Genomic DNA, 144,179 nt, shown 5'->3' on the forward strand with positions numbered 1-144,179 from the left:
TGATATTTCATGCAAGAATCTGACAGTGCCTTCCATTAAAAAATAGAAATAAAAGCATTTTGTTAAAAACAAAAGTCTCAAGATTTCATTTGGATGGAAAGTAAGCTGGCCACGGTTTTCATTCCCTGGGTTTTCTCAAAGTCGAAGCCTCCTCCGAGAGGCGGCTCTCTGTCACTGGGAGCCTGCCGGGAATCCTAGCCGCCTCCCGGGGCAGACCATGGGACTGAGCAGGGGTCTGCGCTTTGTTAAAATAATGCCCACTCGAAATGCACGAGAGGAAACCAGCAAGAGAATCTGGTCAAAAATTATTTAAGGTTACAGACACGGTTTGGAGTATTCTAATCACTGCACAGGTGTTTGAGACCTTCTGGGCCCCAGGCCCTGAGCGAGAACTGGGCCAGTTTAATATGATCATGCAGGGAATGAAGGGTAATAGGAAAAGAGCTAATGTTTGTGTGAATTCAAGGCCTCACTTCTCTTAAAAAAAGTAAATCTTCGCCAATGAATTCAAGAAATATTTAAGAATATACTTACGGGGGCGCCTGGGTGGCTCAGTTGTTAAGTGTCTGCCTTTGGCTCAGGTCATGATCCCAGGGTCCAGGGATCGAGCCCCGCATGGGGCTCCCTGCTCTGCGGGAAGCCTGCTTCTCCCTCTCCCACTGCCCCTGCTTGTGTTCCCTCTCTCGCTGTCTCTCTGTCAAATAAATAAAATATTAAAAAAAATATATATATATATACTTCACATAGTATTTAAACAACCTGAGGGGATGAAAGAGAAAAGTGGTGTGGGGGTGGGGAGAGGGAGGGAGCGAAGGGTGGAGGGGAGGGGAGGGGAGGTGGGCTCCTGAGGCATGACTGCTGGAGGGAGTCTGGTCACAGCCTGTGTGATGCCCACAGAGCTGAGAGGGTGGGCGGGGAGCACTCAAAATGGCTCTTACACTTTTGTGGATCACAGACCCCGGTGACAGTCTAATGGAAGCTTTTTGTTCTTTCTCCAAAAAAATGATAATTTTGTATATAGTCCCTGAAACACATCTCCATTCACAAATCATGAGTAATTAAAAAAAAAAAAGAAAGCCGGCTTAGTTGCAAGTACTGACTCTGGGAGACTGGGGTTTATGGACACTCATCACATCTGCATAGGAAGGTAATTTTGTTTCTTCCTTTGACATCCTTACGATTTTTAAAATTTTTCGTAAAATAGTCATAGCACAAAATTTACCGTTTTTAGGTGTATATTTCAGTGGCATTGAATACTTTCACATTATTGTGCAACCATCACCACCACCCATCTCCAGAACTTTGTCATCTTCCCTAACTGAAACTCTGTCCCCATGAAACATGACCCCCCTCCCCCAGCTCCTGGTAGCCCCCCTTCTCCTTTCAGTCTCTATGAATAGGACTATTCCCCAGTACCTCATTTAAGTGAAATAATACAGTGTTTTTCTATGTCTGGCTTGTTCCACTTAGCATAACGTCCTCAAGATTCATCCATGTTGTAGCCTGTGTCGGAATCTCTCTCCTGTTTAAGGATGAATAATATTCCAGTGTACGTTTATACCCCATTTTATTTATCCATTCATCTGTCAATGGACACTTGGGTCGCTCCCCGCTTTGGTCTGTTGTGCATAATGCTATGGACATGGCTGTGCACATAGCTCTTCATGCCCCGGCTTCCAATTCTTTTGGGTATATGCCCAGAAGTGGAATTATTGGATCATATGGTAATTGTTTAATTTTTTGATGAACTGCCATACATGTTTTTCACAGTGGCTGTCCAATTTTACATTCTCACCCTTTAAATGTGTTTCTTTTTCTTGTCTACTATGAGGCTGGCTCAAACCCCAACACAATTAAAAAGGAGGGAGGGAGGGGTGACAGAGAGGACATCATAGCTTCATTCCCAATCTTGCCATGTTTCTCCATATAGTACGTTTGCTGGATGATTTTTGTAGATGTCTTTTATCAAATTGAGGAAATTTATCAAATTAAGGAAATGGATTTTTCTATTCATCGTGCTGGCTTAAGAAATATGCTAAGATAATTTTTAAATGTCATGTCTGGATGTCAAATTCTATTTTCCTAATCTGTTGAGATGATACAATTTTTCCTTGTTAATCTGTTAATTAATGTGAGTTCTATTAATAAAATTCTAATATTAATGAATTGAATCCCTGGAGTGAAACCTATCTTGATCGTGATTTCTTTTTATTTATTGTTGGATCTGGTTGGATGTGTGTTCTCAATTCTCATATACATGTTCATGAGAAGGTTGGCTTTAGTGTTTTTTCTGATTGTTTTTGTCGGTTTAGATATCAAAGTTATTCTGGCCTCTTAAAATGAGCTGTTTTCTTTTCTATTCTGTGTAGGAATGGAAGGATCTGTTTCCTGAATGTTTGGTAGCAGTCAGATAATGCCATCTGAATGCGGTGTTTTCTTTGTGGTAAAATTGTTTCCTATTGATTGCATTTCTTTTACGGGTACAGGATTATTTTGACTTTGTGTTTCTCCTTGGATCTTTCTAGGTAGTCATCCATTATATCAAAGTTTTAAAGTATTGAGAATTGTTCTTAATATCCTCTTACTGCTTTTCTCTGTAACATCTGTGGTTTTATTTATTTTCTCATTCCATTCCACTTGTGCCTTTTTTAAAGAAAAATGAATCATCTTTTCAAACATGAAAATTTTGCTTTGTTGATCTGTTCTTTTGTATGTTTTTCTATTTCATGAATTTCTTTTCTCTTAATTTCCTTCCTTCTACATCTGTGGATCTTTGATGTATATTAGATCTTAGCTCTATTTTGAGACTTAATTTTTTTTGAAGGCATTTAATATTGTTTCCTTCCAAGAACTGTATCCCATGAGTTTGATGTGAAAAGTTAAGATGATGAAATCATCTAATTTCAATTATATTTTCTCCTCTGACCCTTAAGTTGATTACAAGTGTTATTAAGTTTCCAAGTGAATGGATTTTTCTAATTATTGCACTGGCTTTGTTTTATTACACTGTGGTAAAAAAAACATTCTTTTAAATAAATAATTTTAAAAAAACAACTATAGTCAGACCCTGGTCCTCTGAACTATACTGAGGTCAGTTCTGTGTGCCAGTGTGTCAGGCCCAGCAAATGTTCCATGTGTGCTTGAAAGGACTGTGTCTTTTCCAGACATCGGATGCAGTCAAGTCCATTAGTTAGTTTAATCTTGATTTTTCTATTTTCTTACTGGGTTTTTTTTTTTGTCTGTTTGATTTACTAATTTACTAATTACTGCCAAATGTATTAAAATCTATGATGATGATGGATTTGACAAGCTTTTCCTTTAATTCTGTCAGTCTGGCTTCATATGAGGCTATACACAAATTTACAAGGTATACACAAATTTAGAATCAATGCATCTTCCTGGTGAAGGGAATCATTGATCATTGTGCAGCAAATTTCTTATTTCTAATAATGTGTTTTGCCTGAATTCTCCTTTGATATTAATAGAACTATATTTGCCCCCCTTTGGTTACTAACTGCCTGGTATATATTTTCCATAGTTTGGCCTTTGTTCTGTGTGCTTTATATGTGTCTTTTGTAAAGAGGACACAGCTGAAATTTGTTTTTAAAACATGGTGTAACTACTAAGGACTTTATGGGAGAATTTCGTCCACTTACACTTATTGTGATTAGCCATTTCATTTTATTTCTAACATCACATTTGGAACGTTTTAAAAAAGATTTTATTTATTTATTTATTTATTTATTTATTTATTTATTTATTTACACAAGTGGGGGGAGAGGCAGAGAGAGAAGGAGAGAGAGAATCTCAAGCAGACTCCATGCTGAGGTCAGAGCCTGACTCAGGGCTCCATCTCATGACCCTGAGATCCTGACCCAAGCCAAAATCAAGAGACAAAGGTTTAACTGACTGAGCCACCCAGGTGTCCCGATTTTGAACTTTTGACTCATTCCATTTCACCTGTTCCTGTCCTCCTCTTTTCTTGCCTTACTTTGGACTGCTTTGTTTTCCTTGGTTTATTCTTTTCCCTTTACTTCTTTTGAAGGTATACATTGGGTCTATTCTATTAGTGTTTGCTCTTTTGAATGCCTATTTGACGACATGACAGGCGCTCAATAGCCATGGTCTTCTGGACAATACAAGGACCTTGCAAAACTTATTCTCTAGTCTCCTCTCCCAACTTCTAAGCAGTTGTAACTTGGCATTTTAAATCTAGCCTGCTTTATTTTCCCCACAGATTATCTTTCATATATAGTCATTAGATTGTTTAGATTGTCACATAGTTATCTTGGTTCACTATTTCTCTTTGCAGCTCAGACCACACACCTGCAGTCATTTTCCTTCAATTGGAATTACATCCTTCAGAATCCATTTATTTTTTTTAAGATTTTATTTATTTATTTGACAGAGAGTGAGAGAGCACAAGCAGGGGGAACAGTAGAGGGAGAGGGAGAAGCAGGCTCCCCACCAAGCAGGGAGCCCCAGGCGGGGGGTCGATCCCAGGGCCCTGGGATCATGACCTGAGCCGAAGGCAGATGCTTAACCATCTGAGCCACCCAGGTGCCCCCAGAATCCATTTAGTGAGGGTCATTTGGTGGTAAATTCTCAAGTTTGACACTTTGCATTGTTTCACTTGGTACAGAATTTTTGGTTATTTATTCAGCACTTTGAGGATATGATTCTGTCTTACGGTTTTCACTGTTGATGTTAAGAGTTTTGCTATTCATTTATCACTTCTCTGTGTATGACACTGTCCCTCCAACTGTCTTTTATAACCTACATATCTGCTATCTCCTACAGCTAGGTCTGTATGTATTTATATTGCTTGGGGTTTGTTGGGCTTCTTAATCTGAGGGTCAGTGTCTTTCAACAAATTTGGAAAATTTTCCCCATTACTTCTTTGAATGTTGCTTCCTCCTCATTCTATTAGCTCTTCCCAAAATGTTATTCAAGTATATAAACTTCAATTATATTTTCCCTTTTTCAAATATATGTTATGTCTCCTGTTATCTGCTCAGATTTTTAATTTTCTCTTTTATTTCTTTAAATGTATTAAACTTTTTTTATTGTTTTTTTTCCTCCTGTATCTGAAGAAGTCTTTGTGGATCTGTTACCACCTGCCTTCCATTCATTGTATTTCACTCATAACATCGTCTCCTTGATTCCATGTAATGTCTAATTCCTGTTCATTTTCTTTAGAGCTTTATTTGGTTGAGAAATATTTGATGCCTGACTTAAGCTGAATTCTTCCAGATGTCACTTGAATTTCCCTTTATCAGTGCCCTTGGGTGCAGGGGCAGGAGGAGGAGGAGTCTTACCAAACCGGGACCACCATAGATTAAATTCTCCACTTGTGGATTTATAGACCACGTAGGGACACCTTGCAGTTAAGATTCTCATGGGTCCTCTCTCCACACCCACCCAAAACCCCTACTCAGCTGTTTGAAAGAAAGCATCCTCACCACTCTCTTCAGTGTGATGGGTTTATTTATTTATCCATCTAGGTGGATTCCTTACTTTTGTATCATTTAAGAGATCATCTAGAGGATTTTTTTTAAATTATATTCAGGGGCGCCTGGGTGACTCAGTCATTAAGCGTCTGCCTTCGGCTCAGGTCATGATTCCTGGGATCGAGCCCCGCATCGGGCTCCCTGCTCGGTGGGAAGCCTGCTTCTCCCTCTCCCTGCTCATGTTCCCTCTCTTGCTATTCTCTTTCAAATCAATCAATCAATCAATCAAATCTTTAAAAAAATTATATTCAGCATTTTATTTGCCCTCATTGGAGATTTACTCAGGTTATCTATCCTGACATACTACTAGAAACAGAATTCCTATTTGGTCATTTACTTCAAATCAGACATTCTTCACTTTTTTTGTGTGTCTAGGAATCTCTCTGAAGCATAATGCTTTTTAATACATAAAATATATAGGATTACAAATGAAACCAATTATACTGAAAAAATTACCAACATTTCAAAAGACACATTTGTGATATAGTGATAAATGTGCTTCCTCATGCTATAAGTAGCAAGATCTGGTGACAGACAAGCATGGTAATTTCCAAGTAGTGAAAGTATTTTGAGATATTCATAACAAGTATAATGTGATGGCATATCTGATTTGTAGGCATGACAAAACACCAGGTAAGAGCTAAGACTATTGCAGTTTGTTGCCTATATTTATAATTAAATACAGGCTAAATTTGAGTTAGGGGATAGTAAAAACAAATAGCATAAGATTTTTCCCCATTCAAGTTCATGAAAATCTTTATTAAAAGGGATTTCCAGTCCAATTCCTGTAGTATATCCAGAGTGAAAGTTCCCAATTGTGTTTAGGTTAAAGGTGAAAATATCTGACGAGTCCTAGGAGGTGTGGCCCTGCCTCCTCCTTTGTTGTCCTCCTGTCCTCACTCCCTCTTGCTCTGTGATTCAGTCCCTCCAGCCATTCAATCCCTTTAGCGTGTCATCTACTCTTCCTGGAAGGTTCTCTCTCCCTCTTTTGCCTGGTTAACTCCCAGACTTCCTTCAGCATTCAGTGTTGTCATTCCCCCTCCCCAGTTCTTTCAGGCCAGCTTCCTCACACAGGCTCTGCTATAGTGCTGTGATGCAGCACTTCCCTCGAGAAAATTATCACCTGGACCGTTATCTGACAAACCTCTTTTTCTCTCCTCGACTGTAAACTCCAGGACAGAGAGCATGACTATCTCTTGTTCACCACTGAATCCCTGGAACCTCGCACAGAGCCCATCAGAATAAGTGCTCTTCAGTACGGGTTGGATGGAACCTGACTGCATCTGGGAAGGGAAAAGTTGATCCAATCTCATTTCTGAGGAAAATGGCCAGAAGGATTGCATGACAGACACCTCCTAAGTTACAAAGTGAGTTAGGAACAGAACAGAAACTATAACCCAGAATGGGTGGTCCTTCCCATACCAGATGATCTCTCTCCTTCCTCCCCAGGACAAGTACCACCTACCTTAGCTTATTCATGTCCCCACCCTTATTTCCCCCCATGGCAGTGTCCACCTCCTCTCTCCAAAGTGTGCCTCATGGGCCTATAGTTTCCTGAACCTGTACTCAGACTGGAAATAGTGACCTTTTTCCTCACCTAACCACTGCACTGACAGCCTCCAAGCAGAAGCTCGCGTGACCAAGGGTGAGAACTTAAAGCCGGGCTGGGTGGAAAGTTTGCCCAAGCTCTGCCCCAAGGGTCAGAGGCTCTTGGCCAAGTGCTTTCCACATTATCCCACCTAATTTTCCAAGTGTTCCTTTTTAAATCAAGAAATACTGTCATTTTTCTGGATCAGAATTATGCTCCAGGACTTTATAAACCAAAAAGCTTCAACAAAGGGCAAAAAAATGCCACTGTAAAGATGAAAAGAATGGAAATGGAAGGATGGCACGTGCCTAGACATTGTTCTCCCCCGCTTCCTCTGCCCATCTTTTTCAAGACTCAATAGACAGCATCTGGGGGCGGGGGGTGACTAGGAATCTATGCTGGGGATGGGAGGCCTGGAGTGACCAGACTGCTCATTTTCAAACATCTGAAGTGCTGTCAAGAGAAAAAAGTCTTTGTCTTGTTCTTGGAGGGCCCCAAGGGCACAACCAGAACCCAATTTTAGCTCAAACATCCAAACATAAAATGGGTTGCTTCACAAAGTTAAGTGTTTCCAGCAGGGTGCGTGGACATTTTGTGAAGGCTGTTTATTGAAAATTCTGCTTTTGAAGATTAAAGTTTCTTAAAGCTTGAGATCATGGGATACCTGGTGGTGATTCTGGTACAACAGCGACTCACTTCTCCATCCCTGCTGAGCCCTTGTGAAGAGATCTAGTATCTGATTCTTCTGAAATGGACTAAACTTATTTCTCTCATAAAACTAATAATGTATATACATAAGGAGCATAGGCAAGACTAGATAATGGTAGAAATTATTAGAGCCCAAAGAGATACACGCCATTCAGGCTACAGACCACTAAATAAATGTTCAAGGAGTCTTGTTACTAATTTTCTAGTAGTTTGTGATCTACCCTGCTTCTACATCATATTGTAGCAATTGGGAAAAAAGGTAAACATATCCAGGAAATCTGGATTTATAAGAGCTGTGTCTTTTCCCTGAAAGTTCATTTCTTTTCTTGTAAGTAAATACGTGGTCTACCTAACATAAAACAACCTGGGGAGAGGGCAGAGAAAAACACCAAGAGGTGCCACTGCTGTGACCATTAGCATTAAACAGAGGCTGAGAAGCAATGAAAAAGGTAGATGTCCCAGTTCTGAACAAAATGTGTGGAGTAGAGTCTGTTACAAAGGATGTGTGTGTGTATTGGATGTAATTCATGGCTAGATTTTTGTTGTTTTTAATTGAGCTCTGTCATCCTATTCTTTTCGGATTTCCACTTCCTTTTCCCTTTTTGCTGAGAAACATTTTGTGAAAACAAACCAGGAAATGTGAAATAGAACATGGTAAATAAGCATCCAGTATCAAAGAAGCCCAAATGCTGATAGGAACGCTGACGGAGGGTCCTTAGTGCGCTGACAACAGATGAATTTCACCTCGGGCCACTTGATCTGTGAAAGTAGGAATGATGATTTTGATTAATGGTCCATCCACCTTTCCAGCTGGCCAGCTGACTCAGACACGTTCTGTTGTGGGAAGTATAAACACAATTATCATTTCCTCCTCACATACGTATATTATATCACTGCAACCTCACTATCACCTTTAAAGTAGGAAAATCAGGTGTTATCACCTTCACCTATACTTTTTTTGTGTATCTTCAACAAGTTTTATTTCATTAATACTTGATTAATGAAATTCCATTTTCAGCTCATTTTATTTAATCCTTTTCAATGCCTACTAAATATTCCTTGATTTAAAAGTGATCTTTCAAATTCAAGTTTTGTCAGAAAGACAGCACACGGCATCAAGCATAGACCATGATATAGCTGGAACACTTAACATGATTGGATTTTTGGCATCATGCGATCATGGCTTTTTGTTTTGGTTTGGGTTTTTGCCCTTTATGGTGGAATATATTGATCAGGGTTTTCAAATACTGTACCAGCCTTGTAACCCTGAGTAAGTTCCACTTGGTCATGATGCATATATTTTTTTTAAGATTTTATTTATTTATTTGACAGAGAGAGACACAGCGTGAGAGGGAACACAAGAAGGTGGAGTGGGAGAGGGAGAAGCAGGCTTCCCGCAGAGCAGGGAGCCAATGCAGGGGCTCAATCCCAGGACCCTGAGATCTTGACCTGAGTCGAAGGCAGACGCTTAACGACTGAGCCACCCAGGTGCCCTGATGCATAGGTATTTTTATATGTTGTTGTTGAATTCAATTTGCTAACATTTTATTTAAAGTTTCTGCACCTAAAAATATAAAAAATTTGCACCCATATTCATGAGGGATCTCGGTCTGTGGTTCTTTTTTTGTACTGTCTTTGCCTGGTTCTGATGTCAGAGTAATACTGCTTCATACAATAAATTGGGAAGTGTTCCTTTCCTCTTCTAGTTTTTGGAAGAGATTGTGTAGAATTGATGGGAATTCTTCTTTAAATATTTGGTAGAATTCTCCAGTGAATCCTTCTGGGCCTGGAGGTTTTTCAGGAGGCCATTACGGATTCTATCTTATATGACCATTCAAACTATGCATTTCATATTGGGTAAGTTGTGTTAGTTTGTGTTTTTCCAGGATTGGTCTATTTCATCTAAGTTGTCAAATTTATATACAAAGTTGTACCCACTATTCCCTTATATTCCCTTGATGTCTCCAAATTGGTGTCATTGGCCACTTACATTTAATGTAATTATCATGTTAAGGCTTGAATCTGCCTTTTTACTCTTTGTTTTCTGGCTTGTGTTTTTGATTCCTTTCCCCACCTTCCTATGGGTCACACTGTTTTTTTTTTTACAATTCTATTGGCTCACTGGGGTATGTCTCTCTGTATAGGTCTTTCCGTGGTCGCTCTACATATCACATTATATATACATGTGATTTCTCAAAATCTACTGATGTCAACTTTTATCAGTTTGAGTGTAATATGGAAACTTTTTACCCTCCAGCATTTATATACAGTTGCCTTATTTCCTTTAAATTAATTGAAAACCACAAGAGTGTTACAGTTTCTGTTTCAACCATCAAACATTTTAGAAAACTTAAGAGAAAGAAAACCTATTACATTTACCCATATTTTTGCTCTTTCCATATTCTTTCTTCCTGATATCCCAAGGTTCCATCTTTTATCGTTTCCTTTTTGTTTAAATAATTTTAGTCATGCTTTTAGGATGGGTCTGCTGTGAAAACTTCTCAGAGTTTTCCTTCATGGGAGGAAGGCTTTCCCCTCCATTTCTGAAGGATATTCTCACTGGATATAGAATTCTGGATTGACAGTTCTTTTCTTCCAGCACTTGGAAAATGTGCCACTTATTCATGGACTCTGTGGTTTCTGATGAGAAATTCATGGCCATTCTAATTGTTTTGCCCCTAGAAGCAATGCGTCATTTCCTTTGCCTTGGAGACGGCTTTCCTTTGGCTTTAGTTTTCAATTTTACCATTATGGATCTTGGCATGGATTTCTTTGGCTTTATCTTATTTGGGGTTCACTTTGCATTTTGAATCTGTTGGTTTATGTTGCTTTGGCAACTTTAGGAAATTGTCCATTCTTTTTCTTGGAATATTTTTTTTCAGTTCCACCTCCCTCTCCTCTCCTGGGACTCTAATGACATGAACGATTTTTTCATTATAGTTCCACACATCTTTTTTTCAGTCTACTTGTTCAGACCAGGTAATTTCTATTGTTCCTTCTTCAAGTTCATGGAGTCTTCCCTTTGTCCTCTCCATTCTGCTGTTGAATTCACCCACAGAGCTTTTTATTTTGGTTATTTTTTTTCACTTCTAAAACTTCCACTGAATTCTTTATAACTCCTCTTTGCTGAGATCTTCTTTCATGTTTCAAGCACAATTGCCCACTTAAGTATTTTTTTATGATACCTGCTTTAAAATATTTGTCAGGTGGGGATGAGAAAGATACAGCATCAATAATATAGTCAATGGTATTGAAGTAGCTTCTATTGAATGGTGACCGACGGTAGCTACACTTGTGAGCATAGTGTATAGAATGGCCAAATCACTATGTTATACACCTCAAAATATGGAACACTGTGTTTCAGCTACAATCCAATACAAAAAATTGAAAATAAAGTAGTTGTCAGATAATCCTAACATGTGTTGTCATCTCTTAATTCGAGATCTTCCTAGTTCTTGGTGTGAGGTGATTTTCATCTTGGTGTGACATGAAGCCTGGTTGAACATTCTAAGATAAAACTCTGGGCCTTGGCAGGCCTTCTCTGACATCACTCCTGTGAGTGAGAGGGAGCACTGCTCTTGATTGCCTGGTGGGGGTAGAAGTCCAAGCTCCTCACTGATGACAATCAGGCTGGAAGGAGAAGGGGCATCCCATTACTGCTGCACAAGCGGTCCCCACTGGGGTTGCTTTGTAACTACTGATCAAAGTGCTGAAAGTCCTGACTCTCCACTAGGGCTCCTCGGACACCACCCCAGGGGGAAGTGAAAGGGGCGTGTCAATACTGTTAGTAGGGGGTGGAAGTCCAGGACCCCCACATGGTCTGACATCATGGAGACGGGGTCATTGCCACCCGCTGGAGATGCAGGTCCCAGATCTGGCTGTCTAGTTCCTAGCTCCTGCTAGGCCTTCCCTGATACTACCAGAGACAGGGGTGGGGCGGAGGTTGAGGCATCTTGTTACAGCCAGGCAAGGGGAACGCTTCTGGTCCCACTTGGCCTTCGCTGGCAGGAATGGGGGATGGGCTGTGATTTTCTCACATGGTATTTGACTGGAGTAGACCCATCATTGTTTAAAAGTTAGTTCTGCCTTACTAGGCTGCCCCTTTCCTGGTACATTTGCTACAGTGAACAGGTTTCAGGTGCTTTGACTGTGCCCATCGGCATCTCTACGTCGCTGGCTTCTCAAATCTGGGATATATGAGGCAAAAAGAAAATCCAGGAAAATCACCACTTGTATTAGTTTCCTTGGGCTGCCATAACAAAGTACTGGAGACTGGGGGGCTTACACAACAGAAACTTATTTTTTCACAGTCCCAGAAGCTGAAAGTCCAAGATCAAGGTGTCAGCAGATTTGGTTTCTCATGAGGTCTCTCTCCTCGGCTTTCAGATGGCCACCTGCTTGCTGTGTCCTCAGACAGTCATTCCTGTGCGCATGCACACATACGTTGTCTAGATTTCCTCCTTATAAGGACACCAGTCAGACTAGATTGGGGTCCACCCTAAAGACCTTATCTCCAAATATACCGTACATTTTGAGGTCCAGGGGATTAGGAATTCAACATGTGAATTTTAGGTGGGACACAAGTCCACCCATTCTGACACTACTGTATCCCTCCTCAGGTCCTGAGATACCTAGTTGTCCACTTTTTTCTATCCACTTCCAAAGTCCTCCTACGTGTGTTTTACATATCATGTCCAGAATTTTAAACTGTACTTAGTGGGAAGAAAAGGCAAAGTCGGCCTACTCCATCTTCTTGGAAACAGAGGTCTCCTCCTTGCATTTTTCTTCATTTTTGTTTCTTTAAGAACTGGCCTACCACTGTTGGTAAGTGGCAGAGCCAGCTATTCTGACTCCTGCATCCTGGGTCTTTATAGCATGTCACGTTAGTTTCACTTCAAATAAAATGTATAAAAAATACAGACACACAAAATTTCAAAATATACACAAATAGCAAGACTTTTAACATGCATTAAAGTTCTCGAACAAACACTTTCGCCAACATGGATGGGGCTTGCAAGTCATCCCTCTGTCTTGCTAAAAAGCAGAACTGAAAAAAACCAACATCTCTTCTTAGAGGCAACAGAGTAGTGAGGTCGCAGGGCAAACTGCTGTCCCCCAAATTGAAAACTGACAGGCGAATACATAGGACAACAACTTACTGCAAGAGCAGGGCCAAAGGAGGAACATCTGAATTGTAACTGACAAACTGCTGGCGGCCCGTGTGGACAAGTCTTAGTTAAAAAAATCCAGGGGGACCCCAAAATTTTGTGAGTTTTATCTCTAGGAACTCAACCTGGTGTTCATAGGTAAAGAGCAGAGAAAAATTCCGTGCTCAGCAGAGAAAAATGAACTGTTTTGAATTAGAGCAGAGGACTCTGTTCTCCCTAACAAGCCCTGCCCTCTCGGGAGGCACTAGTTAACCGGTCTAACCTGCTGGGGTTATATCAGAGCCCAACTGACCTGGGGAAAGGGAAATCATGCCAGCCCTGCTAGATGTTGTCCCACCTAAAAGGAGAAAAAAAAAATTAAGATTTTTGATAATCAAAGCCCTACTTTTCCTTCCCACAGCACAGCTGTAGATAAAAATGACCCGTTCCCCAATGTGCCTAGGGTACAAACAGGACACAGTCAAGAATTTTTAATACAGAGAAAACAGGTGGGTTAATCTTGGTAATGAGAACAAAGCCCTACTGCAGTCTTTGAAGCAGTGTGCATCCCCACCTCTGGATACTGTAGTAAGTGGTTCTCAGGGCAATTCAATTTTTTCAATTTCCTAGCAAATGTAACAACTACAGAGAAAGTCTAGGTAATACACACAAATCACCTTCATATGCAAACTGAAACATTAAAACTCACAGCTCCTCTGCCCCAGGAAATCACTGAGGACTTCCTAGATTTCCCATAGTCTCTCATGAGGCCAAATTGTAACTCACTGTCATGGCCAGACCAGCATTTCACTCAATACAACTTCGAAATTGAGAACTGAAAACAAAGTCAAGCTCCCAGTCCAACTCAGAACTATTAGAAGGGCAGCCCATCCACGGCCAGTGCCATGAGCGAAAACTCCACCAGGGCTCATGGAGTAACCAGGCTGCTGCAAGAGTCTACTTGGGGCCAGTGGGCCAGGCTCAGTACTAGAGAGCACATAAGAGAAATCCAGCAAGTTCTGATTCTGCAATGTGCACCTTGCTTGAGCTCATTCACGGTCATTGAAGGAAGAGGAGTTGTATCCCAGCAGTGAATCCCAGATCAGGAGGCAATCCTGAAATGCAGGGGCACTGTCATCTAACCATCCACCTGCCCCTGCCCAGGCTCCCTCAATACGACTTTCCTCTCTCCCTGGGACAGTCACATGCTCAATCCAAAGCTTACATTTTTTTCCCTGGATGCATTACCCTTTTCCTTAGGGGGAATTAGACATGATCCCTCTTCCCCTTCTTCCTTGTTCCCTGAAAACTTTTATGAAAATTATAGGGACAAAAGTAAAAAAAAATTCCAGAATTCTAGACACGAGCAAATAATAAGGTAAGAGAATCCTGAACCCCAGGGCTTTTGGGTACCCCCAAACTGCTCTGTCCAACTTAGCTCTACAAAAGTTGCCTCCAGGTCTCTACTCGTTCTGCAATGTCTGGGGTCCAAACTTCTCAGCTCTGTTCACCTTTGCCCAGTAAATGGTGTATCGCACAGTTCAGGCCAAAATAATGACAATTAAAATAAGAACCTTCCGTGAATACTCTCTTTCTCTTTCACACAATGTCTGATCTAGCAACAATCCCGAGCTCCAGAATCTTCTGGGGAATTTAGCATGACAAATAAAACAAAACCACAGCTTCCTTGGCCTGGCCTCAGTGATTCTGATAGGAAAAACAGGTCCAATTAAAAAAAAAAAAATCCCCAAGTGATTGTGAAGGGCAGGCGAGTCTGGCTTACCCTGGTTAGTTATGGAAACAGGCATTCTGCTCCACTGCTCGAGCTCTCCTGGTACCAGGTCAGCCTCTGTTGCTATCATGCAGAACCAGCTGGCTTGGAAAATGTAGTTGCTTTAACTCCCTGTATTGTTCTCCCATTTATTACAAAAGGAATACAAAAATCCTAACACCAGAGCTTGAAAGAATTCTTAATGAAAGCAAAAGCTCTCAAAGTTTTCACTCAACCCACCTAGTTTACAGATTTTACAACAAATGGCACTTCTTTTTCTCCATCTGGTCATTGCTGCCAGAGAAGGACACACAGTGATTCAAACCCTGGGTGAGATTGGAAAAGTCTCTCCATACAGCAGTTAATATTATATGCAGATTCAGCCCCAGGAGCAGAGCAATGTTTTTAATACCCACTCATCAGGTTACATACACCAACCTGGATGTTTTCGGGTTTTTCCTTTAAATTCTACAGCATTTTTCTTAGCAATCCAACAACGCACCAAGCAAAGCAGAGAGCCAACCTTTAAAACTGCAAGTGTGTTTCAATATTTTATTAAAATAGCATATTTAACCACTGTTAACCAAGAATACGTTAACTTTGTCCCCTCCCACCCCCACCCCAAATACACAGCACAACACAGTAGTGATTTCAAATATCCTTGATCGTGATAACCAACAGAAGTATTTCAAAGTCAAGTTTGCAACTAAAAACTAGACCTTGGAAAAATTCTGAATTAAAAGAAACATAAAGCTCTCCAACAGAATTCTTTTATCTGCCTGAAGAATAAAAGCCGGTGCGTCACCCACCTGACAATACTGCTAAATTTGCTTTCTTTTTTTTTGTCCTTTATGCATAGTATAATGTCTCATTTGTAAGTACCCACTTTTATAAATAAAATTGGCATTTTTCACCCCATTTAATGTTCCTTTTCAGCTTCACAAAGAAACCAGTAAATAAAACTGTCAATGACAGTCATGACATATGTTCTCATAGCAAGATAAAAAACGTGAAAATACGCAAAGATGCATCTACGCTATTTTACATAAAAAGACAGATTTTAAAAAGTGCAAGGCAAAATTTGCAGTTTTCTGAGGGGAGTTTTTAGGCACATCCATTTCTTTAAAGCAAGCTTCAGAATGAAATTCCAGTTTGTTCTTCATGACACCTGTTTTAAGTCTTTCTTAAAAAAAAAAAAAGAAAGAAAGGAAAAAAAAATACATCCCATCAAGTGTGAAACAGGGAATCTCCCATCCCAAAAAGTGAGGTTTTCAGTTATGGCGTGTCCGTCCTTTTTTTATTCTTGCGGGCTTTGGTTTGGGGATGTATTGATTATTTGCCTGGTACTCGAGTTCTTTACGGAAATAGTGGATGGCTTTGTTCAAACCTTCTTCCAGAGGGACCTGTTTAAAGAGAAGGTGAGAAGGGGAGACAAGGTCACTGTCGAAAGAAACTACAGACCTCCCCGGGGTTTCACGGGCAGGAAGTGCTGATGAGCGGTCTGCCCTCCGCAGGGGCACTCACAGCACTGCGGGTGGGTCACACAGCATGACGGGACTCGCCAGGACAAGGTCCTTCCAAAGCTGCTTTCAGAACACACTGGGCAATTTAACAAATTACACCCCGGATGGACATAAGATGAGCTCTAATCTCCAAAGACCTGAACCACCTCTTGCTGGTTTGGAGTCTATCTCAGTTTGAATCAACCACAAAGAGCGCCTGAAAATAATGCCCGTGTGCATGTGCCTTTCTTTCGGAAGTGTATGATGGAGGGAGGGTGCCCTGGGAAGCACCTGTGCGTGACTCACCCACCTCACTCTCCCATGGGACATTCACTCCCAGTGACCTAAGAGGCTGAGTCTGAGAAGAACCCATGATGACACTGCCGAAGCAATCTTAATTTAGAGCCCCCCCCCCCCCCGCCCCTGCAGCCAACAGGAAATCCAACCAGCTGCCCATGAGAACAAGGGGAGAAGTTGGGAGGGGAGTGCTGCCAAGGGGCACCTGGAAACTGTTGGGGGAGAAGGGTATGCCTGTTACCTTGACTGTGGTGATGGTTTCACGGGTATAGAAATACATCAAAACTTATCAAGTTGGACATTTTAAATATAGGCAGTCTGCTATATGCGAATTGTACCTCAACAGCACTGTCAACAAGACACATATGGAAAAATCAAGATGGGTATATGACTAAACGCTTCTTTGGACAAGATCCCTCAGAAATTACTAATGAGCTGAAACTAGTAGAAGAGAAACCAGTGGTAGATGCCTCATCTTCCACTGTGCTAGAATGTTATACACCTGAACTCCAGAAAAATAAAAATACCTACATATCTCCCATAATATAAAAGCAATAGTTAACTTCACAGCGAGTGTACATTTAGCTTTTTAAAAAATATTTTGTTTAAAATCAAGGGGCTCTACTTACAAAAGGACCGATGGCAAATGCTTTCTAAAAACAAAGATCTGCACTTGCGGCTTTGTGCAGTGGGAATTCTTATGTATTAAATTTTGTCTGGGCAGGAGCATATTTTTAGTGCACTCAAAAAATCCCTGTGGCCTTCAGATCACTCAGACCTGTAGATCCCAAGATAAAATAAGATCGGACTGGAACTCTCAAGTCCCTTTAAAATCCAACACTATAGGATTCTACTCAGCTCTCTGGAGGGCAACAGAAGAGACTGCCCCAAAACATGACTGTGGGAGCTCAGGACCACATCACCCCCAAATCTGCCGCTTTGATATGTATATGGACCGTGTTGGGCTGCAGGCTCTTGAACAAGTGCAGGACGAGGCTCTCTCTGAACCCCTCCGACCAGACAGGACTTCCAGCAGAAATTCGGCCGTCCTGAGTCCCCTCCCGGAGGTATCATCAAACAGGGAACACTGACTCTCACCACAGGAGAGGGCACTAGACCTGGACCCAGGTAAACTGTCACCGGCTCTCTTATCTCCCATCTGTTCTTCTAAGGGCCCATTCACAGTTCTTTTCTTTTAAGATTTTATTTATTTGAGAGAGAGAGAATGAGAGAGAGAGAGCACGAGAGGAGGGAGGGTCAGAGGGAGAAGCAGACTCCCCACTGAGCAGGGAGCCCGATGCAGGACTCGATCCTGGGACTCCAGGATCACGACCTGAGCTGAAGGCAGTCGCTTAACCCACTGAGCCACCCAGGCGCCCCCATTCACCGTTCTTAAAAATCATTTACTGTCCTCTAAGAGGCCTACGTGCCCCTCTTCTTTCCCTATTAAGATGGTATTTAAACTTAAATTCTAAAGCTGCCTCGAGTTACTTATTCTTCCCTGGGTATCTCCCACATCTACCTGCAGAACAGACGCTAATCTACCTGCAGTTTCCCACAGGCCACTTGGAGTCTAACTTAGTCTAGGAGCAACAGAAAGGCATGGAGGGTCACCGCTCCCTGGCCTTTGGTCTCTCATAACTCCCAACCTGGTGTTCCACCTTCGGGAACTGGTGACCTGCTTGCCCCAGTTCAGGCAGCAACCTCGCCCAACCCCGCATGTCCAAGGACATCCTGGGCTGAGTGGAGACAGGCAGGTCAGCCCGGGCGACCCAGGCCCAGAGCGCATGCGGCCATTGCCCTGGATCCTTCTTTCATAGAGTAAGCCATGGGCGTGTGCAAGTTTACAAAAGCAGACTCCACAGTGGGTTCCCATTTCCCCTGTCACTGAGTGAGACACAGGAAAGGAGAGGCCATATACCAGCCTGGAGAAAACCCTACATCCTGTCCGCCCAAGCACACCAGCGCCCACAAGGACCTGCCGGGGCAGTGTAGGGCACGCACTTACCACAGGCTCCCACGCCAGCATCATCTTCGCTTTTCTGATGTCTGGTTTTCTTTTCTGTGGGTCATCCTGGGCTTCAGAGAGGAACTGAATCTCACTTCCACTACCTGAATTAAGAAAAAAAGTAAAAGAATCACAAACCACTTTAGGTGGGACTTTTACTGTATGCCTCAAAGTGAAATCCCCTCCATGCAGTGAATAAGGGTGCAGATGACGGAATGCATTTCCCACGGAGTCACTGAGTCACACAGGGGACTATACCTCTGGCCCCATGAGAACTGGGTGAGAGGCAGTCACTCCCGAGAAAAAGGGCAGGGCTCCCTAGCTGCCTGCTCCCAGGCAGACCACCCACCATCAGCTAACCCAGCAGGCATGCCCACAGAGCCAGACTCCAAAGTAAGTAAAAGTGGCAAACGTGGTGTGCGGTCATCTGTGATCCGATGGCCCCACTGAGCCACATCTGAGGCATTCACGCACTGCAGGAGCCCCTGGCCTGGAAGTGGGCTGGCTTTCAACTTGTTTAACCAAGTAGAGTGCAGAAGGAATGACCGTGGGCCAGTCCCCGGCTGACGCCTTACGGAAGACCTATTTATGCACCTGCAGGTGTGAGCCCTGAGCCAACATATAAGATGTCCAGCTACCCTGCTGGCCAGCAGAATGAAGCCACGCGAGGGACCATCGGCAAAGACCTGCAGAAGAAACGCCCAGCAGAGGCCAGCCCCGATCACAGAATCACAAACGAATACAACAGTTGCTGTTGTAAGCCTCTGCAGTTTGGGGTGGTGTGCTACTCAGCCTTTCACAGAACCATAGTGATTATACTGGCCAAGGATCTTGTCAAAATGTAGATTCTGATCCAGAAGACATGGCTGGGGTGTGTTATTCTGCATTTCTAACAAGCGTCTGGGTGACGCTGAAGATGCTGGCCCCTGGGCCCCTCTCGAGGTAGAGGTTTGGGATGGCCTAGATCCTGGACAAACTGCTATCTGAGCACATCCCTTCCTTACCTGGAAGGCAGACCCAGAGTGGGAAAGCTGGGGAAGCACATCTCGGGGAGGCTGCTGGGGCCGTGAGATCCTGCAATTTATGACCGAGGACGGCCAGCCCCGCTCCTGTCCAAGTGTCCAAAGCTGATAAGAACATGCTGGTAGAGGACAGCTCCAACTCAGGAAGGAGCAGCCCCCCAAAATCAACCCAGCTAAGTATGGGGTCTGGACAAACACTTCAGCACGTCCTACATCAGGCTTACCCCAGTCTAGCCAGCCACACTCCAATCTTGTTGTGTCCTGACTCAAATTTCTTGACCAACCATGGAAAACATACCACCCTACACCCCCAAAAATCAGACTTCCCAGAGCTCTAGTAAGCCTGATGATGTGACAAAGGGCTCACCCACTGTGCATCTGCAACACAAGTGCTGTCTGAAAACACACAAGCTTCTTACAACTTCCAGAGCACGCCCGATGGGGGTTACTCCCAGTGTCTACACTGCCGCCAACATGTCATGGCTAGGTTGGCCGGAACTGCCAAGAACTTGAAAGAAACTCGCCAGCAGATTCCATCAGAAACACACAAGCTGGAACTGCTCCCTCTTGGCTCTTCGAAATCCCATTCTCAGCACTGTCCGTGTTTGGAAATCCAACACTTACTACTTGTGCAGAGTGATCTACCACTGTCCCATCTCAAGCACTGGGAACAAACCTATTCCTCCCACTCCACCCCGACCTGTTGATACAATTGTGAACACAACCAACCTCCCTTCCCATGCCCCTTCATCTTTATCTTTCCATTACTTAAGTAAAGACTCAGAAGACAATTAAGTGTTCCTGAAAAGTCCTGCTTTTTATCTAATTCAATTAGCTTGTATTAATTACACATTTTCTAATCAGGGTGTTATTAACTGATAGGATGAGTGCAGCCAATTTCACTCAGCGACGTCTTTATCTTACTTACCAACAAGGTTTTTAATTAACTGAGCAAATTCTAGGATTGTGTGTTCTTCCGGGTTCCCCTAAGGAAGAAATGGTTGCTGGTTATAAGCATAATCACAATAGCAAGAGACCACCACCCAAACCACATGCATATATTCCAAGTATCCACGGGCTGACTCTGGCATCTTGGAAAGTCATGAGGCTCCTGGCTCTTCATGTTTCCTCGGGTGCTTCCCTGATCGGGATGATGACTGATCCGCCTAGTGAAGTGCTAAACTGTGTCTGGTCCTCCTTTTGTCCTCTAGACTGTCTGTTGACAAGAATGCCCCTTGGCTAGGTCAAGAGCATCTGATATGGACACATGGTACCTGGCCAAGGGACAGGACGATTTCTGTATCTAACGTCACCGTAACTGCATTGTCACTTTGCATAAAAGTTTGGGTCTGCAAAACGAGTTCTCCTAAGACAATATTATTTCCCTTGGGGGGCACTGTGTCAACAACTTAAGCAATAACAGACTTGCCTACTTGCACATGGGAGCTGTAAAGGAACCAAAATGCACTCACAGATGAGGGCTCTGGGTAGCCAGAGTGAAAGCCTCGATGTGGTTTATAGAGTGAGCTTGCCCTTAGGGGGCATCAAAGAAAACCATTTTCTCCTTTTCTTCCTTCCATCACACAGGATGGTGGCCACTGCCCCTCTTTCCTTCCCAAGCCTGCTACTCTTATTTGCCACCCCTCCCCGTCGTAAGAGACCACCATCAAGTGTGACAATTAGGTGTCCTATATACGCTGTACCCCAACTTCCTGGTCTGTCCTGAAGCTGGAAGGGACCAAGTCCTACATATGAGGACCAAGTCCTACATATGAGCACCAAGAAAGGACTGACTAGCAAAGTGGAGTGATAGGAACTCGGGAGGGAAGGGCCCCGTCTTTGTCAGAGCTACTTGCCCACACTCTTCAGACTTTGGGGAAGACGGGTTTCTCCCAGGGATGGGAGTTCCCAAAGGGCCCCGCGTCAAGGCCCCCCTCAGAAAGAAAGAAGGTACCTAGTATCTAAAGAAAAGACTGTGGTTACTTGGGGAGTGGGGGACATCACTGACAACATGAACATTTTAAAGGGCCTGGAGCAACACCCAGGATAAAGGTGGCATGGCCTTGACAGTATCTGGTAGGTAAATGCTCGAAAGAAACAGGCTCACAAGACACGTCTCACTCTGTTTTTAATTTCATGTTCTTTGAAAAGTGCATGAAGGCAGCCCTGGCTGGTGCATGCTGACCCATGAATCGGTCAACAGTCTGACAAAGGAATGATGCCTCCACCTTTCCTATTTGGTAAGAACTCCCTCCCAACTCAGTGAAAAATGAATGCGACAGAACATGCTTCAGATTGCTGATTACAAAGAAAAGTACAAAGAAAGGTTTTTGAGTGAAGTGGTTTTGAAGAATCAGCAGGCATGGCCACACCTATGAACCTTAAAACCTTGTAGGAAGCAGGAGAGATGGTTTGGGAGAAGCACCTGAAGCCGATCCAAGGCTTGTCAAGGTGAGGCCATGGCTCCCGATAAGCTAATGTCAGGGGCTGTCGGAAGAAGCAGAGCATTTGAATGATGGGCAGTCTGCACTGGACACTTCACATTTTAAACAAGATGGAATGAAGCTCTTCAGAGGACAGTGAGTGAGAGGGTCAGAAGACTCCAGACATGAACATGAACTCTGGCTGAGAGCTGGGGAGGAGGAGACTCAGAGGGTATGACCCTGCCCTCCAAATCCTTGGAAAGTTACCCCCACTGCGGGAGGCATTGGACTAGCTTGAATGGCCCCCACGCTGAGAAGTAAGGCCAGTGGGTAGCTCACAGAGAACGTGATTTTAATTCTAAATCAGGAAATGCTTCCTGCCGGTGAGAACTGGACAGAGACAGAATGAGAGACGCATGTTCACCAAGCAGTAAAACTGCTTAAAAACACAGAGCGCAAGAACCTTACAATCCCTCCAAGAGGGAGACTCTGGGACCACAGGAAGCAATGAAGGAAGAAGCAACAAAGATGCCCCCAGAGCAGCCAGCTGAACCAGACGTGATCAGAACCTGGGACACATTCTTAACCTCCGTGAGCTAAAGCTCACTTAATCAAGTCTTCCAGAGATTAGATTATGCCAAACAATGGAGAAAGGAATGTCCATCTACTGTCACCAAAGGCTTTCACAAATTTCTAGACCCAGGTCCTTCAGGATGATAGAGGTGGGTGAGTGTTTGTCACACCACCCACCCATGCCTTGCAGACGTTTTACTCCTTTGCACACTCTTATTTTGTCTTTTTCCCCTCTACTATTCAGCAAGCGAACACACGCATGCCCTACGTGTGCTGCCAGCAAATAAAGCGAAGGTTGTTGGGCTCTTTATGGTCTCACAAAAGCACGCAACTCTGACCCATTCCAGGGGGCGTGGAAGGAGCGGACGCACTCACCAGGTTGACCGGGCTGCTGACGTTGCTGTTCATGAGAGCCACGAGGCCGTTCACCAGATCGCTGGAAAAGAACGGAAGGCCAGGTCAGGTGCCGCAGCACGCAGGTGCCGGGCAGACCCACGCCACCTCCCGGAAGAAAACCAAACCCCAAATGGAAAGCCGATGTCAAAACAAAATCCTGCAAATAAGCGGCGTTGAGACAGCTAAAAGTATTCATGGATGATGGTATGACATCTGGAATTCGCTCTCAGCGCGTGGGGTAGAGATGGCTAAACAGGAATGGAAGCAACGGATGGGCTTAAGTTCTCTACTTTCGTCTATTTCTGAAACCCTTTAACGACTGGAAAATAAAAATAAAACAGACATACGCCCCCAAAAGATGGTGTTAATACAGTTTCTGATGAAAAGTCCATGTTTAAATGTGAGCCCACGTAGCTGGTCCATATGAAAAAGCAATGATTTGAAAAAAAAAAAAAAAAAAAACAAACAAAAACAGTAAGACCCACTGAAATGAATGCACTCCAGTATGTAATTCTCATACTGGCAAATCACAGATAAAGCCAAACAACACAGTGTTGAAATAAACCAGACCAGTGCTCCCTACCCCCTCACCTTCAATTCCCCCCCAACCCCTCGCCACCCCCCGAGACTCCTCGCATGGAACGGTCGGGGACCTGGATGTTTCAGATGGATCGTGACCAACTGGGCCATGAAGGTGAAGAGAAGTAAGCAAACTTTCGCTTACCAAGGTTTGGTTCTTATTTTCAGAGGCTTTAAAGTGTGGCTCTGTTAAAAAAAAGTTACTTCGTAAAAATGACACCTCACTGCTACACACGAGCACGTTCTCTACGTCTACTTTCATCAGCTGTACTTCTCAGAAGACTTTTAAAGTTCTGTTCTGGTGATCCAAATGCAGTCTGCGTTGAAGCCTTCCCTTCCTCCTCCTCCATCATTACCAGCAAGGAGCAGGTTACTATGGTCAACTTCAAAACAAAACCTGTTTTTGCTTTCCTTTTTGTCCAAAAAAAAAAAAAAAAAGAGGGGGGGCGGGGTATTTGGCAAACAGTTAAACTATTTTCTGAATTTTTGTTTCTGATGATTGGGTATTTTAAGTGAACATGCCTAAATAGTCCGTTCCATTCTCATAGATCAAGCACAAATGCAAGTAACTGCTGACTTTGGATGACTTTTCTAGAAACTGGCAAAAAGTCACTTCATCATGATGGCAGTAATTATTATTATATTACATCACAACACATCTCTCATGGCATCGGTCTCTGTATATTCATCAGAAGACGTTAAAAGCTGCCATTCACCAGCATCCACAATCCATTTTAATACCGAAATGGGGGGGTGGTCCACGTGAAGCTGGAAGACAACGGACTCATGCAATCATCCTCATGGTGGGGGCACGCATCTTTTATGTAATCAACTGGCAACTTTTAAGGTCAAAATTGCATAGATCACACCCATTTAACCTGAAGCTCTTTAAAAGTGTCATTTTGACAAAGTGACTTTTTTAAAAAAAAGATAACATGCCTTTGTTATGGGGATGAGGCCATAACCTGACCGGGAAAACATCACACACAGTCATGCCAAGATGTGAATGTGTATGGTATGATCGCCCGGACCTCAGGAACCGGGAAATGCCACTTCAAGGCAATCGTGGATTCTGGAAACAGTTAACTTAGTAAGGTAACTATAGATTCAGACATTGTACATTCTTAACTACAAAATTAATTGTTTCTTAAAAAAAAAAGAAAAAAACCTAGCTTATTAAAACTAGCAAAACTGCAACTTATCTATCTCAGTTGAGTCGTGAATAACAAAACTGGGAAGTCAGGAAAGCTGTCTGAGTTTGGTACATCATGGAAATATATCAGGGCAGGCCACGCACTGCAGGCACTTTTCCTGAGCTGGGATGGTGTGCGGCATGTGCACTGCTGAATTCTTAACATCTTTTAATTACTGGCAGAAAAAGTCTGAGGCCCTTTTAAATGAATTTTGTATGTGCTGCCTTTGAAGTAAATGAGCACAGTTAAGAAGAGTGAGTTCTAACTGCTTTGCCTTTTACTGCAGTCTCCCTAACACTTTGCAAGCTGTCATAGCTGGAGAAGTTTGGAGGCCACCGGTGAGGTGGTTCCAGGTAATGCCACATCACGGATGACCGCATGACTCCCTCACGATGTGCACAGCCTGGGGAGGGGCGTGAGGTGGGCGAAGGTGGGTGGGATGGAAGGTGTGTTATTATGAAAAGATAGTACTCAATACACAAAGTCCAATTAAGATGGCCCGGATACAGAATCTGGCTTGATGCATTTTCTCTGAGCACAAGGTTCCTGGGGTTAAGTGCTTTGAAATGAAAACAGTCCTAGAGGGATCCTGCTATTTCCTGGTTAAATCTCTTCTTAGGATATTCGGGCACCAAAGTGTGCCAGCTATATTTTACTCCCAGGCTTTGTGTCCTGCTTGGCAAGACACTCATGGCTGGGGAGGAAAAAAACCACAGACTGTGATGTATGTTTATTCATAGCTTTCTTTTAGACTAAATGTGAAAACTGACAGATATGTTTGAGAAAAAAATCTACAGTGGCTGTTTTTATTTTTATTAATTTTTTTCCCTACCAGCTCTTTTTCCCAAAGAGGCTTCTCCCTAGGATTCTCACATAATCAGACAAAAGTCTGCGTGGTTGCTCTGGCCGGGGTGGCCCAGACCTGCACCCTCACTGCCACCACTTCACGGTTACAGCGCCCCGGGATGTTCTCAGGACGCTCCAGGAGCAGCATTTTCCTGCTGTGTGTGCAGCCGTCACCCTGCCTGACAGGCATTCCCGGGTATTTACACTGCACAGTAAAAATATATGGTACCGAAATATAGAACTGGATTTTACAATGATTCGGGATATCAGAAACTTCTACAGAATTCACAGTAACCGTGTCATGTGGGGAAATACTTTGTTCTATGCAACTGATTATAGAGTAAACTCTTCTCCCAGAACCCAAACTGCATTTTAAAATGTCACCAACTGAACTGACCAACAAGAATACGAGACTTAGGAGGATTAACAAGAAAACGGTATTACCACTGTGACTATTCGACAACGTTCTCAGATGTATTTTTATTCGCATTTAGGTTCCACATAAAATCTGACAGGAGGATGGTCTACCTTATCTTTCCCTTAATGAGGACAATCTCACCCGCCCCAGAAACCCACGTTTAAAATGGGTGTGTTTCAGCTCCTGCAGGTTTGCTGGATGATTAAGGCCAGCTCTCCAGCTGGTGTGATCTGATATCAAGTCGCCCTCAGGAACTGGGCAAGTTTCCCTATGAAAACACTAGGTGGCAGTAAAAGATTAGCACATGAGTCATAAATGCCGCAGACTTATGTGTAAAATTTTAACTTTTTTTTTTAAGATTTTAAGTAATCTCTATACCCAACAAGGGCCTCAAACTTACAACCCTGAGATTAAGAGTCGCATGCTCCACCAACTGAGCCAACCAGGCGCCCCGAAAATTTTACCTTTTAAACAGAGAACCCCAAGGGCTTTCCCATCTGAAAATTAAAATGGACTTTTACCCGAGCCATGTTAGAGATGTGAAAATAACGAACATATCGAACAGACGCGGGCTGTTTGGTCTACCACCTCTGCTGGAAGCAGTGCTAAGGCGGACTTGTGCGCAGCGGGCCCAGCTGCCTTACCTGACGTACTGGAACGCCCTCGTCTGCGACCCGGACCCATACACCTAGGAGGAAAGTGACAGTTAGGCCTCCCGAGAAAACCACACTGTAACAGGAAAACGGGTTTCCTTAAAACTCCAGGGGCACAGACTGACCTCCGAACTGACGCCGAAGGGGCAGTGATGCTGCAACCCACTCAGTACCTCCAAGTTAGGCCCCGACAGTGGGAAAGTGCATGTGTCCATGTATCAAGTCTGTCCTTCCAAGTCAGTAGTGGAAGGACTCGGCTTCTGTTACGGTCCTGTGACACGTCGGGGATTACGTTAGGTTCTGGGGTCTCCAAGCCCAGCAGGGTGGCGGCCGCACACACAACAGGAAGCAGTACCTAGAACCCGGGTCCTGCTCCCTGACAGCTAGGCGCCCAGTCAGACCAGCCCAGAATCTCTGGGGAGGAAGCGGCAGGCAGCTTGGTACTTTTACAGCCCTGGGTGAGTCCAACATGCAGCCACGTTTGAGAACGACCCAGGAAACCATGGTTAGGAGACGGAGGTGGCAGAAGGAAGGAAGGGAGGGAGGGAGAGAGGGAGGAAGGGGAGGAAGGGGAGGGAGAGAGGGAGGAAGGGGAGGGAGGGGAGGGAGGGAGGAAAGAAGGGGCCCTCACGCTCCATTCGTGTCTGTTGCCACATGTCCAGGCCTGTACTCGGTTCCTTTTCTCCACAGACCCTCTTGTCTGAATGTTCCCTCCTTGTGACACTTCTCTGGCTCGTTCCGCCAGCCAGAATGAACAGTTCTGCCCTTCAAGTTCAGCCATTCTCCCTTATTCCCCTAGACTCTGCCACTCATAGCAGCTTCCCAGGGTGAGCTCCCGGGGACAGGTACAGTGTCTGACTCACCTGCGCCCCACTGCACCCCGCATACCACCAGTGCTCCATGAATACGTACTGAACAATAACCTTGTGGGGTCTGTAGGGTCTACCACGTGGTTAGAACAAAGAAACGGAGGCAGAGCCTCTCTGAGGCACTCCCTCACCCTACAGTCACAGAGAAGGAGCCAGGGGGTTTTTGCTTGCTTTCTTGCTTGCAGTGGTGGAAAGGCGGCAGCTGGGAGGAGGGACTGCCTTCTAGAACAGCCTGACTTCCCAACCCGGAAGAGAACAACACTCGTGCCTCTGTCACTGGCCACCTGATGCCAAAGAGGAGCCAGAGGCCAACAGCTCCACAGCCCAGAACAGCCCCACAGACCTTGCTTTCCAACAGGGCTCCCCAGGGCACAGGCCACCAGGTTTGAGAAGCAAATGGGAAGGAACAGGAAAGGTTAGAAAAGCATGCTTCACAGGCACCCGCTGCCTTTTTCGTTTTTTAAAAGCAGGGTTAGAAGCCTGCTTTTGTTATCTTAATAAGCATTCGGATATACCAACGTCAAAGGGGCATCGGATTTACCTACTTAGGCAGAGGCCCTCCCAGTGAGAAGAGGCTGGGGAAGTGATTTACAGAGCTTTCTGTCTACAAGACCCAAGTGCAACCACCAAACTCAGTAAAGGAACGTTGGAAGAAAGATGAATGGGCCTCTGAGAAGCAGACTCACCCTTCCTTGGCAATTCTGCCTGAGTCCAATTCCCTGGTCTTGCTGACCCTTCTGATACATCTGGGCAAGTCAGGAAGGAAGCCATGGGCCCAATAACTAGGACGTAGGATGGGGGGGTGTCCATCCACTACGCATGGCTGGCCTGTCATCCTGGACATCCACCTGCACCTGAGGAGCCCTGCAGGTGGGAGGGACACCGGTCTTATTTCTGTGCCACCGCATCACAGAGGAGGTCATGAGAGCCCCAAGCACTGCAGTGACTGGCATCCAGGAGGGTACGATCTACCCTGACTCCCAGTTCAGGAATCTTTTTCTTACCCCACCGCATCAGTAATTTCAGCACCTCCCGTGGCTCCAGCTGTCAACTGTGGCCCACGGCAAGCTGGCAGCGAGCCACCCTCCCATCTCTTTAGAAAGTATCCGATTTGGGCAACACCCATCAGTCTGAGCTGCAGCATCCTTGACGCACAGGGCCGTGGGCAGAGAGCTAGTTCCTGGTTCCTGGGTGTGCTTAGTCAAAGTCCAGACCCTTCTCTGTCTCCTTTCTTTGCCCTTTCCCACCGTCCCTGGTCAGGGGATTTGCTGCCACATGCCAGCAACATCCACGGAGAGCCCACCGTGCGTGCAGAACAGCGACGGCCTTCAACACGCCCGTGAAGGCTTCGTCTTCACTCCCATCAGCCCTCCGAGCTGTGAGGTACCAGAGCTGACCCACAGAAAAACACACAGGGGCAGTTTTCCATCCCACTGGATGTGACAGAAGGAACGTGACTCGGGGCTGTGTGCTGGCTGAGCCCACAGCCAGGAGGAAGTGAATGGGCCGCCAGGGTTAGGATTCTGAAGAACCACCCCAAACGCCTTCCTCAGCAAAAGGAACAAGGGAATCATGATGGTGACACTCAATGGCTTGAATGTCACAAAATGGCATAAACCCAAAGGTTTAGAGTCTCGTACTGGGAAGGCCCAATAAGCTGAAGATTGAAATAAGCTGCATCTACAGAGAGTTTCACACCACTGCCTTGTTCATAGTGCCCTCCTAGAGGGGGCAGTGATGCCCAGAAGGCCAGGGTGTCTTCAGGCACCCCTCCCTAACCTGACTCCATCACCATAAGGCTCTAGGAGCCTGGAGCTGAGCTGCAGAGGGGAGCTCAGCCTGATCCCTTCAGGTCCAGTGACGAAAGCCCCTCAGCAGATACCCTGCCACTGAGGTCCCACCTGATGTCCACATGGGTGGCAAATGGGCCTCTGGGAAAAAGTCCACGTTACAGAAGGAGCCAATGGAAGGGCCCCTCTCCCCGGGCTGTGGCAGGAATGTGTGGATCTTGGGGATCCCCATGCACAACTCTCCTGGGTCCTGTCGATAATTGACCTTGAAGACATGCCCCAGCGTGTGCAGGCAGTTAAAATGCAATGTCAGCAGTGCCCCTGGACCCTTCCTCCCTGGCATCCTCATAAAGTCCTGTTGGATTTAAGTTTCCGTAGTGTGTGCTACTGTTCATCTCTATTTTGGTTTAAATCAGCCTCCCTGCATACTTCTGCAGTATTTACAATACAATAATTTTTAATTCCTGTGTGTACTATTTTCACTATGCAAGCATGCTACGTGAATAAGTTAAGTAAAAAAGAGTGTGCGTGTGAGAGAGAAGATGCGATCCCACCTCCCTCAGCAAATATGCCCATCCTGACTTCAGGAACAGCTGGAAGCCCTGCACAGCCCCCTGCCTGACGATAAGACACACCAGGGCACAGACCTGATCTCACTCACAGACCTGCCCAAACGTAGATAAGCAACAGATGCTACAACATGAGTAACAAAGGGCCTGGTGCTGACAGTGAACACCCAGCCCGGCTCCCATGGCCGCCTTGTTTTCCTCCATGAGAAGATAAGCCAGGCTTTTAGCAGCTCTGTCTTCACTTCTAGAACGACAGAAGTGCAAGGAGATTCAGGTCCCTGTTCAGTCTGGATAACCAGGGCTGTGTGCAGGTCAAAGCAGCACGGTGATTCAGGAACCACCAAAAGGGAGAGGTAAACTGGTGGGCAGGCAGGCAGCCAAGAGCACAAGAAGTACTACCAGGGAGCACTGCAGCGTGGGGAGGGGGGAGACAGAACACCACAGGGGAGCACTGCAGGGGAGCACTGCAGGGGAGCACTGCAGAGGAGCACCTTTGGAGAGAACAAACATGGAGGGCACGAGGAGCACTTTGGGAGGCATGGGGAGCCCTATAGGGGAGCATACGAAGCAGCACAAAGAGCACTAGATGGGGGGCACAAAGAACATGGGGGGCATGGGGAGCACTATGGGGGAGTATGGAGAACACTGCAGGGGAGCACTAGAGGGGAGCACAAAGAGCACCACGGGGAGCTCGCCCGGGAGCATAAGGAACGTGGCGGGGGGGGAGGTGAGGCATGAGGAGCACTATGCCAACCCCAACCCCAACCCCACTGCTGTGTCCCATGTGCCTCCATGAATGAAGGCCCAAAGTTAGGGATCACTTCTGATATCACACTACAGATACAAAGGGTAAATAAAACATAGATTCTGGTCTAAGAAGTATGGTTTCTCCAAAATTTCCCTCTAGAAAAAAACAGCAAGGCTTTTTTAAAAGATGCAGACCGTGACTCAAACCCCAAATCTGCCACATCTGGAAAAATTCACCTCAACTTGTTCTCTCACCTGCAAATTGGAATGAATCACAGTGAGGTGAGAAAACAGAATTAAACCCTAACGTGAATGTGCGCACGCTCACACATGTGAGCACGTGCGCAAGCTTTGCCTGAAATGTGAACTCAAGTCTCTTCAAAATAGACTTAATGAGCTAGCTCTACCTGAACTGTGCCATCTACTTTCTAAACTTTCCAAACTGGAACACAGTATTTTCTGAGCTTTGTGAGCTCAAGCTAGAATACAGCTTCTGTGCGTGACTCGCAGAACTCAGCACAATCCTCCCCGAGTTACCCTGACAGACCTCTGTGACTCAGTATGTGGCAACAGGCCCAAAGGATGAAATCTGTCCCGAGGTAAGATGACAAAGGGCTTCAGGAAAGGCGAGTGAGAACAGTAACCCAGCTTGGAAATGTGAAGGCAAGATACTGAGGGGCCACGAAAGAGGTCTTTAGTCTTGGAAAAAACATGTTGGAAACAGAGCGGGAAAGGATGGATGGGCCTCCTTACTCTCCTTCCCTGATAAACCAAGTGCTCCCGAAGTTGGGCTGGACTGAGAGTCATGACGCAGGACCCCCTCGTCCAGAACTTCTCCACAGAGCCGTCTGACGAAAGCAACGCCATCTCAAAGAGACAGCAAAGGATGAAGAGCGGCTTCATCAAAACACTGAGGGGACAGAATTCTGTGTGACAAGAGGGACCACACACTTCTGAAAGGCCTCCCTGAGGACCCCTGCCGCCAGGGGCATCTAGAAAAGACAGAACGTGGCATGTCTGGGACTAGTTGCTGCCCTGCTCCTCGGTCCCTGGCACCGAGGCGACAACACATGTGTTATCTCTGGCTGCCCACAGTGCATGCTTTCTTGGGCGGGCCCACCTGACGCTGGGGCCCTGTTGCCCAGGAGGCAATCGGTCAAGAAGCCATTTCTCAGAAGGCTTTTAACAGTTCGCTCCACAAACAAAGCAGCTCTGATCGGGGGCGTGAGGAGACTTCGTGAGGGCAGTGGCTAAAACAGCTCCAGGAGTGTCCCTGAGGGTGAGGAGTTCCCCACCAAGCAGCTGGGTGCCCATGCAGGAACCCTTGGGACCCAAAGAGCAGGCAGCGGGGAGCACGGGTGAGAGGCAGCTTCGCCTTGCAGGAACGCTACGATCGCGACTTCCAGAACAAGCCACAGAGCACTTGTGCTCATCACAAATGCAAGCGGCCACTATAAACCCAGTCCTTAGCTTGACCAGCCTTTATCCCATGCCGCCTTGTCGCCAGGCACCCTTCTGGCAGCTGGGGACACAGCCATGAATGAAACCAGGTCCTGATTTCAAAGCGCTTACACTCGAGAGGGGGCTGGGGGCTGAAGAATACTTCAGTCGCTGAGAAGTGCAATGAACACCACAGGGAGCATGGTTAGGAGGGGCGGAGTGGAGGCTGGGTGTCATTACATGTAGAATGGTCCAGCGCTCCCCTGCTGAGAGGATGACTGAACAGGGAGAGGCCTGGAAGCTTTATTGCTCCTGGGACAGGTGGGAGCAAGGGGCTAAGCTTGCAGAGCAGCGGGGCCGAACCTCAGGTGCACAGGGGGGCCCGTGAATCATGCTCTCAGCAGATGAAAGCCCCCCGGAGCTGCTACTTTTCTTCAGAGGCTCCCCTGGCTGCTGGGTGGAGAGCCCCCAACAGGGAGAATGAGTGGCTAGGAGGCCGGGGCAATAAATTGGGGGCGCACGGCAGTGAGGCTGGGGGAAGCGGGAGAAGAGGTGGACGGGGCCGGACTCTGGATCTTAGGGCAAGCCCACCAGGCCGTGTCACTGTAGCAGTACATAGTGTGAGAAGGAGAGCACCCAAGGTGACCACGGCGTGGCCGTCTGCAGGCCCTGGGGCACAGAGTTAGCAGCTGGTAGGGGGAGGGAAGAGCAGGGGCAGGGCACTGGCACCCTGAGATGGGGTTCGGATTCACCTCTCGCCCGCAAGGTGTTCAGCAAAAGTCACCTGTAAACGTGTCTTGCCCCGGGCTGGGGGCGGGGCTAAGCTTTTTGTTCTGAATTGGCAGCTGTGTAGCTAACCCATCCAAGAAGAAACGAGCACCATGGAGAACAGTGATCAAGAGCAGAGGCTCCGGCTCAGACACCGGTGGCCACTGTCCGGTCATGTAAGCTTGGGCGATGCCTCTAACCTCCGCGCTTCGGTCTCGCCATCTGGACAATGGGCTCATAACAGAACCTGGGCCCCACACATCTGTTGTGAGCACTGAGTGAAGTGAATTAATGGGTGTGAACATCACTGAACAGAAAACAGTAAACTTACACTACCGACAGACAGACGGATGGATATGTACGGACACAGAGCTGTAACTTTCCCTTTGGAATGCACTCAGCTGATAAGCAAACGCTCCTGCAGTTTTCAGAGTAACAAGACGCAGGCAAGTGTTTGGATGCCCCCCAAACACCAAGCCTGAGCGGACGCACAGGCCACGGGGCTGGAAGAGGATGCTGAGGCAGGCAGGAGGACGAGGAATGAGGAAAGCAAGCGGAACAGAGGAGCAGAACACCAAGAATTCAGCTAAACCAGAGAAACCAACCGAACTGAATCAGCAAACCCTTTGTAGAGCAGGAGAGGGCCACTCCTCGCCGAGGATGGGACGGGGGCGGCGCGGACGTGTGTGGAACGCGCCGCCCACCCTAATGCTGGGTGCGTATCTGAGGGTGCTCACCCACACCATACACTCAAACCACTGAGGTCCAGAAGGTGGGCTCCAGAAGGCTCCCAGGTTGAGCCTGACAAGCAGAGGGCATGCTTCTGGGCATCACCAAGAAAACTGCCGAGACCTGCCCCAGACACCTCACTTCTCAGCAACCTGAGGGGCACCGAGGATACACATGGCCCTGGTTGCAGCCTGTGGGCCAGGAGAACATCCAGAAAGGTCTCTGCCGGCAGGGTGGTGTGGGCAGACGCACCCCGAGGCCCAGGCCGCGTGGACCAGGCTGCAGCCCACGCACTAGGCAAGGCCACCAGGGCTCCGTCACTCTTCGAGATTCCAGCCCTGCGCCTTCCCTCCTTGTCACTAAGGGCAACGGGATGTACCCAAGGCAAAGGGGCAACCTCAGGAAAGTAACTGCCCGAACCAAGAGGCACTGCTCCTTTGTCGCTTGCTGGCAGACAGCTAACTCTTTCTGCCCCCCTGCCCCCTCCCCCCAAGGCCGGCACATACCGTAAGCGGCTCGCCCTGCAGCGCCTGCAGGATGAAGTTGCTGACAACCCGGCCATCGTTCATGTGCATGCGTGGCCCAAAGGTGTTGAAGATCCTGGCCACTCGCACTTCAACACCTTCCTGGAACAGGAGAAGAGGATGTGAGATGCATTTCATTTCACCTCACGTTTCCGGTGCCTGGCCCATAAAGCAAGTCTGAAAATGCCCTGCTTTTTGCTCCGAGATTAAAGTGGCTTTCTGGTAGTGTCTATATAATGCATTCACTAACAAATGTGAACACTGCACAGAGTTATACCAAACTTGAATGCGTCCCCGATTCCACCCCCATCAGGCCATCAACCTCCCGGCAGAGAACCTGCAAGGCAGCAAACAGTACAAGGGGAAAAAGGTTTGTAGAACATTTTTTTCCCTAGTAAATAAGTATCTATTTCCCAAATAGGGCCATGCCATGCATACTCTTTTATAATCATCTTCACATGGTATTTCGTGCAAGTTTACCAGTCAATAGTGATTTTAAAGGTCAATGAATGTTTGGTAGCTGATGCAAAGAAAAACAAGTGCTTTATCCTGGAAAAGGGGGGACATACACGCATTCTTAAAGCGGCACACTGCCCTATAACCCCCAATCTGTTCCAATAGAAAATGGACTTGTTGGGGCGCCTGGGTGGCTCAGTTGGTTAAGCAACCGCCTTCGGCTCAGGTCATGATCCTGGAGTCCCAAGATCGAGTCCCGCATCGGGCTCCCTGCTCAGCAGGGAGTCTGCTTCTCCCTCTGACCCTCTTCCCTCCCGTGCTCTCTCTCTCTCTCTCATTCTCTCTCTCAAATGAATAAAATCCTTAAGGAAAAAAAAAAGAAAATGGACTTGTTTTAGTGAAAAACTAAAGACAATGCAGCACCCCCTACAGGCTACTAGCTACAAAGCCCAGGAAGATCGGTGCCAACATCATTGAGAACAGCTATCTCTACGTGGTCAGATTATAGGTGTTCATTTTCTTCTACGTGTTTATTTTTTTTTTTTTTAATTTTTGTTTAAAGATTTTATTTATTTATTTGAGAGAGAGAATGAGAGAGAGAAAGCATGAGAGGGGGGAGGGTTAGAGAGAGAAGCAGACTCCCCGCTGAGCAGGGAGCTGGACGTGGGACTCAATCTCTTGGGACTCCAGGATCATGACCTGAGCCGAAGGCAGTCGCTTAACCAGATGAGCCACCCAGGCGCCCCTACGTGTTTTTTTAAATATTTCTATTTTTGTTACAATAAATATGCATTACTTTCATATCAGGAAAAGTATATTTCAAATATGTAATCAGGAAAGTATGTTTTTTAAACCCCCAAAGCCTTCTTGAAACTATCTCATGCAATTATTAATTTCACAGGCTGCTTCTTCATGAATCAAAAATTAAATACATGTTTTTATCACACCCTGAATTAGTGGACTTCCACAGCGTCTGTGTGTCTAATCTGTTTCATCCATTAGACTACAGACGTGCATTTTCCAGGAGTCTAAGGGCAGGCAGGATGGCAGGGTGAGGCCCAGGGCCTCACGTGCCCTCCAGTTCCACTTACCCTTGCTCAGCCCTACTGTACTTGGGAGAGGAGTATACTCACCTCACACAGGACTCACAAAAAGGAAGCCAATCCCTGCATAACCCTTGGCATGGGCCTGGTAGCGAAAAGCAGTAGTTGCTACTGTTGTCTCTACGCGTCCAGAACGTTTTCTATTCTAATTCTACCACTTCAGGTCTGGTACAGGCTGGGATCCAAAAAACCCTCAACGAACAGGGCTGATTTAGGACAGATTTTTCCACCAGTGTAATGAGTGAGAGGTGATGAGCTACAGTGTCTCAAGGACCCACGCTGCCTCCCTGTGGTTGGAGCCACCTGGCTGGCCACCTCTGCCCACAGCAGCCTCAGCTCTGTCCCAGTTACTAGACAAACACGAGCAGTTTTTATGTGCACCGAGATCTGAAACGGTTGGGAAGCATGGATCCAGCACACAGCTCACTTCTAGAAACCAGACGGCCATATTTTTGCTAATTCCTCCCAGCAATGCATTATAATGCTCACATGAGCTACTCAGAGTCTTAGGATTAAGGTATGAACTATAATCCTAGATCCAGGAATAAATCAACTCCTTTCTCTGCTGAACTAACCAGAGAATATTTCCAAAATGGGGGGAGGAGGAGAAAGAAGCAGAGATGTTGATCTCAACAGAAAAGAACTCAAAGTATCCACTTGCATTTAATTGTGAAGATGAAGAAAGAATCAGTAGATGAATATGGTGTTATTCTAGAAATAGACTGGAAAAACCTCAACAAATTTATGAGTCAAACCAACAGGCCCAGCAGGACAGAGAAGTCGGGAGGATGAAAGCATTTGATTTGTTGCAAACCTTGATGGGCTATGCAAGGTTTGCAACAAATCAAATGCTTTCATCCTCCCGACTTCTCTTTCCTCGGGGACAACACTCCAGAACATGGCCTTACAGAAGCTGTGTTTTGCGGACATGAACTGGCCAGCATGTACACGGGTTTGTTTCTTTTTGTTTTCTCATTTGAATTGTGAACTTAGGTGCTACAGGACGACACTTCTGGACTGGTACAGTTGCTGGGATAGCCACCATGCTTTTCGGAAAACTCCAGCTCTCAAACTCAAATGAAATAAACATAAACCCAAGGCTCAATCAATTTAAGACCTGCTCTCCTCTCACGCACTGGCATCTCCTAGAGTTTGTGTCCTGCTTCATCAGGCTACAAAGGCTACCCCCGTTCGGCATGCACAGTCCATCAGCCCTCATCCCCTGGGATCCTGCAGGGGCTCCAGGTGGGAAGGCGGACCTGTCAGCAGGTAATGACATGGATGCTTATGGTGGCAGCCCAGTGGGTGTTCACATCCACACTTTGGAGGCAAGTATAATGACTCCCTATCTCAGGCCTGAACAAAGGGTCCGTGTCTGACCCAAAGCCTGCTTCCCTTAATGAAAACCCAGAAGGTGCCCAATAGGCCGTGATGCCTCTTCAGGGAGACCCTCCTCTGCAGGACCAATGAGCAAACACATGCACAATCTCTTAACTCATATTCAACATTCCATCTGCCGGGGGCAGTGTCCTGCTGACTACCAGGCTGGTGCCTCTGAATTTCCACCATGGCACAATGCAGGGTCTCTGCACACTCACACATGTACGCAAACAGTGATTCAGAAAAGGAACTGCCGGGTCATTAAGAAGGGTTGGGTTTCACTGTGTCCATGGTTTTGTCCCGGGTGGGGATCAGGAGTCATTCACTCATGATTCCAAGCATCAAGCATCTGGACGACTCTAAGTCTGAGTCACAGCAACATAAAACCAGTAGCAACTTGAGAGAAGACAACGCTCGGGGCGCCCCTTGAGTGAGTGTATGTAAGCACACACAGGTAAAGAGCACGTGGCTTGCTCTGATAACTGGGCTTCAGAAACAGTGGCCAGGCTACAATATACAACCCCAGAAGGGTGAGCTGCCATCAGAATGTCTCCTTGCCTATTTCTAGTGCCCAGGAGGGGTGAGCAGTTGGTAGGCAGGCCTGACTGATCAACCAGCAGTAACCCAAGAGATACAGTGAAGTTTGGAACAAAGACTCTTCCCTCCCCAAACCTCTCCAGAAGAGAGAAATGTTGCCAGCAGGGATTAAATAGGCTCTCCCTCAAAAGCTCTTTCCAATGCAGTCATTCCCTGGTGAGTACTGTCTCAAGCCACTGAACCACACAGTATGATCACAGTCCCTGTCTTCACTATAGCAGGTGCCAGAAGATGGAACACAGAAGCCCTGCATAGGGAGGGAGCAGGTGCTGACCAAGAGCTGGCCGTCTGCCGCCCACTCCGTGGTGCAGGCAGCCTGCCCTGAAGGGGGTACCTAAGGCAGGGATGGGGTCAGAGAAATAACAAAAAGTGCTCCCAGGTACAATGGGCCTGACTTTGTGGTGCTTCCATAATCTTCCCCATGCCCCTGGGAGAAGTGCGCACACATCACGAAAGCCACAGGACTGTGAGACCCTGAACACTGAACTGTGTAATTCCCCTATGGCCTCTCCTAAATGCATCCTAATGGGGTCTGCTCCCTACCTGGGGAGAGGATGAAGGCCATTACAGAACACAAAGCAATCTTGCTGAGCATGATTCTCCAAGGTGCTAAAAAGCTGCAATTCACTCTCGATGATGCCAAAGGGACAAGGCCATACAAGGTCAGGGAACAGCAGTTATGCATCTTTCTGGCAATCTCCCTCAACAGCCCTGCTTTGGTCTTAACAATCCGTCAGGAGTGTTTGTTATGCAGCAGGCTAGGCCAACACTCACAGTGAGGCCAGGAGAGGTCAAGTACTACTCTGCCAGTTTCTAGGTGTGGAAGGCAGGTGCTCGGCGAGCAAGCGGCAGCGCCAAGAAAAAAGGCGATACTGGGTCTTCACCCCTAAGGGGTGAATACTACCTTCAAACATTTGACTTGTTAGCTGCTTGCTGAATATCTGTTTTTTGAACTAAAATATACATACCAACTATTTCATTTTTTAAAAGTATTCTGATGCTGGAAAATAAAACAAACCTTGAGACCACTGGACTAGATGATTTTGGAGTTTTCTTTCTGCTCTGCCAATCTACGGTTTTATGAAGGGTGGCTTGTTTTGCAGACCCAGCCCCGTGGGTGGGCCACAGACTCCAGAGAGTCATACTCATGCATGGCCTGGAGCTCAAATACACACCAACCACTGACCACAGCATGCAGACAAGTCCCCACATGTAAAGTCCCCACATTTATAAAAGCATTGCATACAAGTGCACAAAGGAAGTGCACTTTAGTTCCTCCCTGACAAGTTCAAAGGACAGGTTTCTCCTGGTATCCAAAAGTAGGGTGTTCCTATGAAACCCTTCAGAAGCAGGAATGACATAAAATAAAGAAACAATTACCATCAACTTATATGGAAAAATTTTTTAGCTTTCCCAGACCCCAAAAATAACCTCTCTTAGGCTTTTCTGATACCCGCAGACACATCTTGCTAACATGAACGGAATAATTCGAGATTAAGCTCAGATGCTCACAGACACAGGTCAGGGCTCTGGCACCTGGTGCGATGCTGAGTGGGGCTCCCGGGGAAGGGGCTCAGGGTGTCACCACCTGTCATGGCTCACTGCAAAACAAACTTTGAACACTAGTTTTGCTTTTCACATGTTTTTGTAAAGGTGAAAATCCTCTTTGGTTCCAACTCATTCCATCCCCTGGAAGAAGACTCACGGGAACTTCTCTTTCCATGAAGGACATGTTTGGAAATGTGTATGTGGGACAGAATTTTCTGGGAAATCCAGTTCTATTTCGAATACATTAGGGTATTTCCATACACGAAAATGAACTCAGAATTCTGAGAATCCTTTGGAAAAGGGAAAACCTTCCTTTAGATCTTTAGAAAAGTTCTACCGTATGTGGTCTTCACAATGAAGTGACAACTTATAAAGAAAGGATGTATCATGTAAAAAAAAAATGAGTTAAAGTTACTAAAATAATTAAAAATATGCCAAAGGATGATGGTTTCCCATTCTCCCTGGTCATTCTTTTTTCATTTGTTTCCAGACAGATAGCATAAATCATACACCTAAAGTCTTGAATCTATATCTTGCTGTCCTGAAAGGCTGAATATGTCTAACTATGAACAGAGCATGTCACAACACCACTCCTTGCTGGTTAACCACACTGCTCTAAGAGGAGGCTGGTGATTCCAGAGCAGAGCTGCATGGACTGCTGGCTCAGAGCAGAGCTGCGTGGACTGCTGGCTCTGGGTGTCCTCACCGACCGTGCGTGCCTCAGAGGAGCACCGATGCCCTTGGACTTACAGCTGCATCTTCTCTTGCTGAGCCAAGTTTCCTCACCTGCATGCCCCACCAGGGCCATAGGCAGCTGGACAGCCAGGTGTGGGTTCAAACTCCACTTACCGGCTGAGGAACTCAACCCAAGTTTTGTAGCCACTTTCCCATCTGTAAAACGGGCGACCCAGCCCTACCTCAAAGAGGTCATGAGAATGAGGTGAGATTAAACAGATCTGTGCTACAGGCTGAGCCCTAACAGAGGAGGCCAGCACACCACAGGCACTCCTAGCCCACAGGGTTTGGCTCCTCTGCGACACCCACTGCAGGCCTGTAGGGCACAGCCTCTGGACTGCAGAGCGCCGTGCTGAACACTCAGAGTCCAGAAGGGTTATGTCCACTAAGGAAGAAGGAAAGGCAGCAGAAGTTAGAGTTCTGAAAATCAGTCACTTTCGAGTGGGAATCCCAAAGAAGGTCTGATTTGCCCCAGACCAGGCCAAGACGAGGCCACACCCAGAGGGCCAACCCTGACCCCCCAAGACCAGGCCATACCCAGAGGGGGCAGCCCTGAACCCCCAAGACCAAGTCACACTCAAAGGGCCAACCCTGACCCCCTAAGACCAGGCCATACCCAGAGGACTAACCCTAACCTCCCAAGACCAGGCTATACCCAGAGGACCAACCCTAACCCCCCAAGACCAGGCCATACCCAGAGGGCCAACCCTGACCTCCCAAGACCAAGTCACACTCAGGGCCAACCCTGACCCCGCAAGACCAGGCCACACCCAGAGGACCAACCCTGACCCGCCCCCAATAGCAGGCCACACCCAGAGGGACCAACCCTGACCCTCCCCCAATACCAGGCCACACCCAGAGGGGGCCAACCCCACGTGGGCAGAAGGTGCTCTGACCCACTCTTTCTGGTAGCTAATATAAAATCCTGAGTAAAAAGATTTGTTTTAGTGTCTTAAATGTTTACATTTTCACAATCTTCACATGGTGTTTTATTTTCCTTTGTTTTGTCCTTATTTTTATCTCTGGAGGGGATGACAGGTAACAACTTTTTTTCCTTCTTGCTCATTTGTGTTTTCTTATTTTCTGTTCCTGGCCATGCATCCTGCCAGAGCAGGAACACAAACACCTCTCCACCACAGGAAATGCACCCATGTTTCTTTCTTCCTCCTCAGCAAGGATCCAAACTAAGAAGGTAAAGATAACCCCAAGGGGGCCCGGTCTTGGACCCATGGCTCTCCCTGCAAGGGAGCAGAGTATTTGTAAGACGAATACTAGGGGAGGGACGGTGTGAAGCCCATGCTGGGCCCTCCTCACAGGCCTCTTAGAACTCGGGCACCGCCCTTGGCCACACTCTCCCCACATCAAGAGACATAAGCTCCACTTGTCTGCTAGGCAGCCACCACCACCAGACATGATCCTGCCATCCAGGGGCGCGGTCCCTCCCTGACCTCATGGCCATCCAGAAGGAGCAGAAGCGGTGCTACGGAGGAAGCAGGTTGCATTACAACTAATCCTAAGTCCTAGCTCACCTCATATGAGGGGCAGGTGGTATTTCCAGACAACCGTGACTGTAACACTCCCCCAGGCAGACAGGAGTCCTTGAGCAAGTGTGCTAAGCAATGTGATGAGCCTAGATGAATCTACAGACTACTGGGTGCAATTAGCCTAGAACCCAAGCTTCTCAAAAAGCACAGAGCCTTTCTTCCACAAGGCCTTCCCAAACCTAGTACCATGACAAGAAGCGATCCATACACTGTTCCCACATGTACAGCCCTCAGTGTCCCAGGGAGAAGCACCCTATTAACTTGACCACCAATGTGACTCTTCTATCGTCTGATCATCTGACTCGCAACGATCGTCTGTTGGGGCCTCCTGTGTGTGCAGCACAAGTCAGACATCCCACAGCAGAGGGATCTTTCCCATGACTGACTGTCCCTCACAAGGAAGGCCCCTGCTATGCAGGGACACCCTCCTGTCAGAGCTCTTATCAGGGACACTTAGGCACAGATCAACTGTATACACAAGGGACTTCTAATGGGAACATGACTTTACAGTTTTCAGAGCAATGCTACCTATGCCATTAACCTCCCAAGACGTCTGTGGACAGAAATGTAAATGCTGACAGATCCAGATTTTTCTAGATGCTATATTCCCGAGCTCATGAGCCGGATGATGTGTACAGATGCAGTGCTAGTCTGTGTTTGAAAAGAGCACCCTGGCTAGTGCCTGGCTGTGTATCACAGTTCCGGGCATACAGTCAGTGCTCAATGAATGCTGGCTATAGTATTACTAAATACTACAATTATCATGAGGTCATACCTTGAGGAAGTAGGTATTACCTAGACACTCACTAGACTCATTTAATAAAAACCAAGAGTTTAATTAAAATGCCCTATTTGCCCACCAGCTTTAACCTATATAAAAACTCACTAAGAAATACAAGACTGAAAGCAGAAGCCAACAGCTGAGAAACACAACAGTCTTCAAACTTATTATGCAATAAAATGCAACACGTGCCCCTCAAGCACTCAGGTTAGTTTTCTCAAGTACCAACATATCCAGAGATTGTTCTCTGTATCTGGGAGACCGTCCTAAATTGTGGAGTCAAGTATTCTGAACTCAAGAACCACAAAGATAGGCCCTTTCCAGAACTGATTTATGTTTCTTAAAATGAATGGATAATACGAGTCGATTGCTCAAAGTAGCTTAGAAAGTAATCAGTGTTTCCTCTGACTGAGAAAGAAGACAGAATCAATAAATACCTCCAACAGCACAGTATTCTGTGGGTCTTTAATGTTGGTATTTCATTAAAGACATGAGGAAAAAAGCTCCTGACAACTCTCTTCTGCGAAAAAAAGATGCTCAGGGACACTCAGTGGCAGGCACGTTGACACGCCTCTTCCGTCATGCAAAACATGACCATCTGAGCTCGCCAGCAGGCAGGACCCTTGGCCTCAGAATACTGCCCTCAGGGACAGACATCCAAGTCTCTAAGTCCTCGGAGCATAGGCCACATCAGCTGACTCCAGTCTGCAATGATTTGCCCCCATGCCCTCCCTCCTCTACCAGAGGGCATGTCTGTGAGGATGTCAGAAAGCTGGTCCAAGCTCAGAGACGGTGACCGCGGCCTAGCCTGGGCCCTCGCCTGGAGTCACAGTGCTGTGACAGATGGGTCACAGGTTCAAGGCACACAGAAGCAGAGCCAGGGTGGGAACCCAGACCCTCCACCTCTCAGTCTCATGGGCTCCTTCTGCTACAGTATGCTGGTGAGCAGATCTGCAACATGACATCATCCATGGGAGAAGCCCGCAGTATGGCAATGAATAATTAAGAAATCAGGAAATAGTAAAGAACTATAAATAACAATTCCTAAAAAGCTTCAAATTAAAGCAATCACAAATTCATTTTTATACACTATTAAATAACTCAAAAGAAAAATAATAAAGTTCACTGATTTGGAGGCTTCAGGAAAACAGAAGCACTTACTAACTGCTGGTGAGCAATCAGGCAATAGAGAAATGTACCGTTCACAGCCATGCAACAGCATTCCACACTGGAGCATTTATCGCCAGGAAATCGGTTTTAAAAAAGGACATACACAGGAAAAGCGGTTGATAATACTATTAATTTATAGTAGTGGGAAACTAAGCTTCTCCAGTAGCCACTGTAGGGCAGACCTAATCACAGCATTTCACTCCTGTACGGCGCTCTGCATTTGATGGAACAGGTGTTCTGCGCGTCTACACCCCAGGCCCCCAGAGCGCGGTTCCATACCTGCTTCATGTAGGCATAGCACATGGTCTCAGCAACGCGCTTCCCTTCGTCATAGCAGGCTCGGGGTCCTATTGGATTCACATGGCCCCAGTAATCCTCACTCTGGGGGTGGACTTCAGGATCTAGGAGTGTGGGAAAGGGAGACTGTGTGTTCATCAAGTTCATATGCATTCTGAATGATGAATATTTATGATGCACAAGCCTGCTCTCGAAAGACCAAAGTAAACACTTACAAATGGGGAGATACCTATCAATGTGGCACAGTCCATTCTCCCCAGTTCCAAAGGGATGCACTCTCCTTACCTCTCATATTAAGACAGTGTTTTACAGGGAAAAAAATAACTTAAAAGACCAAGGTCACTCAATTGCAAGTCTCTCCTCTCCCCCGTAAATTGTTAACACTTAATTGTACAAACTATAATTAAATGTAATTTATGTGAAGGGATATCTGGTTCCACTTTAGAAAATACATAATCATAGTAAAGCATGTACTTACTGAAATAATTTTAAGAGCATCTCTGTGGAACACGTGGACTTTCCCATGTGCCAACAACATGAGAACAAACTTGAGAAGCTCACTGAGAGTCTCAGTGAGACGATTAGTACCCTGGTCTGTCTGTGTAGGCACAAGGACAGACTGTCCTAAGGCAAATGACTGCTTGACCCTTTAGCGCACGTTTTATATTTCCCAATTCCTGTTTTTCTCGTGTGTAAATCAATCACATTTTAAGATGTGCCAAGGGAACAGACTATTTAAAGAAACCTAGTAACAAATTCTTTTGTAACACAAGTATATTTTTGAAATGTGAATTAAAACCTTATGTATATGGTACATACAGCCATAGTATAAAAGGTATAAATCTTTGCCAAGAAATCTGGACAATGTACAGGAGCTCTGTATTATAAATTCATTTCTTGCTTATCTTAAAAGCCAAAATCTGACTTCAGCTCATGGGGACAACGGGACCCGCACAGGACAGAGACATGAATACACAGGTGCCCCAGCCAGCCGGCCCCCTTCAGGAGGCTGGAACTCCCCTGCAGTGTGATGGAATCAAGGCAGAGACTCAGATCTCTCTAGCCACTGCTGTGGTTTAAAATTCTCTTAAGAAGGGGGCATAGTTTTACTGCAGGATGAGAGAAAAGGTCTATGGCGAATATTCCCTGAGAGAAGAAAACCAGTGACTTAATTTCACACAGATATAACAATCGAGAGACCGTTTCTGGGGATTTTTGACAAGAGCTGGGCCACCTAGACTCCAAAGAGACCGTCATAAATTGAGCAAATGGCAAGAAAGAGAAGATCGGGCACACCGCTGACTCTGCTCCTTGATGGGCACCCCTGCGCTGGGGTGTCCAGGTGCCCAAGGTTCAAGACATGGCTTTATAAAGTCCCCACACTTTGTCGTTAAAAAAGATCTAGAGTCGAAATTGATTTCCAATTAGTCTCCCCTTCTCAGTATGTTGTGAGGGTAACCCACCAAGCACCCCTCCACAAAGCATCCATTTACTGCAATGATCAAACACCGGAGCCGGCCAGTTACACCCTGATGTCACTTAAGAACCTTAAGGAACATGAGGTGTCATCAAATATGCAGATGATAAATGAGGCAATGGAGGAAGAAGGCTGGACAGGGAAAACATGTCATTGTGCCCTCTTGGACCAGTAAGAGGAGTACCTTTATATTTGAGACATTTAAAAAGCTTCAGCCCTTTGAACTCTATCAACACCACTCCTCTTGTGACACAGGAAGCCAAAGGGAATCATCCAATGCCCTATAAAGGGAAATGTACTGATCCCTTGGTAAGTCTTGCTACGGAAAGGACATGAAGGAGAAATGCAAGTCCACTCAATGCCCGTTCCAAAAGCAACTGGCCAAACAGGTTGGTGGTGGACGCTTTTAACTGCCAAGATTTCAAAGTGGATTGTGCTCCACCTTTTCACAGGGATTACAGAGAACAGAACTGCATTTAGAATATCTGTTTCTATATTTTTTTTCACTTGGTTCCCTTATTTAAAAGAAAAAAACACACATCTCTTCCTATTTTGCCCCCTGACTTCCTCATTTCTTCGTACAAAACAGTAATGTGCAGTAGACGAATTACACCATGTCAGAGTCCAGATTCTGCTGCTTCAACTGAGCAGTTCTCCACAAACCTGCACAAGCCTGCACTGGTTGGTCTGGGGCCAAACAGAAATCAATGTGAACTGAACCACAGCCCTCACCCCACTCCGAATGCTGACTGCCTTAACAGGCCTCGCGGGGGGTGAAGTGCTGCAGGTTGGCAAAACAGGCTCAGGAGTTTTCTGGCACTACCTACTTAAGATTCTTCCAGAAATCATTATATAACAGGTGAGGCAATCAGCACCTATCTCTTTGCCAAGAGAGCAAAGGCCAACCTCTGAGATCTCGGTGGGTCAGGCTCACTGCACCCACTGCTCACACCAAAGAATAACATGGACCAGCTAAATAAAGTGGCAAAAGAAATCCCTGACCAATGATCTCCAGGGTCCTTTCATAGCAGAATGGAAAAAATACTTCCGTGGGTTTGTCTGAGGTGGGGCTTACTGGCCAGGTGACCGGACATGGTCCTCCAAGACCGTTCTTCAGCAGGAAGAAAAGGGGTTTGGCCCACTGAGAGCAGACATGGATGGCTGAGCCGGGAAGGCTCTCTGCTGCCTCGCACACAAACAGGGAGAGCAAGGTGGGGCCTTCTTACAGTGGAATCCTGGACTCATTTTTGCTTCCTTCTTCACCTAAGACAGTCCCATGGGCCCAGAGCCAGCACCCCTGTGGGGGCCCCACCACTCACCTCCATATACCTCCGAGGTGGAGGCCAGCAGCAGACGAGCACCGACTCGTTTGGCCAGTCCTACAGAAAGCAAAGATAGGATCAGAGAAGCTGTCAGCTTCAGGGAAACGAGGACATGACATGTGCATGCCCATTTTTGTAGCCAATTTATGTAATTTTTTAGTATGAGTTGTCTCTGATCATTTGTGCACTGTGAACCATCCACTCATACTGCATCTACGCTGGAACCAAAATAAAAACAAAACCAGTAAGAAAAACACAAATGAACCCTCGGAAGCACAGTATTTAGTCTGATACTGATAAGTGGAGGTGGGGCAAATGGAGAGTCTGTTAGTTTGGGAAGGTGGATTCAGGGTTACTGCTGGTGGGCAGAAGGCAAGGCCGTTCACACCCTCACTTCCACTATGCTCTCCACAAGCTGGTCTACCTGCCACTTCACTTCCTCAACGTGCCACCTGGCGTTCCAAGTGTGCCCGAGCCAGTCTCCCGGGCTGGGCCCCTCCGCCCTGTCCTCCTGCCTCCTTGAGGCTCAGTTTCAATGGCCCCTTCTCCAAAGACAGTCACCACATTCCCGTGTCCAGCTCTGAACCGTGTCCTGCATAAGTCCCCTGCAGGTAGAACAGACTAGAACATCGTGCTCTATGGTGGTCGTGTAAGTAGGCAAAGTCCTCCAGACACAAACTCCCAACGTTAAGCAGTTCCTCAGAGGCTCACAGCAGCCCCAAGCCAGAGAAACCCACTGCCCTTCGCTTAACCCAGGGTCTCCCGAATGTACTCCCTCACGGAGCCTTTGTGCACAGACGTCACCAGACCGAGGGGCCAGCTGTGCCACGCACTGAGGTGCCCGTGAAGTGCAGGGTATGCACACACCACCTGCAGACACTTCTAGGGGCGGCTGGCGACCTAGAAAGGCCCCAGTGTGTGGGGCCTGGCTGGGGGGTTGTGTGGGAGCACCAGGGGAGGGAAGCAGGGAGCTGTGAAGAGGGAAGATGGGCAACAAGAACAAGAGAATCAGGCTCCGAACAGTAAGGATGTGGAGATCATCTGTGCAAATGCCACAGTGCAGTGGAACAAAAAATGTTAGAGGGACATAGCAGGATATGGAACTTATGGGCTTTATACCTTATACCACAATGATAGTAGTTTCAAAAGGAAGGATCCTGAGCTGGTTTGTTTTTTTGTAATAAACTCTTAAGACAACTGTAGATTTACATGCAGTCGTACAAAGTAATACAGAGGAACCCTGTGTACCGTTTACCAAGTTCCTCCCGACAGTAAAACCCTGCAAACTAGAGCACGACATCACAAGCAGGACAGTGACACAGATACACTCAGGACACAGAGCATCTGCATCATCACGAAGACCCCTCAGTGGGGGAGCCAGGGGAGCCCACGTGCGCCGCTCGAGTGCCCAGGTGTTTATGCAGAGACTGGACAAAGAAGTCTCATCCTGAAGAAGCCGAGCACAGGCCCAGAGAAGGGGGGAGCCACAGACAGGGAAGGGCCCCACCAGGAAGGGGCCGTGTGGGGTTTGCTGCATCTTGTCTCAAGTACAGAATGATTAATGACAGCACCTCTCTCCATTGAGAATATGAAGTCCCGCTTAGGGTCTCTGTGGCCTAGCAACTCTCCCTCCACTTCGGCTTTTGTCCCTGTCGTTCCTGAAAGGAGTTTACCCTTCCTTCCAGACTTCCGGGTCCAATCTCAGCCATGGCTCAAGGGTCCCTTCTGACTGGAACTCTAACAGCTTTCACTGGAACGATCCCTTCCTCCTCGGTGTCACTGGTGCCTGGCCCATATATCACCTCCACCAGGGAACGCCAAGGGCAAGCTCCCTGCCAGAAGAGCCTGAGGATGAGCCTAATCTGAGGGCAGAACAGTGCCTTGGGCACAGTGACTGCACCATGAATGCTATCTTCTGAAACAGCCTAGGCTTCGTGGCTTTTCCCCAGTTGTATCTAGCTTGGATATGAAGGAGGCGGCCGAGGAAGCAGAGAGAGCATGGGCAGGGGCAGGAGCTGATGACGGCAAGAACGGGCAGCAGCTCTACCAACGTCTCACCTCTGAGCAAAGTGGGGACTCTGTTTCATCTGGTGGCCAGGGCATGGGTTGCAACAAAGAGGAGAACAAATGCCCTTTCTAAGACTAGGAGAATGAATCATTTCACTTCACACAGAGCTTGACCCCCCCCAGAATGTTTAGTCTGAGAGATCCGAAAACCAATCTCCAGCTGCCCTTTCAATCCCTTGTCTCCAAGCTTCCCCAAATTAAAATTTAGTGCTGTATTTCCCAAAATCCATTTATAGAAGCTGTTTTAAATGTTCCCATAATTAAATCCATTTTTCACTTGACATTTTAAAAAGTGGTTCCTTTTTTCTACAACTAATCAAACCCCTAGTTTTTGAAACCCATGTCAAACTTCAGATGTCTCTAATTTAAGCATTAATATGTACATGTCACCCACAGCTATAAATCTGAGGTGTGTTTTTTGTGAACGTGCACGGGTAGCCACCTTTACCGGCATTCATGCTGTCACCTTTCACCCTCAAAGTGAATACCACAGTTCAGTCTAGACTCGGGTACTCAGCTTGGACAGCCCCATCAGGTCGGCTGGTCTTCTGCTCCTCCCAGGAGCGCTCCTCACAGCCCGGCGTGTGCAGTCCACACAAACCCAGCCCTGGATCAGAGTCGCCAGTGTCTCTTCCAGCCCAGAGGCACACACACCATGTCACAGGGGAAAGGGAAGAAGGATGCGTGGTCACAGTGACAGGTGGTCACTCCCAGGGGATTTAACTGAGGCAAAGCAGACCCGTTACTATGACTGTGTCCCCTGTGAAAACTGATGGCTCATAAACGCACTCTGAAAGAGCCTGGGCAGGGGATGAAGGAGGGGTCTAAAGACCAAGATCAAACTCTAAGAGAATGTTAATGACCTATGCCTGGAATTGCCTAGAACATTCCTAATAACAGCTGCAAAATAAGGAAAGGACAACTTACCCAGCATGTTTAGTGTCCCAATCGTATTGGTCTTCAGGGTCTTGATGGGGTTATACATGTAGTTTGGAGGCGAGGCTGGAGAGGCCAGGTGGTATATCTGGTCAACTAAAGGAGACAAAAATGGAAGTACGTAATTTCCAAGGAAAACACTAAAAACATTCTGAACTCCTAAGAATCAGGCTGTATGATAAAGGCATTTCTATAACTTTCACTGAAGTTCCAGTTGTTACTCCTTTATTCTTCATAAAAACAAATTTGCTTTTGCATTTAGAAGAACTTTAAACAAAAACAGGAAGTCTAACTGTCTGGGCCTGTTCTCCTCTAATCAGAGGCAATCTGATTACCGAGTTGACTGTTTCTGAGATCTGTCCCAGATACAGCATGCAAATCAGAAGGAAGACCAATTTTTCAGACACTGAATGAAGCATGACTACCTAAAGCAAGCAAGGTTTTTAATTTGTAAAACCAATCTGACATAAAAGCATTAAAATATGCTTTACTTGCTTTGTTTTCACATATTTTGTGTACATAAAACTAGACCCTGAGATGACAGTCGGAGGGTGGCTTTTGCTTGTTTTCGTTGACTGATTATTTATTGAGGATCTGCTCAGTGGCTCATGAGCAAAATGACACACTGGAAACCAAGGTTAAGAACAAGATTTCAGTCATCAAATACCTATCTCAGGAAAGACACAGGCAGAGATACGATGACCAACTGCCAGCTCTGGGGGATGCTGGTTTGGTGAAGGAGACTGAGCGAGGGGTCTGTCCTCTAGGTGCACCCGGCTGTGCAGAAAGCCGGGCTAGGAGTTCATTCAGGCTCGGGCTACTTGGGAATGAGGGTGCTGTGCACCAGGGATGGGAAAGGACAAGAATTTCTGCTGAGGCTCTGAAAGATCTAAGTGACAGCATATGAGACTTTAAATACCATGGAAGAGTCTGGATTTGCACCAATAATGAAGACCGCGGAGTTCTGAGGAGACATTTTGAGGACACAGATTTTGACACTGAACACTAAGCAGCTGATAATGCATTATAATTATCATAATTTTGAGGGCAAAGTACCATTATTTCTGTTCTACACAAGAGATTAAGAAGCTTGCAGGTGAAGCAGCTGAATAATGACAATGCCAGGATTTGAACCCAGTTCAATATAAATCAAAACCCAAAGCTTTTTGAGCATTATATGGTACTGTCGTCAGGACAGCTCGACTCGGGAGAGTGGTTTTTAAAGCCATGAATGGTAAAATGACTGGGTTCTGCACAACTCCCCTCGTGCACAGGCGTTCGCTGTGACATCACCATCCCCAACCCTTGCTCTCCAGGGTCAGGGAGCACCGGCCACACAGCAGAGAGGCCCCTGGGAAGTAACGTCTCTCTGTGAAATAGCAGTGATGAAGAAGCACGTATCGCAAGGCCATCCCTGCAGACAACCAAGTGTGTCCACTGCTGTCCCACTTCAGCTCCGGGTGAGAGAAAACATCACCACCATCACGGGGTATCTGAGACGCCACTGCCAAAATGAACCCTCCTTGTACACAGCTTCAGCCCCCATGCAAGAAGGCCCACGGGGACCTCCCTGGCCTCCCACCCTCTTCCCAACCAGGGACCATTGCTCTCTTTTAGGTAACGGCACTTTAGGGGCTGGGTTTCAGAAACGAAAGGGAAAACAGGCCAATGGGGAAAACCAGTCCTCATGGTGAATTCTTCAATATAACTTTCTCAGAAAACATCCCTTCCCACCCAAAAATGCCCAACCTCCCCACCCACATCCACTCACTACTCATCTCCCACTGAAAAACTCCTGTCATGCCCAGGATGGCGTGGGAATCACCGCAGTGCCTTCTGGGGGCTGGGGCGACTTCCGAACACACTCTCCCACCCAGAGATGAGAGCTGGATGAGAGGTTCTTATCTTCAGAAGAGGGACAGAAGTGGTGACTCCACACCAGTGCATGATATTCTAGGCTGTGAGCTTGGTCTCCATCTTAATTGACCCTAATTATCTCAGTCTTTCAAGCCCAACACAACTGGGAGGCCCAGTACACATGAGCCACTAAGACTAGGAGAAGGGGGAAGCTGGATGGTTCTATGCAGATAGTATCTTTGGGAAGGGGTTCTAGGAACTGCACAGGCTCACGGAACAACCTGGTAATGGTTTTTCATACAGTGACCATACTTCAAGGGAGGCAAGAACAACCTGTAAAAGACTGTAGGTCTCATCTTCTGGATATTTATTTATGAGGCTTTTTTTAGCTAAGACTATTCAGGCCAACTCCTGACGTGATTGTTTTAAAAAGTTGCTTACTTTAAAAATACTTCTGCAACACCATCTCTATCAAAACTTCAACAGTGATTTTTGCAGAAACAGAAGAAAAAAAAATCATCCTGAAATCCATACAGAATTTCAAGGGACGCTGACTAGCCAAAACAATTTTGAAAAAGAACAAAGTGGGAAGACTTACATTTCCTGATTTCAAAACAATACAAAGCTACAGTAATCAAAGCAGTGTGTTCCTGGCATAAAGACACACAGACCAGTGGAAAAGGATATGGGGTCTAGAGATAAACCCTGTGTACGTGGTTCAGTAATCTTCAACAAGGATACCAAGCCACTCAGTGAAGAAACGACAGTCTCTAACAAACGGTGCTGGGAAAATGGACTACATATGCAAAAGAATAAAGTTGCATCCTTATCTTACACTACATACAAAAATTAACTTAGAACAGACAAAAAAACAAAATGTAACACCTAAAACAATAAAACTCAAAGAAGAAAACAGGGAAAAAGCTGCAGGACATTAGATTTGGCAAAGATTTCTTGGATGTGACACCAAAAGCAAAGGCAACAAAATCAAAAATAGATAAATGGAACCATGTTAAATTTAATTACTTTTCTGACAGTATCAAAGGACCCAATCAGCAGTAAGAAGGCTACACAATGGGAGAAAATATTTACAAGTCATATATATGAAAAGGTGTTAATATCTAGAATATATAAGGAGCTCCTATAAATCAACAGAATCGAGTAACTAAAAAAATGGCAAAGCACTTGAATGAATAATTCTCCAAAGATGACATACAAATAGCCAACAAGCACATGGAAAGAAGTTCAACATCACTAATCATCAGAGAAAGGCAAATCAAAACTATAATGAGGTATCACTTCACACGCATTAGGATGGCTACTATTAAGGGAAAAAATAAGAAAATGAAAACCAAAAATAGCAGGTGCTGTAGAGGATGTGGAGAAAGTGGAACTTTGGCGCACTTTGGTGGTGATACAAAATGGTGCAGTCACTATGGAAAACAGCATGATGATTCCTCAAAGTATACAAATAGAATTAACATAAGAGAAGGACTCCCACTTCTGGGTATATACTCCCAAGAACTGAAAGCAGGGTCTCAAAGAGATATTGGCACACCCATGTTCATAGGAACACTGTCCACAACAGCCACCTAGTGGAAGCCACCCAAGCGTCCATGGACAGATGAACAGATAAACAAAATACAGTGCGTGCGTGTGTGTGCACACACACACACGGAGAAATGTTATTCAACCTTAAAATGAAAAAAAAATTCTGTCACATACTACAACAGAGATGTACTTTGAGGACATTACCCTAAGTGAAATAATCCAGTCACAGAAAGACAAATCCTGTAGGACTCCACTTATATGAGGTACCTAGAGTCATCAAACTCAGAGACAGAAGGTAGATCAGTGGTTCCGGGGCCTGGGGGAGGAGCGTAACTGTTCAATGGGTACAGAGTTCCAGTTTTGCAGGTGAAAAAGTTCTGGGGATCTGTTCTCACACAGTATGTTTACCACTACTGCCTAGTACACTTGAAAATGGTCAGGATGGCAAAAAACAAAGTAAGATACTCATGAGCAGTAAAAGCAGATGAAAAGAGTATTAGTGGGAAAAGGCTGTAACTTTTACTAAGGCTGAAGTCAAAATGAATGCTTTGGGTTTATATATTTGTTCTCCTCCCTTTCTCTACCCTGGGAATATAAGAGCTAAAACCAGGCTCCTGAGCCACTGCCACTCATTCAAGATTCTCAATCAATCCTTGCTATACAGCAGTTACCCAGTGAAGCTTTTGAATGAGGGCTACCTGGACCCCTGGCATCCAGATGCAGACACTCCAGGTGGATACATTTATGTACATATACACACACACGCACGTACATACACAGATGTACATATATACCACACACACACACTTTTAAAGCCACATCTGAAAACTACTGATTTAAAAAGCACCCACGCTTTTGAAAGACTCATCTTTCTTCAAGAGAACTAAGAAAACCCAAAACTTTTTGAAATTGTTTATAGTCTTAACATGCGAATTCATTAAGAGGAAAATCCTGTGAATGCTTTCTGACCGCCCCCCCAAGTTATTGAGTTGATAAACAGCTACAAATAAAAGGCAAACAAAAAGTTTCTCATGGCAAGTAGAAGTTAACAAGCCAGGTCTCACAGAATGCCGTCCTTCTTAGGCTGTTTTACCCTCTGCAGCCTACAGACAAGACCAGTAAGAGCAAGCGTCCATCCCTGCTCCCCTGCTTCAGAGCTCAAGGATTGCAGGTGTGTGCAGACCACCAACTCCACACGCACGTGCTGCACCTCCTCCCTGGAAAACACCTCATCACACCCCAGTGCCATTCTCGAGCAGGAGGGGGCCAGACCCACCAAGGAATAAATGTGGCCAGGCCTTTGGAGCTGAGTGCCACCCCGGAGAGCACACGCCTGCGTGCCTGGCCCCCGGAGCTGGCACCCTTCAGATATCTGCTCACAAAGGTGCCGCCACCACGTGCTTCCCAAAGACCATTTAAATCAAGGGTATGGTCATGATCTTACAGAACAAATCATTTAGCACGGTTTTACTCTGGAGGTGACAACATCTGCAGCGAAGAAAGTCTTTCAGTGCATCAGAGACTAGAGAAAAGGGGGCCCTGAGAGCTCGTCCCTTGTAAGTCTGACATCAAGCAAAAGACAAGAACATTTCCAACCTGCTCCCTGTCTTCACGTATGCAGGAGCCCACGCTTTCTCCCTTGAGGCTCAAGTCAGATGTCAGTTTGTGTGGGGAGCCCTCTTGCACGCCCTGGTCGGGGATAATCACCCTCCCCGCCCGCTGCCCGTGCCGCTGGTTAATTACTGCATTCTGCCCTGTCCAGAGCATCCCGCACGTCCTCTTCACCAGATGAAAAGTCCCTGAGAACAAGCGATCCTTCTTCTTCCTTAGACTCTCCACACAGCTTTGCCCTCAGCAGGAGGGTGCCCCCATCTTGTTACCTATGCGCAAACACAAATGCAGATTCCCAGGCAGATCTAATGCATCAGAAGGGCTAGATGGGCCTGGGGATCTGTGATGGAAAACCAATTCCCTGCCATGGCCGGGGCCAGTTTGGGAACTGTGCTCACTAAAAGCGAGCTGAGTGAAGAGACGAGCCATAGACTGGGGCCTCTTCATCTAAAAAGCTATTCCATCTGGTTTGTTGGTATTTTCACGTCTGGGTTCAGCTTGACTGCAGCTTCCTGGTCATCCCACCTGGAAAGGCTAAGGTGTGCCCTAAAAACTATGTCCACTGATGCATGGTGTTTAAGAACCTGAAGTCTTACAAAATCAGTATTTCCAACAGCTCTTCTTCCCCATGAGAATGTGTTCTGCTGGGAGTATTAGTGACAGTGACTCTGGTTTCCGTATTAAAAAGGACCAAGCAATGGAGGCTGTTGAGTAATTATTTGGGTAAGGAATTGTGAAGAGGAGAGCGGGGGGGGGGGGGGGGAGCGGAATTTTAGAACGAGCGTAAATAATCAGAATGAGAAGTGCTACAAAAATACTGAATAATATTAACAGAGCAGCAAAGTTAACCCTCACAGCCCAGGGAGGAAGGAAGCCCTCAAATGATGTCAATTGCATCGTAAAACGCGTACACCAAAAATGGGCATTACATTCAAAATCTAAGTTGCCGGGAAGGAGAGGAAAAAAACAGGAGAAAGAAAGCCAGGGCCATTCATTCCCTGGAGCTGCACCTCTCAATGTGACCACCAGGTGACCCTCCTGTGATCCTGAAACATTTACAAGGGCCATGCGCTGTCATCATGGCCAGAAAGATAGCAGCCTAAGCAATGAGCCCTAAAAGAGCTCAAATTAATGATCAAGGAAGGGAAACAGTAAAGCAAACTACTGTTTTTCTTTTTCACAGAATTTCCTTAAATAGGTCCAAAACAGCCTTCCTGCTAGAACACAGGATGTTATTTTTATGCTGGGAAAAGGATGGGCAAGGGGTGGGATAGAGCTGAGGCGTGCTCAGCCCCACTGTGAAATCAATTCTGAAAACAACCACCCTGCAGCTACACTAACCACAAACCAACTTTCCATAGGTTTTCACTGTGCCTGGAAAACACACAGATGATACATAAATATAAAAGGAAAACGGTGTCAAAATTGAATAACTCGAGATCACCCAAAATCACTGTTCAGACTCCATCAAAAAAACCAAGTGTAGGGGCACCTGGAAGGCTCAGTTGATTAAGCGTCTGCCTATGGCTCAGGTCATGACCTCGCAGTCCTAGGATCGAGTCCTGGATCGGGCTCCTTGATCAGCAGGGAGCCTGCTTCTCCCTCTGCCTCCGCCCCTTCCCCTGCTTGTGCCCCCCCACAAATAACATCTTTTTTAAAAATTAAAATAAAAAAAAAATCAAGCGTAGCCAAACTGTGGAAAGAGCCAAGATGTCCATCGACAGATAAATGGATAAAGAAGATGTGGTATATATATATATATACACAATGGAATATTATGCAGCCATCAAAAGGAATGAGATCTTGCCATTTGCAACGACGTGGATAGAACTGGAGAGTATTATGCTGAGTGAAATAAGTCAATCAGAGAAAGACATGTATCATATGACCTCAGTGATATGAGGAATTCTTAATCTCAGTAAACAAACTGAGGGCTGCTGGAGTGGGGTGGAGTGGGAGGGGTGGGGTGGCTGGGTGATAGACATTGGGGAGGGTATGTGCTATGGTGAACACTGTGAATTGTGCAAGACTGTTGAATCACAGATCTGTACTTCTGAAACAAATAATGCAATATATGTTAAGAAAAAAAAAGAAGATAGCAGGAGGGGAAGAATGAAGGGGAGTAAGTCAGAGGGGAGACGAACCATGAGAGATGATGGACTCTGAAAAACAAACTGAGGGTTCCAGAGGGGAGGGGGGTGGGGGGATGGGTTAGCCTGGTGATGGGTATTAAAGAGGGCACATTCTGCGTGGAGCACTGGGTGTTATGCACAAACAATGAATCATGGAACACTACATCCAAAACTAATGATGTCATGTATGGTGATTAACATAACAATAAAAAAGTTAAAAAAAAAAAATCAAGTGTAATCTCCTACCAAAGGGGAAATCCACATAAAAGCCAACTGAATGTTTACATCTCCCTCTGATTTTCTCTCTTTCTTCTTTTTTTTAATATAAGTTCCTATGTCCAACTGCTTCCCTGTGCCAGAGCCACACCTTACTAAACTAGTAAGATACCCATCAAGGAGTTGCACCCTGAAGCTTTGAAAAAACTATAAAATAAAACAAAAGGTTGGTTCTTGCTGTGAATTTGTGTGATTATTTAGCACACAGTGAAATCCCAGCATAAAGATACTCCTGTTTATACATGTTCTTTCCCCGCAGTCCAGACCAGAGCCCTCGCATAAATACTGCACAAGATGTCCCTCTCTGCCACATGGAATGTGTGGCCTTAATCCTTGTCCCCCAACACCGGTATTTATAATGGAAAACAGGATTTAAGAGGATATAGGACTTTTCAGTGTGAAGACCAAACTTCTCTTGGCACAAAGAACTACAAGAGTGTGATTTTGTGCCTTGATTTCATTATCAAATAATATTGACTTAATGCAAAGGGAAGACTGTACATGCCATAGGTCTGGCTTGGCCCCAGGATCAAAAGTTCGGGTCAGCGCTACCGCCTGTCAATTTCCTGCTACAGCCGGCAGCCGCCCTCACCTCCCCTGGAATCCCCTCCAAGTGCTCAGGGGTCACCATGATAACACTGTGGCGAGAAAGCACCTATAGGCCAAAGCCTCACTGCAGGAGTTCCCCACGGATCCAAGTTCAACAGAGTGGGGGATCTTGGATCTGCTGCCTCTGCATTTTATGTTTACATTTGCAACAAAAACTGAATGGGAGAAAAAAACTTCTAAATTATAATCCAACAAAAATCTTGGAATCAGAATAGCACTCCTCAAACACCTACATCAACACAGACCCAGCGCTCTTGGCAAACAGTTTCCATTCCCCATTCATGGTCAACTCCAGGCCATCTGGGTGTGACAGTCTGGCCTCTCCTGTCTTCCCTGGCTTGGTGCCCGCCCCTCCTGACCTTGCACAGGATCCCTGCACCTGGGAAACAGGGGGTCACGCGCTGGTTCCCTCACCTGCACACAGGAATAATAACTGCCTACACCTCACCCATACGCTGAAAGAATTAAATCCGTTAATTATACACAGTGATTAGAACAGTGCCTGGAACACAGTGGGTATTCATGAAGTGTTTACGATTGTCATTTTCTGCTTTCATTGTCCTGGACGTCTTACTCACGGGTACCGCATGTTCCAGGAGCGGGCTCCCCATGATGCAATGGGTGTCTCTGCCTTTTTCTGTCCTCTAAAGAAATGTTGCTTTCAAGATTCCTGCTTCTGCAGAAGGTGGACAAGTAAACTGGGACAGCTTTCGGGAGAGGCCCAGGCTGTATACACTGGGAGCCTGGACATGAGTCTAAGGCAATGGTGGGTGGCTTCTCAAGGAGGGGTCATCATGGCCCGTACTTGCAAACTCCCCAGATGGCCCACAGCACCAATAATGAAAGTATACTATATTCATAGGGAAAGTGCTAATAAAATAACCTCCTGAACACAAATCTTAGCCTAGCCTACGTTACATGTGCTCAGAACACTTACATTAGCCCACAGTTGTGCAAAATCCTCCAACACAAGGCCTGCTCTGTGATAAGGTGCTGACTGTCTCAAACACCGAGTACTGTGCTGAAAGTGAAAGTGGAAGGGTAGTCTGGGTACGCAACGCTTGTGCCTGTATCAGTCACTGACCCTCACGATTGCTAGCCGCCTGGGAGCCGCGGCCACTGCCCAGCATCACAAAAGGACAAGACTGCACGTCCTTAGCCCAGAAAAAGATCCAGATTAAAAATCCGAAGTACGGGGCGCCTGGGTGGCCCAGTCGGTTAAGCGTCTGCCTTCAGCTCAGGTCATGATCCCGGGGTCCCGTCGGGCTCCCTGCTCGGCGGGGAGTCTGCTTCTCCCTCTGCCTCCACTCCTCCCCCCACTCGTGCTCTCTCACTCTCCTCCTCTCAAATAAATAAAATCTTTAAAAAAAAATTCAAAGTATGGTTTCCACTAAATGTGTACTATTATCACACCACTGTAAAGTCAGAAAATCCTTTAAGCTGACCACTGTAAGTCAGGGATTGGCTAGACCTCCATCCTCCTCCAGCAGAGTCAGCTCTGTTCTGAAGAGCCTCCAGTGTCCTATGCATCCCTAATCCTTGCTTCTGCGATCACATGGCTCTTTCTCTAGACATGCTCCCTTCTCAGGGAGCCCGCCTGGGGCTGACACCCGCCCCCCAGCCCTCCGGGCTGGAATGAGGGGCTGCCCAACGCTGAGCCTCCTCTCCACCATCTCCGTGGCCTGGCACCTCCCTCACCAAACCCGAACACACCCCGCGAGCCCCCAACCCTGGCTTGTCTGAAACTTCCCTGCACCCTTAATATATGGGTTGGAAGAATTAACTTGACTCCTTCCCGAGATTCACCATCTGAAACTTCAATGTCTCCTTTGGTAAAAATCCAGAGTTCTCTTGAAGCAATATAAAGCCAGATTCAGTTATTTCAGTGAGTATTACAATTCCCTCCAAAGCAGCGATATTCCTTCTCTACAGAGTAGCCCAGACGACGCAGAGGCCTCTAAGAGAAGCGCTATGACACCAGCACTGCTGGCCTTCATCAGTTTTACAATTCATGACCATGTGGCCACCCCCGCACTCTCAGCCCCGACCCCGGGTGGGTGGCAATCACTTTCCCCCTTCCCAAGGCCGCCACCACGTTCTGAGTGCAGACAACAGTTTATTTCCCACAACAGTGAATCGCTAATGCCTCTGCGTCTGAAACATAATGGTTATGCTCTGAAAATAACAAGAAGAGGAAATCTGTGCTGAAGGAAAATTAATGAAGCTCTGCTATGACACTGCCAAATTAAGTGACACCGTTACCCCGTTACAAACCAAACAACTTGCCAGCCCCGGAAAAACAAATAAACCAAAACAAATTCCACAAAATACTTTTCAGAGCTGAAAAACATTCCTGCTATGGTGTCAATACCACATCAAGTGGAGTTTCTTTTACTCAGAAAAAGGAGAGTTATGTATTGAACGCTGGGTGTGCATACTTTGTAATACACTCTCCTGCACAGAGGAGAATTCTATCACATCAACAGGACATGTTAACTTGTTCATTGCTGCTAAAAGACCGCCGTACACATTACACCAAATGGTAATCCCACTTAGGATGAGCACAGGCTGTAACATTCGATCAGAGGAAAAACTAAAGTGGAGGTAAATTATGGCAGGCACTGTAAGCACAGGCGAGGACAGGTCACTCAAGGGTGCCCTAAATCATGTCATCCTTTGTGTGACAACATGACACCGAGGGGAGGGAGCAAATCAAACAGAGTTCATCTGGTTAAATTCATGCTGTATCTGGCTTCGGGGGGGGGGGGAGAGGGAGGGGGAGGAATACTACCTCTGAGACGCACAAGTGTACCCACAAGCTGGATCCAATGATGGATGCTCTTCTCCCTGGACGGGGCTCAGAATCAGGTGGGCACTGTAGGGGCAGAAGGATCGAGGAGATGGGGAGGTTGGGGAGCAGGTGGGGAGACTGTCACAGGCATGTATAAGAATCTTACGCTACAGCTGGAGAAAGGGTAATAGAAAACGGGCTTTAGACTATGGGGGTGGAGAAATGTCTTCTGCTCTCCCTCACGGTGCCGCTCCCACTGCAACAAATGGCAGAAGTGTGAATCCTTTCTTGTGTGAGTCCACTCGGTGCATTCATGAGTGTCCTCCACATGGAGCCTACAGTCAGAACTGGGAGAAACGGTCTCCAATAGTTTTGGTGTCAAAGCTCAGAGGCAAAGCAGATAATTTACTTACCAACATACCGTTTTTACTAAGTTTTGGTAGTACTGAAATTATGTGATCTATAGTTTCATTTCACAAATGTTTACTGCCATGTGCAAAAAAAGGGAAAAGAGGAGTAATAATAGCAGCTACTATTTGGAGAGCACTTGCGAGGCTCCAGCCCCTGTGCTAAGCCCTGCAGTTTTGTACTAATGCCCTAGCAAACTCAGAGGCTAAAAAAAAAAAAAAATGCCCACTTATAATCTACCAGGTCTGCAGGTCAGAAGCCAGGCGCGGTGTGGCTCAGCTAGTTCTCTCTGCCCTCACGGGCTGAAATAAGGTGTCAGCAGGGCTGCGTTCCTGCCACCAGTGGGTGAGTCAAGCTGTTGGCAAAATTCAGTTGCATGAGGCTGCAGCACTGAGGTCCCCATCTCCCTGCCGGCTGTGGCCTGGGAGCTCCCAGAGGCTGCCCGCAGGTTCTGGCTCAAGGCCGCCTTCAGAGCCAGCAGCCGTGGTTCAAGTCCCCCTGACCTCCCCAGTGCCTGTCTCTCGGAGGCATCCCTTCTACTAGATCTCTCCAACTGGCTCCTCCACCTGCTGCTGCCGCTGCTTTTCAACACTCGCGTCATTAGTGGGCCCACCCACATAACCCCAGGAAATCTCGGTGTCTTACTGATACCAGCTGATTCACCACCTTAATTCCATGAGCGAGGCCTTTCACTGCAGCACGCAGACTCTCACACTTTGCAGTTCTGCCTGTGAGCGCCCGCCCTATCATGCGCATTACCTCAATTAACCCTCACAGCAAACCCACGATCAGGTCCAGGGGGAATGTGAGCCTGTTTATCTATTACCTGGATCATCTGGTTCACTTCACAAACTACAGCCTAACCCCAAAATAAATCTGATAGATTAAATAATTACGTTTTAAAGAAACAACAGCAAAAAAGTCACACAAACAAAAAACACCATGGCTGAATATTTCTCTATTCTTGGGACACTTAAAGCATAAAAGAAATAGAACAACAAAGGGGGAAAATAAACAGATGAGACTATAATTATAAAATTTCAATAGAATTATAAGGCAAAAGCCAGATTCAGAGGGAGGGGCAAATGTTAAATATATACCAAATGATTAATATTCCTATTATGAAGAACTCCTACGAAAAGCAAATTTTTTTGAAAAGGTAAAAGAACTATTTAAATTTGTGTGAATTTTAACTTGTTAGAAAACATCTTTTTTAGTCAAAGAACCATGTGTTTTCTAACGAATTAGCAAACTATTTTGTTAGTAGTTTTTGAAGATAATGCTCAGTGCTACTCCTGTGTTCATGAAACAGACAACATCAAACAAGGAGGACATAGCAGCATTTGGCAAAATTCGCATTCGAACTCTTTATTAAGGAAACAAAATTCAGAGGAAGATAGTTATAATAAAACACTGGAGAACGTTTAAGGATAGGAGTAAATAAAGCAGGGTATACCCATATGATAAATCCTGCTCAGCAACTATACCGGCTCTCCAAGATACTTCATACTGACATGGGAAAATATCCATGACTGGGTAACGTGGAAAAGCAGAACACTACCCTATCCACGCAGGAGGAGGGCAGGTGATAATCGAGCTTTGGAGCCTGAAACCTGCAGCTGAGTTCTGGCCTGACTGCTTAACAGCCCGATGGCTTGGGGCAGACCACAACCCAATTCCAGTTTTCCATGAATATTCAAGGGGGGATGATACCATTTACCTCTCAGGGCTCTGGTCAGATTTAAATGAGAATGAACGTGAAGTCTGGTGATCCTAAGAGACCTGCTAAGCAAGCACCTGGCAGAGGTTCTCATCAGCACACCTCAGGCAAACCCTCCCCTCCTAGTCTCCTGTGGCTGTTGTAGTTGAGGTGCCACATACTAGGTGAACTAAAACACCAGAAATCTCTTTTCCCACAATTCTAGAAAACAAGGTGTTGGCAAGGCCACGCTTCCCCCAAAGGCTCTAGGGGAGAATCGCTCCTTGCCTTGTAGGCGGTGCTTGGGCTGGGGCTGCATGGTCTCAATCTCTGCTCTGTTGGTGTTTGTGAGACCTGCCCTTCTCCCCATGCATCTGTAACTTCTCCATTCTATCTCTTATAAAGACACTCGCCATTGGAAATATGGCTCACCTGGGGAATCCAGGCTGATCTCACCTTGAGATCCTTAACCTCATTACATCAGCAAAGACCTTTCCCCCACGTAAAATCACATTCACAGGTTCCGGGGATTAAGACATGGACGTATCTTTTTGCGGACCACCGTCCAACCCACTACAGCCCCCAATCCCTGACTCCTTGAGAGTGGCAAAGTTACTGGGGTTTTAAACTCTTAGATGTGGAATTTCACTATTAAGTAGCATTCCACACCAGCCAGCACCCTGCAGGAAGCTCGAAGTACTTTTGCACAAGTGGGGCAGGCATCGGATGTGTTATGCAGTGGGGAGGGTCAAGCACTATACAAGCCCTTCTGGAACAGACCATGATGCTCAAAGCCAGGAGGGCTCAGGGCAGTGCAGTGAAACGCCCACAGTGCCATCACCATTCTTTATCACAGAAACTAGGATAGTGCCTTGTACCCAGTGAGACCATTTCAGAGACGAGGCACAGCTCCCACTCACTGTGGTCGGGGCAGAAGGCTCTGGCTGGGAGCCGGCTGTTCTGGGGAGCCCACCCACCAGGCTCAATGCGCTGTCAGTGTGCACTTTCACTCACCTTCGATGTAGAGCGGCTCCACCACGTCGTGGTTAATCAGCTCGAAGTTCTCATGGCCGATCCAGTGCTCCACATTCCTCTTCCTGCCCGTGAAGAAGTTGTCCACCACAGTCACCTCGTGGCCGTCCATCATGAGCTTGTCAGTGAGGTGGGAGCCCACGAACCCTGCTCCTCCGGTTATCTGCATGCACCCCACGTTCCCAGAGAAAGCACAAGAGGACACGGTGACAAACAACTTCAAGGGGATTTGGCTTTGGTGCAGCCACAATTTAAAACTTGGAAGGAGAGCAAGGAAGGCACTAACAGTTTACAGACAGCATCTTAGCGCTTCCTCCAGAACAAGTCGTCAAATACTACTGCCTACTTCTAAGCAGCCTAAAAATTGAAGCTACCACCCAGTCAATAGTACAGAAAAATAGTTTCAAGTTTCCAAATGTCTCCTCTGACAATTTTACATTAAAAAGTTCTTATTTTATAATGGAAAGGACACTGAACATTACTTATATAATTCTACCACTACTCCTGCAAAGTTTCAGAATGACTCTTTTAATAAGTGATTAGCAACATGCAGAGATTTGGTGAACTACCAAATAACATATGTGGTTTTTGAACTGGACACAAAAATGTCATAAAAAACGATTATCTTTCCAACTGACCAGACTTATCCAAAAGAAAAGAGAAAGGACCCAAACTAATAAAATTATGAATGAAAGGGGAGAGATCACAACTAACACCAAGGAAATAGAAACAATTATTAGAAATTATTATCAACTATACGCCAATAAATTGAGCAACCTGGATGAAACGGATACCTTCCTGGAAACCTATAAACTCCCCAGAGTAAAACAGGAAGAAACTGACAAGCTGAATAGGCCGATAACCATAACAAGATTGAAGCAGTGATCAAAAACCTCCCAAAAAACAAGAGTCCAGGGCCTGATGGATTCCCTGGAGAATTCTACTGACCAGACTTATCCAAAAGGAAAGAGAAAGGACCCAAACTAATAAAATTATGAATGAAAGGGGAGAGATCACAACTAACACCAAGGAAATAGAAACAATTACTAGAAATTATTATCAACTATATGTCAATAAATTGAGCAACCTGGATGAAATGGATACCTTCCTGGAAACCTGTAAACTCCCCAGAGTAAAACAGGAAGAAATTGACAAGCTGAATAGGCCGATAACCATAACAAGATTGAAGCAGTGATCAAAAACCTCCCAAAAAACAAGAGTCCAGGGCCTGATGGATTCCCTGGAGAATTCTACCAAACATTCAAAGAAGAAAAAATACCTATTCTACTGAAGCTGTTTCAAAAAATAGAAACAGAAGGAAAGCTTCCAGATTCATTCTATGCTGCCAGCATTACTTTAATCCTCAAACCAGGCAAAGACCCCATCAAAAAGGAGAATTTCAGACCGATATCCCTGATGAATATGGATTCCAAAATTCTCAACAAGATCCTAGCTAACAGGCTCCAATAATACATTAAAAGGATCATCCACCATGACCAAGTGGGATTTATCTCCAGGATGCAAGGGTGGTTCAACATTCGCAAATCAATCAATGTGATAGAACACATTAGTAAGAGGAGAGAGAAGAACCATATGGTCCTCTCAATTGATGCAGACAAAGCATTTGACAAAATACAGCATCCTTTCCTGATTAAAACTCTTCAGAGTATAGGGATAGAGGGAACATTCCTCAAGTTCATAAAATCCATCTATGAAAAACACACAGCGAATATCATCCTCAATGGGGAAAAGCTGAAAGCCTTTCTTTAAGATCAGGAATACGTCAAGGATGCCCACTCTTGCCACTACTGTTCAACACAGTCCTAGCAACAGCAATCAGACAACAAAAAGATATAAAAGGTATTCAAATTGGCAAAGAAGAAGTCAAACTCTCTCTCTTCGTTGATGACATGATACTTTATGTGAAAAATCCAAAAGACTCCACCCCCAAATTCCTAGAACTCATACAGCAATTCAGTAATGTGGCAGGATACAAAATCAATGCACAGAAATCAGTTGCTTTCTTATACATTAACAATGCAACTGTAGAAAGAGAAATTAAGAGAAACAATTCCATTTACAATAGCACCAAAAACCATAAGATACCTTGGAATAAACCTAACTAAAGAGGTAAACGATCTATACTCTAGGAACTACAGAACACTCATGAAAGAAATTGAACAAGACACAAAAAGATGGGAAAAAAGTTCCATACTCATGGATCAGAAGAATAAACATTGTTAAAATGTCTATGCTACCCAAAGCAATCTATACCTTCAATGCCATCCCGATCAAAATTCCAATGACATTTTTCAAAGTGCTGGAACAAACAATCCTAAAATTTGTATGGAATCAGAAAAGAATGCGAAGTCCCACATCGGGCTCCCTGCTCAGCGGGAAGCCTGCTTCTCCCTCTCCCGCTCCCCCTGCTTGTGTTCCTGCTCTCACTGTCTCTCTCTGTCAAATAAATAAATAAAACCTTTAAAAAAAAAAAAAAAAGAAAGAAAAGAATGCGAATCGCCAAGGAAATGTTGAAAAAAAAAGCAAAGCTGGGGGCATCACGTTGCCCGATTTCAAGCTGTACTACAAAGCAGTGATCACCAAGACAGCATGGTACTGGCACAAAAACAGACATACAGACCAATGGAACAGAATAGAGAGCCCAGATATGGACCCTCAACTCTATGGTCAAATAATCTTTGACAAAGCAGGAAAAAATATGCAATGGAAAAAAGAATCTCTTCAATAAATGGTGCTGGGAGAATTGGACAGCTATATACAGAAGAATGAAACTCGACCATTCTCTAACACCATACACAATGATAAACTCAAAATGTATGAAAGACCTCAATGTGAGACAGGAATCCATCAAAATCCTAGAGGAGAACATAGGCAGTAGCCTCTTTTGACATCGGCCACAGCAACTTCTTTCAAGATTCATCTCCACGGTGCCTGGGTGGCTCAGATGCTTAAGCGTCTGCCTTCAGCTCAGGTCATGATCCCAGGGTCTTGGGATCGGGTCCCGCATCGGGCTCCCTGCTCCTTGGGAGCCTGCTTCTCCCTCTGCTTCTCTCTCTCTCTCTCTCTCTCTGTCTCTCATGAATAAATACATAAAATCTTAAAAAAGAAAAAAAAAAGATTCATCTCCAAAGGCTAGTGAAACAAAAGCAAAAATGAACTTTTGGGACTTCATCAAGATAAAAACCTTCTGCACAGCAAAGGAAACAGTCAACAAAACAAAGAAGCAACCCACAGAATGGGAGAAGATATTTGCAAATGATACTACAGATAAGGGCTGGTATCCGAGATCTATAAAGAACTTCTCAGACTCAACACTCAAAAAACAAATAAGTCAAAAAATGGGCAGAAGACATGAACAGATACTTCTCCAAAGAAGACATACAAATGGCAAACAGACACATGAAAAACTGTTCATCATCATTAGCCATCAGGGAAATTCAAATCAGAACCACACTGAGATACCACCTTACACAAGTTAGAATGGCAAAAATTGACAAGGCAAGAAACAACAAATGTTGGAGAGGTTGTGGAGAAAGGGGAACCTTCTTACACGGTGGGAATGCAAGTTGGTACAGCCACTTTGGAACACAGTGTGGAGGTGCCTCAAAAAATTACAAAGAGAGCTACCCTATGACCCAGCAATTGCACTCCTGGGTATTTACCCTGAAGACACAGATGTAGTGAAAAGAAGGGCCATATGCACCCCAATGTTCATAGCAGCAATGTCTGCAATAGTTGAACTGTGGAAAGAGCTGAGATGCCCTTCAACAGATGAATGGATAAAGAAGATGTGGTCCATATATACAATGGAATATTACTCAGCCATCAGAAAGGACGAATACCCAACTTCTACATCAACATGGATGGGACTGGAGGAGATTACGCTAAGTGAAGTAAGTCAAGCAGAGAAAGTCAGTTATCATATGGTTTCACTTATTTGTGGAACATAAGGAACAGCATGGAAGACATTAGGAGAAGGAAGGGAAAAATGAAGGGGGGGAAATCAGAGGGAGCGATGAACCATGAGAGACTATGGACTCTGAGAAACAAACTGAGGGTTCTAGAGGGGAGCGGGGAGGGGGGATGGGTTAGCCCGGTGATGGGTATTAAGGAGGGCACGTACTGCATGGAGCACTGGGTGTTATACGAAAACAATGAATCGTGGATCACTACATCAGAAACTAATGATGTACTGTATGGTGACTAACACAACATAATAAAATAAAATTTAATAAATAAATAAATAAAGGAAATGGACACCCAGGGGAACTGAGTCTCTGACCACGATCCCCAGATCACCAGTGATGAAAGAATAAGCTCGAAGTCTTCCTAATTTCATATTCTCTCCACTACCTGTAGATTTGTCTGGTTCACGTTTTATCCTTAGCACCATTATCCTACATCTCACCTGTATACCTGAATGATGACTTAAAAACAGAATTTTCAGGAAAAACACATGAATTCCAAACCTAGCTCTATTAGTGCTTAACTCGAGGAATGAAAATTCATTTTATTTGAAATAGCCTTCATATCACTGCATTTTCCCAAGCCTTCCACAGTTCATAAGTCAGAAAAATTACATCTCTTTTCAAAGAAATTTAACCTTTTTTAAATGTAACTCTGTATCTATATGCAAATGTTTCTTAAACTAAGATGTTCTGTGGCATGCTACAGATTTTATCTCCACACCTAAAATAACTGAGCGACGACTCAGAGCTAGCAGAAACGCAATGTACTAAATTGATGCCTCCAACATTTCACTAGTTTTAAGTGGTGACATAAACTTGCTGGAAGCACCTTAGCCTTGCTTGAGACATCTGCCTTCGGCTCAGGTCATGACCCCAGGGTCCTGGGATCGAGCCCTGCACAGGGCTCCCTGCTCGGCGGGAAGCCTGCTTCGCCCTCTCCCACTCCCCCTGCTTGTGTTCCCTCTCGCTGTGTCTCTCTCTGTCAAATAAATAAATAAAATCTTAAAAAAAAAATACCATACTTTGAAACGCATTTGAACTGTTTTTCTTGAGTAAGTCCTTTCTATCAAAAATACTTAAAGATTTATGTAACATAGCTGGGTGGTTATACAGTGTCTCTCCCTAATCAATTTCAGCCCATTAGGCAAGCATTTCAAACAGAAACAAAACTGGCAGAATCTCATCACTTACAAGCTCCCCCAGGAAAAACGAATCGCCAAACCCAGGGATACCCTGTGAGTAACAAGGAGCTAAGCCCCCAACGAGAGAGTAGGATGAAAGGACAGGCAACCTCTTCCAGTGGAACTGAACGGACGCCACACAGCTTTGCATGGCTCTGCCGTTAGGAGCTCATCTCAACTGCTTGTACTTCCGGCTCTTGAGGAGCTCACAGGCAGCGAACCTGGTCCAGTTCAAGGGCAGCATTCAAACTCAAGCTGCTTGGTAAGTCTGCAAGAGGAATGGCTTTCTGACAAACCTCTTCTTTGTGCCAAGGCTTCCACAATCACTGAAAAGGCTTTGGGTTTTAGCAACAACATGGCACCAGATGACTCTGAAATGTGGATTAACCTATGCGACGGCAGAGGGGTGAAGGACATTCAGCCCATTTATTGTGGTTATGTGAAAAGTGAAAAAAATTTGGTAATACTCAGCATCGACGGGAAGATCATCCCACGTGAATATAATAATAACCCTTGCAAAGACTGTGCAGGCTTCGTATGTTAGTGGAGGGCATCAAATATTCTGATCACTCCGACATGTGGCAGCAGAAATATTGGAAAATTAACTTTTCTCTGCTGCTGAAGACACGGATATATTTCTCAATTCATGCTTAAATGCTGACGCATTTTTGATATGGTAGAAATAACCCCAAAAGGGGGCACCTGGGTGGCTCCGTTGGTTAAGCATCTGCCTTTGGCTCGGCTCATGATCCCGGGGTCCTGGGCTCGAGCCCCGCGTCGGGCTCCCTGCTCAGCGGGGAGCCTGCTTCTCCCTCTCCCTCTGCCTGCCGCTCCCCCTGCTTGTGCTCTCTGACAAATAAATAAATAAAACATTAAAAAAAAAAGAAAGAAAGAACGAACCCCAAAAGATAGGTGTACAAGTATATGAGATGTTAAGAATCTGCTCAGGGTGAGATTTATGTAAACCAACTAAAAAGGCGAGAGGTTTTCTATAACTTCCAGAAGAAAAGGGAGATTATGGTTGAACACAGTTTAATATTGATTCAAGACTATTACTCTGGTGTTTGGGATACATAGTCCTACAGCCTAGATAACAGGTAAAAGAACAAAAAACCACCTTGTGTACCAACCATTTACATATCAAAGTCACAGATAAGACATTTCTTACAGAATGGCAAGGTGAGGTGCTCCACAGACCTGTCCCCAGCAAAAGAACTGTAACTGGTGAGAATTCAAAAACCTAGCCATTTAAAGTCTCTGGAAATTGTCCTAAGGGTATACAGCAAATGAAGAAACATTTATTCAAGAAAATCTACAAAAATTCAGTAAGAACAGAGAGACTCAGTGACACATGGGCCATGGCCCACTCCCACCTTCCACCATTCCCCCTCATAGTTCAGAGTGGGTGCTGGTGTGGCCAGAACAATGGCGCTCCGGGTATCTCACCAGGAAAGGCAGGCCACCCACATTTTTCATTTCCCCCAGCTGTGAGCTGCACAGGTTCAATTCCTGAGGCGTGAGCCAAGTGGTTAAGAGAGACCTTGCTCCTCCAGCTCCCACTCATGCGGCAGAGGCTCTACTCCAGGGATGGCAAGCTGTGACAGACTAATGGGATTGTGGTCACCCTTGCCCCAGCTCACTCACGGAGTGGATTCCATGCCCAGAGAGGCAAGGCAAGAAGACCAGGGGTATTGCTCCTGCCAGCCCCCTGCCTGTAAGCAGGAATGTCACTCCCTCCTCCAGCTCCACAGTACTGGCTCAGAGATTCTCCCCTGGGGGCAGAGGCAGTCAATAAAAACACAAGAGCTCCAAAGCTCTCCTCAGAGAGCTAGACTGAATTTGTAAGAGAAATGGGGAAAGTTCAAGCATAAAGGCTGTCTCAAAAACCATGGAGATTTCAGTGGTGAGCAACAGAAAAGAGCCTCGTAGCTCTATGAGAACAAGCTTAGTCACAGGACCGCTAGTTTGGTAGAGAGAGCCAGGGAAAGACACGCCTAAAACTCCTCTTGGGGTCAGGGCAAACCTCAAAGACTGGCCTAAAAATCTACCTCTGCAAAGGGACCAGAATGTAACGGAATCAGGCTGAGGAGCAATTTATAATGCAAAGCACTGATCAAAGCACAGTTTGCTCAACTAGCAATTACTGGAGCCTAACGGTTAGTGTGATACCACACAAGGCAGACAGCTTAACAGAGCAATCAGGCTAAGAGATGGTCACCGCCATCCAACACTGCATCCATCCCCAAGGCTGCGGCCTCCGAGCAGGGGCCATCAGAGAGTCCCATACTCCAGGGGAGCAGACATCACTGAAAGAGACCAGCCAAGTCACTAAGCAAGTAAATAAACTCGAAAAAATAAAACAAGGCTTGGAGAAAGGGGAGAACGGTACCCAGAGCTGCTACAATACACTACCTAAAATACCCAGTTCTCTACAAAAGACTTTGAGACACGGAAAGGAAAAGGAATGTGGGACCCAGAGCCAGGGAAAACCACCAGGCGACAAAAACTGCCTGTGTTAGGGCCCGGTTCTCCCATTCAACAGTCCTCAAGTCAGGGAGCATAAACAAGTTCACAAGAATGGGAGGAAACCACGCTTAAAGAAGTAAACAGAGACTAAAAAGAGAACAATTACAACACAGAAACAAATGGAAACTGGGAGGATGACAAGAGAAAAACTCACGACAGAGAGTCAACAACTGATTGGATCTGGCAGAAGCAAGCAAACCTGAAAATGAATCGAGAGAGTTTATGCAACCTGAAGAGCAGAGAGAAGAAAGAAAGTGAATCGCCTCAGACTGGTATGAGGCACCAATGAACACAAGAACATGCATATAATGGGAGCACCAGAAAGGAAGAAAGGGAGGAATAGAAAAAAAATATTCAAAGAAATAATGGCTGAAAACTTCTGCAGACTCACAAAACACATGAATCTACACATTCAAGGAGCTGACCAAACTCCATCCAAGCAGGATAAATGCAAACACAAACAGATGCATGTAGTCAGATCATACTAAAAATGCTGAAAATCAGAGACAAAGATAAAATTCTGGAAGCAGTTGTTCTGGGTTAAATACTGCCCTACAAAATTTATATCCTTCTTAGAATCTCAGAACATGACCTTATTTGGAAATAGGGTGACTGCAGATGTAATCAGTTGAGATCTGGTCATACTGGAGTAGGGTAAACCCTGAATCCAGTAGGTGATGATGGCCGCAAAGACTGGATGGATGTGTCAAGAAGACAAGGAATCCGGGACTAGTGGCAACACCAGAAGCTAAGAGAAAGGCGTGAAACAGATTTCCTCCTAGAAACTTCAGACAGCACGGCCCTGCCAACACCCTGACATCAGAATTCTAGCTTCCAGTAGTGGGAGAGTTTCCGTTTCCGTTGTTTTAAGCTACTGAGCTGGCAACTGTGACAGCAGCTGGTGGAAAGTAGACAGAAGATAAAGAAAAGGACTCCTCACATACAAGGGACCCCGGACACGACTAACAGCCTATTCTCTATCACAGCTAGTGGAGGAAGCAGTGGAGCAACACATTCAAAGAAGAGAAAAGAAAGAAAACTGTCAGCCAAGAATTTCATATACAACCCAAACTTCTAAAACTGAAAAACAAAAATAGATAAACAAAAAATGAGAGTACTCATTGCCAGCAGGCCCGCCATACAAGAAATACTAAAAGATGTTCTTCAGGCTGAAAGTAAATGATGCCAGGCAGCATTTCCCACACAGGAAACAAAAGAGGGAGGAACAAATAGAGTAATTAGGTAATTATAAAAGACAATGTAATGACACTCTCTCCTTTCTACTCTTAATCGATTTAAAGACCAAATTGTATAGCACAACAATGTGAACATACTTAAAACCACACAACTATATACTTAAATGATACGATGATAAATTGTGTTATGTATATTTTACCACCATCACCACCACAGCAAAATAACTGGATAAAATAATATGCATATTACTGTACTATTTTCCCTGTAAACTATAGAAATATATTTGACAACAATAGCATGACGAGGGTAGATGAGAGTTGTATTGCTGTAAGGCAATGACATCAAAAGTTTACTCAAACCCACAGGAACAAATGAAGGAAACTAGACAGGGTAATGAAAAGGATGATGTAACAAATTCTGTAAATACATCTTTACTCTCCTTTATTCCCTCACCTTATTTAAAAGATATAAAATTTAGGGGCACCTGGGTGGCTCAGTCGGTTGGGCAGCTGCCTTCGGCTTAGGTCATGATCCCAGAGTCCTGGGATCGAGCCCCACATCGGGCTCCCTGCTCAGCGGAGAGCCTGTTTCCCCCTCTCCCTCTGCCTGCCACTCTGCCTACTTGTGCTCTCTATCTCTCTGTCAAATAAATAAATAAAATCTTTTCCAAAAAAAAAATAATTTAAAAAAAGATAAAATTTAAAATTTAAAAATTATAAAATGATTATAACAATGTATTGTGGAGTTTGTAACTTGGATTAAAGTAATATATAAAATTCATAGAAATATCACAGGAAGGGTTGGGTAACAGAACTATGTAGGAATGGCATTTCTATATCTCACTGGAACTCAGTATAAAGCTAGAGTATCCTAGGTTAAAATGTAGATGGTAAGCACTAGAATAAATAGCAACAAAATGAATTTTTAAAATACAGTAAAAAATAATTAAAGGAATTCAAATGTCACATAAGAAAAGGTTTACTTAATGCATAAGAAAAGAACAATGGAAGACCAGAGGAACAAAAAAGATATGAGGTATACCAGAAACACAAAATAAAATGGCAATTATAAAGCCAACTATGTCGGTAATAACATTAAGTGTGAATGGATTAAGCCAACCACCCAAAAGGCAGCAACTGCCAAACTGGAAACAAATAAAACAAAACAAGGTCCAACCATATAAACTCTTAAGGGAACACAGTGAAGACTGGATGATACAATGTGTTGAATGTAAAAAAGTATAACACATAGCACAAAAACAATAAGAAAGCTGGAGTGGCTATGATATCAGACAAAATAAACTTTAAAACAAAAAAAATGTTAATAGATAAAGAGAGGCATCTTATAATGACAAAAGGGTCAATGCATCAAGTAACAGTTATAAACATTTATATACCTAACAGAGACCCAAAATATACAAAGCAAAAGTTGAAAGAACTGAAGGAAGAACTAGAGATTTCAACAATAACTGGAGGCATCAACACCTCACTCCCAATAATGGACAGAACTATACAGAAAATTAACAAGGAAATGAAGGACTTGAAAAACACTGTAATCCAGCTAGACCCAACAGATTTCTATAGAACACTCAACAACAGCACAATACACAGTCCCTGTAAGAGCACATGAGGGGTGCCTGGCTGGCTCAGCTGGTGGAGCATGAGACTCTTAATCTCAGGGTTGTGAGTTCAAGCCCCACACTGGGTGTTAAGATTACTCAAAAATAAAATCTTCAAAAAAAAGAAAAAAAAAGAGTACATGAAATATTATCTAGCATAGACCATATCCTAGGCCATAAAATAAGCCTTAAATTTAAAAGGAATTGAATCATACAATGTAAGTTCTCTGACTACAGTGGAATGAAATTAGATCAATAACAAAGAAATCTGAGAAATTCACAAGTACGCAGAAATTAACCAGCACACTGGCAGATGACTACAGGGTCAAAGAAAAACTTACGAAGAAAATTAGAAAATACTTTGAAATGGGTGACAATGAAGAAACAGCACACCAAAACTTAGGGTAGGCAGCTAAAACAATGTAATTTCTAGAAAGATACAAACTACCAAAATAACTCAAGAAGAGATGGAAAATCTAAATAGATCTATAACAAGAGATTGAATTAGCAATGTTAAAAAAATTAACAAAAAAAGCTTAAGCCCAGATAACTTCTGTGGTGAATTTCACCAAACACTTCAGTAAGAATTAATACCAAATTGTCAGAAATTCACCTTAAAAAATAGAAGAGGAGGGAACACTTTCCCACTTATCCTATGGGGTCAGTATTATTAACCTTATACCTACCAAAAGCGGCAAAAGACATCATAAGAAAGGAAAATTATAGACCAAGATCTCTCATAAATACAGACATAAAAATCCTCAGCAAAATGCTAGCAAATCAAATCCACCAGTATATAAAAAAGGATTATACATTAACCAAAAGAGATTTATCCCAGATATGCAAGATCGGTTGCAAACTGAACAAACCAGGGCTAAAAGGGAATCTGGTCAACCTGATAGAAGGCATCTATGACAACCTCTCAGCTAACATCACACTTCACGGTGAAAGACTAAAAGCTTTCCCCTAAGATGAGGAACAAGACAAGGATGTCTGCTCTTCCCACTTCTATTCAACCCTGTACTGGGGTTCTAGCCAGGACAATTAGGCAAGGAAGTGAAATAGAAAACATCCATACTATTAAGGCAGAAGTTAAACCCCCCATAACTGCAGACAGCATGATCTTGAACAGTACATAAAAAATCCTCAGGAATCTCCTTGAAACTATTAGAACCCAATGATTTCAGCAAAGTTGCAGGGTGTAAGAAAATACAAAAATCTATTGTGTTTCTATTTACTTGCAATACAAAATACAAGAATGAAACTAAAAAATAATTCCATTTATGCTATCAAAAAGGATAAACACTTTAGAAAAAATCTAACAAAAGTGTAAAACTTACACTCTGAAAACTACAAAAAGAATGTTAAAAAAATTAATGAAGACCTAAATAAATAGAAAGACACCCCATGTTCAAGGATCGGAAGACAATATTAAGATGACAATACTGCCCCAATTCATCCACAGATCCAAGGTGGTATCGAAATCTCAGGTGGCTTCTTTAAACAAACTTGATGAGCTAATCCTAAAATTCACCAGGAACTGTAAGAGATCCAGAATAGTCAAAACTATCTTGAAAAAGAAGACAAAGTGGGGGAACTCACACTTCACAATTTCAAAACTTACTATAAAGTTACAGTAACCAACACAGTGGTACTGGCATAAGGACAGACAGGATCAATGGAACAGACCTACTAAGAGTCTAGAAAAAAATATTTTCATGTATGGTCAGCTGATTTTTGACAAGGGTGTCAAGACAATTCAATGGGACATGATTAGTCTCATCAGCCAGGGGCACTAGGTATATACCCAAGAGAACCAAAAAACTATGTCTGCACAAAAATTTGTATACCTATGTTTCATAGCAGCGTTATGCACAATGGCCTCCAAGTAGAAACAACCCCAAATGTCCATCAACTGATAAATGGATAAACAAAATGTGGTACATCCATAATACGGAATATTATCCAGCAACAGACAGGAATGAAGTACTGATTTGTGTTATAGCATGGGTAAACTTTAGAAACATTACTCTAAGTTTAAGAAATCAGATATTAAAGACCACATATTGTATCATTTCATTCATCGAAATGTCCAAAACAGGCAAATGCACTGAGACAGAAAGTAGTTTCAGTGATTGCCAGGAGCTGGGAGGAGGATGTCTGACAGCAGGGATGGGTTTCTTTCTGGAGTGATGAAAACATTCTGGAATTAGAATGGAGTGCTGTCGTAGGACTTTGTAAACGTACTATAAACCAGTATGCCATATATTCTGAATGGGTGACTTACAGTATGTGAATTCTACCTCTATTTAAGAAGCCAGCTTCTTGATATTATAAATATTAATCAGATGTGCAAACTTACCAAAATTCTTTTACGGTCCTTTTCTGATAAAAATTTTACTGGCGGGTATTTCTGGGTGAAGCTGTAGAACATGAAGAGATGAGAAAAGAAAAGTCAAACATCTCCTGTGAGGATTTTCTCTACTACCATGAAAACAAAGGCTAGACTGTGGCATTATTATTGTCTGCTCCTTCTATCCATTCCAAGTGAGGGCTGTAGGAACCAAGCGGTTATTGGGTCATCTGAATTCAAGAAATATGCAACTGGCTCCTTGTGTAACATCAAGCTGAGGATAGAGATTCCATCCTGGAGAAGGGAAAATTTACCAAGGTACAGGCTACATGCAGCCAGAGCTAAGCACAAAATAAGGGGGTGGTGGCCTCCTTATAATGCTGTATCGAGGTCTGGAAGGAAGAAAGCAGCTGTGTGAAGTCACAGACCCAAAGCAGGACACTGTGCCTTGCAAGGGGAAGAAAAGAAAAAAACTGACTAAGCCTGCTCCCTTACTCTGGGCAATTTCACAATTGCAGCATCTCTTTCTGCACCGGTCCCCCAGGACAAAATGGCTGGGCACCAGCACTTTCTGCCTCCGTGGTCTGCTCTCAACACATCTTAAATCTCATCCCATCTTTCCATAATGCCTCTTGCCCCCAGAAAAGGTCACATGGGTCCCTAACCCCTACTGATGTTTCCGGAGCAGGGCAGTGCAAGCTGCAGATAAAAGATCAAATGAGAGTTGATAAATGCAGATTTGAAATATCCATTCTTAAAGTGGTTAAATGGTTCAGTTAGGAACAAAGTGTTTTTACTAAATTCAGAGAAACCAACTTTACAGTCATTATTTTAATTGGAGAGGTGCCAGGGGCACTGTCTCATCCCCTCCACATCCCCAGCTGGGATACAGAAGGCATTTCCTCAATGCTCACTGAACTGAACAGAATATGACAGGTCGTTAGACAGAAGACCTTGAAGCAAGTGTTTCTCATCTCCTGGAAGAGTGGAAACATGCTTAGAGCTTGGGGCAGGAGGGCTTTCTTTTCCAATGCAGATGAATTCCCCTATTAAGAGCTTCCAGATTCTCAAAAGGTCAAGTTCCCCTTGCAGACTACAAAACCGGAAGCAGGCAGGTGGGAGAATCTGAGGGAATGAGTGAAAATCTTGGCCTTCTCTCTTATTAGTTCTGTGACCCAGAGCAAGACCCCCAAGAGCTCTGTGCACCTCAGGGCTTCCTGCTGTCAAGGGGTAATCACAGCACCTTCCCCAGAGGGCTGCCCTGGCAGGAGCTGTCTTTACCACAGGTAATGCCCAAGTGAATGTTCTCACAGCGGCTGTGGGCCAGGGCACATTCTGCCTGCTGGAACAGTGGAAGCCTTCAGGGAGCCTGGCAGATGCCTTCTTTGAGAAGTGACACTTCTTGTCATTCCAAATACTTTCTCCATCAGTCAGCTGGACATGGCCAAGCAAACCACAGCACTGGCTGTGTGCACCCCTCACACAGCCCCGACATCCACCACTCCAGCCTCAATCCCAAATTCCACAGCCAGCCATGTGGCGCACCTATGGTGTCTCGCTCCTTCCAGGCTGACCCTCTCCCCACCTGCCCACTGTTGCTCCTTGTACCGGAGAGGAAACAGCAAACACTTTTCTTATAGGAAATACAGTTCAATAAAACTGAAGCAAAAACATAACTGCCTGACACATGGTCACATGTGGAGTAGAGAGTGATATACCTACTTCAAACACTGTGCTACAAACCTTTAAAAAACGAAAACACCGGCTGGGCTTCTTGCTTTGTTTTCTTCAACATGTAGCAACCAAGTTTCAGATTTCATATGTATGATCAAGTTATTAAACTGCTGGAAGGACTCTCTTATAACCCTCATTTCTTCCTTTGAGGAGTCAGGCACACAAAGCCAGAAATAAGAGCAGGGGTAAGCTCCTTCAGGGTCTCCCTAAGTTTGCACTTCCACTGTTTGCCTTCCTGCAGTCACGGATGACAGAGCTAGGGGTGTGTGTGAGGGGACTGTGTGAAGTGACTCTGAGGTGACTGCATGAGGGAACTGCGTGAGGGGACTGTGTGAAGTGACTCTCAGGTGACTGCATGAGGGAACTGTGTGAGGTGACTCAGGTGACTGTGTGAGGGGACTGCGTGAGGGGCTGAGTAGTAACTCTGAGGTGACTGTGTGAAGGGACTGTGTGAGGTGACTGCATGGGGAGGACTGCATGAGACAACTCTGAGGTGACAGCATGAGGGGACTGCATGAGGGGATGGTGTGAGGGGACTCAGGGGACTGCGTGAGGGGACTGTGTGAGGTGACTCTGAGGGGACTGCGTGAGAGGACTGTGTGAGGTGACTCTGAGGGGACTGCGTGAGAGGACTGTGTGAGGTGACTCTGAGGGGACTGCGTGAGGGGACTGTGTGAGGTGACTCTGAGGAGACTGCGTGAGGGGACTGTGTGAGGTGACTCTGAGGGGACTGCGTGAGGGGACTGTATGATGTGACTCTGATGTGGTGCTAGCTGGGCCACTCCTTCAGCTTGCCACTCGGGCTTCCCCTCCTGCACTTTACCAGCATTGGGCAAAATGGGCAAGGGAAAGGCACAGGCTTCTTTAAAGGCCTGCAGTAGGTTAAAACCCTATGCAGCAGCATACTGGCTCATCCATATATTCATTTATTCCAGAACTTTTTATTGGGCACCTATTTTGTGCCATACACTGAAGACACAGAAGCAAACAACGTAGAGAGGCAAGACCTGCCAACACGAAGCCTGCATTCTGCATTTCTGAGTGTGAGACAAGCAAGGGAGGTAAATGAAGCAGGAATTGGATAATGGATCTTTTCTTACCCCCAAAAATTAATCCTTTAGTAATTATTTTATGCCATTCTAGACTCTAAACTTCCTGTACATTAAGGTAGCCAGTAAGAAGCATTTTTACTTAGAATTTAAATTCTCATCATTACTCGCTATCTATTCACAGAACATTTAAAGATATTAAGATGAAATTAAACAAATGGCAGGCAATCAAACTGTTAAGAAATGGGGGGGTGTAGTAAAGAAGAGAAAAAACTCACATAACCCACCTACTCAGGCTTCTAGAATGGCATTGTGCCCATTTCTTTCCCCATATACATATAATCCCTACCTTTCAGATATATCCTTATTTCCTGGGGGTCACTTTGCCCCCAAATGACAAGCACATCAAGACAACATAATCCAGTTACGTTCTTATCTTGCTCGTGTCAAGATGGGTATTTGACCATTCTTATCATACAAATCAGTCAGGAAAAATAAAACCAGACAGAGCTCTATTGATTTCTACCACAAAGTCATGTCCGTACTTGACTTTCTAGCTAACACAACAACCCTGGCTCATCTGTCACCTGACTTGCTCACCAACCTAGAGACCAGAACGATTTTAGGATGAGTAGCTAGTAAAGCAGAACTAAGGAGAAAACACTTAACCTCTGCACCTATCTTAAAGGTAACTCTCACAATTTGACAAGAATGAGTTACTGGCACATTCTTCAAGATTACATTTATACTTGCGCTTCACTCTCTGATTTAAAAAGGACAAAGAACATCACAAAAGTATCAAAAGGAATCATAAAATTCTCCTATTTCAAGAGATCATGTGTGTAAGCCATTGCCTTAGGGAAGTTATCCAATTAATTCACTTTTCATAAATATTACTCTCTAAAGAATATATCAGCGGTGAGCAATTTTTTGGGGGGGGCAACATAAAACCTGGTGGGTTATTCTTACCATAAACAATTTTTTTAAGTTTCAATTAAAATCTCTCATATTAGGGCACCTGGGTGGCTCAGTCGTTAAGCGTCTGCCTTCAGCTCAGGGCATGGTCCCAGGGTCCTGGGATCGAGTCCCACACTGGGCTCCCTGCTTGGCGGGAAGTCTGCTTCTCCCTCTCCCACTCCCCTTACCGTGTTCCCTCTCTTGCTGTGTCTCTCTCTGTCAAATAAATAAATAAAATCTTAAAAAAATAAAATGAAATCTCTCAAATTATTCCAGTTTTACCGAAGGCGGAATTTCTGGCTCCCATCCAACATAATGCTATAAGCAGCATAATTTCAGCCCAAATGATGGCAAGAAAATTTAAGGTACAAATAACAAGTTTATATTACTTAACTTGATCTGTTAAAAAATAACTTTGTGTCCAGTAAGAGTTGAAACTGCTTGACTGCATATAAACTATCAGTTGAAGACAAGAAGAAGATGAACACATTTTGTTCTCTTTGATCATTTATTGAACCCCCTCAGTTCTCTTTGATCATTTATTGAAAACACCGAAACCAAAGAAAAACTTGCTCTCCATTTCTTGCTTTTTAATCTGGGCTTGCAAAAGGTTCATACAATCCCGATGCAGATCATCCAAACTCATCCCAAGAAAAGAAAAAAACAAAACAAAACAAAACATGACATAAACTTTGGGTGAGTGTTTTTACTTTTCTTTTTTAAACCTCTAAAGACCGGGGCGCCTGGGTGGCTCAGTCCTTAAGCGTCTGCCTTCGGCTCAGGTCATGATCCCAGGGTCCTGGGATCGAGCCCCGCATCAGGCTCCCTGCTCCACCGGAAGCCCGCTTCTCCCTCTCCCACCTCCCCTGCTTGTGTTCCCTCTCTCGCTGTGTCTCTGTCAAATAAATAAATAAAATCTTTAAAATAAATAAATAAATAAACCTCTAAAGACCCAACTCTGGACACACGGTTTTCCCAATAAACTCAAGGGAAGTGCTCGCTTCAGCAGCACATATACCAATAAACTCAAGGGAAGAGTTCTAGCGCCCGGAGCTCAACTGTTTTAGAGAGAGAGGGAATGTGGGTGCAGCAGAGCCACACGCTGGCAGGCAGGGGTCAGGGGGAGACCACGACAAAAGGTGAGGAGCAACTTGCTTTGGAATCTGATTCAAGTAAGTTCTCACTGTATTATATTATTCTTCCCTTCCATCCACTTTACCTGGACTCCGTTCTGGAACCTTCCTGATGTATGGTGACAAGCAAATTACTGACCCTAATTTCTTATAGTACTTACACACAGTAAAAGGTTTTAGGTCCTCCAGCTTTATTTTCTTGTTTTGGAATTCTCTCAGACTAATCAATATTTGTGAGACACCACCTGAATGCCCTGCATAACTTAAAAGAAGGTAAGGCTTAGCTTCAATTTGTATACCATGAATTTTCAGGAACTGATAAATTCACAGAATTTGTAAAAGGAAGATTACAACACACTTAGATCCTCTCTTCTTCTCATGTTTGGACTATTTGCATCAGAGTTAAAAAAAACCCAACAAAACATTTATGTGGCCCTTTGTTTACATCATCATAGTTTGTAGAAATCAAACTGACAGAGGTTAACAGAAGAAGGACTTCTAACATAGGAAGACTCCTAAAAAAATAACTTTATTAAAATAAATAAATAATTTTTTTTCCTAGAGAGAAAAAAAGCTTCCATGGCTTCCAAAAAAAGCTTTCCATAGCTTTCATAAGAAATAGTTCATAATGACAAAAGAAAAAAAAAAGGGTTTAAAACCACGGCATCTGAATTTTACAGTAAACATCTACCTTCTCACAGACGAGTTCCTATATTGAAAGTGCCTGATATCTTTCATATTATAGAATTAATTACACAGATGAAAAAAAGAATTATACAGTTGAGATGAATTTATATTGGATACTGACCTTCTAAAGTCAAAAGGATAGAAGTATTTTCCTTAAAAAAAAAAAGTGCACATACCTTTTTTCCAAATCTCTGATTTTCTCTCTTAGTGGTTCAACGATCTAAAACAAAAATAACCAACATCAGTTTTGAAGCAAAGACAGTTCTCCACCACTTCCCCCCTCTCTGATGTTCCACATGGGCACGACATCACGCAAAACAGATTGTAATTTCTTCTACTCTCCACTTCCAGCTTGAAATTAAGTTATACTACTTGGATCACAAGTCAAGAATCGAGATGATACACTGCATGTTGGAACTCTTACTCCACAGACACTTAAGTCTCTGGGAAAATTAACCTTTTAGTTTCCTTACAACAAGCAAGGTAGCTGAGGCTCACAAGAACAGGCAGATCAACACCACTCTCTTCTTTTCAGGAATGAAAAAAATCCCCTCAGCGCTGCCCACAAAGCTTAACCTCTTGTTTCTGCACATTATCTCCACATCATGTGCTCAGCGTGCTAAGGAAGGGCAAGCTGTGGGCAGACCCAAATTCCTGTGTGTTAACACCGGGAGCTGGGCTAGAAGGACGAGAGCGATTGAGAGCTTCCCCACAACTGTGACATTTGGCTTCAGATCAAAATGACTGACTTCCCATCTCCCCCCGCAGCCCACATCACACTCACGCACCTATATCCACAATTACTGGACTAAAAACATAAGCAATTATTTTTAAATAGAAGGTATATAATCAACCAGAGGCGCTAGCTTTCGGGGAGCAGGTGTGTGGCTTCCCCATCCATGCATGTGGGCACTGCCCAAGTTCCCCGTCCTAGCATCGAAGTTTGGCCGGTTTTCCTTACGGCATCTGCTGGGGTGAGTGGATGCTGGCACTTGCCTCCATCCCTGGTGAAAGTACTCACTTCCCTTTCTCTAAGAAATTCTGGGAAGGTCAGTTGAAAAGTCAGACAAACTTGTAAATCCATTTTGCCTCTGAGGTAGAATTTAGTACATCACACACCTTGATCAAATGGACAAACGCTGACACAGAGGTGTATCCACAGCGTAACAGATGGAAAGGCTCCTCTAAATAAGGGAGTAATTTTTGAAGAGATGTTTTCAAAATCACGGGTTAGCATCAGGCTCCCACAAGAAAGGTACCAGCACAAGCCAAAGAACCAAAACTGACAAATATAACGACAAAATAGAAGCAAAATACAGGAAAGGAACTAACCTCTTCGATCTTGCTCTCAATTTTGAGTTCACCATTTTCCTGGATAGACCTGTTGAGTAGAAAGCTGCGAAACTGAGATCCACTGAGAGGCTTGATGACCTCAAGATTTATTTCTGAACAAATGACAACACAAACCAAAGGCTGCAGACCATCTCGCCGCTCCCCTTCCCAAACATCAGTCCCAGGTTCCAATTCCCTCCAGAAGGGGGTGCACCCAAGGAACGGAAGACAATGGAGGAGAGGAAATCTCAAATTCATCTCACCAGCTCACCTCTACTTTGTAAGCGTTATTTCTATTCCACTAAAATAATCTTTCACATTATACTCAACATGGGATTTTAAATTAGAGGCAGGAAGTGTGTCTATAGGAGTCCAAGTCTCTCTGCTGGGCTTTCCTGGGGATTTGATGCAAAATGGAGCTTTTCCAAGTAAAAAAACAGAGTTCCTTTAAATGGGATCTGAGTACCCCTCCTAGCCACACACAGAAGTCTTTGTCAGGAGACACTCACACCCTGGTGTTAGGAATCAGATCAACACCTCCCCACTGGCCTTGCAAAACCCACTCAATCTGAAAAGCCTGGTGGGGGCACATCAACCCTTTACCCTAGTAGCCCAGTGCAGGGGCATCTGACTGCCAAGCCCACCACCAGCACCACAATTGTGATTGCTGCTCTTTTATTTTCACTACCAAGGCAGACAAAGTGGAAGGAATTTTTCTTTAAATGTAAAACTGTACTAAGAGGGCCAAATTTGTTTTGACAATGAATGCTTGTTAATTTTTTTGTTGTTGTTGTTTCAGAATATCAACACAGGATTTTACTCTTCTGAGTGTCCATCCTACGTTTATCACAAAGCACAAAGAATGCACACTCAGGCCAGAAGGCTTCTTGGGGCTGAATCCTGAGATAAGCAGGTGGCCTCAGAATCTACTGGTGTACTCCCAGGGCCAGGGGCCTGCCATGGTTTCCTAAAGACAGCCCCCTTCTCAAAAGGCTTTGGAAAGGCATGCCCCCACCGTGTGCTTGTCCAAGCCACCCAGAAACACAATCACATTTAGCAGGGCAAAAGCTAGGGTCAACCCTTTCCTGTGTACAAAAGGAGGGAAGGGACCCTGAAGTAGGCAATGCAGAGGAGCCAGCCAGTAAAACTGGGCTTTACCTGAGCAAATAGTAAAATCAGATGTATTCCTCGAGAATATCCATAAGAAAAAAAGACAAAGCTCAGATGTATGAATGGCAAAAAAAAAACCTGTTTCATTTTTAAAATATTCAATTAACCCATGCCATCTACAGTCTATTTGTAATAACTGAAATGTGTCTGTAAAACCCAACCACAACATCCAACTTATTAAAAACAGTTACCTCATATTAACGAAGTTGCCCCAAACAGCTGGAAGGGAAAGAAGAAGAAAATTAAGTCAATATTTAACTTTGTGATATGCAAGGATTCCAACTTATACAATTTTAATGTTTAACCAATATTTCAAGTACACTAAGAAATCTAAATTACAGCTCATGAAGACAACAAAATGCACACTTCTGGAGTATTAAGTCCTACTAAAAAATAAGTGAAAAGAGGATCCGATACATCTCTTTAATTTTGGATTACCTCTTTTGGGGTCTGGAGTTCAACTGTGCTTGTGTTTTGATAAGCAGTATGTCCCAACCTTTGTCTGAGGAAGAGCCAGTCACAAGCATCAAAGAACTGCATGTCTGAAAGAGAGCCTAGGGCTCAGTCCGGCCTTTTCCTTTTAAATGTCTATGAAACCAAAACCCAGAGAGGTTAGATAATGGCCTGACACTGTGGCTTAACTTCACCTGGAAGCCCATCCTTTCTCACACTTGGCACATCTCTCTTGCAGTCTAGTTTCTCAACAGCTGGCCTGCTTCCTTGATTATGGACACCTGGAGGGCAGGTTGTCATGTGTACACAGCTGGTGCTCAATAAATGTGAATAAACCAACCCAGCTGCCGCAGTGAAGTTTTGCCATGGATAACTTTAAAAACATAATACTAGACTATGAGCCACCACATGAAGTTACTGAACAGAGAATTATTTAATAAAGAAACCTTTCCCATGAATGAGTGTCTCTAATATTTGTACTCATTCCTCTCTGGCCCTCCTGTAATCATCCCCCAAATACGGAATACCTCCTAAGGGCCAGATGCTCTTAGGTACTAGAGAAAGACAGAGAGCAAATGCACACATCCCCCCCCCACCCCCCCCACACACACCCATCCTGGAGATGGCAATTCTGTGAGCTCAGGAAGGCCTTCAGGTTAGGATCTACTCCCAGGCATCTTCTTATTGTCATTGTCTGGTACATAGTAGGGGTTTAATAAATGTTTACTGAATAGGATTCAGTTTCCAAAATCACTTGTTGCTGACTCCATACAAGCACGTTCCTCTCCAGTGTAGTAAGCAACTGATACAAAAGACAGCAATAAATAACTAAAAAAAAGTGGCAAGCAAGAAATGGGAAAACTACTATAAATCCATACTATATTCCTTATTCATTAAAAAAAATAGAGAATGTTTATACCTTTGGACCACATGAGCTTACTTTTGAGTATTATCCTAAGAATATACATATATATACAGGAAAGCCGCCTTCACAAATCACGGCTTTAGTTATTTAAAAAAAGGGGGGGTGGGGGGAATAAACCCAAACGTCCTACGATTGGGGAATTGCTATATAAATTATGGTACAGCCTTTCAATAAAATCAGAAAGCCATTAAATCTCACAATGACTGTTATCAAACAGACAAGAAATAACAAGTGTTGGCAAGGACATGGAGAACAGGGAACCATCATGCACTGTTGGCGGGAATATACACTGGGGCAGCCGCTGTGTAAAACAGTAAGAGGTTCCTCAAAAATTAAAAACAGAAATACCATATGATCCAGCATTCCGTTTCTGGGTATTTATCTGAAGGAAACAAAAACACTAACTTGAAAAAATATCTGCACCCCCATTCACCGCATTATTGACAACAGCCAAGACATAGAAACAATCCAAGTTTCCATCCATGGATGAATGGATTATTCGGCCATAAAAAGAAGGAAATCCTGCCACTTGAGGTAACATGGATGGACCTCGAGGGCACTATGCTACTTCTGAGGTAAGTCAGACAGAGAAAGACAAATACTGTATGATCTCATTTATATGTGGAATATTCAAAAACAGAATGAAACAAAAACCCAAGTTCACAGAGAGAACAGATTAGTAGTTGCCAGAAGTGAGCAGGTGGGTGTGTAGGTGAAATGGGTGAAGGTGGTCAAAATAAGTCCTGGGGATGTAATGTACAGCATGGTGACTAGTTATTAATATTGTATTGCTTATTTGAAAGTTGCTAAGAGTAAATCTTAAAAGTTCTCATCTCACACACACACACACACACACACACACAAATGTGTAACTATGTGTGGTGATGAATGGTAACTAGACTTACATAATATACACTGTATATATATAGTAGTATATATAGACAGATGTTAACTATTAACTTACATAATATAAACTAATACATAATATTACGTATGTTACTAATATAATACTATATATAATGTTACATGTCAATTATATCTTGGTTAAAAAATATGGTTATGAAAATACACTGCAACATGGTAACGCAGTTATGACAATTCCAGATGAGAAAACATATATGCAGTATGACTTCTGCTACTAAAAACCACCTAGAATAAGACTGTCTGAAGATGCCAAAATACTGTTTAAATGGTGACGTGTTTATCTTTCCTTGTATCTATGTTCTTACCTTGTGTTTTAAAAAGGAGGGAAAAGATTTCCAAACCCTTGCTGAATGCCATGCCCCCCACCCCTCAGAAGACCTGGGAATACGGCGGGGTCAGTGGTCAGCTCAGTACCAGCGTTGTGGACAAACCTGCAGTTGGCAAACCCCATGGGCCCTGTTCTTCACCGTGTACCTCAAATAAACCAATCGTGTCATTTTGACTTTAGGATTCTGTTGCTTGTCAAAATACACCAAGAAGCAGTCCCTCTCTGGCTGTGGAACCTCAGGAGGGGAATTATCCACTCCTTAAGATGTCTTAGGGTGGATAATACCTTTTGACAACCTTTTCAAATCATTCCATGGTTACTAGTTTATTCATTTTCTTTTTAGCCTTTTCTTGAATCAGTTTAAAAGGTCTGTCTCAGAGATGTTTCTCAATCTTCTATCATCCCTTAGACCATCTGAGAGCATGCGAGGCTGCCCCCCTTCCTGGATGTCTTCGCCCTCCTTGAAGTACAGACACCAGGGCTCTGAGTGCTCTCCCCTTTCCTACTGGTCCCCCAGTTCACCCCTCCCCCCCACCCCGAGAGCTTCATAACCTCAACTCCCCTCCTCACCAATCAGACCTCTATGTAGGCCACAATTACCTCCACCCTCCATTTGCAGCCTCCACCCTCCCTAAAGCAGGTCCATCTACATATGGTCAGAAGTGCACACACCTTACCTGCGCATGACATTCTTGAGAAAACCTCCCCAACCTCCCTGCCTGCTCCAGGGGACATCAGGAGCCCTCTGAGTTGTCACAGCACCAAAGACACATTTATTTTTAATGGGCAGTTTACAGGTGGGTCTCCCTGCAAGATGAGGGCTGATTCATATTTGCAACACCAAACACATTCAGGCCAGCCACCAAAATCAGATGAATAGAGGAGGTCGAGGAAGGTTTTCACTTTACTACATTTATCCCCTGCTTAGTACCTTCTCTTTTCAGAAGTGTTATCACCAATTAATCTTTAAGATGTTTTTATGTCAAGTGTTTCTGGCTTCTTTCTAAACTCTCAAAAGCTCTGCCTGCTTTGTTTTAAAAAACAAAAAGGACTCAGCCCAGCACACACCAAAGACAACCAGTAGGCAGGAAAAGTTCCTGTATTACCACAGACTCATTCCAAGGAGGAAAACACAGGCAATTCCCAACAATTATGGAGCCTTGCTCCCCGTGTTCTGTGTAGACTGGCCTGGAACCTTGCAAGGCACGAAGTTTAAAAGTAAAACAGTATTAAAAATTAACGTTGCTTTTAGAATTCTGCAACCTGCTTAAGTGAGTGTGACCTACCTTACAGTGTTGCAAAGGGATCGCTGGGAATTACGAAGAGCTGTATACTCTACAGATACCTGAACTAAACGGAACTAAATTAAGTCAATTATATACCATACAAGGACTCAGTATTAAGAAAAGTATTTTAAAAAAGATAAGCATTCACCATCATCGACAAAGGGCTTAAGATCAAATTCCCTTACACAGCTTTCAAGTTAATTTATTCTGATTTTTATTTTAAAAATACTTTGCACGCAAACTGAGGCACACTGGTTTCCCAATTCTCTGTCTGTATCCAGACTTCATGCTATGCAAGGAAACTCCGTTCAAGAAAATCTTTCACATAGAAATTTTCATTTAGGGCAAAAAAGATTGAGTGATTTTTTTAAGAGTATGATTAAAAATGAGTGTCCTTTTCCAACAAAGGAAAAATTAAAATGCTCATTCAATGCCTTCGTAGTCCCTATTAGTCTAACGTGGTTTCTTAAATATTAATCAGATAGCACTCGAGACAAATCCTTTTAGAACATAATTTCTCAATCTGAAACCTGTGGGTCTCCACCAGATTCCTGAATGAATTTCAGGAAGTCTAGGGGGAAAGTCCTTGAAAGTCTGTGCAAAACCACGCAAAGCTTTCAAAAATCTCCCATAAAAGCTTGAAATTTCAGAGGTGCATTGGTTTTTAGACTCTGAGTCCTTGAATGCCAGGCCGCACAGAAGGTGCGGATTCTTCACCAGGAATCCTATTACCCTATTTTAAGGACTGTTATGACACTGGATCAAACAAAACCATTTCCATTTCACACCTATACATTTTAAATGGCTGCAATCACCACTTTCACCTAGAGAGCACATGTGCTTTTATCCTAAGTCAGAGGAGGGAGTGTGAGTTAGGGAAGCCACTCCCCGACTTGGCTAATGGGCACACACCTATATTAGACACAATATGCCCAGCGTGCCTGCAGGCGAGTACGGACAGCCAGACAGCCTACAAACCAGCATGCCAGGGGCTCACCAACCTCGGCTTGGTGACATTAGACAGTGTGACCACATGGAGAATGCATGCAGGATTTGCCTTCTGTCTTCAGTATTTGCAAAAATCCTTTCTTCGCTCATCCACCAGGCAGCCATCCAACCAAAATGGTGCCTGTGGGTGAGGAGAGTGCTAAGACCCTGTGCCCAACCTCACCTGTATGGTAGGCAACATACACATGATACACACACACACGAGAGAGGTGGGCCAGGGGAGGAGGCGAGGCTCAGCTGACAAGACGCAGTAGGGGTCCACCTGGAACCACAAGGGGAAACAGCTTGACCCTGCTCATGCAGGAAAAGATGGGGTTCGCCAGCCACCCACAAGACGATGGGGAACTGACCCAGATCATAAACAGTCCTTCAAAGACAGCGCAATGGGAGAACTGGCATGCCTGCAAACTCCTCTCAGATGCTTACCGGCATAAATCCAAGTCTCCTTTCAAAAACACACTTTTAGATATTGAGCCCCTGCTAGGAGCCAAGCACTTTATGAGGTCTTGCAGCAAAGGCTCCTAATCCATGGGGCCCCTAAGACTGAAAAGTTTCTCCAGGACCTAACAAGAACTAGGAACTGGCAGGGGGCTGGGGGAGAGCGGCGTGAGGGTCTGCCTTCTCCAGCTTCAAGGGGTAAACACTGGGCCTCCCAGAGCCTGGGAGGCCCTACACCGTCTGCACTTCAGACCTCATGAATCAGGATCTCTGCAGAGGAGCCTGGATGTTGCATTTTTTCAAGTGCCCCAGGGGGCAGAATCACCTAGAGAGACGTGGTGAAGGGAAGGTGGAGAGCCTGCACTTAAGAGATCTGGTGGCCTGCCACAGCCACTCACCTGTTGCCTATCTGCACAGACAGTCCAGGCTCAAGCCACTCTGGACCCTGGTAATTTCTCCAACTTGCCTCAGGGTCTTTGTATTTAACGCTTCTTCCAAACGCCTCTTTATCTGCCCCCCTCAGTTCATCCAGGTTTCAGCTCAGGGAGGTCTTCCCGACCAATCTATCCCTAACAGTGCCCCACACCTCCTCTTTCCTCCCTACCCACACTCAACCTTTCTTTTCTTCACAGCACTTACCACCAGATAATATACCCACATATCTAGAAAGCTCTGTGCTTGTATGTTTCCAGCCAAGAAAATGGAAGCCTCAAGAGAGCAAAGACTATTTCGTTCACTGCTGTTCTCGGACGTCGAGACACTGCCACATACTGTTCAGTGCTCACTCAGTATTTGCTGAAAGAAGGAAGGCATGAATGAAAAGCTCTCCCACATGACCGGGAATCACTGCTCTAAGGCAGGAGTCAGCAAACTTCTTCTGTAAAGGGGCAGAGAGTAAATATTTTAGGCTTTGTGGGCCGTATGATCGCTGAAGCCATGACTCAACATTGCCACTGAAGTGTGACACGGTCCTAGATAATTCGTAAAAGCGTGACCATGCTCCCGCACAACTTCATTCAAGGATACAGAAATTTGAATTTCGTGTGTTATGAAATAGCATTCCTTTTTTTCTTTGTTTCAACCGTGTAAAAATTTTTAAAACTTTCTTAGCTCAGGCGTGGGCTGGATTTGGCTCATGGGCCATAGCTGCTTATCAATCCCTGCTCTAAGAGATCCCAGAATGACTGCCTGCCACCCCGGTGCAGGCGGGCTTGTCCTTTGTGTACACAGAGAACTGCCGAAAGCCACCTCTATGTAATACACACCAGGGAAGTAAAGGCTGCCGTTGACCCAGTCCTGGGGAGCAGAGAGGAGGCATTGACCTGTGGAGATGGGGGTGCGGGGACATCTACTGGCCTGTGAAGAAGGTGTCCTCGGAGGATATGAGCACCCCTGGTTCCCCCTCCTAGCATTCCAAGACAGCAGGGCTCTGGTGAGTGGGCTACGAGCAATCACTGAGTGTGTGGCAGGGCAGGAAGCAGGGGTGTGAGGGACAGATGGGTAGAGAATGCCGAGAACAGAAGGGGGTGGTGAATGGGTGTAATCAGGAGACAGGAACACCAGAGGTGGAGGAGAGCGGGGGGCGGGGGACACCGGTCTAGGATTAGCCCACACTCCCACTGGAAGCATCCAGGCTAAAGATGTCCACCAGGCAAATGGAAACAGAGGCCCGGAGCCAGGAAGGCCAGCGCCAGCGAGAGGTGCGCGTAGGGTACCTGTGTGAGGCCAGCATGTCAAAGGCTCAACAGCACGTGGCCCTGACTGTGCATCCAGCCGGGCGATGGCCACAGCCCCGGGGAGGCTCCCGACAAGGCCAAGGCGTGCGAGCAGCAAGCACAGTGATGCCGATGTCACCGCCGCCGGTGACCCCACACCGGCCTTTCCCGCTCACTGTTCCTAGTCACGAGGTCATGTTGTCTCCTCCACTTCACAGCTGCAGACCAGAACCAAGAGGAGCTTCCAGTCACCACCCACACTCTGCCAACACTTCCAAGTGGGAGGCCTCATTCAAGGCCCCAGAGTCACCCCCAACTCCAGTGAAAAAAGGAATCTCGGGTTTGTTTTTTTTCTAAACTTGTCCTCTAAGCTAATCCCCCACCCTCTGAGCCCTGTGTGCGGCAGGTGCTTCAGCTAAAACTGAGAAACACGGAGGTCATGAAACCCTTCAGGGGACAGCAAAGCCTCTGTGCATGCTGAAGAAGGTCCCTATCTCAAGACAGTGAACAGCAATTCCAATCCCCATCTGCTCAGGTCAAGAACACTTTAATTTAGAGAAGCATGCAAATCAGCAACCCTGTACAAATCCTGGGCGCCTTGAGCTCATTTAAAATGAGTATTACCGGCACAGGAAGTTGCAGCAATGCTAAAGCACATTTACCCTGCAGCATGCATTCTGCTGTGACTGTTTACTGTTCCTCTCCAGGTTTTCTGAGCGTGTTAACTACAACAGAACGCCTCGTCTAAGCTATGACTCACTTTGTGCCAAGTGCTCACTGCAAAGCTGTACGGTGTCACTATGTTTTTCACACAGGGCCTTCCTGGTGGCACTATCTGTCCAAAAATTCTCCTGTCAGGAGATGGGGTCTGTGTGTCCTCCCCTTGAATCTGGTGGACATGGGACCATTCCACTATAGGGGAAGCCGGAAGTGACGCTATGTGGCTTTGGGAGCTGGTCATAAACAGCGTGCTCTTCCCTCAAGTCTGCTGGCACACCGTCTCTGGGGCCCCTGATCTAGATGGGGTCACAGCCAGGTGCGGTGCAGGTGCTAACAGCCAGTCCTCGCTGAGGCCGTCCTCAGGCGCCAGATGTGCCAGTGAAGAAGTCCCCAGGAAGTACATTCTCCAGCCCCGGCTGTTTGAGCCATCCCAACTGAAGTCCCAGACATCATGTAACAGAGAAGAGCTCTCCCCATTTCAAATTCCTGACCCAATGAACCCGTAAAAGCACAATAAAATGATTGCAATTTTATACCCCTAAGTTTTGAAATAGTTGGTCAAGCAGCAAAAACATAAGCAGAATCAAAACAGACAGCAATGTCCCCAGCCCTTTAATCTAGAGATGAGGCAGACCTTAAGTCAACCCAGGATACGGGGCTTAACTCCTCCCCACCTGATGCATTCCCAACCAAGTGCACGTGCACCCTTCCCCACACCCAAAGCACAGCTTTGCACAAACTCATCGCCTTGGTAAAAAGCCTAGATCGAGGCTGCCGCCCTGGGGAAACCCTCCCTCCCCAACCACCCAGGCTGCCTGCCTGACCTGAACAGAACTGTAAATGTGTCAAAGAAAGATGCACCCCTTGCTCACCACTGATGAACCTCAACAATCCTCGTACCAGAACACAGCAAATATTTGACTCCCCTCAGGTAAACTTCGAAGCAGCACAACTGAAATTTTTTCAAACAAGGTAAGAATATACATTACTTTTTTTTAAGATTTATTTATTTGAAAGAGAGAAACAGAGACAGTGCACAAGAGCATGAGCAGGAGGGGCAGAAGGAGGGGGAGAGAGAATCCCAAGCCTGACGCAGGGCTCGATTACAACCTGAGCTGAAACCAAGAGTTGGATGCTTAACTGACTGCGCCACCCAGGCGCCCCTACTTTTTTTTTTTAATACACTACTCTTATAATAAGAAAAGCATTAAAAGAGTTGTTTATATGGAGCAGAAGGTTCAAATTAGGAGATACTCTTCTGTTTTTAATTCTTGAATAAGAAAGGAAGATGTGCAGAAGGGGGGAGATTCAACGTCTCCGGTTCCCACTAAAAGAATTAGAGGTTCAGGGTCAGGCAGCATCATACCTCAAAGGGGAACAGTCACTGAATGGGGATCTTTGCCTCCTGCCTGCCCTGAAGGAACCGAGCCCAAAACCCTGAACCCCACACACCCAGCTAGGCCTCTGACTGTCCTGAGCAGTTAGGAGGAAAACTGTCTCAGAGAAAAAAGGCTACTTGGGGTGGCCGAGCAGTCTCTGGGAGCACCTACTTCTGCGCCCTCCCTGTGACACTAGCCCTGTTCTGGGGGCCCCCCCGCCCTGGGCCCAGACTGTGGAAGCAGGCAAGATAGCAGCACCTTCTAGGCCCTGCCCCGCACTCCATGCAAGTCCCAGCTGCCAGGTCCCAACCTGCGGCTATAAAACATTTCAAGTGACTCATGCAGTCTTATAGCCTTATCTAATAAAATTGTACTGACATTCCCATGGGAAGAAATTTTGCCCCAAGATGGTTCTTTTTTTTTTTTTTTTTTTTTTACAAAGTGGTTAAAAGGGGAAGAAACCATAGACTTTGCAGAGGACATATGGTCCTCTGAAGAGTCTTTACTACATGTAAAAATGTCTCTATTAAGTGAGAACAGAAACAGTAGAATCAATTTTTTGTTTTTTAAAACTATATACATGTTTAAAACTACATGCAGGTGTCTTCACAGAAGTCTGAGACACATGGGGTAAGACCTTTTTGTACACCTCTGTATTTTAATTTCTACAACTCGTAGGAAGAAAGTCTGAAATACATTCTTTAGGTCCAGAGAGGACACTGAGTTGCTTCTGTCCATTCCAAGCAGGGCAGCATCATGGCTTACAAAACACAGGGTGACTTATTAAAATCCTCCAATCTGGTAAGTTAGAAAAATCCAGAATCCAAAACCATTTACTCAACTATCATATCAAAGCACTCTACCATTCTGTTTTAAAAGCCTGGATAAGAGAATCTCTCTTCCCCTGGGACCCTCTTAGGTGTACAGGACAAATAGTTGCTTAGAACAGAGGTACACAAAGTGTGTCCCTGGGGCAGTGGCAGGAGTGTCGCATGGGACCCTGTCAGAAATGCAGATTCCCCAGCCCACCGAGCTCTCCTGAATCAGAAACTCTGGGATGGGGCACAGCCCCTGGGGTTTAATGAGAGCTCCAGGTGATGCCGATTCACCCACAGTATAAGATTCTCTGCAGTAAACTGCCTACCTCTGTTGTTTTCCCGTGCTCAAAAGACACCCCATGTTTTGTTAAGAGGACAACAGAGTTAATGCACAAATAAGCCCTCTGCGGACCCTCCCTCCATTGTAGTGCATTTCTAGATGCCCCTTCTTCCTCTGCACTGCCCTCCCTTCCTTCCCAGGCCACTGGGAAGGACATGTGACTACATGCTCCACTCCAACCCTGTGCCAGCCTTTTGCCTGGGCTCTGGCCACTGCACGACCAGGACCAGAAGCCCTCCACTGCGGCCCTCCCACTTCTTCCATCTCCGTGTGGCACCTCTCCTTCCTTACCAGATGTCCTGTCCTGAAAGCTGCTGGCTTTGTCATTGTCCTACTCAAGATTTCCAAGTTCTCCAAACGATTTTGATTGCCTGCTCCAATTATCAAAAGTCCTGAGCATGCACCCCAGCACCCCATATATATGTATATGCACACTGCAAAGGCTAAAGTAAGCTAAAGTAAAAAAAAAATATATATATATCTATATATAATAGAATTTCTTTTCACTGCCCCCCATGTGAAGGGTTCCATGGGACACACTCTCCCCCACCCTAATGCCAGCCACACAGGATGCCCTCATCCCCAGCACCCTGGCCCACACTCCTCCATCACCTGTCGCCAGCAGGCCAGTGCAGTTCTGAACACACTCAACCCTCCCCAGACTTCCTACCCCACTGAATGTCTGGGGGATTCTTACATCATATTTGTGCTTCCCAATTATGAAATAATCAGCACCTTGTCATAGATAGTCTCATCTCTGATAGAAAGCAAGGTGCCGGGCTGAGATAAAGCTTGCTTAGGACTGGGAACTCACAAGCTCAACCCGGCACACTTAGGGACAGAGACTGGGTGTCATAGTCACTCTGCACAGCAAAGCCCTGGCATAACCATAGCATCTGACTTTCTCCCCAAAGGGTGTCCAGTGCTCCCTCCCTTGGCTCCCCCATGCTCAAGGCCCAGGAGGAGTGCCCTCTCCAAACACAGGCCAATCCCAGGGCTCCCCCTGACTATTCTGGGCAGGATGCCCAAAGGACCCATCTGTAGCCAAGACAGTCTTTAAGGTAAAGGTTTAAAATTCTAAATATTGAGCTATCCTTAACAGGTTTCACTTTGATTCAAGAAAGCTGTAAGAACAAGTTTGAAGGGAAGAGCTCTCCCATTGAAAGCCTCAGCCATGCAAGCCTTCCTTTAAGTGAGAACAACTCACGATATACATCGACCACTAAGTTCTAGGCAACCATTTAGACAAATGAGATCTCTGCATTGAAAGATTTTCTCCATATGTTAACTACAAAAGCAAATCACAGAAAAACCCATGGTATAAAACCATGTACATTTTAAAAATACCTAAATATATTTTATGAATACATAATGCAGAGGAAACTATCTAGATGATTCATACAGACATACTAAAATGTCAACCAGTAACTGACAGGAAGGGAAACAGGGTTAGCTGGAAGGGGAAAGAAGAGGGAAAGGGATCTTCCAAATGCTTCCAAACTTAGAATGTTAAACCTGTGAATTAAAACTAAGCCCCAAAAGACATATATCAATGCCCTTTGCACCTTACTATCCAAACTGTAATTTACTCTTTTTTTATTGCAGAATATATTTATTATTTTATTTTTTATATACATATATTTTTATTATGCTATGTTAATCACCATACATGACATCATTAGTTTTGGATGCAGTGTTCCATGATTCATTGTTTGTGCATAACACCCAGTGCTCCATGCAGAATGTGCCCTCTTTAATACCCATCACCAGGCCAACCCATCCCCCCACCCTCCTCCCCTCCGGAACCCTCAGTTTGTTTTTCAGAGTCCATCGTCTCTCATGGTTCGTCTCCCCCTCCGACTTACTTCCCTTCGTTCTTCCCCTCCTGCCATCTTCTTCTTTTTCTTTTTTTCTTAACATACGTTGCATTATTTGTTTCAGAAGTACAGATCTGTGATACAACAGTCTTGCACAATTCACAGCGCTCACCATAGCACACACCCTCCCCAACGTCTCTCACCCAGCCACCCCATCCCTCCCACCCCCCACCACCACTCCAGCAACTCTCAGTTTGTTTCCTGAGATTAAGAATTCCTCGTATCAGTGAGGTCATATGATACATGGCTTTCTCTGATTGACTTATTTCACTCAGCATAACACCCTCCAGTTCCATCCACTTCATTGCAAATGGCAAGATCTCATTCCTTTTGATGGCTGCATAATATTCCATTGTGTATATATACGACTTCTTCTTTATCCATTCATCTGTCGATGGACATCTTGGCTCTTTCCATAGTTTGGCTACTGTGGACATTGCTGCTATAAACATCAGGGTGCATGTACCCCTTCGGATCCCTACATTTGTATCTTTGGGGTAAATACCCAGTAGTGCAATTGCTGGATCATACAGTAGCTCTATTTTCAACTGTTTGAGTTACCTCCATACTGTTTTGCAGAGTGGTTGCACCAGCTTGCATTCCCACCAACAGTGTAGGAGGATTCCCCTTTCTCCGCATCCCCGCCAACATCTGTCGTTTCCTGACTTGTTAATTTTAGCCATTCTGACTGGTGTGAGGTGGTACCTCACTGAGGTTTTGATTTGGATTTCCTGATGTAACTTACTCTTAACCACCATAAAATGTCTTGGTTTCAAACTAAGGGTTCTAGAGGGGAGGGGGTTGAGGGGATGGGTTAGCCTGGTGATGGGTATTAAAGAGGGCATGTTCTACATGGAGCACTGGGTGTTATGCACAAACAATGAATCATGGAACACTACATCAAAAACTAATGATGTAATGTATGGTGATTAACATAATAATAAAAAAATTAAAAAAAAATCTTGGTTTCCTCCAGGTTCTTCAAGTCAATACTCAGAGGCTACAATCTATCAACAGAAAGCTACCATGATATTTACCATATGTTATCACCACTATGTGTCTATTTCTTGCAGGTGGAATTAAGATGCATTCTGTCCCCAAATCTTCACCTGAGAAAATCACTTCTGCCTCTTCACGTCAGGACACAAATAAATTTGTAAACACATTCCACTCAACCATATTCTCCAGGTTCTAGTGCACAGTACTATTGTTTTGAAAGATTTTATTTATTTATTTGACAGAGAGAGCACAAGCAGGAGAGCTGCAGAGGATGAGGGAAAAGCAGACTCCCCACTGAGAAGGGAGCCTGACGTGGGGCTCGATCCCAAGACCCTGGAATCATGACCTGAGCCGAAGGCAGATACTTAACTGACTGAGCCACCCAGGTGCCCCATAGTACTATTTAATTAAACATTCAAAAACTGCTTAATCTGAATTACTAGACCGTAATATCAAGTTTAGAGAAACAGGCACAAAAAAAGAGAAAAATGCCAGACCACCCCAGAAAGCAAACAAGCACTTTGATTCTTTAAATCACATTAGGGACAGATGTAAGTGACAAAAAGTGGACTCTCCCTTCACCCCTCCTGTGGCTTCACAGATACCAAGAGAAACAAAGTTGCCACATTATTTCTCTTGCTTTTTCCCACTTAAACAGATGTAGGCTCAACCTAAGGAAGTGTGACAATATTTTCTATCCAACAATAGAAAATGAAATAGACATCCCTTGAGGCTAGGAAATAAAGGCATCTCCTTAGTTTTCTGACAAAGAGAAGAAACAGATTCACTGAAGAAAAAGGAGAGCAAAGGGCGAACCCTTCCCTTCCCAGGCCAGCCACAGGGCTGCGGGCAGCAGAGATGAAAGCATTGCGTGTACCATCCCTGGCACAGCCCGCCAAGCTTAAATCACAATCACAGACCTCACTGCCTGTGGATTCGCTCTGAAACTGACCCAGTGCTCTTCCCTTCTGACTAATCACTTCCCACTTCCCGGTGGAAACAAGTCAGGAGAAGGCGTGAATTTCCAGATCCCAGCACAAAGCAGGCCATTCAATAGCCATTTGCTGCCAAGTGGGTGATGAATCTGCTGAAAACTGACAAAGCAACAGCTCTGTACAAGCACTTCCTTTTCAACTAGCTTCCAGTGAACACCACTGATTAAGTCTGATAGTAAATGGAGATGAATCTATTTTTAGAATACTGAAGGCAAAGAACAACAGAAAAAATTTTTTTAAAGTAGGTAAGAAGAAAAGGAAAATTCACACTCCTCACTACAACTTCTAAACAGAGAAAGGAGCTCATGTGACCAAACCCAGAATATGAAAATATGATGTAATGCACAAAGGTGTAGTAACCTTTTTTAGAAAGTAGAACACTATGATTAAGAACAAGACAGAAAGAGAATATGTGTATATATATAAAGATTAGTGCAAAGCACAAAGGAGAAATATTTAAAAAATGGAATACAACTTTGGGGGTAATTTTATAGCCTGATGTTAAAAGTTGCTTTGTTAATAATATATTTGCTATTGGATCTACTGAGAATGCTAAAGAGAAACTTGATAAACTTCACAAAAAATATACAAAACCTACATGAAAGAAATTATAAAACTTTACTGAGGGTCAAAAAGAAAGACCTCATTTCAAAGGAAGAGACATCACAATCTCTGTATGGAAAGACATTTTTAATATGCTAAAATTTTGTGAGGATTGAGATTTTATCTTTGTACTTCATTCTCTTAAGTTTTTCCACATTGAGTACACTATTTCCCTATTTACAAATTATTTAGTTTTAATGGGAAGTTTAAAAATCTGGACGATGCTTTTAAGTCGGCCTTTTCATTTTGTATTTGAAGAAGTGGAGAGGGAAAGAAGGTGCGGGAGGGATTGAGGAGGGACATCTCAAACCATGGTGCCCACTGGTGTCACCTAGATGGCAGCCAGGTAGGCCACGCCCCTGGAACCAGTGCGCAGACTTCCCACTGCTGGGGTGGCCATCCACAGGGTCAGAATCACGTGGAATGGCTGTGTCTGTAGGTCACCCTAACAGGCCTGGAAAATGCCAGCCTTCTGGGCACAGCCTTTGTCAGGGATGGCATAGTCCAGGAGAACATGAGGAACGGGGCCTATGGGAGAAGCCAGATGAGGTGGCGAGTGTGGAGGGGGTGTTGGGGGTGGTGAGAGTAGGGAGAGGCGAGGGAGGGAGGGAAAGTGATGGCAGTCGCACGGACTAGGTGGGGGAGTTAGGAGGAGAGCAGGAGAGGGGGTCAGGGGACAGGTAGAGAGTAAGGTGCTCCTTAGAGGAAGGGGTGAGACTGAGGGGGAGAGGGAGAGAGGAAGGGGGAAGTGAGTGGACAGTGGGGGAGTACCAGGGACTAGGGGAGGTGGGTATGAGAGAAGCGGGAAGGGTAAGAGCGGGTGTGGCAGGCGGGTGGGGTGGGGGGAGGGAGTGTTTGGAGCTTGAGAGGGGGCAGGTGCCTCAGAGGCCTCAAGAAGGTCTCAGGTGCTCAGTGCGGGGGGGGGGGGGGGGTGGTGGAACCAGGCAGGTGAGCCAGGCAGGTGGTGCAGGTACAAGACCCGCTACTCTGGCTCAGAAGGGCTGTGGGCCTTGCAAACTCAGCGCCCCAGCCTGGACAGAACACTGCTGCTAGAACAGAGGGACAGGCCTTCCAACCACCCAAGCTGGGGCATCAGGGCTGTGGGGGCTTCAGTGCAGACAAGCTACCCAGCAGCCACCTGGGCCCAGCATGCTCATCACCCAGGTCAGAGTCATAAGGAAGAGGGGGGACCCCTACTGCAGGGCCAAATAAGAGGACCAGAAGCCAGTTGACTACCGACCAACAAGACAAGGGCAATGCCCAGAGATCCTCTAAAATACCTCCTGCCCTTCCACCTTGTAGGCACCCCAACAGGGCTGCTTTGAAGTGAAACATTCTTTCAGGACAAGTGTCACTAAAAGTCTATACTGAAGCTAAGAAATGGGGTAGGTGCAGCCTTGGGGTTCCTTCAGGTCCTTCTGTACCACCATGGAGTACCAGACTAAGAGCTGGGGCGGGTCATGCAACTGCCCTTTGCCTCAGTTTCCCCATATATAAAATGGGGAGATTATCCTCCCCCATGCCTCACTGCAAGACAGTAGCATTATCAAAGTAGGTCACTCCTCACACTGCATTTCTGCACCGGCATCAGTGGCAGAAGCGGGAAGGTGGGCTTTCATTGCTTTGAGGGCCAAGGACAGAAATTTTGTCCTTAAATAATTAAGATGAACTGGGAGTAAGGAGAGCAAGGAATCAGAATAAAATTCTATAAAAATAAATTAAAAAAAAAACTAAAAGGAAGAACAGAACTAAGATCCTGATTTGCCTACACGCAAGTTTTAAGGAGAACCACCATTTATGGCCCCTTATCATTCACAAGTAACCATTTCCACAAGGACTGTCATTGGCCCCTGACAGTGTCAGATTAACGTGATTCTTTCACTTGATTCCAACGGAGCCATTCTACCCCTTTAATCTTCTGTTGCCGGTATAACACAGCTGTCTGCTCACATCTTTAAAAATAAATAAATAGGAGGGGGCCTGGGTGGCTCAGTCGTTAAGCGTCTGCCTTCGGCTCAGGTCATGATCCCAGAGTCCTGGGATCGAGCCCCGCATTGGGCTCCCTGCTCGGCGGGAAGCCTGTTTCTTCCTCTCCCACTCCCCCTGCTTGTGTTCCCTCTTTCGCTGTGTCTCTGTCAAATAAATAAATAAAATCTTAAAAATAAATAAATAAATAATAAATAAACAGGGGCGCCTGGGTGGCTCAGTTGGTTAAGCGTCTGACTCTTGGTTTTGGCTCAGGTCATGATCTCAGGGATTGAGCCCCATGTCAGGCTCCCCACTCAGTGGGGAGTCTACTTGGGATCCTCTCTCTCCCTCTGCCCCTCCTGTGGGGCAGACTCTCTCTCTCTCTAAATGAAATAAATAAAATCTTTAAAAACAGATAAATAAATGAAATTCAGATCACTTACATTACATATGTCAACTGAATTCTAACTTAGAAACAGCTTGTTTTCAGAAAGAGTATAAAAATGTTCAAGGATACTAAGTATAAAATTCCAAGGTCTCACCACCCTAACAAAATTGTTTTCATTTTCCTAGATGCTCAGACTCTTTCTGAAAAAGACTACAATAAGGGGAATTCAAGTGTTTGTTGCTGCTGCTTTAGGGCACTTATTTATTTTGGTTAGAAAAATAGAAAGCTTAACCAAAAACTCAAAGAAACTCACAGATTAACCTGAAATTCACTCCTTGCCCTTCCGAATGAAAGGGAGAGAAAGAACACCCTGCAAGCACCTGCTTGCCTGCTGTCACTGCCCTTCCTACGTGAGGACAGGCCCCCCGCCACACAACTTCCTCACACCTATACCTAGAAACATCTTCCCTCCCAAGGTGGCTCACAAGTGAAGCTATCATCTCTTTAAAGACATTCTGTCAATTCCTCATAGTGTTTTCTAAAAAGTATTAGTACCTGCAAGGTATAAGAGAACACAGTATCTCCATGTTGTAAGTGCATAAAAATCAAACAGCAGGGTTAGATAAATGACTGTCCCCAAGCCACAGAATGAGCCGAATGAGGGTGAGTGAAACTGCTCTTCTCCAAAAAGGGCCAACCCGGAATCCTTCCTCTCACGCGTAGCCTGCAGGAGCTCCTAAGACCTAAACATTTGTAGAACATAAAGTAAGGAAAAAAGGAGGGGGGGAGTAGGCATTAATGTGGATTCAATGCACATGGAGAATCTGGCAACTGGGCCTGCCTGTTAAACATCTACTAAGGAAAGCTCTTCGACATCACAGCAACCAGGCTCTTGATACCCTGGCCTACACAGCAGCACCACACACCAGGCCTGAAACCTGCCCGCACATCTACACGAGGTAGTGGGATACCGGCGGGAGAGTGCAATACCCAAGCTAGATGGGCTGCCCCCAAATGCAAAGCTGATTCTTTTTGGCCCTTCCCTAATGCTTGTATATTTTGAAATATGTGCCTTGCAATCTCTAACTTCTCATGCTACATGAATTTTGATCGAATGTTTGTCTACTCAGCTCACTGAATGAAGTTTATGTGGAGGCAGACTTCAAATGCTGCCGTTAAGGACCAGAAGGACCTGCTCCTTGCACTGTCACCTCCATGCACATGGTCAGGCTGGCACCTATGCCTTCAACCCTACTGCCCAAATCCTATTCATCCTCTGAAGTACCGACCCCTGGGCCTTGAGGGCATGCCCATTCCTTCCCAGTCCCTAGTCTCATTTCTCTCGTCAAACATCTTGGCCAGTGTCTTAAGAACTATGTGTGTGTGTGTGGGGGGGGGGGGGGGAACAGGAAAGCTGCTGAAAATAAAGACTCCCAGGTCGTAAAATTTGTTTCTACCCTCAGAACACCTCTAACACCAAATGTATGGCTTTTTCCCACACTAACAACCAATTTTCCAACTCTCTGGACACTCAACTGTGGGTATCCAACAATTCAATTCAATTCTCACACGGACAACCTAGAGTTAGGACAGACCCACGTTAAGGGCTCAGTCCCACAAGGCTGCACCCACTTCAGACACCAATCACAAGCCCCTATACTTCTGATGAAGTGGCTACAAATTGGGGGTGTTCATGACCGCCCCCATCCTTGGGTTTGATAACTTGCTAGAATGGCTCCAAGAACTCAGGCAAACAGTTTACTTACACGTACTAGTTCATTATAAAGGATGCAACTCAGAAACAGTCAAGCGGAAGAGATGCACAGGGCGAGGTATTGGGGAAGGGACTGGACCGTCCGTGCCCTCTCTGGCGTACCACCCTCCCAGTCCCCCGTTGCGTTCCACAACTGGGGAGCTCTACAAACCCCACTGTCCAAGTTTCTGTAGAGCTCAATCTCCAGCACCCCATTCCCTTCCTGGAGGTTGGTGGGCGGGATCCTTCTCGTGACCAGCCCCATCCTGGCTACCCAGGAGCCCACCCTAAATCACTTCTCTGGCATCAACTAAGGTGTGATCAAAGAGGGGTTCTCATGAGCAAAAAAAGACAATTCTATCACTTAGGAAATCCCAAGAGTTTTAGCAGCTTTGTGGCCATAGGGGACAAAGACCAAATACATTTTTCTCCACACCACACCAGGCATGAGGAAATAATCGCCATTCACTTCACAGAGAACAGTTAACACATAAATAAAGAGTTCTTAAAAGTCACCGGAAAAGAGGGGAGCCTGGCTGGCTCAGTGGGAGGAGGATGTGACTCTTGATCTCGGGGTCGTGAGTTCAAGCCCCATGTTGGGTGTGGAGCTTACTTAAAAAAAAAAAAAAAAAATGAGTGGGGAAAAAAAGAACCAACAACTCAACAGAAAAATGAGCAAACCCATAAACGGTTCTCAGAAGAAGATACATTAATAGCCCTTAAACATTTCAAAAGATGCTTCATGACACTCACAATAAGAGAAACGCAAATTAAAACAAGGAGATGCCATTTTTCAGACTGGTGAAAATGCAAACGTTTGCCAACAGCCCCTGCTGGGGAGGCCGAGAGAACCAGCGGCCACGGTGGGAGCGTGGGTTTCTTCGCCGCAGCAGCCTTTGTGATAGCAACATATCTGAAATCACTGAAATGCCTTCCATTGGAGACAGGTGCGTGCGCACGGGAGTGTAACACAGCCGTACAACAACGAGGGCGTGTCTGCATGCGTCCGGCAGAGTGCTCGCTCTCCACGAAAGGGAGGCAAAGAGTCCGCACAGGATGCTACCTGCTGAGTAAACACCCATAGTAAGGGCAGCATCCACACAGACTAATGTTAACATCTGCAGAAAGATGGATAAAACACACTGAAAGGGTGCAGAAGGCTCGAGATTTCCCCGAGAGGCAGCTAATTTTTAGGTACTTTGACTTTTGAACCATGTATATGGTTTAAATACTTTATCAGAAAGAAGAAAACTGAATACAGACCAAGAAATGAACCTTGACTTGTATCGGGTATTAAACAAAATTATCACAAGTAGCTTTTGAACACAATACTCTAACTGCACATCCTCAGTGGGACATATTGTGAGGACAAAGAACTACAGAGAAATCCTGAATTTGGTTAAGTTTGTTGTCAGTACGGTATTGACGTAGTAATTCTGAAACCATTCTGTCTGTATGGTAGTAGAGAGCCAATGACTTTTTATTGATGTTAGAAATGAGATTTCCATAGTGGGGAAAAAGGACATAGCAATATGGAATGGGGGAATGTAAGGAAGAAACCTGTTAAGATTTAAATTGGGCGTATGGGCATAAACTCACGATTGGAAAAAGTGTGTACGTTTCCTGGCTCTGTCCCCTGAAAGAGATGGAAGCAAGGAAACCTCAATGGCAATTCACACAACCAGGGCCCAGGCCCTGATTCCTTAACAATGTTCCCCAGTGAAAAGAAACAGGACTCCTTCAAGAAATAGCTAATTCCAGGACTGGGGCAGAGAAAGAACAAGATGAGCCTGGAACATCTGGAGATCAAGGAAGTGCTCAAAGACTCAAAGAATCTATGAGTCCACAAAGATTTTTTTTAAAGGGGGCAGGGGTGAACTGACTGGTGACCCCCTCCCCCAAAATATGTCCACATCCTAATCCCTAGAAACTTGAATGTGATCTTACTTGGTATGATATAAGTAAGGATCTTGAGACCAAAGATCACCCTAGATTATCCAGTTGGGCCCTAAATCCAGTGCCAAGTGTCCTCATATGGGAGACACAAGAGATGTGACAGACAGGAGGCAATGTGACCACCCACAGAGGCAGATGGTAGGATGCATTCACAGGCCAAAACATCTGGAGCCTTGAAGGAGCCTTCAGAGGGAGAGCGGCCTTGCAAGCACGTTGATTTCAGACTGCTGGCCTCCAAACTGTGAGATAATTAACTTCTATGTGAAAGCCACCTAGTTTGTGGCAATTTCTTACAGCAGGCACAGGAAACTACCACAGAGAGTGGGAAATGAATGAGGGAGGCAAGTTCTTTCCAGAACAACACAAGTTTATAAACACAGAATGGCTTACAGAATCAGAAAATCACCATTTTGGATTTCCCAATGTAAAAACTGATCCAGGCAAGGACCACCAATGGATGCTGAATGCACAGGCCGGACAAGAAGACACTCAGGGTTTCCAAGAATCACCCCGGGGACTGTGTACAGGGAAAAGGCACCTTTAAAATGAAGTGCAGTGACATCCAACATATGATGAAGGGTGCAACCACCCTGACGGAATGCAAATCAACAAGCACTATTATAAAAAATGTCCAGCCAAATTTAATTGTAAGGAAACAGTCAGATAAATCCAGAATTCAGGACGTTTTACAGGACAACTGGTCTGGGCTTTTTTAAAAGATAAGTGTTACAAAAAATCAAAAAAAGTTAGAGACCTAACAGCCAAATAAATGCAGCATATAAACCTTGACTGATCCTAGAGTTAAAACAAAACAAAACAAAACAAAAACCCAGAAAAGGCTATCAAAGACATGGATGGTACAGCTGAGGGAAATTCAAACATGGACTGTATGTTAGACAATGTTATTTATGTTAATTTTTAGGGTATGAGATTATATAGAAGATGCTTTTAGTCTTAGGAGATCTACGTTAAAGTATTTAAAGGTAAAGCAATATTATGTCTGCAACTTTCAAATATTTTAACCAAAAAAATGTATACATTAAAACAGGGAGAAAGAACAAATGTGGAAAAAAAAAGAACAGCTGGTAAATATGGGCAGAGGAGGATTTGGGTGTTTGTTGATTATTCTTTCAATAGAAAGAATAGAAAATAGGTGTGGAAATTCTGAAAAAGTTGAGCGCCCAAGACAATTTCAAGGTGCCCCTCCCCAACCCCCAAGGAGGGACAGGAGGAAGATTCCCAGGCCCCTGCCTGGTGGGTATCAGGAGGATCCTGAGAACCTGCATTTAACAAGTGTGAGCTGATCATCACGCTCAGGTGAATCTGGAACCAGCACCTGGGCTGTTTGCTTGTTTTTCCCCTACCTCTTCTCCCTAGAGTCTGCTGGCATCACGATGCTAACTCCCTGTGTCTCCCTGGCAGCAGGCCAGTGGATGTTTACTGAGGAATTCACGAGGACAGTCCCCTGGCCACGTGGGGCTAGTTAGCTTAAGGGCAAACGTATTCTAAGGGAAGCCCAACTCAGACAAGGTTGACGTCTGTTCCCATAAATGCAAACACCATGCTTCTAAATGGTTTTCAGTAGCTTTCCTCCTCAGTGGAATAAGAGCAACAGGATAGAAAGGTACCACAAATGCAGTGTCATTACCGCAAGATCCACGATACACCAAAACTTAAGTGAATATTACAGGACATCACAACGCTAGATTTCAGGAGCTGAAGGTAAAAATAATGGCTCCTAAACTCACTACAACAGCAGCAGGTAGACTTCTTTTTCATTCTTGCTTAAGGTCTGAGCCTAGGTAGATGGGTAAAGGGTAACAGAACAAGGCTAGCAGAGGCAGGCAGTGGGGAAGGCCGGGCCACACCCCAGGGGGTCAGGAATGGTCATGCCTGGTGCATCTGGAAATGGGGTGACAAAGCCCCTGAGACAGAGAGTCTGACTTTCAAATTTGTCTAAACAACAGGACGAGTGGCAGCTCCACTCCCCGGCCTGGCAAAAGATGGGCAGCCCCATCTCTGGGGAGGGGGTCTCGGACTGGGGAGCCAGGTCCACCTGGGACGATGATCAAAGTACTGTTCAGACAGGAAGCCCTGTACCCACTGGGCCCCCGGACGCAGGCAGCCGAGGCTCCCCGGCAGAAGCCTGGCAGAGCCTTGTCACCAGAGCTCCGAGACCGGAGGACAGACCTACGGTACTCCTCCCTAACAGGAGCAGAAAACCTAAGGCCACCAGAATGCCAAGGAAAGCCTCGCACAAGAAAAGCAGGAAGGGACCTGGAGGGAAGAGACTCTTTAGTGAGAAAGAACAAACCAAATTTCCAAGACGAGAATACAGCCATGAAATGAAAACCACATTTTAGTCTTTTTTTTTAATCCAGAGGAAAAAAGAACTCTTATAAATGGAAAAATGATAGTAAAACTAAAAATTTTCAAAAATCACTAGAAGCGTTAAAGTACAAAGCACAAGTTTCCAAAAAGTAGAGCAAAACTTTTGAAATGGGGGGGAAATAGGAAATAAAAGGACCAGAGCAGGCAAAACTACATCAGCATGATATTCCAGAGAGAGGAAACACAGAATAGAGGAAAGGAAACAACCACAGAATAATTTAAGACAATCCCCAGAACTGAAACGGAAGAGTTTCTGGACTACCAGGGGGCTCCGCAGTACCCAGCACACAGGGCACAGAGGCATGCAAGGCAGGCCAGGCTCACCTCAGACCACAGGGGACAGGTCGGTCAGGGCAGGCTCTGCTGAGCTGCAGCGACGAGCAGGCCCAGACCCTAGGAGGCTTAAAAACAAAGACGCATTCTTCAAGTTTATGTCACTCTAAGGGAGTGGGGGGGGAGCTGTGCACTGAGCACCATCACCTTGAATGATGCCGGTTATCAAACCAGAGGGGAGGAAACACTCACGACTACTCACTGGGCCCCGAAGTGAAGCAGGGCTCCCTGCCTCCACTCCTGGGCACCGTGACTGCAGGAGGCCGCCCGGGTCTGGGAGTGAGGAAAAGGCCAGGGGACAGAAAACTAGAAATGGGTGGTCAACGATGACCATCAGGGGCCAAAAGAAGATCCTGAAATCTTCCAGAAGGAAAACACAAGTCCCACGGAAAGGGACGGACCTGAAACAACTTGTCAATACTAGAAAGCAGAAAGTAAAGGAACAATTCCTGAAAAGTTCCGAAGGAGTCTTTTTCTAGAATTCTACATTATCAATCCATCAAGTAAAGGTGAAGAAAGACACTTAGATGGTCTCAAGATTCTCCTTCAATGCACGTCCAAGTGAAAGAAGTGTGAAATAAGCAAGGGGAAGTCAGGGGGCAGGGCATCTATGATGGGCACGGCAGGTCTGAAGGCTCTGGGGGACCTTCTTCAGGAAGGCCCCCGTCAAGAGGTCCTGCTGCTCCTGAACATCTTGGGGAAAGATGCAAACAACTGACAAAGCCTTTGGAGTTGAATCAGAAATAATACGTAGAGAATAAAAAAAAAAAAAGAAAGAAAGAAAAGAAAAGTCAATAATTAGCTCCAGGGAAAACAAAAAGTCACGCACAGCACTCCTCACTAGCAATCAGAACAGCATTTAGTCATACACATATATTCTAAATGTTTATCTCAAAATTACACCACATCTACACTGGCGATGGCGAACATGGGGGGGCGTAGGGCAGGTTAAGAGAATAAACAATCATCTCCCAAAGAATAAAGTCACTAGGTAATACCTACAGATGACAAATCAGCAAGCATATCATTCTATGGCACAAAGACAAATATCAAAATCAGCGAACAAAAGTTAAGTGCTTGCCTCTGGGTGGGAGAAAATAGAGGCAGGGACTCTGTCTTGCCTAACAAACCCTGCAGAGGCTACTGACTTTTCAAACTATCTGCATGTTAAAAAACATGAAAGGCAATTCCAGCTGAGCCTCTGCCTGGGGAGCCTCTGCCTAGTAAGTAAGCATGATTTTCAATCAAACCTCTGAGCTCTTCCAAAGAGCTAATAGCACTGATCCAAGTGCTACCAGGGCTGAAACACTTAAGAGACAATCCCTGTCCTCAAGGACTGGGAATTTTATTGAGAAGAAAACACAGGCGTGTGCAGTGCAAGGTGGCACGGGCTCGCTCCTCTAGGCATGGTCCAGAATGTTCACTGAGAGCAGGAAGGAAGACTCTGGCCCAAGTAGGCAAAGAAAGAAAAAAGAAAAAAAAAAAAAAAAAACTCGTTGAGAAAGATCCAAGTGGAAGGAGAAAGACTAGCAGAACTTGAGAGAGAAACAGGCAGTGCACTTCCAGAACAGGGACTGGCTAGCCGTGAGGGTGTGTGTTAAGTGGGAGTGTGGACAGTTTTTTCAAAGAGATTTCACTCCTAACAGGAAGGGCAAGATTGTCAATGGACTCCCTGTTGACTTACATTTTCAGTGTCCTTGGACACTACCAATCAGGAGCCCACCCCTCCGCACTGTCTCAGGTATACCATCCACGCTCATTAGTAACCCTGATCCACCCTATTCTTTTTTTTTTAAAGATTTTATTTATTTATTTATTTGAGAGAGAGTGAGAGAGAGAGCACATGAGAGGGGGGAGGGTCAGAGGGAGAAGCAGACTCCCCGCTGAGCAGGGAGCCCGATGAGGGACTCGATCTTGGGACTCCAGGATCATGACCTGAGCCGAAGGCAGTTGCTTAACCAACTGAACCACCCAGGTGCCCCCTGATCCACCCTGTTCTTGAGGGCCTCAAAACTAAAATCAGATTTTGAGCTGGCCCAAGGCCTCTCCCAAGCTGGCCCACTCTGGCCCCAGTCTGCTGACCAGCCTCATCACTGTACCTTGTTTTCATGCTCCAAAAACACTACCTTTCTTTGCATTCCTATAGCACTCCCTGTTCTTGGCTGCCACAGGACCTCTGCACATGCTGTTCCTTCTGGAACACATTCCCTCCTAGGCCTCCTAATTCTACACATCCTTCAATTCTTAGCTCGAGCCTCAACTCCTCATGGAAACAAATGTCCCTGATTCCTCTAATTCAGGAGTCCCTGTCATAAGCTCTCATGCATTCCTCTCCTTCATACCAGTCTGTAAATTAACCCTCATTGGGGTGATTATCTAATTCTTGGCCACTTTACCTTGTAGGCCAGTGGTCCCCAGCCACAGCAATAGCTTCCTAGGGGAAGCTATGAGAAATGCACATCCCAGACCTACTCAATCAATAACTTGAGGTGGGAGGCAAAAATCTGTGTTCTGAAAACCCTCGAGGCAATTCTGATGCCCACTCCAGTTTGAGAACTACTGCTCTAGGCACCAAGATGGCACTTCCCGGCGTCCCCTGGCACCAAACACAGTCACAGACAACGGTAAGGACTTGGCAGGATTTCCCAGTGGAATGGATGGTGAACAACTTCCCATGGCTCCCTAGATCCCCTTTTATTAATCTAAACACCTCTGTCCAACTTTAGAAGTCCTATAATCAACACTGAGCCTGATGCAGACCTGGGTTCTATCCCCACATCCCTGGCCTTTTTGGCTTCAAAACTTGGCTCTCTGTCGTTTGTCATCTGTGTAATCATCCATAAATGTTACTAATTTCTCTTGGTCTTAATTTCCTCACCTCTAAAATGGGAATAACCATAGTATTTCCTAAGATTGTTGAGATAAATAAGCCAATGAGACTCATGCCTGCACATACATGTAAACACTCAGCAAATTTAGGTATTATTATTTCATAACAATAATTATGCAATTTTAAGTGATCTTTCCCCTGGTCAGCTTTCTTATTCAAAATTGACGACAAACACTTAAGGGTAGCTTTCTCCCTTTCAGACTACTCACATCTAATTCCCATCCCCGGCTTGAAACTGTCTACGATCTAAGAGCCCTGCTGGAGCTTTCTCAGCTCCACCTCCTGGAAGAGTGTGGCTATGCTGAACAGCCTAGGTCTGAATAACACATGTCCTCCTAGAGCTCAATTGAAGTCACTTTCTCAAGTCCCCTGTCACCTCCGGAATCAGATCCTGGTAACTAAACCGGTTAGCAGGTTGTTTCATTTAAGAGTGTATCTGTCTGGTGGCTAGGATTCAAACGGAGCTCACACTGGAAGCTATTTCTAGTCCAACTGTGGTAGTTGGTAAAGTATTAATAGCAACAATAAAAATATACTCCCATCGAACAGATCTTTAAAAAAAAAAAAAGCAAGCAAAGGACAGTTTCCGCCTCTAAGAAGACAAGGGTCTACCACCTGCCTGCGAACTGCCCCTCCTGCCCTGTCTCAGGCAGAGGCTGGGAGTCATGACTGAGACGAGAACCGTACACACCGTACACAGCAAAGTGCCGCCCTGGGTCTCCCTGCGCTGCGCCTCCCCATGGGGCCGGCCCGCCGCGCCCCGGGGACCCCGCGCACCCGGACATCTGGGCGCGGCCACCAGCCGGCGAAGGCCAGCAACACTTGGCTCCCCAACAGTTAAATGCTGAGTAATTTTCCTGCGGAGCAAACAGTAGAAGCGAGGGCTCTGCCAACGGCAACAGTATTTTTATCCTACTTAACCAACACGGCGGCACGGCCGCGGCTGTTCCCAGGGTGTCCTCGCGCGGCACGCTCGGGAATCGCCGGCTGCCGGGGCGACGTGGACAGCAGTCCCACGCGTCGGGGCGGGAGGGACGGAGGCAGAGGGCTGGGGCCGCGCGCGCGAGGTCGGCCGAGGCCGGAGGCGTCTCGCCGCGCGGGGCCCGGCTGTCCCAGAGCCCCGGGGCAAGGACCCCTCCGCTGGGCCGCCCGGTCTCCGCGCCAGGGCCTAAGCGCTGGAGGGTCTGCGCCCAAGTTGGCCAGCTGCTTTGCCACAAGAGCGGAAAGGGGGAGACCAGTCCGCAACCCCCGAAAAGGGGTGAAAGCACGGAGCGCAGGTTCCGCCCGGTGCCAGACGGGAGACCGGACAGCAGGGCCGCTCCGGGACCGCACACAGCCCGCCGGCCCGCGACCCCGCCACCGCGGCGCCCGGGAATGAATGGGGCTCCCCGCCGGCCCCGGGCGCGAACTCACAGGCTACGTAGGCGAGCAGCGCGATGCCCAGCAGCAGCTTCATCCTCCTACGGTTGACGGCAGACACGAGGCGCAGGAGCGCCTTGCTCACCATCCCCAGGAGCCGTGCGGGTCCAGGGCCCTGCCGCGCGGGGGCCGCCTGCTGCACAATGCGCGGCGGCTGGGACAGCAGCGGCAGCAGCGGCAGCGGCGGCAGCGGCGGCGGCGGCAGCAGCGGCGGCGGCGGCCCCGGAGAGCCCCGCCCCCTGCCTCCGGCCCGCGCGGTCCCGCCCCCGTGTGCCGGGTTTCCTGCTGGTGGCACCACCGCGCACGCGCGACTCCGCCTCTGCCCCGCCTCCTCCCTCGCCCTCCCAACGCCCCGCCCCTCCTCCCCCTCTCCCGGCAGGCGCAATTGCGGCAGCTAACTCAGTTTTCGAAGAATGTGGCTGCGAGCCGGGGGCGGGGCGGGCGCGGCGCATGCGCGAGCCGGCATGTTTGCCCCGGAGGTGTAGCTGGGCTTCTGTACCTAAGAGGTGCGTTCCCTACCCGAGGGCGGGATCGCGGTCGCCGGGTTTCCGAAGCCGGCCCAGCGGGTGGCAAGCGGTGGGCACTCGTATGTGGCGATGACAAGTAATATTTATGCTAAATTTAGCCATGTCTTTGAAGTCCTTTGAACGCCTCTTTCAGAAAGTTGACTAGTTCTGTGGGCTGTCTTCAGTAACAATAGCGGCAGCGAAAATTATTAATCCTCTAAACACTGCTAAAGTCAAACCGATGCGTTGCTTTTTTCACTCCTATGATGGACTGGGATGTCTTTCTTCTAAAAATAGTTTATTATTATGAAAACGTAATGCTGGTGGTATAAGGACAAACCAGGAAAAGGAAGGAATGAAACCGCGCTTTGTCTCTGCCTCTAGAAAAACACTGAACATGTCAGCACATGTGTTTCATTCCAAGCTTTTTGTTGAGTGTATATTTAGTCGAGTAGTTAGGGAGGTGAACTGCGGTGGTGTACAGATTGCGTGTGTGGTAGCTGAATGTATTTATTCCATAAGCATTTATTGAATGCCAGCTACAAACAAGGAGGTGTGTCAGAGGGTACACAGATACCAGAAGCTTGTCATCGGAGCCGCAGAAAGCTGGCCCCGACAGAGAAGAAAAGATGGTACGCACAGACCTGTGATGCCAAGTCAAGTGAGACCCAGAAAATGTTGGGGAGCTACTGGCTAGAAGTGCTGAACTCAGCCACAGGGAGAAATCAGAGGAGCCAGCAGCGTCCTTGGAATGCCAGGCCATTGTGCCCAAATCAAATACGTTGTGTTAGCTTTATTAGAAATCTCCAAGAATAATAACTAGCAATAAATCAAAGCAGTCATATGTTACAGCCTTGAAACTACACAGAGTAAATGCTGTGATTGTGTGATTCAAATACAACCTTCCCCCCATCCCTGGGCTCCCCCAGTAACTTGCTGAGAATCACTGAATGGGAGGAAACATGCTGAGCAGTTTTGCCATGGGAAGAGCCATCTTGCTGTCATACTGCCCACAAATGGAGTGGACTACTTTCAAGAAGCCCAGATCCCAGTCTGAAGTATCAAAGGAAGCTGATGGGTGACACTTCCTTTACTTCCTTTGGAGGCAGAGAGAGCCCTACCGTGGGAGTCAGAAGCCTAGGTTCCCACAGTGGCAGGGTTTCTAGAGCCCACCTGTAAGCCTGGGACAAACCGCTTTTTGCCTATGAATCTTAGTTTGCCTATCATTAACATTCTGGGTTTGGGTTTGATCTATGACTTTGCACTGAAGCGCCTAGAGCAGGCAGGGCTCTGGGCTCCTCTGATTTTAGGATACTGTGATTTTTATATTAAAGGTGAGGAGCAGAGATGTGAGAAAAGATTTTGTTGACACTCACCCTACTGGGAAAATCAGATTGAAGCTGTGAGTAGATTTCAAGCATATTCAGTTAGTAGGCAGGGTTTAGTTGATAGGTATCCACCAATTCAAACAGGACCGCATTGTGAAATACACGCTATTTCTGTACAAAACTGAATCACATTCCTAGTTGAGCATTTTTTCTGCCACTGTATACCATTGGCACGTTCTGCCCCACCGGAGTAAGTATTTGGAAATGTCATCAGCTGCTGCCGGTAAAATTCTGCTACTATCATCATTACCACCAAGAAAGCTGTTGGTGGCCCAGGACCCTGATTTCCAGTCCAACCAAAACCAGAATTGGGGAGTAGCAATAGTATGCATTGTGCCCAGTGGATGTGCAAAGACACGAGGGAAAGGCAGTGCCAAAGAGGCCCTCCAAACTCATCAGGGAAACCGTGGGCTTGGGTCTATCATTCCCTCTGCCCCTTTTCTCTGTTTCCTCTTGTCTTTTTTCCAGCCAGCCCACCTCCACTTCCTGCAACAGGTCTGGGCTCACGTCCCACCCCCACCTTGCCCTTGCTATCAAGGACTTCATTCTTTCTATGGATATGTTAACAAGAATATTTTTGAGCAGTTACTAGTTCCAAGGGGTAACTAAAAACAAAATCATAATACGGCTCCTGTCCTGGAGTGCTAAAAACCTAGGAAGGGCAGGAAACAACATTCATTACACCTCTATCACAGGCCAGAGACTGTAACGCCAGGTACTTTGACATGTGGGCTCTTGTAAGTCCTGTAACAGCCCTGTGGTATAGGGTGCTGTTGCTGTGGCTGAGTTTAATAGAGGAGGGACGGAAGCCCCGAGAGTTTAGGTAGTAGCTGGGAGCCTAGGAATGGGGTTTTAGCCCATGCCTTTCCCCTAGGCCAGGATCCTTTTTGGCAGGAGAGTGAAGACATGCGCAGAAACAACTGTAATTCCTGGTAGCAAGTGGTGAGTGCTGTGGGACAGGCTCCATGGATGGTTAAGGAATTTCACCAGACAGAGACACTGCCCCTTGGGAGCAGGGGGCACCGAGTCCACGGGTACATGCTCACCCAAGTTGGGTAGCAACAGCTCCAGCGAGAGTGTTTATACCATGGAAATGAGCAGTAGCTGTAAATCAGGGCTGCTTCTTCTTTCTTCTTCTTTTTTTTTTTTTTTTCCTTTTAATCAACACACCTCTGCATCCAGGTAAGAGCAGCGAGAGGCAGTTTGGCAGAATAGGAGCAGCGTGAGCAGAATTTGAAAGCTCAGGTCGATTTTTACTCACGCACCTTGAACAGCAGTCTCGCTCAGGAAATAGCAAGGGCAGGGGCAGTGGGGAGGGAAAGGATCCCTGAGGACACAGTGGGGATGTTTGGTTGGCTGGAGGGGCAGGGATTGAAAAGAGAAGATACAAATGTTGGAGAGGAAAGATTCTGGGAGGCTGTGAGGGTTAGTACAAACCAGGAGTCCGTCAAGCCCGGGTCAAGGGTCACTTTCTTTGCTGGCTACTTACCAGTCGCCTCAGCGTCCATCTGTACTTGGGGTCTCTGTTCTGTTCTGCGGAGGCTGGGAGTGCGTGCACTGCATTGTCCAGCCGCTGGCAGGATCTGCACCTCGGCGGTCCTGGTGGAAGACCGGCAGGAAGACACGTCTTCTGCTTCTGGCTCCCAAGGGCAGCCATTGCTAGTGGTTGCTGGAAGTTGCTAGCATTAGCCATTTGCTAGCAAAGGTGGGTGATTCCAGACCCCAGCAGTCCAGAGCATCTTGTCAGAGAATCAAGGCTTCTCTTCCAAGTGATTCCAGGGCTGCCCACCCCCGGACATTCACTGCTGCTCATCTCTGGGTATCAATCCATTCTTCCTTATGCCTCCAAAATCCCTCTTCTTTGTCTTCTTAAGCCTTCCAACAGCGTTGTTACCAATCTCCTATATTACATGCCTTCTGTCTGAAATACTTAAGAATAGTTTTCTGGACTAGACCTTGGCCGACACATCTTCTGCTAAGGTATTTGAGAAAGAAGAGTGGGTCCAGGTTTACTCTGGAGCTGTCTTGTTGTGATGCTCTCCTCCATGCCATGCCAGCTCTGCCACAGGGCACTACTGGTTTCCTGCTGGGCACTGACCCTGATATCTGCCCTGGAGTCCCTTCGTAGAGGACATGACTGCCACTGGTCTTGGGAGAGGGACAGACGGGAGGTAGGTCTTTGTTTCCCACCCCACCGTCACACCAGCATGAGTGAGTGCACTAGACCTTCAGTCAGGCTTGGGGATGCAGGAGGGTTTAATATGCCAGCCACATGAACAGTTTGAAATTGCATATCTAACATTCCCATTCTTATGAGTCTTTTTTAAAAAAATACACTTTATTTTTTTGAACAGCTTTATACTTCAAAAAAAAATAACAATAACAGCTTTAGACTTGCAGAAAAATTGAGAAAGTAGTACAGAGCTTTCCCAGGCCCCCATTTCCCCCTGTCATTGATGTCTTGCGTTCACATAGGATTTATGTCCCTTCACATCAACTTCATCTTGTCAACATGATCTGTGACTGTCTGATGGCCTTTCTGGCCTGGCTGAGGTGTTTGTCAGGTTCCTCCCCTGCGCAGCTATTCTTTGTCCCCTTCCTAGCCTGTCCTCCTTGCAGGAAACCTGCTGTCCATAGCCTACACCTGCGAAGTGGGAAGTTACGCAACCCCTCCTTGAGGGAGTCCTATCTGTATAAATTATCTGGGATTCTCCATTAAGGGAGTCTTGTCTCATCGTACCCGTCCATAAATACCCAATTATTTAATTATCCAGTGCATCATCCTTACTTTCCGCACTGTAAGTGCTCCAGGTTCAACTTGTATATTTCCTGCCCCAATCCCGGAATGTGTTCCTCCTGATGTCTCCAACTCCAGTCCCTTGCCACGTGGATCCCTCTAGCCTCCTGCCCCACCCCCACCCCGCCACTCCTCCCAGACAGAACCTGGCTCCTACCATCCACCATCTGTTTGCTTCATCGTCTGATTATAGTACTCACGTACAGCAGTGTCACCTAAGAGTTCTTTGACCCTGCACCACTGGGGATGGCCATCTGCAGTCTTCCGTCCCTTCCCCCCTACACACACACACACACACACACACACACACACACACACACACCTGTCTTCTCTCTCCTCTGCCCTTCCCCCCACTCTCAGCGCCCCCCGCCCCCCGCCGCTGCCAATCCCACCCCAACCCTGGAATTCCTGTTTCTCTCTATGCGGTGCACTTTGTTTCCCCTTGTTTAGTCCATACCCTGGTGGCTTCCCCTTCCTATCTTTCTAAGCAAATACAATTCCCTTTCTAGGAAATACTCTGATGTCACCCATAAAATATCTTCCCAAGCCCGATCAGGCTCAGGGGCTGGTCTTTAGTCTGTAGACACGGGGTGTGACCACCCCCTCTCCCCAGGGCAGCAGCATCCATTGCCCACCAGGTCTCCTGGCAGCAGAAGCCAGACCAGGAATGGCCACAGGAGGGGCACAACAGCCCAGGTGGACAGGAGCAGGAACACGCCAGGAGTCATGGTGGAAAGGGCATGGAGACAAATTTATGGAGGGTTATTTCAGAAGTAGAACAGTGGAAGCTCTAGTTGATTGTAGAGGTCAAAGGGGAGAAAAATTAATCATATAAGACTCTCATGTCGTATGCTGGGGTGACAGGTTTTCGTGAGGTGTTACTCAGTGAAGATTGAAAGTATTTTTCCTGGCAGGTGTTTGCATTTTAATGAGGCTCCTGGTCTAGATTTCAGAATTGGCAAGGAGGTTTCAAATGCATGCCAACTGCAGTAGCAATGTAGGGGTTGCCCGAAGCAGGAGTTAGGAAGGGCTCCTGCATCCAGATGCAGCAGGGGACGTTCTGTGATGTTAGTGCTGCCTGTGTGGCTGGGGAAGAGTGGGGCCTGGGAGACCCAGGGCTCTTTTGGTTGTCCTGGTTCTATCTGCAAGTTTCCTTCTAGTTCAGGGATTTTTTAGTGAATTATAAGTACTAAAAACTACCTTTGGAGGAGATTATTTGGAGCAAAGCCTCCATATCATATCCTACAGGCAGCATCCTTCCTCGTCCAGTGTAAAGGCAGTCCTCTATTCCAGATTCAAATAACCAAGGAGCTGGAAGACAGCATGGGAATAATGAGTTCCTGAAACCTGACCGAGGACTTTGGTCAGAGCACTATCCTATAAGGCAACAGTAAACTAATCAGTTACTCAGTGGATTAGGTATCAGCCACTAAACCATGCTTTTCAGACCTTATGATACTTTATATATTAGGGGAGAAAGCTTAAAATGAGAATTTTTAGGCACAAAGAGTGATCAGGAGAGAAAATTCTCTGTGTGTGTATGTGCACACACACACACATGTGCATGTATGTAAGCAAGCACCTGCATGCGATCTTCAGAAGCAGAGAATGCAAAATATGGCATTCTCATAAGAAGCAGAAAAAAAAGCCTTTCTTTTTCAATACACCTTACTGCTATCTGGCAGGAAGTTGTCATAAGAAATATATAAATCTATGTTGTCTCTGATATTGTGAGTTTGATCAGTGCACCACCTGCACAACTGTATGTGGTATACATGGCCAGGAGTGGGGTGAGATGTAGTGACACAGCAAGAAGGTAGAGGAGAAGACAGTAAGAAAATGGCTTCCCGGGGCACCTGAGTGGCTCAGTTGGTTGAATGACTGACTCTTGATTTTGGCCTAGGTCATGATCTCAGCATCATGAGATAGGGCTCGTGTTGGGCTCCATGTTCAGCATGGAGTCTGCTTGTCCCTCTCCCTCTGCTCCTCTCCCCTGCTTCCTCTCTGTCTCTGTCACTATCTCTCTGTCTCTCTTTCAAATAAATAAATAAATAAATAAATAAATAAAATCTTAAAAAAAGAAAATGGCTTCCCCCGTAAGCATATGAAGCCATGGAGTTATAACAATGAGACCTGCTCTGATTGGGTTTTCTGGTACACAACTAATTATCACTGAGTAAAGCACTTCAAGCAGGCAAGCATCTAATGCATGAAAAAACAGGCACGAAATAGTCCGTGTCTTCACAACCTCAACTTGTACTTCACTGACTGGACCCCTAGTCCATGACAGCAGCACGGAAAGTTGGGATGGGACAGAATTAAGTAGGGGACGAGGTAAGCAGCCATGACAGTACCCTGTGATCGTAAAGTAATAGAACTCATAACATAGGTGTGAAGGTAGTTCTACAGACATTTTGAAGAGCGTGATAATTTTGAAGGACAGCATACATTTAGACATACGTTTAAAAAAAATCAGTTACTTTATGTCGTACTTCATGTGCAGCTTTCTGATTGCTTTTCAATTACCAACATCAGCGAAAGACAGAGACCTCGTGGGGGTTGCAGATCTCCAGCATAGTGTCAGAACTCCAGGCTGAGATGGGGAATTTTTCAGTGTTAATGGGACAACACAGAAGTGTTTGGGCGGAATAAAATCCAGAGTGGGAAGGGGGAGCAGGCAGAAGATCCAGTACAAGTAGATGTCAGTTTATTTCATTTTAAAGGTGGGTAAGCCTTGTTTCCTATACAGGTTCAAGGTGAAGCATTAAGCAGTGATAACATAGCAGCTCAAGAAATTGCCAGAGGCCTTCCCTCCCTTCATATTCCAGGGTCCTGAATGCTGGGTTTGCTTAAGGGAGATGTTCACTGGAAAAGAACTTGAAAAGAGATATCCCTAGGTGAACGGCTAAATAAAATTAAAGTAACACTACCCAGATGTTCATAGTGCATGAATGAATAAACAAATGTGGTATGCATGCGGTGGAATGTTACTCAGCCTTGACAAGGGAGGAAATTCTGACAGAGGCTACAGCTTGGAGGAAGCTTGAGGACATTGTGCTAAGTAGTGAAATAAGCCAGTCACAGAATAACAAACACTGCACGATTCCACTAGTACGAGGAACCTGGAGTCAACACCTTCATAGAGACAGAAAGTAGAGTGGTGGCTGCCAGCAACCGAGGGAGAGGAGAATGGGGAGGCATATTTGATGGGTCATTAGGACAGATGAAGAGTTCCGGGAACGGATGGGGGCAATGGTCGCACAACAGTACAAAAGCCCTTAATGCCCCCAAACCATGTGCTTAAAAATGGTGAAAAGGGTAAATTTCATGTTATGTGTATTTTACCACAACAACAAAAAAAGAGGATCACTCCTACTTTCTATCCTCACTCGAAAGTGATAAGAATCTGAATGTCGTGACCTTGTAATTATGTAACAGAAATGTGGCTTTTCTGGTTGGGTATTCTCTCCTGGTACAATAAATGTACTCTTACAATTTTTTTTTGTCTGTTTTGTTCATTTATTTTTATTTTTTATTTTTAAAATTTTTTTTCATTATGTGATGTTAGTCACCATACAATACATCATTAGTTTTTGATGTGGTGATCCACAATTCATTGTTTTCGTATAACACCCAGTGCTCCATTCAGTATGTGCCCTCCTTAATACCCATCACCAGACTAACCCATCCCCCCACCCCCCCAAAACCCTCAGTTTGTATTCTTACAATTAAAAAAAATAACACTAAGATACCCACCAGAGCCCTTTCGAAGGTGTCTGCCAAAGTCTCCCTAAGGAAATCCTTCTGAATTATTTTATCAAACAGAGGTGGTTATTTACTTTGTGATTTGCTGAAATTAAAGCAATGTCATACTACAAAGAAGCATGAGCCTTGTAGAGTAGCCTGTAACATTGCATACACAATTTGTATGAGCTCTTACTGAGAAGTTCCTTTTAGTTGGCTTGAGAAGCCTCCTGAAGCTTTATAGAACATAAAGTTATGTGTGTCTGATTACATTGTGGTCACTATTGTGAGCAGTTCAGCATCTGACCCTTCCTTTTTCCTCACGGCAATATCCTTTCTTTGGGGAAAAAAAAAGAGAGAGGACATGTTATTGTAACTTGTGCATGTTGTCATAGGCATTGGTGACAGCTTGGAGCACTCAAGGATTTTTCTGATGCCCATACTCTTATGTCCCCTTCTGCTGAGAAGAGAAATGTATTTATTCAAGGTACCATGAGAAAGCATGGTAAGCCTTCCTTAGCAATTTAGACTAACGTTTTCTGTAACAGAGAGCCCTGCATTACCCTACCAAAGGATGCCTTGCAGCCACACCGTGGGTGAGGACAAGAGGGCACAGTATTTCATATTTAAAGTCAAACGAATGCAGATTCCAATTCTGACCCCACAGCCGATGCGGCTCTGGACATGGTACTTAGCCTCCATCTGTAAAACGTGTTGACTAGTACATACCTTTCAGGGTTGCTGAGAGGGTTGGAGATAGTATGTATAAGAACACACAGTGCCTGCCATGGAGAGGACACTCTATTAACACCAGTCACTCTTGCTTTTATCAGTGCTGTCCTTGTTAGAGCATTTGCTCGGAAGAGCTGGCTCTTACAATAATAAATATGCATTGGTAAAAAGTTCTTCCTCAAAACTTTTACACTAACGCTGGATCGAGAGCATCCATAATGAGCAATAGAATTATTGGTTGATTTCAATAAAATCCTTCACGGGCGCCTGGGTGGCTCAGTTGGTTAAGCGACTGCCTTCGGCTCAGGTCATGATCCTGGAGTCCCGGGATCGAGTCCCACATCGGGCTCCCTGCTCGGCAGGGAGTCTGCCTCTCCCTCTGACCCTCTTCCCTCTCGTGCTCTCTACCGCTCTCATTCTCTCTCTCTCAAATAAATAAATAAATCTTTAAAAAAAAAAATAAAATCCTTCACATCTGGACTTGCTAATGCTTTGAACTTTTCTGAGCATTTCCTCCCTATTTTTCACATTCTCAGGAACAGAAATGTGCGGAAAATGTGGTCTTTAAGGCATGCTGACAATTGCCTTCACTAAGTGAGGAAAAAGGAAATATCTATTTTTACCTGTGTTATATCACCTTATAAAGATCACGCACAGCAGATGTTGCAAAAATGCAGGTCGTGACTTAACAGGGGGTGCCACAAGGAAGTCGGTCACCAAGAGAAGTGTCACACTCACCCTCCTCATCCCTGAAGAAGTTTTTCATCATATTAGAATAATGGAGACTTCAGGTGTGGTGTTATTACTCTTACAGCTGTATCTGTCTTAACATTTGAAAAGCAAATGTTTTCACCCAAGCCAAGGGTTGCTGGCAATCGATAAACTCAGTAGTACTGTTAGAACAGTTACCCACTTGCAAATGACAAAAGTGAAACTTGTCTGTCCTCCAAAGAAGGAAGCTGGAATGATTCACAAAATCAAGGAAAGGACAATAAAAACTGGGGCCTTTGGGCCTAGAACTGGGAGCTCAATAACTGCCTCTCTCTCTCTACACACACACACACACACATATATATATATATATATATATATATATATATATATATATATATATATATATACCTACCACACTCACACGGACACCCACACATAAGCACGCACACTTGAATTCTCTTATCCTGAAAAGCATTGCTCCCAAAGAAAGGAAGCATGGTCCGGAGGAGTTCTAGGATTACTACACAGGGTCAACAAGCTATAACTTGCTGACGTCCTGCTTTTGTATTGCCTACACACCAAGAATGGTTTTACATTTGAAATGGTTAAAAGCAATCAAAAGGAGAATACTATTTTGTGACATGAAAATAATATGAAATATACACTTCCATGTCTATCAAGTTCTATTGGAGCATGAACACACTCATTCATTTGGTTGCACCGGCCCGGCAAGGGCAGGGTTGAGTAGGCACAGCAAAGACCATCTATGACACCCATCACATTAAACATTGCCCAGCACACCACACATGGCAGTGACACGGTTGTGACTCGACAACATTCAATTGCCATAGATCCCGGTGTCTTAAGTTTTATTACCAGTGCATACTCATTATGCCAAAATACAAAAAAGAAGAGAAAAGTGGGCTTCGAATATCTGCTTTTAAGGCACAGGAGAATGCAGATGACTTTAGTAGTTTAAATGGCAAAGCATGTTTTATGATAACACTGCAGCGTGCTAAGTGAATACGACATAGGTTGGCATTACCAGACTTAGTGCCCAATTCACAAGAAAGCAGCAGTCAGAAAAATTAGAACATTTAAAAAAGAAAGTCTCAGGGCGCCTGGGTGGCTCAGTCATTAAGTGTCTGCGTTCAGCTCAGGTCATGATCCCAGGGTCCTGGGATCGAGCCCTGTATCGGGCTCCCTGCTCCACGGGAAGCCTGCTTCTCCCTCTCCCACTCCCCCTGCTTGTGTTCCCTCTCTCGCTGTCTCTCTCTCTCTGTGTCAGATAAATAAATAAAATCTTAAAAAAAAAAGAAAGTCTCATCAAGCAGAATTCCTGCACAAAAATAAAACAGGAAAATAAGGCTGCAAAGTAAATTTCCTAGTGGCTCATTTGTTAGCTAAGTGAGGACAACCTATTTACCAATGGTGGGTTAATTAAACTCTATTTGACAGCTGTAGCCAAGGAAATGTGTTCAGATAAAATAAACCTATTTAAATGTATTGCCATTTGGTGAGAAACAGTTCCTCACAGAGTTGAAGACTTTTTTAAAAAGATAAGTAATTTGGGGGCACCTCGGTGGCTCAGTCGGTTAAGCATCTGACTCTTGATTTTGACTCAGGTCATGATCTCAGGGTCATGGGGTCGAGCCCCACGTCGGGCTCTGGGCTGATCATGGAACCTGCTTAAGATTCTCTCTCTCTTTCTCCCTCTGCCCCTCCCCCATGCTCTCTCTCTCAAAAATAAAATAAAAATATAAAGTGATTTCAGGTGATTTTTCTTTGCTCTTGATCAATGTTGCTCAGCTGTTGTTGTTTATTTACGAAATCAATGGCTGGAAGTAACCAAAAAATTAGTTAGTCTGGAAGATCTGTAGGTAAGAATATTTCCAAAGAGGCTAAGAAAATACTAATTCAGTACAACTTGTAGTGGAATCTGCTAAGATGTGTTGCTGTGCTGGTGATCTAAATGTGTGAAGTAGAAAAAGAGCTTCGTTGGACAAATCTACAAATGTAAAACCTATAGTTACTCATCGTAGTATTCATCAGTAGGTGCTTGGTGGAAAATAAATATCTCATGTGCTATTGAACAAATAGCATCAACAGTGGACCTTGTTCACTCTCATGGGCTTAACCAGTGTCAGTGTCATGAATATTTTGTCCGATGGAGTCTGACTATCCTGAATGGTCTGGCCACGCGGCATTCAAGGGCTTGGCAGTGGCCAAGTTGTACTGTTTTAGCTCAGGGCTTAGGTGGAATTTCTGAGCAAAAAGAACGGCACTGAACCCCCATTATCAAACACATCGAATAGCTTTAGAAATTCACTTCCGCTGCAGACTTGACAATGTTTCTTAACGAATTCATCCAAAAACTAGAAAGCAAAACACTTACACGCCAGCCCTTAAACTGTGGCAAAACCATTTCAGTAACAACTAATGTTTAAATCACACATAGTGTCAAGCAGCTTTATACACTTCTCATGCTGTCAAAAGTTAAGAAATGTTATCTCCATTCCCACACAAATTTGCAGAGGAGATATATATATATATATGTATATATATATATATTTTAGCTCAACCTGCAGTTCTAGCAGTGTTTGTCAAATCTGGATGCAAGCGAAAAGCAAATTTCCATATTGCAGAATCTATTGAGTTATGCAGTTGAGGAGCTTTGGCCGACCCTCCACCGGAAGTGATTCATTTTAAATGCAATGGCATGCTAAATGCAAGTATCACAAGAATCAGAGAATTGTAGCACCGCTTTCCAAGGAATGAATGTTCCCAATAAAACCATGGATTTATATCAGTATTTGACATCACTTCCCTACATGGAAAGACATTTTAAGTAATGAAATACATATCATCGTGTCAGCATTTGCATGTGAACATTTGCAATTGATTTTAGTAAGAGTGCTAACCTTGAACACCAAATTAGCAAAATGGTATCTCACAACAGTTCTATTACTCTTATTAATAGACTTATATTATGAAAAATAGTGCTCATTATTATTATATTTTGAATTTTGTCAACGAAATTCTCGTAGAGATGTGTTTTCTCTCTTGCCATCAAAGTACCTACACCATATCCTTATTTTGCCTCTTGTTCTGCAAAGCCCAAAATATTTGCTAGCTGGTTCTTGAAAGAAAAAGTCTGCCAACACTTGCCCAAGAAGAAAGGGAACTTTCACCACTCATTCCCCTGAGAAAAGTGAAGAATTAGCCAAGCTCGCATCGTGATCCTATCCCAGAACCCATAACTACAGCTAACAGGGTTAGGATCTATGACTGGATGGGCCTGGGCCATAGGGCAGTCCCTGAAGCCAGAGGGATGGGACACAGAACCTGAGCAGTTCCCATGTAACTGCAGGGTGGAATGAGAAAAGAGAAAGAGAAAATGTTGGGGAAAATTGTCGCTGGGTGGTCTGGAAAGGAGTATATTAGTTTAAAAGACTCGGACCACATTACAAGTGGTGTCGATGTCATGACAGCCCACTTCCCAACACATATACTGTAGAAATAAGAAAATTTTAGACATTGCAATGTTTTAAAAACGTCATTGGATTTTGATCTGCTGAGAGCTGGAGTGGACACCAGGAAGAATATAACACGGAGGTGTGGAAAATACCAGATGGGAGATAAAACACATGGAATCAAGAATGAGAGATCCAACATATGACTACTTAAGAGTCAAAAGGAGGGAATAGAGAGAAAGGGGTAGAAGCAGTGCTTGAAGAAATCATGCCTTATAACTTTTCTGAATGGAAAGAAATAATGAGTCCTCAGATATTAACAAACAAATCCATACCAAGGCACTCCCACCAGAGAAACTGCAAAACATCAAATTTAAAGAGAAACTTCTTACCAGAGGAAAAAGACGTTATCAACTTTAAAAGAATAGCAATTACATTATGAGTAAACGTCTCAACTACTAAAAATAGAAGCCAAAGGACAATGAAACAAGCTCAAAGTACAAAGGGAAAAATAATGTCAACCATGAAGTCTGTACACATTTAAACTATCATTCAAGAGGGAAGGTGAAATGAAGACATTTCTAACATACAAATACTGAGTTTGCTGCTTATAGACGGACACCAAGACTAGTTGAAAAAGAAGAATAAACAGTTTGGCTGGGAGGAAAGAACAGGTTTTATTTTGGACACATTGTGATGTGTACCCAGCTGAAGATGTTCAGTAGAAAGATCAACATTTGTACCTGGGGCTCAGAAGAACTGAATTGAGTGATGTCAAAGCCACGGACCTACAGTAATTTGTTCAGGGAGACACACTGCAGGGAGGGGAAAAGGAAGGCTAATGACAAGAAGGAGTAGAGAGAGCAGAGAATGGAATTGCAGAAACCCAGAGAAGAGTGAATAGTAAGGCAGAAACTGTGGTCTGCAGCGTGGGATGCTACCTAAGTCACACAAGAAGCATCAGAAGAGGTTTGGGATTCAAAGCATGAAGTCTGTACTGATAGAGTTATTCTTGAAACCAGACTCTCATGCAGTCCTCCTGTTCTTAAAGACCCTGTGAGATTTTTTTTTTTTCCTCTGAAATGATCACTTGATTCAGTCAGGATCCAACTAGAAAAACAGCAACTACTCAAGATAGTTTAAACCCAGAGAACACCAAATAATATAATATGGGGAATTTATCACGATGAGGCTGGGATGGTGAAGCACTCCAGTGTTTGGCAGGGGCAAAAAATTACTGTTCCCCCCAAAATGTATATGTTTCAGCCTAACCCCCAGTGTGGTGGTATGAGGAGATGGGGCCTTTGGGAGGCAATGAAGTCACAAAGGTGGAGCCCTTGCAGATAGGACTAGTGTCCTTATGAGGGACTGAAGAGCCCTTCCCCCACCCCCCCACCCCCTGCCTTGAGAGAATGCAGTAAGAACATGGCAGTCTGCAGCCCAGAGGAGGGCTGTCATCAGAGCTCCATCATGGTGGCACCCTGACCTTGGACTTCCAGCCTCCAGAACTGTGGTACGGAAATTCCTGTTGTTCATAAGCCACCCAGTCTATGGTACTTTAGTATAGCAGCCCAGATTGAGTAAGGCATCCCCATCATCTGATTGTCTAGAGGGTCAGAGATAGGAGCTGGTATTGTCAGAGCACTGAAGCCAGGGTGACCAGCAGGTGCTGTAAGCACCTGTGAGCCTGTCCAGTGGGAGCCGAAGCCACGGAGGAAACAGGTAGTGCCGGAGCTGGGTCTGAGGCAGGAAAAGGGCTATACATACCCCTGGCGCCTCTCTTCTTGCTGCCTCTAGTCTTCTGCCCCTGCCTCCTGGCAAACCCAGCAGGAGGCCTGCTGGCTGGGGAGCTGGGAAATGCAGCCTAAGCCCCCATGAGATACTGAACAGAGCAGAGGAATGGTAAGAGATAGATCTGAGAGCAAAGAGGCCAGGTCTTGAACCTCTGGGCACTTCATCTGCTTCTCTCCCTTCTCCTCCTCTCATTAACCTAACGCTAGTGGAACCTAACCACTGTTCTCAGGGGGCCCCCTAGCACTGACTCACATGATTCTCTGAGTTTACTTCTGTGTTCTTTTCTTTTCTCTTTAAAACCCCTCAATATGGGGTGCCCGAGTGTCTCAGTCAGTTAAGCGTCTGACTCTTGGTTTTGTTTTGTTTTGTTTTTTAAAGACTTTATTTATTTATTTGACGGAGAGAGAGACAAAGCGAGAGGGAACACAAGCAGGGGGAGTGGGAGAGGAAGAAGCAGGCTTCCCACGGAGCAGGGAGCCCAATGCAGGGCTCGATCCCAGGACCCTGGGATCATGACCTGAGCCGAAGGCAGACGCTTAACGACTGAGCCACCCAGGCGGCCCCCGACTCTTGGTTTTGGTTCAGGTCATGATCTTAGGGTCCCAGGATGGAGCCCCAGGTGGGACCCCCTGCTCACTGGGGAGTCTGCTTGTCTCCCTCTCCTTCTACCCCTCCCCCCACACTTTCTCTCTCTCGTGAGATAAATAAATCTTTAAAAAATAAAAAAAATTAAAAGTTAAATAAAAACCCTCATTTCCCACAATGTCCAGCTGAAATAGCACTTCCATCAGGAAAGTTTTCTTGATCCCTGGCTAGAAGTCATCCCTTTCTACATTGACTTTTCTCAACATTTTACTATCTTTTCTAATAGACTGAGCTTCTTGAGGGTGGGGAACACATCTTGCCTATTTTCCTATTTCCCCGTGGTGTTTTGTGCATTATAGGTATTCAGTGCAAGTTTGTGTGATGGTAGAATAAATGCAGGTAAGAAGCAATCCTTTGTATGGATTAAAATGACTCCACAATTCAAAAGTGAAGTGCCAACGTGCTTATCAGGAGGGGGCCGTATGCATGGAGACACACCTCAATTCTATCATGGCAAAGGGGAGACCATAACCTTTGTTGTTCCTAAGGACAACGGCACCAGCTCCTATTGTCATTTCTTCTCCATTGCTTGATCTGTACTTTGCAACTTGTTTCAGTTGAGAGACTGATTGTGATGGTGATATTGTAATAGTTTATTAAGATCTCATTTAGATTCCTGAGAACCATCCGTCTAGCCAGAGGGTTTTCAACTTGGTGGCGCATTAGAATCTCCTGGGGCATTTACAAAAAATAGCACCCCTCACCCCCCAGAGATGTGGCTTGAGCTGGTCTGGGTTAGGGCCCAATCATCACTTGGTGGTTCTAATGTGCAATCAACCATTGACATTCTAGACTTTTTTAGAAGGAACAAAATATATGTTCTCATGCAGTTGTCTAGCATGAGTAAGAGATAGGAGATCAAGGACTTTAGACAAAATACCTAGTACCTTGGTTCCCTTTTATTTTAAATGGGATCAATAATAGTATAGCCACATAGTGTTGTGTTTTTTTTTATTAATTTTTTATTGTTATGTTAATCACCACATATTACATCATTAGTTTTTGGTGCAGTGTTCCATGATTCATTGTTTGTTCATAACACCCAGTGCTCCATGCAGAACGTGCCCTCCTCAATACCCATCACCAGGCTAACCCATCCCCCTACCCCCCTCCCCTCTAGAACCCTCAGTTTGTTTTTCAGAGTCCATCATCTCTCATGGTTCGTCTCCCCCTCTGACATACTCCCTTTTTCTTCCTCTCCTGTTATCTTCTTCTTTTTCTTTTTTCTTAAAATATGTTGCGTTATTTGTTTCAGAAGTACAGAACTGTGATTCAACAGTCTTGCACAATTCACAGCGTTCACCGTAGCACATACCCTCCCCAATGTCTATCACCCAGCCACCCCATCCCTCCCACCCCCCAACCACTCCAGTAACACTCAGTTTCTTTCCTGAGATTAAGAATTCCTCATATCAGTGAGGTCATGTGATACATGTCTTTCTCTGATTGACTTATTTCACTCAGCATAACACCCTCCAGTTCCATCCGCGTCGTTGCAAATGGCAAGATCTCATTCCTTTTGATGGCTGCATAATATTCCATTGTGTATATATACCACTTCTTCTTTATCCATTCATCTGTCGATGGGCATCTTGGCTCTTTCCACTGTTTGGCTATGGTGGACATTGCTGCTATAAACATTGGGGTACACGTACCCCTTCGGGTCCCTACATTTGTATCTTTGTGGTAAATACCCAGTAGTGCAATTGCTGGATCGAACGGTAGCTCTAATTTCAACTGTTTGAGGAACCTCCATACTGTTTTCCAGAGGGGTTGCACCAGCTCGCATTCCCACCAACAGTGTAGGAGGGTTCCCCTTTCTCCACATCCCTGCCAACATCTGTCGTTCCCTGACTTGTTAATTTTAGCCATTCTGACGGGTGTGAGGTGGTATCTCATTGAGGTTTTGATTTGGATTTCCCTGATGCCGAGCGATGTTGAGCACTTTTTCATGTGCCTGTTGGCCATTTGGATGTCTTCTTTGGAGAAATGTCTGTTCATGTCTTCTGCCCATTTCTTGATTGGATTATTTGTTCTTTGGGTGTTGAGTTTGATAAGTTCTTTATAGATTTTGGATACTAGCCCTTTATCTGATATGTCATTTGCAAATATTTTCTCCCATTCTGTCGGTTGTCTTTTGGTTTTGTGGACTGTTTCTTTTGCTGTGCAAAAGCTTTTTATCTTGATGAAATCCCAATAGTTCATTTTTGCCCTGGCTTCCCGTGCCTTTGGCGATGTTTCTAGGAAGAAGTTGCTGCGGCTAAGGTCGAAAAGGTTGCTACCTGTGTTCTCCTTTAGGATTTTGATGGACTCCTGTCTCACGTTTAGGTCTTTCAACCATTTGGAGTCTATTTTTGTGTGTGGTGTAAGGAAATGGTCCAGTTTCATTCTTCTGCATGTGGCTGTCCAATTTTCCCAACACCATTTGTTGAAGAGACTGTCTCTAGCCACATAGTGTTGTTTTGTGGATTAAATGAGTTAATTCAGGGTGCCTGGGTGGCTCAGTTGGTTAAGTGACTGCCTTCAGGCTCCGGTCATGATCCTGGAGTCCCAGGATCGAGTCCCGCATAGGGGTCCCCACTCAGCGAGGATTCTGCTTCACCCTCTGACTCTCTCCCCTCATGCTCTTTCTCACTCTCTCTCTCTCTAAAATAAGTAAATAAAATCTTTTTTAAAAAATGCGTTAATTCATGTAAAACGCTTAGGAAAGAGCCTAGGATATTATAAATGCTCAATAATATTGGATATTATTCCAAATCTTTGGTCTGATAGCCATCGAATCCCTACCAGTGAGTAGGGTTTATTCTCTTCTGTTATAAAATTATCTTTCACTTTTATACCCTTTCAGTGTGTCACTGTGATAATCAAACAAGTTAATATATCATATATTCCCTAACATAAGGGAAAGGGTTTTTCCTTCTTGTAAAGTTTACTCCTCAGAAAAAAAGTCACCTAGTACTTGTCATTACAAAGATTCATAAAATGGGATGCAATCTCAATTACTTTATTTTGAACAACATTTAAACTTGTAAAGGACTTGGAGGCACCTGGGTGGCTCAGTCGTTAAGCATCTGCCTTCAGCTCAGGTCATGATCCCCGGGTCCTGGGATCAAGCCCCACATCGGGCTCCCTGCTCAGCAGGGAGTCTGCTTGCTTCTCCCTCTCCCACTCCCTCTTCCCCCCTTGCTCGTGCTTCCTCATGTGCTCTCTCTCTCTCTCTCTCTTTCTCTCTCTAAAATAAATAAAATGTTTTAAAAAGGGAGGGGGGACTTAAAAAATGCTAGTTTCGGATATCTGTAGAGGTCACCTAAGGAATTATTTATTAAAAAAAGAAAAGGAAGACATTTGGCACAGGTTTAATAATTAGCCTGAGCGTCTGACCTTAACTTTCAACTATTGAATGTCATAGCACACAGGCTTTATAAAGATAGATTAAGAAAGGAATAGAGTGATTATTCAAGTTATGGAGATCTTGGGACATGAGGCATGAAAAAATCAACTATCTTAGTGTGTAGGTGGACCCCAGCGGACTCTAAGCCTGGAATCTCCATGCAGCAGGCTTTTATAGCGTAGCAAATAACCTAGCAACTATCTGTATGTAGCCTTTCCCTCCTTGCACAGCCGTGTTCCAAGGAGATCAAGGCCTGCCACCCGGACATTCTTTGTTACAGAGGAGACACTCTGGGTTGGTCACACCCTGAGCCCCTGACCTTGAATGCTGAACAACACATTCTTCTACATATTAAACTTGGTGGAAATAGAGAGGGAGGATGTGATCTGTACATTCTCAAGATAGTGATTACCAGGGGCATTCAGGGTGTGTTTGCACAAAGCAGTCTTCAGCACATACCATGCACTGAGTTAATTATGAGAATGGATATTTGTGATGTGAGTGGGATTTTCCATTGGTAACATAACACACTGTTCGAAAAGTTCTGTATCTCTGGGGCACCTGGGGGGCGCAGTTGGTTAAGGGCCGATTCTTGGTTTTGGCTCAGGTCCTGACCTCTGGGTGGTGGGAGGGAGCCCCACGTCAGGCTCCTGCTCAGCAGGGAGTCTGCTTATGACTCTCTCTCCCTCTCCACCCCTCTAAAATAAATACATTTTATTTTATTTCTATATATATCTATATTATATAGATATTATATATATTATCTCTATATATCTATATTATCTTTATCATCACTATTTATATCTATATCTATATACAGAAATATAGATATTTTTATATCTCAGCTTGGTCAAGAACTAAGAGTTGTGTGCTTTAGAAAATTGTTTTAGAGCTTCAAAATTGGCTCTGGTAATGAGAGATACTTATGTCAGCACCACAAAGAGTTTGAATAAAACTGAAGAAATAAGAGATGGGAAAAAGTAATATTTCTACATTCATGTATTATTGAATATATTTTGTAACATGTATTACAGCTAAATTAATAAGTTAAGGATTACAAGTGAACATTTGATCAAATCTACATTCACACTGATCAAAGCTTCCATACTCAGGTTGTCTACAAAACAAAAGATTCTGGGTAAATATTGAAAGCATTGAACATGGAACCTGGTTCTTAGCAGGGGCAATAAGTGTTTTCTCGGTTTTGGATAGAAATCTTGCTTCACCAGGCCCGCATACACCCTGGTCCTTAAAAAACAGAAGAATGGAAACCTGTTTCTTGCCTTCCGAGTCAGCAATGCCTGCGGCTGCCCTCTAAACAGTGGTCTCGCTCTTGAGGGCAATGGTCCCATGCCTGTGAGTTACAGTTTGCAGAGAGGCTAGGGAGGTTGTCAGGTTTGTAACAATCAGCAAGTAAGCTAAGTGCCTGTGTGATCACCTCCATCAAATAGCCTCCCAACAGATGTGTGCAGGAAGAACTAGAGGAAAAAACAAAACAAAACAAAAAAACAAAAAGAAGAGGAGATTTTGCCTCTCTTCCCCAGGCCCTCTTCCCACTGAGCAGAGGCCTGGGTGGGGTTGAATGTCCAAGGAGTGAAGCTGGGGGCTGGGGGAACACTCCTTGACCCTCTGTGCCACTCCCATCTGACCACATGCGGACCTGGCACTCATGGGTCCAGCCCTAACATCATCTCACTGTGATCTTGCATCCAGAGGAGTGAACAATCAATACGTTATCTTTGGAGAATTGTTGAAGAGGTGACAATTTGGGGAATATATTCAGGGGGTGCAGCCACACTCCACCTCCCCCCTGATGCCTACAAGTCCCTCACTGAAGGGGCACACTGGGCGCTGGGACGGAGCTTCCGGGAGTCAGTGTCGGCTGTGAAGCCGTGTTTCACTCAAGGCAACGAGGATGTACAAAATATCCGAGGGACTGAGCAGGGCTGAGAGCCGGCATAGTTGGGACACCCTTAAGAAACACAAGGAATCCAGGGATGGTCACAACCACAGGGAGTAAGTGGGAAGCTGGTAACAGAGCAGAGAGGGCCAGCCCCTTGAGTATGTGTGTTATGGGGTACAGGGGCCAGTTCTGGGGCGCTTGCCTCTATTCCCGGCAAATGTCTGAGGTTTGCTTCTATGGGGCAAGCGGAGTCATTGGAGGGTATGGGTGGAGTGAGACACATGAAGGAGCCAAGGACCTTCAAGGCTCTTGCAGATCTCACATGAGAGCTTTTCATCCTTGGTCCCCCCTCGCTGGCATGCCCCGTAGCATCAGAGCAGAATTTCACTGGCAATGGGCTAAGTCCAAGTTCAGAAGTAGATCACTCTGGTGTGCCTGGTAATTTTTGAAGTGCTTAATTCCAAGCTTCTGTAGAACTTGGAAGATCTACAGGAAGAAAATACAAAGACCCAGGTGCTGAACCATTTGTGAGGAATGGAGTAGAAAACAAAGAAGCTTCCTTCACTAATTCCTTAAGGCTTTCCCTTCTTTGTCATTTTATATGAGGAAAGGGTGAACTGTCATTTGTATATCTGACTGGTAACATTGTCTCTCTGCTAGGGTGAGGTTTCTTTTGAGTGGGCAATAAATTCTGGTGGTTAATGGGCGTGGCAACTGTAGCTGTGAATGCTCAGTGAATACTTATTGTCGAACCAACTCCAGGGAAGTGCATTAGACAGGCGAATTATGTTTTCAGTTTGTTATTTTGTGACATTTGCATTAGCCATTAAAGAACATGATTTCTCTGGGGTGTGTTGAGTAATTAACTTCCAATCGGTGGAGAAAAAAGCGGCCGTCAGATACACAACACCACGATTTCACAAAGTCTGCTTTTGAAAATGGTTGTTGCCAAGTTTAATGGCAGACTCCTTGCCTTTTAAATGGTCACCTTCATCAACTATAAATCTGTCCATTATTAAAAGTCCAGTTAATTTTAAGCACTCTAATCACACGGTTACATAATGATACCAGGCCATTTTAAGAGTGAAAACGCAAAAGTTTGCAAAAAAAAGTGTTAATAGCCCATCTTGGTTCTTCCTTTCCCAGGAGGAGAAACAAAACCTGCTTGAGATGGAAAGAAAGGCTTTGTAACTGTCTGGAAAAGATGGTCCATTAATTAGAGTGTTAATTGCAAATCAGTATCATCTATTACCCTTCATGTGGGAGGACAGCCTTATAAAATATGCTCCATCAAGTGCCTTTGCATAATATCCCCCTCTCTTCTTTCCTTTAACCAAATGCAAATTATCTTCAGACGGGGCTACCGAAAATGTGTTTCAGAACTTAGCTGAGGTTCACCTAGACACGATTTTGCTTTTTAAATTAAAAACAGTTAAAGCTCTGTTTTAGAAAACAGAAAAGCTGTTGGGAGCTTTACTGTGCCTAATGCAATATTTTCAACACTTTCCTCAGGATTATTTAGGAAGAACACTGCGGTTTTCTTTAAGGATAGCTCATCATTTTAAAGCAACGTACAGCACTTTGATGAGCAAGCAGAAATCATGCATTTGTTGGTGAGCTGTTCAAAGTGCTGCATGAAAAGTCCCCAGTTGCCCACAATCATTCAGGAACTGGCATTAGAACTGCCTTCCAGTTGTTTGCTACTTAATATCCTAGACACAGTGGGGGATGTAGACAAAACAGCCTCCTCTCCAGGAATGTCTCATCTTATTGGACAGGCTCAATTGGAAAAGGCACAAAATCTCAACCAGAGGAAATTAATTCAGTAGAAACTAGGCATTTGAGAACTGGAGGGGGTCATCCTGAGTCATCCTGGAGAAGCAGCTAATCTGGAAAGAGCAATCCTAAAAGTCTTTCTTCAGGAGAAGACGTTTGAAGTGGAATTCTAAAAATGACAGGACATCTGGCTGAAAGAATAAGGGGAAGAAGGTGGAGCCACCATTTGAATGTGACACAAAGTTGTGCAGAGGTGGGGTGTATATTGGTTTTATTTTTGCTGGGATCTTTGTTTAAAAAATACCCTGTATTCTAAAGGGTAAGGACACAGCCAAATAATTTTAGACTTTTAATCAAGAACTTTGAAACAATTGGAGTCAGGAAGTCATCATCTCCCTGGGGGAATTTGGAGAGCATGCTCAGTGGGCTTCTCTCTGCTTTCTTCTGCACACAGGCTGACACTCCCAAGCATGTTTTCTGGCTGTCGATGGTTTGTCCTTACCGCTTTGTATTTTGGGGGCTCGTAAAAAAACAAACACAAAACCATAAAAAACAAAACAAAACAAAACAAAACCATAGTTTTGTTGCAGTTGTTTTCTATGGATTTCTTTTGATTTTTGATGTTCCCAGGTCTGTCCCAAATGTGTGTGTGTGTGTGTGTGTGTGTGTGTGTGTTCCGATGATCTGTTAAAAAACAACTTTATTGAGCTACAATTTATATACCATAAAATTGACCTACTTAACATATATGATTCAATGATTTTAGTATATTCACAGACACATGCAACCATCACCACAGTCAATTTTAGAACATTTTCATCACCCCCCCAAAGAAACCCCATACCCTTTAACTACCATCCCCCTATTTGTAACTGTAACTGTAACTAATCCCCCTGTTCCCCTACCCCCAGCCCTAGGCAACCACTAATCTACTTTCTGTCTCTGTAGATTTCCCTGTTCTGGACATTTTATATAAATGAAATAATATACTGTGCAGTCTCAATAGCATAATGTTTCTCAAGGTTCATCCATGTTGTAGCATGTCAGAGAATATTCCACTATATGGCCATAGCACATTTTGTTTATCCATTTGTCAGCTGATGGCTGTTTGGTGGTTTCCACCTTTTGGCTACTGTAACACTGCTGCAAACATTTGGGTACAGGTTTTTCATTTCTTAAGGGAACAGACCTAGGAATATATATACCTACAAACAGAATTGCTGAAACTTGATGTTTAATCCTTTGAGGAGATGCCAAACTTTTCCAAAGTGGCTGTACAATTTTATGTCCACCAGCAGTGTATGACAACTGCTTTTCACATCCTTGCCAACATTTGTCATCTCACTTTCTGATTCTAGCCAACTGAATGGGTGCGAAGTGGTATCTCATTGCCATTTAGATGCGCGTTTCTCTGATGACTAATGATGGTGAGCATTTTTTCATGTACTTATTGGCCATTTCTACACCTTCCTTGAAAAAAATGTCATTTCAGATCCGTTGCCCATTTATTGAGTTATTTGTGGTTTTTTTATTCATGAGTTATAAGAGTTTTTAAATATATATATTCTGGATACAAGTTCCTTATCAGATACGTGATTTTCAAATATTTTCTCCCATTCCATGAGTTGTCTTTTTGCTTTTTTAATGGTGTCCTTTGAGGCACAAAAGTTTAAATTTCGATGAAGTCTAATTGATCTCTCTTTTTTTCTTTTGTTCTTGTGTTCTTGGTGTCATATCTAAGACTCTTTTGCCAAGTCCATGATAATGAATGTTTATGCCCATGTTTCTTTCAAAGAGTTTTACAGTGTTAGCACTTACTTTTAGGTCTTTGATCCATTTTGACGTAATGTTGGTATATGGTTTGAGGGAAAAGTTCCACTTCATCCGGTTGTCCCAGCACCTTTTGTTGAAATACTGTTCTTTCCCCCATTGGATGGTGGTCTTGGTACCTCGTCAAAAATGAAGGTACCACAGATTCCTGGACTCTCAATTCTATTTCATCAATCTATGTGTCTATTCTTGTACCAGAACCATACTATTTCAATTACTGTTGCTTTGTAGTAAGTTTTGAAGTTGAGGAGTGTGAGTCCTCCCCCTTCATTCTTGTTTTTGAGGATTATTTTGACTATTCTGCATCCCTTGCACTGCCATGTGAGTTTTCGAATCCGCTTATTGATTTCTGCAAAGACGTCAGCTGGGATTCTTATGGGAATTGCATGTAATCTGCATATCAGTTTGGGGAATATTGTCATCTTAACAATAAGTCTTTCTATCCATGAATGGGGGATGGTTTCCCAATTGTTTGGATCTTCTTTAGTTGGTTTTAGTTTTCAGAGTACTGTAAGTTCTGCACTTCTTTTAAAAAATTTATTACTAAGGATGATATTCTTTTTAATGTTATTATAAATGGAATTGTTTTCTTAATTTTATTTTTGGATTTTCCTAAGCATTTTTTAAATAAATTTTTTAAAGATTTTATTTATTTGAGAAAGAGAGAGCGAGAGCATGGGGAGGGGCAGACGCAGAGGGAGAGGGAGAAGCATACTCCCTAATGCCAGAGCAGGGAGCCTAATGCCGGACCTCAATCCCAGGACCCTGGGATCATGACCTGAGCTGAAAGCATGTGCTTAACCGGCTGAGCCACCCAGGCTCCCCTCCTTAACATTTAAAAAAAAATACTTTTTATTGTTGGGGCGCCTGGGTGGCTCAGTCAGTTAAGCACCTGACTTTTGATCTCAGCTCAGGTCTTGATCTCAGGGTTGTGAATTCAAGCCCCAAGTTGGGCTCCACTCTAGGTATGGAGCCTACTTAAAAAAAAAAATGCTATTTATTGTTGATATTTCAAACATATGCAAAAGGCTCCTCATCACCTTCAGCAATTATCATTTCATGGCTGATCTTTTTTTTCATTTTTATCCCACCCACTCTGTCCATCCTGAAACACTTTAAAGCAAATTTCAGATATGGTATCATTTCATTTATAAACATTTCAGAATATATCTTTAAAAGGTAAAGATCTTTAAAAATCACTACATTATCATTAACAAAATATTAATATTAATCTCTTACTATCATCATGCATCCAACCAATATTATTTCTTCTGTCTCTCTCCCCCTGAGTACTCACCACCTTCATCTTTGTGTGCATACATTTTTCTGCTTCACTTACACAATTAACTGAAACCTACTTCAGGAAAGATACTGTATTATATTCATTATTATAATTAAATGTCTGTTGCAGGAAGGCACGATGCTTCACAGGGTTTTCATTGACTTCTGAAGGTTTGCTGAGAATTAACCAAAAACCAGCCAATTAACCAACCTCCTTGTAATACAGAATGAAAGAAAACAATTCCATAAGGCAACATCTGTTTCAACTTGACACATTTTGTGTTAGGAATTCCATCCAATGAATTGCCCAAAATATATAGGAAACTCATCAGACTGTTTGCAGAGGGGTATTGACTTAAGTGATTTTGAATTAAAGAAATATATTTCTTTCCTAAATTGTCCCATAAGATGATTTAGCCCAGGAGAAAATATAGTTACTTCTTGGTACAGTTTCTATAGATTTGGATTAGACTCTTATTACTTATTAAGGCCTTCTGAAGTTTCAGTAGTGACTTGTCTTTGTTTGGACAATGAGTCAGAATCCGATATTAAAAGCTTGTTTGTAAATTTCCATATCCTCCATGTTGTGCCTGGTTCCTGCATTAAACACAATCAAATTATGTCTAGACGGAATATTAACATCTATCCCGGCTTTCTTTGTTCCCTATTGTGTCTAAGATATGTTTGCATTGTCAGGACAAGATTACATTGCAAATCAAATAAACTCTCCACTTAGTTGTGTTCCTGTCAATCTCCAATTTTAACTAATGCCATGAAAATTTCTTGGATGCAAAGATATCTAAGTACGAGGAAATAAATTGATTTCAGCATTCCTACAGGTAGTCCCAAATTGGGGTGTTATCTTTCTCTTATATAGAAAAATCAAAAAGACAATTTCAATCTGAGGTGACGGGTTATAGTTAACAGTAGGAAAGAGAGGTACCTTCCCTTCTTAGGGAGAGATCCACGTTATTCTTCATGAATCTCTTATTCTGAATCCCTGGGACTTGGAGAATAAGACAAAATTTAGCAATTCTGTGCTCCCTTTTAGTTTCTAATTTTTTTGTTTGTTCACGTTTATTTTCCCAATTTATTGAGACTGCCCAGACTAATGTTGACCTTATACTGTATTAATTGTGAAAGTCTATGTAAAAACAACAAAAAAACAAAACACGCAAATCGCCACTAACCCATAAACAGTTTTGGAGAGAAAACTTGGCCCTCAGTTCTTTTCTTGTTCTCAGCTTTATTGTGGCATATTTGACATTGTACTTGTGTTAGTAACCAAGGGGAGAGAAATCAGAGCAGTGCAGACTTCTAACCAGTCCGTCCTATGATCTGCCCACGTAGGCAAAGCTGCCAAGGACCAAGAAGAACAGTGGATAGGATAGGCCACTCCTCCCTGCCCCCACCCCAGGGTGAGTTCCCAGAGAACCAGAGTAAAGAAGAGGAGGTCAGCAAAGGACAGGGGCCAAGGAAGGAAGAAAGAAACAGATCCTCTGGGTAGGCTGGTTCAACCTCTTGGCCCCTCACTCTCAGTGGGGTTGGCCAAATGCCCTAATTCCAAACTCACAAGAGAAACCAAGCATGGGTACACTTGGTTCTATCCCTGGGACTTCCTCTCTCTGATAATACCATGCCTCCAAAAAGAAAAGTGTTAGATTTTGACACAGAAGACCTGGGTTCAAATCCTGGCCTGGCTGTTAGAGGGGTCTGGCCTTGGGCAGTTTATTTATTTATCCTAAGCTTCAATATCCAGCTCTGCAAAGGATTATTGAGAAGCGTAAGAGGAATATGTAACTGGGAGCGTCCTGTGCCCTGGTCATGGGATACAGGAGGTTCTCCAGACAGGAGAAAGCAGCAGGAGGTCTTTGTCTCATGTCTTTTTATTTTTAAGATTTTATTTATTTATTTTAGCGAGAGAGAGAGAGAGAGAAAGAGAGAGAGAGGGCAAGTTGGGGGAGGGGCGGAGAGGGAGAGAGAATCTGAAGCAGACTCGACTCTGAGCTCAGGGCCCGATGTGGGGCTTGATCCCACAACAGCGAGATCATGACCTGAGCCGACACCAAGAGTTGGACACTTAACAGACTGAGCCATCCAGGTGGCCCTCTTTGTTCCATGTTTTGACCCACTTAGTTCTGGTGGAGCAGACACACCAGACAACACAGCCCCAACCTTAAGTTTACCCAGCACAGTGCTGGCACACAAGGCAGATACCCAAGCAATAAGTGCTGAAGGGACACAGCTGTAAAAGCAGCTGTTGGATGCAAAATGACCACCTCGAAGTGTTACCAGTTTTGGAGGTCGGACCACTCTGGTTATCCTGTGTCAGCCATGGCACACCTGGCCAGCCTCATTCGTCAGCACCTCACTCTGCTCTTGGGGATGGAGACACCACCCTTCTCATCTGTAAGGAGTTCACAAAACGCATTCATGGAGAGTGTTATGAACTGAATTATGTCCCCCTCAAGTTCTTAGTCTAAGTCCTGACACTTAGTACCTCAGAATGAGGCTGTATTTGGAGACAGGGCCTTTAAAGAGGTGACCGGTTGAAATGAGGCCTTTCCTGACTCTAGGTAATGATACTGTGTGTTATACTTGAAAATTAAATGTTTTAAGTGTTCTTAAATGTTCTCACCACGCAGACAAGAAGGTAATTATGTGAGGTGACAGAGGTGTTAGCTACCCCTATTGTGGTAATTTCACAACATATAAGTTTATCAAATTGCCACATGGTCCACCTTAAATTTGCACAATATTATACGTCAATTAGATCTCAATAAAGCTAAAAAAAAAAAAAAATGAGGCCTTTAGGTGGAGACCCAGTTCAACCTGACTGGTGTCCTTATTAGAAGAGGAAATGTGGACAGGCAGAGCCTAGGGATATGCCTGCTCAGAGGGAAGGCCACGTGAGGCCATGACAAGAAGGCAGCCATCTGCAAGCCGAGGAGAGAGGCTTCCGAAGAAACCAAACTTGCCAATACCCTGATCTCCAATGTTTAGTTTTCGGGACCGTGAGAAAAGTAATTCCCAGTCTGTCGCCCTTGGTCATGGCCGCCCTAGCAGACTAGTACAGATATTCTTACAACACTCCGATGAGTCAAGCAACGTGATCCCAGATTTACAAATAGGGAAACTAAGGTGTAGAGAAGTTATCTGAGCAGCTTCCCATCACAAGTGACTAGAACTTGCATCTTCTGACTCCAGATCCAGCACTCTTCCTTCGGCATCAGATCCGCCTCCTCCATGAGGTGCATGCTCCTTGGGGTGCTTCGCCCTAGGTCATATTTGATGTTAAACAAGCCTAGTGAAGGCAATGCCATCACTGTGGCAAATCAATCTCTATTTTTTGCTGCTATTTCTCTTTGGTTTGAAAATCCAAGGAGACTTTAATTTTTGGACTGTCAGGATGTTGGCAAGTGTTCAGTTCCCTAGAGTACTCTCAGAACTACGCAAAGTGGAACCCCAAGCCCAAGAGATCCCTGACTCTCCCTTCGGATGAAACATTTAATAGACTCGTAGATTTTAGAGCTGGAAACATCAAGATCATCTGACAAACAGGAAAGTGAGACTGAGAAAGAGTGAATGCATTGCTCAATGACAGAATGTTCTTCTAAACTTGGAAGGGTTCAGTATCTCAGCTCCCAGCCAATTAATCGTAGGAAATTAAAGGCAGAGGTGGGGAAGGCTGGGGCAGGCACGGTGACAGCCGTGAGAAGTGACTGCCTGACAGCAAAAGAGGGAGAGCCAAGCTGACCACCAGATCCAGCATTAGCCATGCCTCCCGGCCTGGGGCTGTTTTACGCAGGGACAAACAACCCCATGGTCCCCAGTAACTCTTAAGACATCCCCGTACTCACAGCTCAGTTAAATCATGACTGTTCACGATGACCTTTGGCCACCCAGAAAATTTAAATTATACTCTATTTACTCTAATTCCTAAGGCAGACACTTACATAATACATTTTTTGAATAACACCAACAATAATAATGAACATTTATGGAATGCTATGTGCCCAGGTCTGTGCTAAATATTTTATAGGGATCATCTCATTTGAGAAATATTGCCATCCAAAATGGTTTCAATTAAAAATGGTTTGATATTGGGGCACCTGGAGTGCTCATGGGTTAAGTGTCTGCCTTCAGCTCAGGTCATGATCTCAGGGTCCTGGGATCGCCCCGTGTCAGGCTCCTTGCTCAGCGGAGAGTCTGCTTCTCCCTCTGCCTGCCACTCCTCCTGTTCATGCCCATGCTCACGCTCATGCTCTGTCTCTTTCTCTCTCAAGTAAGTAAATAAAATCTTTAAAACAAATGTTTTGGTATTTTAGGCTGCAGTTGGCTGGAAAATTCACTAGCATGGAAAAACTCATTTGCTAAGGAGGACCCACTTCATGATGGCTTCTGTGTCCTCTGTGTGTGCGTAGACACAACACAGTGGACACCTGAGGCTAATTCTGCTTCTGAGCCAGTCTCCGTGCAATTCCTCATGCTACATGCCCTTCTGCCTTTTGGTTTATCGATGTCTCAGGTGTCCTTCAAGAGCCACTGGAGTCCGACCTCCTCGGGGCAGCCTTCCTCCACCACCCAGGCCCCGAGTCCTCTCCCTCCTCTGAGCACCACAGTTCTCACTTCCTTTCCGGGTCACTTCGTTTCCATCACGTGTGATCTGGTTTTGCCATTCATCTTTTTGTGTGGCTGGTGATAGACCCTGATGTGGGCGTCATGTGCCTCGAACAATCAGCATGTTGTGCTCTGAATCCTCTACTGGATCCTCTTGATGCTTGCTACTGATGAAGATGATCACTCATGTCACAACAGGTCATTCGCTCGTCCATCCTCTGAGACCTTCAGTTTCTCGTTGGCACTGCGGAGAAAATACCAGCTACCTCAAGGGGGTTGCTGTGGGCATGGCTGGAATAATGTGAAAACAGTTTTTTAACTTCAGCATTGCTATATAAATGTTAGTTATTTGTAGTGCATGCATTTTGAGTATGACTCAATTTACCCAAATGTGGTATGTATGTGGCTTTTCAGGAACATACCTGTTGTGGATGATTTCAGACAATCTGCCCAGCCTGGACCCTGAGAGGGGCCCCACCTGCCACCTCTGGGTGTACAGAATTAACACTGGAACCAGGTTTTTCTGGGCATGCTTCCTGATCCCCTGACTCAAGCTGGGCTACTCAGATTTTCTCCCTCAGATTTAGGATTGAGTTATTGAAATGCTTGTTACTCTCTAGCAGGAGCCTGAAGTGGAAAGAAACGTAAACCCTGACTCATCTGTAGATGAGTCTACACTGAAGTAAGAGACAGCAGCTGTGTGGGATCCAGAATGAAACTGACTTTGAACTTTGAACAAACAGCCAGGATAGGACCACACCTGACTCTGAAGATAGAGTTGGTCTGCTTGTCACTTTCTGGTTCTTCTCTTTTCAGAGGCCCAGCTGTTTGTCCTGCCACCTGATTCTAGCATATGCTCTTCTTCTAGATGTTACATCATGTTGCCTAAGCTATTTTGGGTGATTTTCTATTTTTTTAAAACCAAAAAAGCCTCAATTAAGGCAACCTATTATGATAGACCCACCTGTCCTCTATCTTCTAATTGAGCCAGTTTTTCTGAAAGAGCAGTATATTTTGGAGAAGTAATATTAGACTACTTTATGAGACAAATGCCTTTTTTTTGTGAAGGTAACCTAAAGGACTAAAAAGATTGTCACAATACGTTTTCCCAGAAATTTCCTTCCTGAGTTTGAAATGTCAAAGGGATGTATTTTGTTTTTCAAAACATACTTCTGCATTTCATAATTAGTGCTTATAAAATACCACAAGGCAGGCCTGTTGCAGCGAGCGGTGGGGGGGCTACGGGGCCAAGTCCCACTCTGCCTCTTCCACTTCCAGATCCCCAAATCAACTTTTCATGATGA

The 144,179-nt window shown here is 45.0% G+C and overlaps 2 protein-coding genes across 3 annotated transcripts in view; one reads left to right on the top strand and one right to left on the bottom strand.

The window, feature by feature from the left end:
• The window catches only part of ECRG4 (ECRG4 augurin precursor), a 10,457-nt gene extending 10,405 nt beyond the window's left edge, over window positions 1-52 (top strand). The window contains exon 4 of the mRNA XM_027622881.2: window positions 1-52. This exon is cut by the window's left edge and continues 309 nt beyond it. The gene's annotated coding sequence lies outside the window, so the exon portion shown is untranslated.
• Window positions 53-15,559: 15,507 nt separating this feature from the next.
• UXS1 (UDP-glucuronate decarboxylase 1) lies at window positions 15,560-112,505 on the bottom strand. 2 transcript variants are annotated; one of them, XM_027623556.2, is made up of 15 exons: window positions 112,276-112,505; window positions 84,567-84,594; window positions 83,206-83,269; window positions 82,050-82,093; window positions 76,323-76,383; window positions 63,432-63,612; window positions 49,475-49,579; window positions 46,478-46,537; window positions 43,664-43,785; window positions 34,053-34,172; window positions 26,626-26,669; window positions 22,925-22,985; window positions 20,482-20,539; window positions 18,532-18,635; window positions 15,560-16,127 (listed from the first exon to the last, which is right to left on the bottom strand). In XM_027623556.2, exons 1-15 carry the CDS (start codon window positions 112,367-112,369, stop codon window positions 15,996-15,998), a joined length of 1,278 nt encoding a protein of 425 aa, XP_027479357.1. In that variant the 5' UTR covers window positions 112,370-112,505; the 3' UTR covers window positions 15,560-15,995. The 2 variants fall into 2 exon arrangements, with proteins under 2 accessions (XP_027479357.1, XP_027479358.1); XM_027623557.2 differs by having other exon boundaries at window positions 83,206-83,254; window positions 112,276-112,504.
• Window positions 112,506-144,179: the final 31,674 nt, after the last annotated feature.

Source organism: Zalophus californianus, chromosome 8, assembly GCF_009762305.2.
Source record: "Zalophus californianus isolate mZalCal1 chromosome 8, mZalCal1.pri.v2, whole genome shotgun sequence".
Taxonomy (NCBI): Eukaryota; Metazoa; Chordata; class Mammalia; order Carnivora; family Otariidae; genus Zalophus; species Zalophus californianus.

Coding starts and splice junctions, on each gene's coding strand:
- UXS1 (XM_027623556.2), bottom strand. CDS start 112,369: ATGGTGAGCAAGGCGCTCCTGCGCCTCGTGTCTGCCGTCAACCGTAGG. Junction 76,384..82,049: donor ATCAGAGATTTGGAAAAAAG/GTATGTGCACTT, acceptor CATGTTCTACAG/CTTCACCCAGAAATACCCGC. Junction 18,636..20,481: donor GTTAATTAAAAACCTTGTTG/GTAAGTAAGATA, acceptor TTCTTAATTCAG/GTAGTGGAAGTGAGATTCAG.